Below are 144,179 nucleotides of genomic sequence, written 5' to 3' on the forward strand. Positions count from 1 at the left end.
GAGGTGAAACATCAGACAGGTAGGGGAGGCCAAGGGAAGAAGGCTGGCAAAGTGAGGGTGGAGCCAAGAAAGATAGGAGGGGCCAACAGAAGAGTGCATTGAAAGGGAGTGGCTAGAGCTAAAACATCAGAGTAGTACAAGGGGTTGGGAAAGATAGCAGGCAAAAATCAGGGACAAGGGGTGGACTCTAGACAGATACGAGGGGGCCAGGGAACATAGCCGGCAAAAAGAGGGGTAAGCGGTGGTGCTAAGACACACAAGAAGGGCCAAGAGAAAATTTTCAGCCAAAGGTAGTGGCTATAAGTGAATCATCAGGCAGGTAGGGAAGGCCAAGGAATTAAAGCTAGCAAAGTGAGAGCCAAGACAGATAGGAGGGACCAGGAGAAGAGAGATGACAAAGGGAGTGGCAAGAGGTGAAACCTCAGACAGGTAAGGGAGGGCAGGGGAAGTTAGCGGGCAAAATGAGGAACAAGTGATGGAGTCAAGACAGGAAGGAGAGGGCCAGGTGCCATTCACAGTCAAAGAGAGGGGGCTACTAGAAAAACATCAGACAGATAAAAGTGGCCAGGAGGATACAGCAGGCAAGAGAAGGGCTGAGAGGTTTCAGCAACAGACAGAAGGGAGAGGCCAGGTGTAGACAGCAGGGAATGAGGGACAAGGGGTGGACCCCAAGCAAGATAAGAAGGGACAAGGAAAGATAACGGGTGAAAGGAAGTGATACGGGGCGAGCTCAGTTAAATTGGAGAGGCCAAAGGAGTGGTGAGGTGCTACCCTAGACTGGTGGGAGAGGCCAAGAGAAGACAACAGTCAAAGAGAGGTATTAGAGGTGGGGGACCAGATGATGGTAGTAAGGATTGGAAGATATTGCAGGCAAAAGAAGGTTCCTGACATTTAACATATTTGCAATGTTGAATGTGTCTTTATTTTTGGAATCACTGAGGAAAAGGACAAACCCTAACAATGCAGAAATAAGTCAAAACTGAGGGATATCACAAATGTTGCCATTACTCATTTGTCTTTAAATTCACGGAAATGATAAAAATTTCTTGATTTCCACTGTACAGGAGGACGTCTAAGTGACGCATGTGCTGTCACACAAATGGCCGTAGAGGCGGATGCTCTAACAAAAGCTTCCTATTAAAGACAAGTAGATACCTTTTGTCCAAGGCCTGTTAATTGTGGAGTTTATTGTTCTCCTGATTTCCCAGAATCTCCCTCAATTAATTCATTTCCACGAGGTTCACTATTTGCTTTCTTTGCCATTTCATTGTACCGTAGAGCCAGTAAAATGTTGTCACCATCTATATGAAACAGAACGTACAACAGGATAATGGCTTAGCACAAAGAAAGGAAAGAGCCATTTAGTCTTTAGAATTTTTAATAAATCAAAGAAAGAAGACGTGCTGGTGATTTGTGTGTGTTTGTATTGGTTTAATTATGCAAGTAAATGGCCAGCTGGGATTGAATTAAGTGGGTCTGAAAATCAATGAATGAATGAATGAAAGGATGAATGAAGTCCACTCCCTCGAAATGGCAGTAGAGGTGGCAGTCACTTTATTAACCTGTTTTCCCAAAGTTAACAGTACCCACGTCTTTAGTACATTTATACTTAACAAACATGAACGGTGCAGCAGAAACCTCATGAATCCAGTGCTCTGAGTTTGGCGTTGTGCAAAGTCTGCAAATTTTTGTCTATATGTTCATTATATTTTCCTCAAGACAAAACAAGATGGACTTCAAGCCCTGGCTTACATCAAACACCTGAAGGAATACAGATGCACCTTATCGGCTGCACGTCCAAAGTGCTATTCCACCCTTATTGACTTTGGCACTTGACGCCCTACATCTCTTTTTAACACAGTTAACAAGCTTTGTCAACCTGCTGTTAAAAATCCTTATTCCTCTGTTGAGCACTGTAATCTATTTCTGGACTATTTTCAGTCAAAAATTATGACCGTACTAGGGGGGTAAGCCCCCCTGGCGCCTTTGGTGCCCAACCCCAAGTTGTGGCCAGTCTGCCTCTTGCGTTGTGAAGAGGTGGGCTGAACGCACCCCAAGGATACACGGTCGGTCCTCCAAAACCCCCTCTTAAACAGTGATACAATAGGAAACAAATAGTTTTTTTTTTTTTACCTTCTCTTTGCTCGATCAGCTGCCGGCTTGCTGCTGCTGCCGCCGTGTTATATGATCTGCATCTCACGTGGTGCTTTGAACATTTAATAGCCTGTACAGAAGGCTGTCCTACTCTTTGTCTTTTATTTCCTGCCCCTGGTGTGGTTAAATCTCTTAGCACAAAGTCTCGTCTCGTGGGACACGAGTTCTTGATATTTTTTAGTTTATAATTTAAAAACAGAATAAGAATCTGAAAATCTAATAACATCACATTAAAGTTTGATAAATTGTGAAAAGAATGATACTAAACATATAAATGTAGGTTTTAAAATAAGACCGATTTAAAACGTCACATAAAAACGTCACATAAAATCGTTACACTTTTAGGTTTAGGATTTTATATTTATAGAATGAGAACGCAGAAAAAACATTATTAACTGTAATGTTTATAAGTATCCATCTATCCATCCATTATCCAACCTGCTATATTCTAACTGGAGCCAATCTCAGCCAACACAGGGCACAAGGCAGGAAGCAGACCCCGGGCAGAGAGCCAGCCCACCGCAGATGATTATAAGTATTTAACTCACAAAATACCAATAACTGAATTTTGTATTAATCATGCTGCAGAGAACTGTATGATTTTATCTGCATTTAGATAGGAAACGAATTATGTTTATGCACAGAATATGAGACTGATTTAATTTTTCTATGTGAAAGTGCTAACTTCTTGATATTAACAGAACACCCTGAGATATTATAAATCAATGTGATCTTTCTTTATTCTTGTTTAATATTATAAGAAAACAAGTTACTTATGAATTAATAATAATAATAATAATAATACATTTTATTTGAAGTGCCTTTCAAAAAACTCAAGGTCACTGTACAATCAGGTTAAGAAATAAACATTCAATGACTAGAAAATTTAAAATCCAAATAAAACATCAGATAAAACACCAATAACAGTTACAGTGAATAAGCAATTTTGAACAGATAAGTTTTAAGATTAGCCTGAAATTTGTTAAGGGTAGTCATATTCCTAAGATAAGCAGGTAATGAGTTCCATAAGGAAGGTGCCGATCTGCTAAATGCTCGATATCCCATCGTAACAAGACATGCTGGTGGATTATTTAAGTTGATGGAAAAAGAGGATCTGAGCATACGAGAGGGTTTAATGACGTGTAGGAGCTGTGAGAGATATGTGGGGGCAAGATTATGAATGGCCTTATATGTAAGGACTAAAATTTTGTAGTTGACCCTAAACTTTATTGGCAGCCAATGAAGCTGCTGAATAACGGGTGTAATGTGATCAGAATAGGGTGTTTTAGTAATTATACGAGCAATAATAAATAAGGTTTATTAATTTAATCAACCAAATATAATCTAATGAAGACATTAAAATTAAAAGAATGTAATCTCTTTATAACTAATGCAATGAACTTTAAGAAAACTGCTTAAAATGGGTTTGTACTGAGATGGCACATTCTTTAGATAATGTAGGCGCCTGGTACTGTTTTGTTTTTCTGTACTCCTGTATGTCATAAATTTAAGATGTCCCCTAATCTATGGATGACCTCAAAATAAACTGTTATGTTTTTTTCTGTTCTCTCTTTAGCTAAATGAACAAGCTAGGTCATAAAAGGGGGAACAGTTTTTTCTTTTCTAGTCTGCCCAAAACTCAAATAATTTTGCTGAGCTTTTTTTTGGGGGGGGGGGGGGGGTAATGGTGAGGGCAGTCTCACAATCTCTCACCAAGAATAAAGAATAAATAATAAAGAAATTGCTTTTAATTTTAAATTGGTGTTTATCCCGTCGTTTTCCGACTTCAGCGCTCACAAGAATAGATATCAAGGTTTCTCTACTAACCATTCCACATCTCTGTCAACCATTTATACTTCTAAATCTACAGTTTATTTATCTTAACATTACTCAAAGTTATTGTCTGTCTGTATACCTGTATTGTTATCACTTTTTAATTTAATATTTTCTTTATCAGTATGCTGCTGCTGGAGTATGTGAATTTCCCCTTGGGATTAATAAAGTATCTATCTATCTATCTATCTATCTATCTATCTATCTATCTATCTATCTATCTATCTATCTATCTATCTATCTATCTATCTATCTATCTATCTATCTATCTATCTATCTATCTATCTATCTATCTATCTATCTATCTATCTATCTATCTATCTATCTATCTATCTATCTATCTATCTAAATTTAACCTTACTACACCAACTTATATTGCTGAAGTAATATCTAAATCAAATCAATCTACCTGCACCTACTTTACTGATTAAGGTTTGCACTGACAAACTTTCCTGTCCCATTTCTCACTTTATCAACTGTAGTTTCCACACCTATGTTGTTCCATGTGATTTAAAAACTGCTGCTGTAACCTCTGGCTTAAAAAAAAAACTTGGCTTACATCCGTTACAGCTAAAGCTTTATCGCCAAATCTCGAATCTTCCATTTATGGCTAAGATCTTAGAAAAAGCTGTTAACCCAGCCACAGGGGATTCACAAACCAGTGTGTTTCTTCGTGCCGGCCCCAAACCTGGATGAATGGGGAGGGTTATGTCAGGAATGGCATCCGGTGTAAAAATTTGCCTAATCAATATGTGGACAACAATACAAATGTCCATATCGGGATGCAAGGAGTAGAGTTGGCGAAGGTGGATGAGTTTAAATACTTGGGATCAACAGTACAGAGTAATGGGGACTTGGAAGAGAGGTTGAAGAAGAGAGTGCAGGCAGGGTGGAATGGGTGAGGAAGAGTGTCTGGAGTGATCTTTGACAGACGGGTATCAACAAGAGTGAAAGGGAAGGTCTACAGCAGGGGTCCTCAATCCCAGTCCTGGAGGGCTGCAGTAGCTGCAGGTTTTTGTTCTAACCTGGTTGCTTAATTAGAAAGCAATTCTTGCCAATAATTTAATTTCATGGCTTGTCGGTGCTTTAACTCTGCTATGTCAGGTAATTCTCAAATCCTAGATTTTCTTCCCCTTTATCATCCAAATGATTTGAAGGCTAAAATGGATGAGTAATTCTCTGTCCTTCACTTTTTTCTCTTCACTTTACCTCCAAGTATTTAATTAAACCTAATAGTGCATGAAAAATACACACAGGTGTAAATGGTAACAAGCTAAATGGAAAAATGCTGGTCTCTTTTGTCATTTGCATGTTATTGCTAATTAGGAGCAATTAAAAACCAAGACTACAGCTGTTGAAGACTAAAATAAGCAATAAGGGTTCAAAATCTTAACAAGTGAGACAACTAAAGTGAAGCAGAAGTGTCACTTGAGCAATAAGGGCTTCTTATTAAGCAATTGGGTTGGAGCAAAAACCTGTAGCCACTGCGACCCTCCAGGACCGTGACTGAGGACCCCTGGTCTACAGGACAGTAGTGAGAGCAGCTATGTTATATGGATTGGAGACGGTAGCACTGACCAGAAAGCAGGAGACAGAGCTGGAGGTGGCAGAGGTAAAGATGCTAAGGTTTCCACTGGGTGTGACGAGAATGGATAGGATTAGAAATGAGGACATTAGAGGGTCAGCTCAAGTGGGACATTTGGGAGATAAAGTCAGAGAGGCGAGATTGCATTGGTTTGGACATGTGCAGAGGAGAGATGCTGAGTATAATGAGAGAAGGGTGCTAAGGATAGAGCTGCCAGGGAAGAGGAAAAGAGGAAGGCCTAAGAGAAGGTTTATTGATGTGGTGAGAGAGGACATGCAATTGATGGGTGTAACAGAGCAAGATGAAGAGGACAGAAAGATATGGAAGAAGATGATCTGCTGTGGCAACACCTAATGGGAGCAGCCAAAAGAAGAAGAAGAAGATCTTAGAAAAAGCTGTTGCTGCTCAACTCAGTGATTATTTAAACTTGTATGACCTGCTTGAGCCTTTCCAATCTGGACTAAGAGCCCTATATAGCACTGAAACTGCTTTACTTAAGGTAAGCAATGACTTACTTATAACCATAAATTCTAGGATGGCTGCTCTTCTAGTTCCATCCATCCATCCATTTCCCAACCCGCTGAATCCTAACTACAGGGTCACGGGGGTCTGCTGGAGCCAATCCCAGCCAACACAGGGCACAAGGCAGGAACCAATCCTGGGCAGGGTGCCAACCCACCGCAGTCTTCTAGTTCTCCTTGACTTAAGTGCAGCATTTCATACAGTTAACCAGGACATTTTACTGTCCCGAATTTCAGCTATTGGTATCTCTGTTGCTGCTCTTTCTTGTTTCACATCATACCTCAGTGACTGCCAGTATTACGTCTTCATTAGGGAATACAAATCTGCCACTACTTCACTCACACAGGGTATCCCTCAAGGGTCAGTTCTGGGTCCAATCCTCTTTAACATCTATTTTCCCCCATTAGGTGAGATTAATCGTCGGTATGGTCTAAGCTTCCACTGCTATGCTAATGACATCCAAATTTATGTAAGTGTTGATGCAACTGCAACATCTTCACCTGTTGCACTGACTGATTGCATTCGGGAAATCAATCATTGGATGACAAATAATTTTTTACGACTTAATCCTGATTAAACAGAAATCTTATTAGTTGGTGCTAAATCTGTCCTCTCTACCCTTCGTGGGCTAAAACTTGACGTTGATGGGATCCTGCTTGAACCCACAGCATTAGTCTGTAATTTGGGTGTCATCTTTGATCAGCTCCTTACTTTTCAACAACACATTAGTTCAATAGTACAGACAGATTTTATTCATCTCAGCAACATTGCTCATCTGCATTCTTTCCTCAGTGTGAAAGACACCAAAACACTCATTCACGCTTTCCTCACTAATAATAATAATAAGACATTTTATTTATATAGCACCTTTCCCATGCTCAAGGCACTTACAGAATATAATAAAGAACAGCAGTGTATACAGTATAAAGCATTGTACAAACCAGATAAATAAATAAAGAAGATTAAGACAGTCTGTGGTGGGTTGGCACCCTGCCCAGGATTGGTTCCTGCCTTGTGCCCTGTGTTGGCTGGGATTTGCTCCAGCAGACCCCCATGACCCTGTGTTCGGATTCAGCGGGTTGGAAGATGGATGGATGGATGGAAAAAAGACAGTGAATTCTACCTGTCTGGACTTTTGTAATGCATTGTTTAATGGCCTCCCGACTAAATATATCAATAGATTACAATATGTTCAAAATTCTGCTGCTCTTTTACTTACACACATTAAAAAATCTGCTCCCATCACTTCTTTCCACTATGATTTGCATTGGTTACCAATTTCTTCAGGAATCAAATATAAAATTATTCTCATCACCTTTAAAGCCCCTTATCTGTCTGAGCTGCTGCTTCTTTACACTCCTGCCCGTGAATTAAGGTCATCAGACCCTAACTTACTCACTGTACCTAAATACAGGTTAGTAACTGTGGGTGGCAGAGCTTTCAGTGTGATGGCCCCTAAAATTTGGGATGTCTTCACGAGGAAAAATCGATTATTCATTTCAAACTCCTGTTGAAAACATATTGTTTCAATGAGTATTATTAATTTTCTTATATGTAATTTCTACTGTCTTGTTATTGTGATTATTGAATTGCAATGTGTCCTTCAGTGTATGAAAGGTGCTACATAAATAAAACTTATTATTATTATTATTATCTATCCATCCATTTCCCAACCCGCTGAATCCAAACACAGGGTCACGGGGGTCTGCTGGAGCCAATCCCAGCCAACACAGGGCACAAGGCAGGAAACAATCCTGGGCAGGGTGCCAACCCACCGCAGGACACACACAAACACACCCACACACCAAGCACACACTAAGGGCCAATTTAGAATTGCCAATCCACCTAACCTGCATGTTTTTGGACTGTGGGAGGAAACCCACGCAGACACGGGGAGAACATGCAAACTCCACACAGGGAGGATGCGGGAAGTGAACCCGGATCTCCTAACTGCGAGGCAGCAGCGCTACCACTGCACCACCGTGCCGCCTTATTATTATTATTATTATTATTATTATTATTATTATTATTATTATTTAAATACAGGACACTTGCATGGGCAGTTTTAACATCAAAGCATCCTGTTCTCCTGAATTGTGCTAGTAATCAAAGCACAGTGACATCTGTTGCACCTACGACTAAATTGGATTACAGCCTGGGAAAGGAAGACCTGCTGATGCTTCAAGCTGTATCCGATTGCTTTATAACCTGCGAACAGAAGGAAATGCCGTGGGACTAGAAACTGCCAAACTAGTTTACTGCACACCTTGAGACAGGAGATTCTTAAAACATCAACAACTTTATTATTTGGGAAAAAGACATACTCAAGTAGATTAAAGAGTTTGAGCAAATTTCATCCATCATATTGAAAGCCAGCTGATCAGGGTATGTAACAATCACAGTTTTGTGAACTCCCCACGGAATTTTATGATAAATATTTCTCGTCTGAGCAGTGACGTCAGAAGAGGGCGAGATCGACGTCAAGAGGAGAAGTCAGAGCGATGTCAGAAGAGGATATAGCGACATCAGAAGAGTGCGAGACATTCGTCAGTAGAGGGTGAGAGCAATGTCAAGAGGAGAAGACAGAGCGACGTCAGGAGAGCATGAGAGTGACATCAGGAGGAGAAGACAGAGGGACATCAGAAGAGGACAAAACAACATCAGAAGAGGGCGAGAGTAATGTGAAGAGAAGAAGACAGTGTGACGTCAGGAGAAGACAAAGTGACGTCAGAAGAGGGCAAGAGCAATGTCAAGAGAAGAAGGCAGAGCGACGTCAGGGCAGCGTGAGAGCGACGTCAGGAGCAGAAGACAGAGGGACATCAGAAGATTACAAAACAACATCAGAAGAGGGCGAGAGTAATGTCAAGAGTAGAAGATAGAGTGACGTCAGAAGAGGGCAAGAGCAATGTCAAGAGAAGAAGGCAGAGCGATGTCAGAAGAGGACATAGCGATGTCAGAAGATTGCGAGAGCATTGTCAGTAGAGGGTGAGAGCAATGTCAAGAGGAGAAGACAGAGAGACATCAGAAGAGGAGAAAACAACGTCAGAAGAAGGCGAGAGTAACATCAAGAGGAGAAGACAGAGTGACACCAGGACAGGTCATAGCGACATCAAGAGGAGAAGACATAGCAACATCAGGAGAGGACATAGTGATGTCAGAATAGGGCAAGAGCAATGTCAGGAGGAGAAAACATAGCAACGTCAGAAGAGGACAAAGCAATGTCAGAGGAGGACAAAGTGATGTCAGAAGATGGCGAGAGCGATGTTAATAGAAGAAGGCAGAAAGACGTCAGAATAGGACGTAGCAACGTCAGAAGAGGGCGAGAGTGATGTCAGGAGGAGAAGACAGAGTGATGTCAGAAGAGGACATAGAGACGTCAGGAGGAGAAGACATAGCAGCGTCAGAAGAGGGCGAGAGCAATGTGAAGAGAAGAAGACAGAGCGACGTCAGAAGAGGATATAGTGACATCAGAATAGGGCAAGAGTGACGTCAGGAAGAGGAAACAGAAAGACGTCAGAAGAGGGCGAGAGCAATGTCAAGAGAAGAAGACATAGCAGCGTCAGGGGAGGACATAGTGACGTCAAGAGAAGACAGAGCAACATCAGGAGAGGACATAGTGATGTCAGAATAGGGCAAGAGCGATGTCAAGAGGAGAAAACATAGCGATGTTAGAAGAGGAAAAAGTGACGTAAGAAGAGGGCGAGAGCGACGTCAGTAGAGGGCGAGAGCGACGTCAGTAGAGGGCGAGAGCGACGTCAGTAGAGGGTGAGAGCAACGTCCGGAGGAGAAGACAGAGCGATGTCAGAAGAGGGCAATAGCGACGTCAAAAGGAGAAGACATAGCGACGTCAGAAGAAGGCAATAGCGACATCAAGAGGAGAAGACATAGCGACGTCAGAAGAGGGCAAGAGCGACGTCAGGAGGAGAAAACAGAGCGACATCAGAAGAGGGTGAGAGCAATGTCAAGAGAAGAAGATAGAGCAACGTCAGAAGAGGGCGAGAGCGACGTCAGGAGGAGAAGACAGAGCAACATCAGAAGAGGACAAAACGATGTCAGAACAGGGTGAGAGCGATGTCAATAGAAGAAGACATAGAGTCATCAGGAGAGGACATAGCGACGTCAAGAGGAGAAGACAGAGCAACGTCAGGAGAGGACATAGTGATATCAGAAGAGGGCAAGAGCAATGTCAAGAGGAGAAAACATAGCGACGTCAGAAGAGGACAAAGTGACGTCAGAAGAGGGCGAGAGCGATGTCAAGAGAAGAAGGCAGAGCGACGTCAGAAGAGGACGTAGCGACATCAGAAGAGGGCGAGAGTGACGTCAAGAGGAGAAGACAGAGCGATGTCTGGAGAAGACACCAGCCATCTGATCATTAGCTAAAGCATTTCATGAATATCGGTTGCTAAATCAGCGCCACCCTGGGACATTCATCTGTGACATCTTTGACTTTTCGTAAGCTTTTACTAAAGACTATATATATCCAGATTTTTCTATCCACATTTTCTTTTGTGCTTTTCTCCACTGGTATTATTGCTCTTTAATAAATACCACATTGCTTTTAACTTTCAATACTTTGTCTTCATATACACAGTAATTGAGGTAATAAGGTCATTTTTCTTTTTAGAGCACCTGGAGCAGTAGGAAGTGCCATGTGAACCAATCTGCGAGGTTTATCGAGCCTCGGATGAAGAGCTCTGTCCAGTAATCAACACTGTGTTAAAGTAAAACATTCATTGGTTGATAAATGGCCTACAGCCAGGTAGGTTGAGCTTTTGTATGTTTGAATATTTTCTTGGAGACCAACGGTAATATTTAGGTCTGAGATATATCTAAGACGTTTTTCATGCCTACGATAAGTAAGTCTTTCGGAGAACTAGGGAAGGCGGACTGTGCTTGTGTTATTCATATGGTACTTGTGCGGGTTAAAGTGCTAGGGGGATAACATGCATGTGTATATGGTACTTTGTGGTTAGGGTTTGTGTGTCTGCATATATCTATGTATGTGTGTGTTAATCTTAAGGTGCGACTGTAACGAACTTGATGAGTACACTTATCCCTGAAGAAAATCGGTAAAGGGTAAGTAGAGGGAAATATCACGATAATACACTGAGTCTGCACAATCCCCCGCAGGGTTTACACCCAGAGACATACATTTCAGGTGGTGGCCTGGTGTTGAGTGTGAGTAAAATGAATGGGCACTTCCAAACAGGGCTGGCACCCACCTTGAATCCAATGCTGTTGTTACAGATGTCCACCTCCTTCAACTCTAAATTGGATTAATCGAGAATAATATAGTGATTTATGATGTGCTCATTTGCTTCTACAGTGAATCTACATATAGGGTACACCCAGTTACAGGACTGAAAGCAACAATTGTAAAGAGAATTGTAAAGATAAGTACCTCATAAACATTAGATCACTCGATTTTTTAATTAATTATGTCTTGCTCTTAAACATTGCATTTTCATTATAAGTCACGTTGAGAATTTTGGTTAAGGATCAATATGTTTTATTATGAGTTCTAGTGCTTTTAGCTATGAAAAGCCTAAGCCAGGACCAACTTTAAAATTACACCATTTACTTTGTTAGAGAGGCCGCTTGTCCTTCTCACTTGCTTTGTTTTGAGTTTCTGTGAGCCAAGCTGTGAGACGAGGTCATCATGCGCTCTGAGGAAGCAAGCAGACAGATTTTGTTTTAAGGATGCAAGTGTAGGACCTTTGCCTGTGTGAGTAAAGGGCAAGCTCTCAGGCTAGCACATTAAACATATAAGCACTCCAATGGCATTTAGAAGTATTAGGGCTCTTCAGTACCTTAAGCAATAAGATTAAAATACAATGTATTATGATATTAGTTAGTCTGAGCACAATAGGGGCTTAAGAGTTGATTGTTGAAAGTTAGGGACTTTTTCCTGAACATGTGCTGTGACTTAAACAGCAGCCTGGCTTCTGTCAGACCTCCGTGCAGCTGTGTGCCATGACTTGACAGTGCTGTGCTTGGCATGCACATTTATATTTATTTCAGCCAGCATTTGGGTTTATATGCCTTGTTATTGGTTTTAGAACTATTGACTATTAAAAGGAGTTGTTTGACATCTCTTTAAGTGGCTTAGACAGGCAGTATTAATTACAGGCCGCTGTTTTTGTTTTTAATGTTGGTCTGCTTGCTTGCTTTTTGGGGACCAAGGACGCTGTGTTTTTGATGGAACTGAAGAAACAAGTTTTTGTTTTGGGACATGGAGACTCTGCTGGGTCCTTTGACTCACTTTCAAAGTCTAAGCAAGTTTTTGGAAAAACCTTCAAACTTAAAGGAAACTAAGTAAACTCGCACGCTAGCACATAAAACACTTTAAACATATAAACATAACCGACTGTAATCCACTTTTCTCTGCGTCGTGTAAATGATTGTCATGTAGGAGCGTAGGGTTAAAACAGAAGCTTTTATTTTCCTCTTCATGAAACTTTCCAAAAGAAAAGGATAAAAAATGGACAGGGCGTCACATAAGCGTTTTCTCCCCTACGCACCCACAGTGTCCGCCACGCTTCTCCCCTTTTTATTTATACAAACACATTGCATATATCAGCGTTTCTCAACCTTTAAGTATTTGCGACCCGAGTCTTCATAACAGTTTTAATCGAGCCCCCCACCCCCCAATGTTTTTTTGAAAGGAACACTCAAATACCAATTTGTTCTTTTTTAATTAATGATACAGTGCATCCGGAAAGTATTCACAGCGCATCACTTTTTCCACATTTTGTTATGTTACAGCCTTATTCCAAAATGGATTAAATTCATTTTTTTCCTCAGAATTCTGCACATAACACCCCATAATGACAACGTGAAAAAAGTTTACTTGAGGTTGTTGCAAATTTATTAAAAATAAATAAACTGAGAAATCCCATGTACATAAGTATTCACAGCCTTTGCTCAATACTTTGTCGATGCCCCTTTGGCAGCAATTCCAACCTCAAGTCTTGTTGAATATGATGCCACAAGCTTGGCACACCTATCCTTGGCCAGTTTCGCCCATTCCTCTTTGCAGCACCTCTCAAGCTCTATCAGGTTGGATGGGAAGCGTCGGTGCACAGCCATGTTAAGATCTCTCCAGAGATGTTCAATCGGATTCAAGTCTGGGCTCTGGCTGGGCCACTCAAGGACATTCACAGAGTTGTCCTGAAGCCACTCCTTTGATATCTTGGCTGTGTGCTTAGGGTCGTTGTCCTGCTGAAAGATGAACCGTCGCCCCAGTCTGAGGTCAAGAGCGCTCTGGAGCAGGTTTTCATCCAGGATGTCTCTGTACATTGCTGCAGTCATCTTTCCCTTTATCCTGACTAGTCTCCCAGTCCCTGCCGCTGAAAAACATCCCCACAGCATGATGCTGCCACCACCATGCTTCACTGTAGGGATGGTGCCTGGTTTCCTCCAAACGTGACGCCTGGCATTCACACCAAAGAGTTCAATCTTTGTCTCATCTGACCAGAGAATTTTCTTTCTCATGGTCTGAGAGTCCTTCAGGTGCCTTTTGGCAAACTCCAGGTGGGCTGCCATGTGCCTTTTACTAAGGAGTGGCTTCCGTCTGGCCACTCTACCATACAGGCCTGATTGGTGGATTGCTGCAGAGATGGTTGTCCTTCTGGAAGGTTCTCCTCTCTCCACAGAGGACCTCTGGAGCTCTGACAGAGTGACCATCGGGTTCTTGGTCACCTCCCTGACTAAGGTCCTTCTCCCCCGATCACTCAGTTTAGATGGCTGGCCAGCTCTAGGAAGAGTGCTGGTGGTTTTGAACTTCTTCCACTTACGGATGATGGAGGCCACCGTGCTCATTGGGACCTTCAAAGCAGCAGAGATTTTTCTGTAACCTTCCCCAGATTTGTGCCTCGAGACAATCCTGTCTCGGAGGTCTACAGACAATTCCTTCGACTTCATGCTTGGTTTGTGCTCTGACATGAACTGTCAACTGTGGACCTTATATAGACAGGTGTGTGCCTTTCCAAATCATGTCCAGTCAACTGAATTTACCACAGGTGGACTCCAATGAAGCTGCAGAAACATCTCAAGGATGATCAGGGGAAACAGGATGGACCTGAGCTCAATTTTGAGCTTCACGGCAAAGGCTATGAATACTTATGTACATGTGCTTTGTCAATTTTTTTATTTTTAATAAACTTGCAAAAACCTCAAGTAAACTTTTTTCACATTGTCATTATGGGGTGTTGTGTGTAGAATTCTGAGGAAAAAAATGAATTTAATCCATTTTGTAATAAGGCTGTAACATAACAAAATGTGGAAAAAGTGATGCACTGTGAATACTTTCCGGATGCACTGTATATATATGAATGGAATATATATATTGTCACACATGAGCGCATGAGGAGCAGCTTAAGGACCCAACGGGCACTTCAACAAGTCATGCCAGGGGAAAATGGCGGGGTACTAACCTCTCTTTTTCTATTCCTCCAGAAAAACCGAAGTATCACCGCCATGACCACTCCCAGAAGACTTCTGATTCCACCCGCTTCCGGGTTCCTTTCTTACCTCTGGTCCCCTACTGATGATATCATCTACTCATCCACCCATGGCTTACCCATCATTGTGTCACTTCCTGTCCCCCACTATAAGTTGTCCACCCAGCCATGTTGTCCCGGTCGGTTGCACTGTGCTTGAAATCACTGACAGAAAAATTATCTTTTGATTTACTTTACAGTATATGGGGCCTAAAAACCCCAAACCTTTATGATTGTTGTGTCTTTAATTACAATATATATATATATATATATTATGGCTGGCGTCTGGGGGCGGTACCCAGCTGCGATGCCTGGAAGGACCTGGAGAGGGACTACGCTTACTCCAGACCACGAGAGGGCAGCCTCCCTGGTTTGTTTGGGGACCACGGCAACAGAGCATGGACGCTCAACCCTATAGGGGCCTGTGGTCACCGCCAGGGGGGCGCCCAGATGCCTATGAAGCCCTGGATGTCAGCACTTGCGCCACACCAGGAAGTGCCACAATGAGCTCATCAGGAGGCACCTGGAGTACATCCGGGTGGACCTAAAAGGGGCCACCTCCCTCCATTCATCAGCTGGGTGGAAGAGGACGTAGCTCAGAGGAGAGGAGTGGAGGCAGTGAAGGAAGGCTGGATAGTGAGATGCCTGGACTGAGGGTGTGTAGTGCTGGGGCACCAGGTTGTCTGCACTTGTAAATATGTATAATAAACCTGTGTTGGTGTTTGAACCATCGGTGTCTTCCTGTCTGTGCCAGGGGCAGGTCTCCACTATATATATATCTATATATATAAAATTCTTTTCATGTTTGAAATGGAAATTCCGTATGACCAGAGAGGAACAGGAAAAACATTCTTAATAAACCTGATTCTTGCCGAGAGAGCGAATGGTGACATAGCTCTGGCTGTAGCATCATCGGGAATCGCTTTTAAATTATTAGATGAAGGCCGTGCATCACATTTGACATTGCAATTACCATTAAACCTCGCTCACGATGAAAATCCAATTTGCAACATATGCATGGGCTCTGGAAAGGCAAAAGTCTTGCAACATTCAAAGATAATAGTTTGGGATGAGTGCACCATGGCACATGGAAGAGCTTATGAAGCCTTGAACCGAACAACGCAAGATCTCAGAGATCCTACCAAAATAATGGGAGGTACTGTCGTTTTACTTAGGAGTAAAGTTTACGTTAGGAGATTTTCGTCAAACATTACCAGTTATTCCATGAGGGACACCAGCGGATAAACTCAACGCGTGTTTAAAATCCATGCTTCTCCCATGGCCAGTTATATGTCGCGTGTTCTCGGGTAGGTACACCAAAAAATGTATACATTTATGCACGTAATGGGCAAACAAAAAATGTAGTATTCCCTGAAAGCACTGCAGTAGTACTCAATGTATTTTTATTTCTTAAATGTTAATGTTTTACTGTCATACGCTTCTTATATGTTGTTCAAATTCCTTTATCAAAATACCAGTAACAGCGCACTGCACTATAACATGCAGGGAATACACTTGACTTGAGCACTCATAGTCTTCATCCTCTTTCTCTGTACGTTTACCATTTGTTTGCTCAGAGGTTGATGCGCTTGCTGCTTCCTGAGCAGCTGCTCTTTACTCCACCCTAGCGGCCCGCTGCTTCTCTTTCATCGGCATCTTTTTGCGTTAAAACTGATTAAGTTAGCGGTTGTGTTGTAATTACTTAGTATGTTTTCTTTAACATTTCACTTAAGCTGGGACTTAAGTCTTCAATCTGCCTCAAGAATGATTAGCGAAGGTGGTAGGGAATGAGAACGGCGCCTGTATGCATGCGCCACACGGCCGCCCTGTTGCGCGCTGCAGAGAGTTGATTCTACAATAAAATAAAATAAAAATTAAAAGAGTGATAAAATCATCACTCTGAAAGCGGATAGTAGATGTCATGTAGTATATGTGTACCAAATTTCAAGTCAATAGATGAAACGGTTTGCGAGCTACAAGTGATTTAAAATACTGGACAGACAAACGAACAGCCACGGTATAGCGTATTATAGAAGAAGATTTTACTGTTTAATAATTTTTATGCACATATTACTTCATATTCTCATATGATAAAGATGTTAATAATGTTGTTTATATTGATTTCTATGTTATTGTAAATGCTCTTTATTTGTTGAAAAATAAAATTGGCAATTAACAAACTTATTTTATAAATACTACATTTTATTTTTTTCCCTTGCACTCAGTGAGTGAAGACACTGGGTAATCAGCTAGTAGATACAGTATACTGTATATGTTTACCAAACTTAGTTTTCTAATTTCTATATTGTTCCCAAAATATAGAACTTGAGAAATAACACATCACTTAATTAGCCCAATTAAAAACAGAAGCTGGTTGGGACAAAAACCTGCAGACACAGTGGGACCCCAAGACCGAGGTTGGGAAACACTGCTGTAGGAGCTCAGGGAACATAAAACAGAGTGACATTTGTCATAAATAAGTATTTTATGTTGATTTATGTGTGAGTTTTTTTAGGAAAATATTCAGCCCTGGGAGATAAGGAAAATAAAATAATTATCCCTTAAAGAGTTAACCCTTAAACTGCCACAACCGGCTATAGTTGGTTCCCAGTGCAATTTGCCAGCACGCCAGAGCCGATCAGTCCGTGCCATAAATTATTAGAGCGGCCAGCTCATGACCACTGGCGCCCCCTAGTGAATCAGCATCACTGACCCTGGGATTGAGCCACTGCACTAGATGAGCCTGAATGTCATCAATTTTACTGAATGTCATCAATGGCGTCATTTGCACATTGTACATATAATAATAGATTGTTGCAGTTTTTTTTTGTAGTTTTTACAGTGCATTGGCAGTGTGTAAAATGATTCATGTTACAGTAATTGTGATGCTCTATGCATGAAAAAAAAAAGTGTTCCGATAAAATTTCACTTTTTCTTGGTGAATTGTGACGTTTACTTAAAAACTGCAACAAAAAGGTATTTGTCCTCTGGTTTTTGCATTAACCCCCTAAGTATGTGGCAGTTTAAGGGTTAAACATGCCTCCATTGGGATTGGAGCCCGAGGAGGTATGGCCACCCTGATGTCACCACTCCTGTTCCCTTCCTCTGGTTATTTCAGCCAGATTCGAGTAGACTCAAGTCAGGAGATTACACAGTATATTCTCTAAATTCATAAAAATCTAGGCCCTAATTTATTTTATTTTCTGCTCTCGGAGACAATGTGTGCATTATAGCGCACTGGTAACATAAACATGGTAAGAAGGGTGTAAGGCTCTCAAAAAAAGACCCACTAAACAGGACAAGACCTTCACTAACCTGTCTTAAGATGGCCTTACTACAGTCAGGCTTCGGCCTACGCAGGCCTAAACTGGGGCTTTCTGTTCATCTCCTTCACTAGCAGATAAAAGATCAGGGTGGTCCTTCAGAAGTGGCATCTTGGTGGACCCCCCCCCCCAAGGAACATATGCATGCTTGAATAGGTAAAGAATTAATCTATAATAATAAAAGGCAAAGCCCTCACTGACTGATTCACTCACTCACTGACTGACTGACTCACTCACTCATCACTAATTCTCCAACTTCCCGTGTAGGTGGAAGGCTGAAATTTGGCAGGCTCATTCCTTACAGCATACTTACAAAAGTTAGGCAGGTTTCATTTCGAAATTCAACGCGTAATGGTCATAACTGGAACCTCTTTTTTCACAATATACTGTAATGGACGGCAGCTCGATGGCCGTGGGAGAAGAAGTTGAGTGTCACGTCATCACGCCTCCCACGTAATCACGTGAAAAGACTGTGAACGCAGTAGGGACAAATGAAGGAGGAGCCGCAAACAGCGAAGAACAAAAAATTCATTAAACAATTGAGAAGGGAGCGAGTGAAGCATACAAGCATGTTCATAAGGGAAACAAAGCACGGTGTAAAACGTAAGTTTAAATTAAGTTTATAGAAACGCTCCCGCTGCGGATTGCAATAACGTGAAAAGACTGTGAATGCAGTAGGGACAAATGAAGGAGGAGCCGCAAACAGCGAAGAACAAAAAATTCATTAAACAATTGAGAAGGGAGCGAGTGAAGCATACAAGCATGTTCATAAGGGAAACAAAGCATGGTGTAAAACGTAAGTTTAAATTAAGTTTATAGAAACGCTCCCGCTGCGGATTACAATAACATATTCGCGAGATAAAAGTTTAATGAGAAGACACGAGGTATAAACGAACCACACGCCGTAGCTCAACGTTAGGGGCAACAGTTTCAACCATTCTATGATCTGCTTCTCGCAACTGAAAGACGGCACATGGCGGATGTTAGCCCACTTGCTGACCGCAACGTTAGGGGCTTCAACTCTGGCGCTGACGATATTCGATTCTCGAGAGGGGATGCAGTGAGTGTGTATGCCTGATGAGCCCAGAATTAAGGAGAAACAAGTGTCGCATACTCTTTGCATTATTTGAAAGTAAACTATTAAAACCATTCTATGATCAGCTTCTGGGAACAGAAAGAGGGCACGTGGCGGATGTAAGGCGACTTCCTGATCAACCACAAGCGTAACCTGGCAGGTAACCATCCATACAGTCAGATTGTGATTCAGAAAACGAATGCCATGAATTTAATTACCACGATCTACATACTGTCAAATAAACGAAACACACGCCGTAGCGGGACAGCTGTGAAAAGCGAGGTTCACAAAAAAACAGATCATTAACAAATTGTTATTGGTATATTTTCGATCCGTTTAAAAAGGTTTTATTTTCTTCTTAAAAAATTAAAAGCAGTACTTCGCCGCAACGAAGCGCGAGAATTTGGCTATATATATCTGCTTCTCACAATTAAAAGAGGGCACGTGGCGGATTTTAGACGACTTCATGACCAAACATAAGTGTTACCTGCCAGGTAGGGTTACCACTTTTAATACAAAAAAATAAGGGACGCATACTGCAGCGGGTGCCACATCTCAGTGCCAACAGTTTGCAGACTCTACTTAAAAGACCCGCCCTCCTCACTGGACAGTTAAAAAGACCAATCAAACGAACGATGACATCAAGTATTACCCAATCAAAAGTAGGAAAGGAGGCGTCTTCATAAAATGCGTGTGGGATGATTTGCATGAGACGCTGCTTTAAAAAAAATGATAAAAAAAATATGGGACAAATCCCGTCCCGTATTGATTCAAAACGGGACGCGCAATTTCATTCTCAAATACGGGACGATTCCGTATTTTAAAGGACGGGTGGCAACCCTACAGTGCCAGGTAACCACCCATACAATCAGATTGTGATTCAGACTAGGAATGCAATGAATGTAATTAACCTGATCTACATACAAGACGAAAGTCTTGCAACATTCAAAGATGATGGGTTGGGATAAGTACACCATAGAACATAAAAGAGCTTATGAAGCCTTGAACCGAAAAAGCACTGCAGTAGTACTTAATGTAACTTTACTTCTTAAATGTTAATGTTTTACTGTTTAATAATTTATACGCTTCTTATATGTTGTTCAAATTCTTTTATCAAAATACCAGTGACAGCGCAATGCACGATAACATGGAGTGAATACAACATACGCATCCGCCCACGGCCGCCCTGGTGTGCGCAGATAGGAGTTGATTCTACAATAAAATAAAAATAAAGATAAAAACCCAGGATTGTTTCCTGCCTTGTGCCCTGTGTTGGCTGGGATTGGCTCCAGCAGACCCCCGTGACCCTGTGTTCGGATTCAGCGGGTTGGAAAATGGATGGATGGATGAATAAAAAGAGTAATACAATCATGACCCATAAAGCGGATAGTAGACGTGACGTTCTATATGTGTACCAGATTTCAAGTCAATAGGTGAAACGGTTTGCGAGCTACAAGTGATTTAAAATCCTGGACAGACAAACGAATAGCCACGGTAGCAAATTATAGAAGAAGATTTTACTGTTTAATAATTTATTTTTATATGAAATGTGCTTCTTATATATTATTTCATATTCTCATATGATAATGATGTTAATGTTGTTTATATTGATTTCTATGTTATTGAAACTGCATGTATGTGTGTATATGTATGTATATATATATATATATTTATATATATATATATATATATATACTGTATATATATATGTGTGTATACATATATATGTGTATATATATATATATGTGTATATATATATATATATATATATATATATATATATATATATATATATATATATATATATATATAAAATATATGTGTATGTGTGTATATATATATATATATATATATATATATATATATATATATATATATATATATATATATATATATATATATATATATATACTAGCAAAATACCCGCGCTTCACAGCGGAGAAGTAGTGTGTTAAAGAGGTTATGAAAAAGTAAAGGAAACATTTTAAAAATACACATACACATATATTATATATATATATATATATGACAGCAACACTCATAACAATGACAACACAATTACATTGACAATCATGTTACGTTATTTTTAAAATGTTTCCTTTACTTTTTCATAACCTCTTTAACACACTACTTCTCCGCTGCGAAGCGCGGGTATTTTGCTATTTATCTATATATATAAAGGAGAGTTGGGATCCGAGGGACTGTGCTTGTGTGTTTGTGGAGGGATGGAGAGTTAAGGTGGGTGTTGGAGTCACGTGATCATCTCCCCTCCCATTCACCTCATTTCATTCACTTCATTTCGCTCCGAGCTGAGCTCTGCAGCTGGCGCGGTCTTGCTGTTCTTGATTTGCTTTTCACATGGCCAAGTATACGTTGCATGCTCAAGAGTAAGCTCAGCGCACAACTTGGTCATATTACAACCGGAGGGGCGAACTGACAACATGGTATACAAAGAGATCCTTAACAAATAATTATTGGTATAATTTCCCTCAGTTTATTATTTAAAATTTTAAAGCAGTACTTCGCCGCTGCGAAGCGCGGGTATTTTGCTAGTATTAAATAATAAGTGCACAAAACAATGTGAATGGACACTACATAAAAGCATAAACGATAATAATTCAAAAAGTATACAAAAATAGCAATAAAAGGGAAATTGTGCATAATTCAGGGAACAGAACCTGGGTGTAACATAACAGCCATTAAATCTCTGCAATACCAACCCACATCTTCTGCTTAAAGTCATTTCAGTTAAATCATTTTCACAGTAGTAAAACATGCAAGCGAAGTGTTGTGTAAGGTAGTCTCAGACATGACCAAAGGGGTATGAGACCCCCACAGAGTGCTCCAGAAAGTAGGCCAAATCCCAAACTGCCATCTGTAGGCTTCAGCCTGCTCAGGCCCATCTTGGGAAACTGCTTTTAAAAGTTAAAAATACAAAGAAAGCCCCAGAAAAGTAACAAAAAAATGTCCTACAAAGGAGAAGGTGACCATAAACCTCTGGCTTATGAACAAAAGGAGAACAATACATTATATAAAATGAAGATTTATTAACACAAATTGAAAAAGGCAATATGATATACAATGACAAAATCCAATAACAGAAATGAATAAATATCCATGCCTTCCGTCCACTTTCTGGATGTGAATAGTGACCAGTCTACTGCATTGCCTACAAGGTTTACTTTTACATTTAATGCCAGAGGTGACTGATTGAAGGTTAATGATGTTGTTCAATGAACAGCAAGAACCTGACAATATCAAGTCTGCCATTGTAACATCAGTAGCACAAAGACAGCGTGATGGAAGAATTAAAGGAAGGTGGACAACCTGCTGAGCAGGTTAGAGGTCAGCCACCCACCTACTGCCCAAATCCATCTTATCGTGTCTTAGATTAGCAGTGAGCAGAATTGTGCCCCATTGGCATCATCAGCTTCAGGAACAACAAAGAAAGCACCAGGCGTGACTACAAGCGTACCAGTTTAAAAAGCCCACCCTCTGGAATCACAGAGGAAAATTAGAATGCTCAGAAATAACCGACAAGGGAGCCGGAGAAATGTGCAAACCAGACGGGGACATGAGTGCAGTCCTCTCAGCACCACTAACCAGGCACTCCACTCCTGGGCCATCCTGCTTCTTTGATAAAATATACCAGTTAATTACATTTAAAGAAATAAATGCGTGACTGAAACGATTCACCCCTCATAGCGGACTGGGAAATTTAAAAAAGCGCAACTTCAGGCTCTCGACGAGGGAGTGTGTGGCAGCAGAATGGCGGCCTAGTGACATGACGACTTTGTGCCTCTTCTGTGAAGAGTTTCATTTGCTGGGAGTTTTCATTTACTGTGTCATTTCATAATTGAATTGCACCCTGCAGAAATCCATAATAAACCGACTTTATTGACCTACATAGAAATTCAACTTTTCATAGCGCACCAGGTATACGAGCACGTCGACATCTTAACAGGGATTACATTTATTTGAACAAAATCCCAATGATGGCTTGGAGACAGGTGATGAATATATTAAGTAACACTAATAATAATAATAATAATAATAATAATAATAATAATAATGTTTCTACTACTGCTAATAATAAGAAAAATAATATTTCTACTACTACTATTACTACCACTACAATGACAAGGATATGATAATGATACAACAATATTGGGACATTTACTAGTAATAATAATAAAAATAGTAGTGATATTTATTAATAAATACTACTACTACTACTACTACTAATAATAATAATAATAATAATGTAATATTGTGGCCAACTTTATAAAAATAATCATAGTAAGAACTGTATTCATAATAATATGGAAACAATATAATACAAATACAAATAATATATCTACTACCACTAGCTAATAATAATAATTGTAATGCAATGGTATGGAGATATTTAATAATAATATTCAAACTACTGCTACTACTACTACTACTACTACTAATAATAATAATAATAATAATAACAACTATTATTATTATTACTATTATTATTATTATTATTATTATTATGCAATGTTGCAACAGTTAACAATACCAACTTTGTAAAAATAATCATAGTAAGAACAGCTTTCATAATAATATGGAAACAATATAATAAAAATACAAATAATATACCTACTACCACTAGCTAATAATAGTAATTGTAATGCAATGTATGGAGATATTTAATAATAATATTCAAACTACTGCTACTACTACTACTACTACTACTACTAATAATAATAATAATAATAATAATAATAATAACAACTATTATTATTATTACTATTATTATTATTATTATTATTATTATTATTATTATTATGCAATGTTGCAACAGTTAACAATACCAACTTTGTAAAAATAATCATAGTAAGAACAGCTTTCATAATAATATGGAAACAATATAATAAAAATACAAATAATATACCTACTACCACTAGCTAATAATAGTAATTGTAATGCAATGTATGGAGATATTTAATAATAATATTCAAACTACTGCTACTACTACTAATTTCACTACTAATAATAATAATAAAAACTATTATTATTTTTATTGTTATTATCATTTTTATTATTATTATACAATGTTGTAACAGTTAACAATACCAACTTTATAAAAATACTCATAGTAAGAACAAAAGTCATAATAATATGGAAACAATATAATAAAAATACAAATAATATACTTACTACTACTACTAGCTAATAATAATAATTGTAATGCAATGGTATGGAGATATTTAATAATAATATTAAAACTACTGCTACTACTACTACTACTATTAATAATAGTAATAATAATAATAACATGGGGTGGGGGTCGACTATTTTTCTTTATTTTTTTTCAATACTATTATTTGTAAAAAATTGATTGATTTGTATAAATTATTACAATGAAATTATAAATAAAATTAAAAAAATAATAATAATAAAATAATAATAACTGTTATTATTATTATTATTATTATTAATATTATTATTATTATTATTATGCAATGTTGTAACAGTTAACAATGCCAACTTGTAAAAATAATCATAGTAAAAATAGTATTCATAATAATATGGAAAAAATATTATAAAAATACAGTAATTCAACTGCTATTACTAGCTAATAATAAAAATACTTGTAATACAATGGTATGGAGATAGTTAATAATAATAATAATAATAATAATACAATTGTATTTTGACATTCAATAGTAATATTATTAAAAATAGTAATGAAATAGCCGCTATTACTAATTAAAAATAAAAATAATTATAATACCATGTTATGCAGACATTTAATAGTGATTATAATAAAAAGAGTAGTGATATTAGTACTATTAATAACTAATAATAATAATAATAATAATAATAATAATAATAATAATAATGGTAAAGGACCTTCAGTATTAATAATAATAATAAAAATAGCAAAGATATTGCTACTATTACTAACTAAAAAATAATAAGAATAATATAATGTTATGGAGTCAGTTAATAGTAACAATAAAAAAATCATCCTGATATTGCTACTATTGATAACTAATAAAATTAATAATAGTAAGCGTTAGTGCCTACAGAATATTTGCAAATAAGCATAACACAGTGGCAAGCTGAGTACAGTGGTCAGGGTCCAGAGAACTCTGCCATGAAGTACCTATGAAGTACCTAATCTCTGATATGAGCACAAGCCACAAGATGTCACAGACATTGGTGATGTTACCATCAAGTGGGACGATGCTGTCAACACCAACCGAGAAACAGCAGCCAATCACCCCGACATAGTGCTGCAAGACAGAAAGGTGAAGACCTACCTTCTCACTGTCTTTGCTATCCCAGGAAATGCTAATCTTCAACAAAAGAATTAGAGAAGATAAGCAAATACCAAGCTCTGGAGATAGAAATCAAGTTAATGTGGAACACAAAGGTGACAAAAGTGCCAGTTGTCATTGGAGCACTAAAAAGTGTTTCAATAACTACCTTGAGTGCGAGAGATGTTCAGAAGATCATCACACACCTTGGAACAATACACATTCTGAGAAGGTTTCTCGTGTGGAATGAATTATAAGTCTCTTGTTGAGACTCACTCATCTAACTTAGCACTGATGATTATGTAATGACCATAAATTGTTAAAAAAGTAACAATAAAAGTAATACAATGGCATGTAGATGGTTACTACTACTACAACAACAACAACATTTATTTCTATAGCACATTTTCATACAAAAAGTAGCTCAAAGTGCTTTACATAATGAAGAAAAGAAAAATAAAAGACAAAATAAGAAATTAAAATAAGACAACATTAGTTAACATAGAAAAGGCGTAAGGTCCGATGGCCAGGGTGGACAGAAAAAAACAAAAAAAAACTCCAGACGGCTGGAGAAAAAAATAAAATCTGCAGGGGTTCCAGGCCACGAGACCACCAAGTCCCCTCTCGGCATTCTATTAAACATAAATAAAATAGTCCTCTTTGTAATTAGGGTTCTCATGGAGTCACTTGATGCTGATGGTCATACAGACTTCTGGCTTTTAATCCATCCAACATTGTTGGAACATCACGGTGCTTTGAGTAGATGGTGGTGGCACAAGTACTACTACTACTACTAGTACTACTACTATGACATGCATCTCAGGACTGAAGGACATGTCCTACTCTGATAGACTCAGAGACTGAAGCCTTTTTAGTCTTGAGCAGAGGAGACTGCGTCAGGACCTCATTAAGGTCTTCACAATCCTCAAAGTCACTGATCCAGCCAGTCTTTCAGCTTAATAGTGAGTCTCGTACTCAAGGACACCCATGGAAATTAAGAGGAAGGGCATTTAGGACTGAAAGCAATTCTTTAAACAAAGAGTGGTGGGTGTCTGACAAACTACTGAGACATGGAGATGAAGCAGAAACCTTGACAACCTTTAAGAAGGATCTGGAGGAGATGCTGGGACATCTTAGCTATTAAATAAACAAATAGGAGACACATGGAATAAATGCTGTGGTGGGATGGCACCCTGCCTAGGGTTTGTTTCCTGCCTAGCGCCCTGTGTTGGCTGGGATTGGCTCCAGCAGACCCCCGTGACCCTGTAGTTAGGATATAGCGGGTTGGATAATGGATGGATGGATGGAATGAATGGTCTCCTCTAGTTTGTCAAATTTCTTAGGTTCTTGTGTACTACTATTTATAATTATTATTATTATTATTATTATTATTATTATTATTATTATTATTATTTGTATGGGTTTTCCTCAATGAAAATGACGCTTTGATGCAAATGTTCACATCATTACCACATTTTCATCTTACCTGTAATCTTTCCGTCAATGTTCAAAAGAAGGGCAAAATTCAGGTGTAATGCATGGCAGGAGGGGTGATGCTGGATTATCTGCAATACATTCTGAGGGGCTTCTCTGCTGCTAAAATCCATTAACCTGGATATTTGACCATTAACAAGTCTCCAGTGGGATTCTGGCTTAGATCGGCTTCAAGGGTTAGAGAAAGTAAGCACAGGTGGTGTTATTTCTGACCCCAAAAGAATAGTAATGAGGTGCAACTGGTGGTGTGAATGTGCAGTCAGTGGATGTGGCAGAGAAAATATCATTAGAGCGGTATTGAAGGAGCTGTGGAAGATCAGGTGGTGTTGGAAAGTGGCTGGGGAAGGAGACAGCAGTCTGGGATGCAGGATATACATAAAACATACATTCATTTTAGTGAGTTTTACATTTTACAATTTATGGATCAACTTTATTTCACTTATTACTCTTCTTTCCGATGAGGATATGCATGTGTGACATGCTGTGGAGGAATGTCCCGAGTATATCATTTCTGTCTCCAATGCATCTTTAAGATTGTAATCAGTTGTTACCCTTGTCCAGTAACACTTGTTCCCAAACAATCCCCATGACTGATATTTCCTCCATTATACCAACCTCCTTGGTAAGCCACTTTGGATAAAAGCACCTGATAAGTGAAAAAATGTAAATGTGAATGCAATCAGCAAGACTGTCATAATAACTGGCAAAGCGGGCATTCAACTACCAGATGAACAACAACAACGAACATCTTAATGACTTAACAAAATGTCTATACATGTCTGAAATAAGACTGATTAATTTCTTCTTTTTTTGTTTTCAGCTGAAACTTTATTTAACTCTTTAAAATGACAGGCAGGTAGATGCTTGTGGAATTAACCCAGGAAAACACTTTCAGAAAGGCACAAAGCAACTTTATTTCTCTGACAATGGCACCACCTTTACTGGTTTTGAAAAACACTGCTTTGGAATGAGTTTTGTAAAAAGTGTTGACTACTCCCTGATGATTATCCATCCATTATCCAACCCGCTATATCCTAACTACAGGGTCACGGTGGTCTGCTGGAGCCAATCCCAGCCAACACAGAGCACAAGGCAGGAAACAAACCCCGGGCAGGGTGCCAGCCCACCACAGCCTGATGATTATTATTATAATTATTTTTATCACCAACCTCCTCTCTGCACCCTAAGGTATGCTGACGTGTTCATTTAGACCTCTTAGGCTTTGAGCTCTTGTTGTTCAGCTGAGGATTCATCGAAGAATGTGGGCCGTGATGAGGAGTGCTATCTTCTGGTTCTCTTTTTGCACTAAGTGTACTCAGGAGTTTGTCTGGTTGCTCTTGTAACCCGGTTTTAAATCGATCCCAGTGCATTTATGGCTACTGGAGACACTCCTGTCCTCGTGTGCCACATACGCTTGACTATGATCTCAAGGTCTTTATACCTGAGGATCTTCTTTCCCTCCTTGCTCAGGATGTTGATGTCATTCAGGATCGTCACATCAATGGAGACATGACTTGCTCTTCTTGTCATAGAATACGATGGCCGGCCTATGGTATGGTGTGCGGGAATAGTCCTGTCCCACATGATGACGCAGCCTCCAGTGTCAATGACCATGTTTATATTATTATTATTATTATTATTATTATTATTATTGTAGAGTTTATTGGGTCCTTATTATCTCATGTAGAATCTAATGAAATTCTTACTTATGTCTGCTAATCAACATGTGACATGTTGCTGCTCTCCAGCACAATATCAAGTTAGTAGAACTACCTAACTTGAAACTCAAAATTCAATTTAAAAAATATAATAATTTATCAATATGATAAACGTTTTATGTATTTAAGGTTGATAGATGGATATATAAAGGCACATTATGATAGATAGATAGATAGATAGATAGATAGATAGATAGATAGATAGATAGATAGATAGATAGATAGATAGATAGATAGATAGATATGAAAGGCAATATATTATAGATAGATAGATAGATAGATAGATAGATAGATAGATAGATAGATAGATAGATAGATAGATAGATAGATAGATAGATAGATAGATAGATAGATAGATATGAAAGGCACTATATTATAGATAGATAGATAGATAGATAGATAGATAGATAGATAGATAGATAGATAGATAGATAGATAGATAGATAGATAGATAGATAGATAGATAGATAGATAGGAAAGGCACTATGGTAGACAGATGTGAAAGGCACTATATAATAGATAGATAGATAGATAGATAGTGTGGACACTTTTTGTGACTGAAGACAGAGAAGAAAATTAAAATTAGTAAAAACCTTTTATTGATACATACCAGGCAAGGGTAAAATGACAGAGAAATACAGTCCTAGGACACCGCACTTCATCTGCCTGGAGCGCAGATATCCTTGTTCTTTTATAGCTTTCTAGTCTCCTGATCGTTGACCATGTAAGCAATAAAAATAGCGTCCTGACTCATTTTGTATTATTCCAATTGGTAAAGTCCTTACCCTAAAGGTATATTTTCTTGTCACACACATCATTGAAAGAAAACTTCCAGAAAGTATACATGCTTTTTGTCACGTACGCAAAACACAAACAAGTTTGATCATTCTGTTCTATTTTCTGTACTTACACACATACATTTTGTTCAATTACATCATTTTATGTTTTTACAATAGATAGATAGATAGATAGATAGATAGATAGATAGATAGATAGATAGATAGATAGATAGATAGATAGATAGATAGATAGATAGATAGATAGATAGATAGATAGATAGATAGATAGATAGATAGGAAAGGCACTATGGTAGACAGATGTGAAAGGCACTATATAATAGATAGATAGATAGATAGATAGATAGATAGATAGATAGATAGATAGATAGATAGATAGATAGATAGATAGATAGATAGATAGATAGATAGGAAAGGCACTATGGCAGACAGATGTGAAAGGCACTGTATAATAGATAGATAGATAGATAGATAGATAGATAGATAGATAGATAGATAGATAGATAGATAGATAGATAGATAGATAGATAGATAGATAGGAAAGGCACTATGGTAGACAGATGTGAAAGGCACTATATAATAGATAGATAGATAGATAGATAGATAGATAGATAGATAGATAGATAGATAGATAGATAGATAGATAGATAGATAGATAGATAGATAATGTAATTTAATGTAATTATCTTTGTTTTGAAAATAAATCAATACATAAAGAAGTAAATAAATTGATGTGATATTGGACCCTGATGGGTGTGCTCACCCGCTGATGGACTGGCACCCTGTCCAATGATTGCTCCTGTCTTGTGCCCAATGCCTGCTCTCATAAGTGCCATCTTCCCTGTGACCTGCTCAGGATAAAGCGGGTTATTAAAATGGGTGGATGGATAAAAAAGTGTTTAGATTTCAAACAACAGCAGGCTTGATCTTCTATTATCCCTTAAAATAGGACAGAAATCAAATGACTTCAGCATTTGTATGTGATTATGACTTTTTTTGAGACACTTAGCAAAGACAGATGTGAGTGATCTCTAACAATCTGATAGAATGACTTTAATTGATCTCTAATAATGAATGGTGATTTAGTGAGTAATCAGTTCTGATTGACAAGTGACAAAGTGACAATATCTTAATTAATTATCCTTTCTCTTTTAGCTCTTACATATTGTGGTGGCATTAAGCACCAGTTGTGATTTACATAAAGCGTCTCTATAAAGTACACAACAGCAAAGTAGGTCATGTTGTTAAGTTGATGCTGTGCTCTATAAATCACTAAAACAGCACAGAGAATTTAAACCGACACATATACTCCAATACTTTTATTGGAATTCATAATCCCAAGCAATAATCTAATCTGTGGGTAGACAGACAGGCAGATAAAGAAATTAATCACCTTGTATTTATTGTTTCGCATTTTGTTGTTTTTCCACATAAAATGGAAGTACATATAAATTGGGATTTATTCTCTCGTAAAAATATGTTTCCTTTTAATGACAAAATGTATTTATATTTATATATTAAAATATGACTATATGATAATTGTTCACCTCTCGGTTTTAATGACTTTGTTCGTTTTCTTGTGGGATACCATAAGAAGGTAGCCTGGTCTTCACTTTGAAACCCCCTGTGATAAATTGTGTGACCATCCAGTAAATCTCCCTAACATTTGTGGGGTCTCATGTTCCAGTTCAACTTAATTATCAAGTATGTGTAGTGAGCATTGAACAATATAAATTGTTACTTACATGTCCTGTAAGAACAGTTGACAACAACAAAATATCAACAAAAAGGCACATAAAGTATACAAACCAAAAAACAGAAATTATACACAAGTCATATTATGTGCTTTTTTTGCAAGCCATGTGCTGTTTATTTTGTCCATTTTTTCCCCATTTCCTCTCTGCCAATATTACATTGGCATAGTCGGCAGGATTCTGAAATGATGACGGAACAAGTAAATATTGTATATGTTATTGGTGTCCTCCAGCTCAAAGTCAAATAGTTGACTCATTATGAACATTTTGAAGCTGGATGTACAGTCTGGGAGTCATTACATTCCCGAAAGTTCTTTTCTGACCTTCGCAGGTACTGTTGTTGTTATGTACTAAGGATGATACAGAAGGGTACTCATTGATTTTCAAATGTATTGCCACCCAAAATAAACCATCAAAGAAAGAATGGGCTCAAATCCAAAGGACTTTTCTCACAGGTGAGGCACAACAGGCTTATTTTGACATGGAATAAGAACAGGCTGACAATTAATGACTTTTTGAAAAGAGAAATAATCGCCCAATTGGAAATTTGATCCAGAACATTCTTCCTGATCATAATCTTTGGGTTATAAAATGGCAGGTGCAGGTGAGAATCCGGCAGAAAAAATTGTTGAGTTTACGGCTTGTGATTGTTTAGTACATACCTTGCCGGAGAATTTAGCAAAGTCTGTCAGACGTCACTCTGGGAAGGATATGGAGAGCCGCCTCGATTTAACTGAATGCTATTACACAGATTTCCATTCGGAGAAAAAGTGCAAGAATACGCTTCTATCGTGATGGCACAAACCCGAGACTCAGAGACAGAAACCCTCCGAAGAGGCAACTCGCCTTCCAACCTACGATTTTTTCAAACGTAGAGAACTTGGACACATTGTCTCAAACTGGCTCAATGAACCCAGGGATTGTGGATTGGCCATAAGCCGCAGGTATTGCATGGCGTGAGAAATTAACCCCATCTCACTCCCCACTGCTGCTGTAGCTCATTGGCAACCTCCATGCACCAGGTGAACAAATATTTACTTTATTATTTTATTTACTCCAGTTATGAAGACAAAAGTATAGACACGTTAAATCAAAGTGGTATAAATTAAAGTATAATAATACCAACTGAAGAAAGTATGATTGAAAGTACAATAGATGGCAGTGTCTGGATATGCACTCAGTGGCCACTTTATTAGGTACACCTGTTCCACTGCTTTTTAACGCAAATATCTAATCAGCCAATCACACGGCAGCAACTCAATGCATTTTGGCCTGCAGACATTGACAAGACGGCCTGCTGAAGTTCAAACCGAGCATCAGAATGAGGAAGAAATGGTGACTGAAGTGACTTTGAATGCAGCATGGTGGTTGGTGCCAGATGGGATGCTCTTTGTATTTCAGAAACTGCTGATCTGATCTGATCACCCACAACCCTCCCAAGGGTTTACAGAGAATGGTCTGAAAAAAGGGAAAATATCCAATGGGCGGCAGTTCTCTGGGCCTTATTGATGCCCGAGGTCAGAGGAGGACAGCTCATAGAAAGTAAACAGTAGCTGAAATAAGCACTTGTTACAAGTGAGGTGTGCAGAAGAACAGCTCTGAACACACAACACTTCAAACCTTGAAGCAGGTGGGCTACAGCAGTAGGAGACCACACCGGGTGACACTCCTGTCAGCTAAGAACAGGCAGCTGAGGCTACCATTCACATGGGCTCAACAAAATTGGAATATAGAAGATTGACAAAACATTGCCTGGTCTGATGAGTCTCAATTTCTGCTGCAACATTTGGATGATAGGGTCAACAACATGAAAGCAAGGATCCAGCCTGCCTTGTGTCAACGGTTCAGGCTGGTGGTGGTGGTCTAATGGTGTGGGAATCCCCTCAGTACAAACTAAGCATCATTTAAATGCCACAGCCTGCCTGAGTATTGTTGCTGACCATGTCCATCCCTTTATGGCCGCAGTGTGCCCATCTTCTGATGGCTCCTTCCAGCAGGATAACGTGCCATGTCACAAAGTTCTTGCCATCTCAGACTGGTTTCTTGAACATGACGATGAGTTCACTGGACTCAAATGGCCTCCACAGTCACCAGATCTCAATCCAGTAGATCACCTTTGAGATGTGCTGGAATGGAAGGTTCATATCATGGATGTGCAGGCAACAAATCTGCAGCAACTGTGTGATGCTATGGAGAATATGGAGAAAAATCCTTCAGGAATGTTTCTAGAACCTTAGTGAATTATGCCATGAAGAATTGCGGCACTTCTGAAGGCTAAAGGGACTCCAACTGGGTATAAGCAAGGTATACCTAATAAAGTGGCAGGGGTGTTTATATATGTATATATGTGATGTATAATAAATTATATCTTCTATATAAAAGTCAATGTTTGTGCACTGCGGTGGGTTGGCACCCTGCCCAGGATTGTTTCCTGCCTTGTGCCCTGTGTTGGCTGGGATTGGCTCCAGCAGACCCCCGTGACCCTGTGTTCGGATTCAGTGGGTTGGAAAATGGATGGATGGATGTTTGTGCATGTGTATGAATGTATATTCCAAGATCACTTCCGAGTGATTTTCATGAAACTTGGTACACATGTTCCTCATTGGTCGACTAAAAATAATGCAGGGTGAAATCCACCCTAACCCACCCCTTTCTGGGTAGGGTGGGGGGTGATCTTGTGGTCTTGTATATATTTTGTCATCCAGTTGACACTCTGAAAGACCACTAGATGGCGAACTGGAGGTGACTGCCAGCATTCTTTATGTTTGAGCAGCACAGCACGCCCCTGTTGCTTTTCAAATTAAATAGAGTTGGCCGGTTACAAGCGTCAACTGGATGATAACATACATACATGACCACAAGACAAGCACATCAGTGAGTCTTCATTGTTTGTTAATTTTTTATTATTTATAAAGTTGTGTTTTTTTATTATATTTTTCTCAAACAAAAAAAGAAAACACTTTTGACATTGTCCTGATTCAGTACCCAAAACAAGATGCTACATTTACGTTGCATAACTAAAATAGGACTTTACAGTATGTAATAGAAGCACAAGTGATGATTACTGATACTGATACTGATAAAGAACAATATTAAATTAAAGAGTGATAACAATGCAGGTATAACAGACAATAACTTTGTATAATTTTAATGTTTATACCCCCCCCCCCCCCCCCCCCGAGTGGAATTGAAGCGTCGCATAGAGTAGTGGAGGAACGATCTCCTCAGTCTGTCAGTGGAGCAGAACGGTGACAGCAGTCTGTCGCTGAAGCTGCTCCTCTGTCTGGAGATGATCCTGTTTAGTGGATGCAGTGGATTCTTTATGCTGCCTCCCCAGCACACCACCGCGTAGAAGAGGTCGCTCGCCACAACCGTCTGATAGAACATCTGCAGCATCTTATTGCAGATGTTGAAGGACGCCTGCCTTCTAAGGAAGTATAGTCAGCTCTGTCCTCTCTTGCACAGAACATCAGTATTGGCAGTCCAGTCCAGTTTATCATCCAGCTGCACTCCCAGGTATTTATAGGTCTGCACCCTCTGCACACAGTCACCTCTGATGATCACGGGGTCCATGAGGGGTCTGGGCCTCCTAAAATCCACCACCAGCTCCTTGGTTTTGCTGGTGTTCAGGTGTAGGTGGTTTGAGTCGCACCATTTAACAAAGTCCTTGATTAGGTCCCTATACTCCTCCTCCTGCCCACTCCTGATGCAGCCCACGATACCAGTGTCATCAGCGAACTTTTGCACGTGGCAGGACTCGGAGTTGTATTGGAAGTCCGATGTATATAGGCTGAACAGGACCGGAGAAAGTAGAAAGTATATATATATATATATATATATATATATATATATATATATATATATATATATATATATATATATATAAAGTATATATATACTACAGTGCAGTGTTGTTTTTGTTGAAAAAGACAAAGCTGCCAGTTTTGACACTTTTTTTTCTAATATTCTTTAAACATGTATATATTCCATCATTTGATTTATATGTTTAATTTTCCAAAAGAAGAAAGGATGTCATGTCAATGGAGGTTTCTAGGCATGGGATTTGCAAATGCAGTTATGTTGTACAGTCAGTCCTTGTGTATTACCTGATGTAATGCATGAAGATATCCAGAAGGTGGGGCTGCTGTTCAGCCATCATATACCTTACATACTAAAACAGACCTACTAGATTTGGTTCCTTTTCATTTTGAAATAGTAAGTAATAGTAAATACGTTTAGATAATACAGCATTCTTTTTCAAGAACTGAAGGAGAGACATAGTGCTAGGAGTTCCTTGAAATGAAATCTGAAAATATGTCATGCGTTCAAACCCTGTGCCCTAACTTTGTAATACTTGAAAATGTCCAGAAGGTGGGGCCGATGTTCAGCCATCTTTACTCCTTATATACTGCAGTGCAGTGCTACAACTGAGTCTGTTTGGTTGAAAAAAAACAAAGCTGCCAGTTTTGACACTTTTCTTTGTTCTAATATTCTTTAAACATATTTATTTTTCAAAAAATAAAGAAAAGATGTCATGTTAATGGAGGTTTCTAGGCATGGGATTTGCAAATATGTTGTATGGTCAGTCCTTGTGTATTACCTGATGTAATACGTGAAAATATCCAAAAGGTGGGGCTGCTGTTCAGCCATCATATACCTTACATACTAAAACAGACCTACTAGATTTGGTTCCTTTTCATTTTGAAATAGTAAGTAATAGTAAGTATGTTCAGATAACAAAGCATTCTTTTTCAAGAATTGAAGGAGAAACATAGTGCTGGAAGTTCCTTGACTGTGGTGGGTTGGCACCCTGCCCGGGATTGGTTCCTGCCTTGTGCCCTGTGTTGGCTGGGATTGGCTCCAGCAGACCCCCGTGACCCTGTGTTTGGATTCAGTGGGCTGGAAAATGAATGGATGGATGGAAGTTCCTTGAAATGAAATCTGAAAATATGTCGTGTTCAAATTTTGTGCCCTAACTTTGTAATACTTGAAAATGTCCAGAAGGTGGGGCTGTTGTTCAGTCCTGTAATGATTTATTATATATGCTAATGCAGTGGTTCCCAAAGTGGGGGTCGTGAGACATTTGGGGGGGGGGGGGTCGCGAGATGATTTCCAAGAAATCAAATACTTTTTTTAAACTTTTTAGAAATTAATCAATTACATTTTTTAGAAATAACATTTTATCCATAACTAACAAAAGATAAAAACTAGTAGTTAATAGTTACATTTAAAAAAAACATGCAAATTAAAAAGCCATCAGACTGTCTTGGAGCGAGTGCGTCGGTGTGTGTACAGACGGTGCTGGAGCGATGCTGGGGAAAAAGAAAGGTCTTAAAGCAAGAGTCTTACAAGTGGCGCCTCACGTAAAATTCACGCATTGTATTATACACAGAGAAGCTCTTGCGAGCAAAACACTTGACCCAGAACTTAAACGTGTTCTTGAAACTTCGATAAAAATGGTCAACAATATAAAAGCGCATCCACTCAATATCAGACTGTTTCCCACTCTCTGTAACGAACTGGGATCGGAGCACGAGTGCTTGCTTTTCCATACAGAAGTCAGGTGGCTTTCGTGAGGGAATGTGCTCTGCCGCCTGTTTGAGCTGCGGGACGAAGTGCGCTTATTTCTGATGGAGCATGGGTCCCAGCTCGCTGATCACCTCACTGATCCTGACTGGTCAACAAGGCTAGCGTATTTGGCTTGCATATTTGAAAAACTGAATGGACTTAATATGTCATTTCAAGGTGAGAACACACACATAATTTCGCTAAATGATAAAATCCACGCATTCAAGAGAAAACTTGAGCGCTGGACTGAGCGAGTTGAAATAGGAAGGATTGATATGTTTTCTGAGCTGGATGAAAAAAGTTATATGGTTGTTAGAGCGTTATGTTCTTTTTTGTTGTCATGCTCTTGTTTGGATAAGATATTTTGTTGAAGTTAAACAAATGAGTAAATTACTATTAAAAAAAATTATATGGTTGTTAGACCATTGTGTTCTTTCGTGTTGTCATTCTCATGTTTGGATAGGCCTATTGGCGCATGTGCACCGTTGCACGCAACATTTGTATATTTTAACCACTTCCGAGGATAGTGGGGGTCACGAGTCACTGGCATGGTTATTTTGGGGGTCGTGAGCTGAAAAGTTTGGGAACCCCTGTGCTAATACACTGCAAGGCATCATGTTCTATTTTTTCATTTATTTATTCATATGTAGTAGATTTCGTTTTGGACGCTTTTTTTTATCTCAGTTGCTAATAGTCCTTAAAATATTTTTATGATTCATCTTTTTTTAATGGGGAATTTGCACATATGTTGTGTGGGCAGTTCCTGTGTATGACCTGTTGTAATACAGAAGACTATCCAGAAGGTGGGGCAAAAATTTGCATAAAATCAGGTTCTGTTTCATTTTTAAAAAGCTAAATAATCAACATCAATGCATTTGTAGTGGTTTTTAAAATGTTCAGATAATGCAGCATTTGGTTTGAATTGAAAGGAAACGATGAAGTTCCTATTACTGGTTGTAGTACAACAAATTGTCCAGAAGAGGGGGGTATATTCACCATATACTATGTGGAAGATGACCCGGACACAGACAGGCGGACACGTTCAAATCACCCACGACACATTTATTGTACATCCTACTATTTACAATTGTGAAACACAGCCCCAAAGTCCCCAAAAGTCCTGGCCAACAAACAATTCCTCACTTTCTTCAGGCCGTCTCCTTGACTCCGCCAAGACCTCGTTCTTCCTTCTCTCCCGACTGCAGCCCTCGAATGGAGGGAGGCGGCCCCTTTTATAATCACCCGGATGTGCTCCAGGTGCCTCCCGACAATCTTGCGCCAGCATTCCCCAGTGTGGCAGAAGTGCCGGCCGCGTCCCCGGAAACACTCCGGGTGTCCCCGATCCTCTTCCCCCCCCAGCACTTCCGGGTGTGGCGGAAGTGCCGAGGTCTAGGGCTCCCAAGGCATTGGGGCACCCCCTGGCGGTGACCACGGGCCCCTACAGGGTTGAGCTTCAAAGCTCTGCACCCGTGGTCCCCAAAGCCACCAAGGGGGTCACCCACATGTGGTCTGGGCAAGGCATAAGCCCTCCTCCTGTCCTCCGGGGCGTCCCGGCCGGGTCACGCCCCCAGCCACCTGTGACAACTAAAACATTGCACTACATCTGATTCCCTTTCCTTTTCCTGTTTTGATTCATTTTTTATCCATCCCGCTATATCCTAACTACAGGGTCATGGGGGTCTGCTGGAGCCAATCCCAGCCAACACAGGGCGCAAGGTAAGAAACAAACCCCGGGCAGGGCGCCCCTCCACACACACCAAGCACACAATTTAGGATCCCCAATGCACCTAACCTGCATGTCTTTGGACACGGGGAGAACATGCAAACTCCACGCAGGGAGGACCCGGGAAGCGAACCCAGGTCTCCTAACTGCGAGGCAGCAGCGCTACCACTATGCCACCGTGCCCCCCTGATTCATTTTTTATGGCCCTTGGAATGTTCATGTGATACAGAAAAGGTTATTTGTTTGTTTGTTTGTTTGTTTTTCCCAAGTGAAGGGAGCATGCTATTGCAGGTTTCTAAAATAGGAACTTTCAAATACTCTGGGCAGTCAATTCTTAAACAATACATGTGTTGTAGTACATGAAAGTTTGAAAGTGACCAGAAGATGGGGCTGTCGTTCATTCAGCCCATCCATTGTACACTCACATGGTGTACTGCATGTGGCTCCATTCTGCTATTGAAAGCTAAAAAGTTGATTTGAAAATTATACATGATGTATGCATTTTTGTGTAATTTAAGGAAAGAACCGTGCAACGTTTTAGAAACTAAATTTGGAAAATATGTTATGCGGTCAGTTCATTTGATTCACCTGTCGTAATACATAAACATGTCCACAAGGTGGGACTGTTGTTCAGTCATCCTATTCCTTAATAGTAGAATGCAGCACTCGATCTAATTCCATGTTTTTCTAACAAATTAAGAGGCTGCTTTTATTTATTATTTTTAAAGGTCCATAAAATGTTCAGATAATAAATAAATAAACAAATAAATAAATAATTAGAAGAGGATGCATACTGTTCACTGCGGTGGGTTGGCACCCTGCCCAGGATTGGTTCCTGCCTTGTGCCCTGTGTTGGCTGGGATTGGCTCCAGCAGACCCCTGTGACCCTGTGTTCGGATTCAGCGAGTTGGAAAATGGATGGATGGATGGATGCATACTGTTCATATGAAATTTGCTTATGTGTCATGAGGTGAACTGCTTCTGGCTCCATTTGATTGTAAGAAACCAAACAGTTTTCGATTTCATACTGAAACACCACACCTACACCTACTCCATTTTGTTCTAAATGACTAGGCGGCTGAATTTGACGTGTTTATTTATTTACTAGCTATACCCCATGGCTGCAACCACATAGTAATGAAACAGGACAAACTTTAAAAATCAATAGATGTTGGCACTATATCTGATCATGTTCAGCTCTAACGGGAAAGCGTTCCCCACGTGGGGAGAAAAGCACATGACCGTGATATCTCTGGCAATCTAAAACACACGTAGCAATGATCTCTCTCTCAAAAACGTCAAACGTTACTCAATCTGTAGATGAATATGTCTGTTGAACAAACAAGTATCGCTAGCTAAGCGGAGGTCAGGTGCGCTCCAACACGTGGCGTGACGTAGACCAACTCAAACAGAGGCTGGCGAGTGAATGAGGAAGGCCCCGCCCCCCTGCTCTCGGCCCACAGCCACTCTGTTGGATTTGCATAAATACATCGGTACCACAACTGAATTCTGGTACTTAGCGCAATGAGAGAAGTTGCAAAATCAACTGGAAAGTTCAAGCAAATTCTAGAAAATAACCCGATCTAACTCCGTTAAGTAATTCTCACGTGAAAAGTGGACCACGCGCTTGGACCACGAAATTTTTAAAACTGTTTCTTAGCAAGCACCTATGGGCCAAGGGTAACCTACATTCCAAATTTCAAGTTCCAAGTCCTCCTGGTTCGGGAGATTTCATGAGGAGTGAGTCAGTGGTATTTGGCTTTTATATTTATAGATTTTTTTTTCGTTTTTTCTTTTTTCAACAATCCTTAAAATACCAGATGAAAAATTATTATTATTATTATTATTATTTACTTATTTAATTATTTATTTTATTTATTTTTATTTTTTTAACTGAAGGAGAGCCATGCTATTTGATTTTTCTTCAGATGGAATCTGCAATTATGTCACAAGGTCAGTCTGTTAACGGATGTAATATATAAAAATGCCCAAAAGAGGGGGCTATTATTCAGATATCCAATTCCTTTAAGTTTCATTCTAAAAACGCAAAGCGGATTCCATTTCCATTTATTTGCATAGCAGGCACTTTAATCCAAAGCAACATACAAAGGAGAGTTCTGAACTGGGTGTTTTCTTTTATTGTTTAGTCCTTGAAATATGCCAATGATGCATCAGTTTTTTTCAGGAAAAAAAAAAATGATGTAGAGCCATGTTAACAGAAATTTCTAGAAATGGAATCGCTTTTCCTTTTGCAGTACATAGCAATGTCCAGTAGAGGGTGGTGTTGTTCAGCTTCGTCTTCTGAAGTGGTGTGCCACAGTTGATTCTGTTTCACTCAAAAAACTAAAGAGTTGATGCTTTTATTTTTTTTAAAGTCTTTAAAACATGCCGATTATGGACCAAAAAAGTTCAAACTTAACAAGGGTGACAGGACAAGGTGACAAAACTGATCATCAGGAGTGAAGAGCTCAAAACAAAATACAAGTGAGTTACAATTCCTAGATAAAAACACCTCACAGCTAATACCACCTTAGATGAAATTCACCACACAAGAGGGTCTTCAGTTATTTCGTAAACACATTGAGGGAGTCAGAGTTTCAAATGGCGGTGGGTATCTCATTCCATAAGTCAGGAGCAACACATGAAAAGAGTCTGAACTGAGACTTACCACCACATAGAGGTCACAGACCACCTGCACTTCAGAAGAGGTCACCCACCTGAAGCTACAGTAAGCTTGATGAGGCCTAGGCAGTAGGCCTCCTGGGATGGGAGACCATCTAGGAAAAGCTCGAGTAACTGCTGAGAGAAGTGTTGGTGAAGCCAGCAGGGGGCGCTTACCCTGTAGTCTGAATGTGGATCCCAATGTCACCAGTGTAGTGACGGGGACACTGTGCTGAAAAAATGTCACCATCCTTCAGATGAGATGTAAAACTGAAGTGCTGACTCCTAACCCAAAAAACCCTAACCCTAACCCTGGGCATCCTTCATAAAAAGCAGGATATATCACAAAGTCTAGGCTTAAATTGCTCAGCATGGCCTGGTCATTCTGGCCCCAAATTATCCCCTGATTCTACAGTCATATGAAAAAGTTTGGGACCCCCTCTCAGCCTGCATCATATTTGACTCTCCTTTCAACAATAAAGATAACAGTGGTCTGTCTTTCATTTCCTAGGAACATCTGAGTACTGCGGTGTTTTCCGAACAAAGATTTTTAGTGACGCAGTATTTAGTTGTATGAAATTAAATCAAATGTGAAAAACTGGCTGTGCACAAATGTGGGTCCCCTAGTCATTGTGCTGATTTGAATGCCTGTCACTGCTCAATGCTGATTACTTGGTTGATGAGCTCATTAAGCCTTGAACTTCATAGACAGGTGTGTCCCATCATGAGATATAAAGGTATTTAAGGTGGTCAATTTCAAGTTGGGCTTCCTTCCCTTTGACTCTCCACTGAAGAGTGACAGCATGGGATCCTCAAAGCAACTCTCCAAAGATCTGAAAACAAAGATTGTTGAGTCTCCTGGTTTAGGGGAAAGCTACAAAAAGCCATCTCAGAGGCTTAAACTGTCAGTTTCTGTAACTGTAAGGAATGGAATCAGGAAATGGAAGGCCACAGGCACAGTTGCTGTTAAACCCAGCAGGTCTGGCAGGCCAAGAAAAATACAGGAGCGGCATATGAGCAGGATTGTGAGAATGGTGACAGACATCCCACAGATCCCCTCCAAAGACCTGCAAGAACATCTTGCTGCAGATGGTGTATCTGGACATCGTTCTACAATTCAGCGCAATTTGCACAAAGAACATCTGTATGGCAGGGTGATGAGAAAAGAAGCCCTTTCTGCACTCACGCCACAAACAGAGTCACTTGCTGTATGCCAATGCTCATTTAGACAAGCCAGATTCATTTTGGAACAAAGTGCTTTGGACTGATGAGACAAAAATGGAGTTATTTGGTCAGAATAAAAAGCGCTTTGCATGGCGGAAGAAGAACACCGCATTCCAAGACAAACACCTGCTACCTACTGTCAAATTTGGTGGAGGTCCCATCATGCTGTGGGGCTGTGTGGCTAGTTCAGGGACTGGGGCCCTTGTTAACGTCGAGGGTCGGATGAATTCAACCCAATATCAACAAATTCTTCAGGATAATGTTCAAGCATCAGTCACAAAGTTGAAGTTACGCAGGAGTTGGATATTCCAACGAGACAATGACCCAAAACACAGTTGGAAATTTACAAAGGCATTCATGCAGAGGGAGAAGTAGAATGTTCTGGAATGGCCGTCACAGTCCACTGACTTGAATATCATTGAAAATCTATGGGATGATTTGAAGCAGGCTGTCCATCAAATTGAACTGAACTGGAGAGATTTTGTATGAAGAATGGTGAACAATACCTCCATCCAGAATCAGACACTCATCAGAGGCTATAGGAGGACAGCATCTAGAGGCTGTTAGATTAGCAAAAGGAGGCTCAACTAAGTATTGATGTCATATCTCTGTTGGGGAGCCCACATTTATGCACCTGTCTAATTTTGTTATGATGCATATTGCATATTTTCTGTTAATCCAATAAACTTAATGTCACTGCTGAAATACTACTGTGTCCATAAGGCATGTCAGATATTTAAAGGAAGCTCAGCCAATGAGAAACAAAAATCCAAAGAATTAAGAGGGGGTCCCAAACTTTTTCATATGACTATATTTGGCTAACAATCTCTCACCACTTCACCACCCAACAGCTCATATGTGGTGAGTGTATTGGCACAAAAATGGCCGCAATCACATCATCCAGGTGGGTGTTAAACATTGGTGGTGGTTGAAGTGGCTCCCTACTCACTATATAAAGTGGTGAGAAAAGCACTATAGAAATATGCTATAAAAAATTATTATTATTATCTCTCTATTTTAATAAAAAAATCTTGGGAGATGAGAATTTTTATCCTGTGATGAGACTTGATCTTTCTCAGAGAGATATTTTCACGTCCCGCAATTCGAGACTTTATGCCAAGAGATTTAACCACACCAAGGTCGTAAATAAAACAAAAGAGTAGATGACAAAGTAGAACATCGTAAAGTATTCAAAAATGTTGGCGCAATACACATGGAAAGCAGGTTAGAAATAATGGAAGTACGAAGATTCGAAAGTCTCAAAAAAATGATAGTAAAGATCACATTAGCGCAAACAAACAAATTATTACTCAGTGAAATAATAGAACAGCGAAAAGAAATCGAATATATTCTTTGGATTTAAAATTTAAGTTGGAAACTTGTAGATCGTCTAATATGCTTTGCCATCAGTGAGAAGTAGTGTTTCTTCCCAATGAAGAGGCGTATCCGCAAGAATTAAAAGATTTGTTGTTTGCTGAAAGTGAAATCCCGCAAGACAAAATTTCAAGCCTCACGAGACAAGACATTATGCACAGAGATTTGTAAAAGTCCCGCTCACATCTAAAACATTTACAACCACACCCACGGCTCAATCATTTCTCATTTGTGTGAATGCTATTGTCAGACGCAATTCGTGTAGAGAGAAAGAAACGAGATTCACTCACGGGCAGTTAGATGTTGTGTTGTCATGATGTAATTCCAAACACGGAATCAAAATTCAATGTGATATTAACGATAAGGTAAAAGCGAAAAGAGAGCAAATATATGGACATAGGTGATATGACAGAAGTATGTAGATATTGTTTGGCTTTAACTTTAAGTCGGAGACTTGTACATTGTCTAATTCGTGTTGCCATCATGGAAAAGTAGTGTTTCATCCCAATGAAGAGGCGTATCAGCGAGAATTAAAAGTTATGTTGTTTGCGAGCGGCAGAGAAGTGAAGTTGCTGGCTCGTAGCGCAGACAGGGGGGTTGACGAGTGAAGCGAGCAGGGTGCGAAGCCCCTTAGTTATTATCCATCCATCATCCAACCCGCTATATTCTAACTACAGGGTCACGGATGTCTGCTGGAGCCAATCCTAGCCAACACAGGGCGCAAGGCAGGAAGCACACCCTGGGCAGGGTGCCAGTCCGCCGCATGGCACACACACACTAGGGCCAATTTAGAATTGCCAATCCACCTAACCTGCATGTCTTTGGACTGTGGGAGGAAACCGGAGCGCCCGGAGGAAACCCACGCAGACACGGGGAGAACATGCAAACTCCACGCAGGGCGGACCCGGGAAGCAAACCCAGGTCTCCTAACTGCGAGGCAGCAGCGCTACTGCTGCTCCACCGTGCCACCCCTAGTTATCATTACTATTATTATTATCATTACTATTATTATTATTATTATTTTATTTTTTTTTATTATTTTATTATTATTATTATTATTTATTTATTTTTATTTTTTTTTTCTCAGCAGACCTGAGAGGTGGAGAAGGAGCAGAGGAGATCCCCAGTGTCCCCACATACATACAACAGGTGCTGACCCATTGACTACCCTGGTGACCAGTGCAGTGATGTGAAAAGAGAAGTCACCACAATGGCTATCCAAACACAAGATGTGATGCATCCCTGCATTTTGAATCATCTGCAGTGCTTTGGTGACAGAGAGTTCCAGAAGTCCAGACATGACAAGATGTGAGCCTGAACCAGGACCTGTGCTGCCAGTTTTATCAGATGTGGTCTGATCTTGTGGATGGCAGAGACAGTAAATCTGTAAGATCAAGAGACCGTTGCAGCAGGGTCCTTGAAGGATGGTTGTTCTTTGATCACCATCCTAAGGTTGTGTACCGACATGGCAGGTGATAGAGATAGTGAGCCAAGCTGAGTAGTGATGGGGTGCTGAACTGACGGACAAGCCGGGATAACAAAGGAGGTCTGTGTTTGGCAGGTTGAGCTGGAGATGATGTTCCTTTGCCTAGGCTACAATGTCATTGAGACACGCAGGGACTATAGTTGATTCTGTGTGGTCACCTGGAGGGTAAGACAGGGACTGTCGTGTATCATCAGCTTGGCACTGGTAGGGGAAACCATGGACTGGATGGCAGGGCCTGGTGAGGAGGAGTATAAGGAGAAGAGGAGATGACCCAGAACTGATCCTTGGAGCAAATCCGTGCTAACCTTATACAATGCAATACAATACAATACAATACAAGTCCAAGGTGGTTCTGCTCAAGCTTTATAACACACTGGTGAGGCCTCATAGTGGACTCTAAGCTATCATCTTCCAGCCAGTGTTCAGAAGACATTGAGAAGGCTAACAGAATGTCAGGTTATATAGCATCTTGATGTGTGCAGTACAAGTCACAGGAGGTTCTGCTCAAGTCTTTATAACACACTGGTGAGGTCTCATCTGGAGTCCTGGGTGCAGTTTGGGTCTCCAGGCTACAAAAAGGACATAGCAGCACAAGAAAAGGTCCAGAGAAGAGCAACTAGGCTGATTCAGGGCTACAGGGGATGAGTTATGAGGAAAGATTAAAAGAGCTGAGCCTTTACAGGAGACGAAGAGGAGACCTGAATGAAGTGTCTAACATTATGAAGGGAATTAGTCCAGTGGATCGAGACGGTGACTTTATAATGAGTTCATCAAGAACACGGGGACAGAGTTGGAAACTTGTGAAGGGGAAATTTCACACAAACTTTAGGAAATTTTTCTCCACACAGAACCACAGACACATAGAATAAGTGACCAAGTAGTGTGGTAGACAGGAGGACTTTAGGGACCTTCAAAACTCGACTTGATGTTATTTTAGAGGAATTAAGTGAATGGGGCTGGTAAGCTTTTTGGGGTCGAATGGCCTGTTCTCAATCACTTTCTCTTTAACAAATAGTGCATTGTTTCTCTGCATAGATGGAGTGACCACGTAATGTACATGATTTGTTATGGATATTATTCCATATCTCTCAAATCGATATCTTTATACAAGTTCATTGTTGTCCAGCATTTCCAAAACATTCATCCTTTCCTAGGATGTGTGTGCTGATCTTGGCCTGAATGCTATGTATTCTGGCAGTTCCTAGAAAGTTAGGACATCTTCTGAGCACCCCATAATCTTTCACACAAACATTAGGAAGTTTTTCTTCACATAGAGAACTACAGAGTAAGAGACCAAGTAGTGTGGTAGACAGTAAGACTTTAGGGACTTTCAAAACTCAACTTGATGTTTTTTTGGAAGAAATAAGTGGATAGGATTGGCGAGCTTTGTTGGGCTGAATGGCCTGTTCTCGTCTAGAGTGTTCTAATGTTCTAATACAATACAATTTATTTTTGTATGGCCCAAAATCACACAAGGAATGCCTCAATGGTCTTTAACAGGCCCTGCATCTTGACAGCCCCCCAGCCTTCACTCTGTAGCGGTCAGGGGCCGCTAAGATTCACACCGTCAAAGCTGACGGTGATTTATTTATTTTAATTGAAGAGATCCCAGGAACGTCCCCAGCCTTAGATCGACCCACACACACACTCACAACAGAGACAATAAAGCACACTGGGAAAGGCAAACAATTACAAATATAATGACCTGAAATAATAATGAAAACAGTAATACCACCCCTGACCCCTTCGGCGATATTACATATAAACACAAACACAACACAGCAAAGTCCATATATACCAAACAGGATGAAGACGAAAAGTGACCAAGTTAAGTCCAGCGATCTGTATGTTGAAATGGAGAAGGAAAAATACAGTCCTACCGGTAGTTACTGATGATGTTGATGGTTGATGGTTGATTCAGGAGCGCTCCAATCTTCTGGAAAACCAAATAATCCAACACAGTTCTCAGTGTACAGGTAGACAGACAATCCAGATCCCCAACAAACGAATACAGTCCAGGACGAAAAGATTAGAGAACCAATAACAGCAGGCAGAAACGACAAATAACCGCAACACACACCGCAACAAAACAAAACAAACTTTTTTTCCTCTTTGCCCTCTGCCCTCCTTTTAACTGCCTGTGGCTACCTTTGACCCCAGCAGCCCCAGCAGGGACTGCTGGGAGATGCAGTTCTTAAGTAGCACTGCTACAACTCTCTAAGAAGACAAAGAAAAACTCCCAAAAAAAAACCTTGTAGGGAAAAAAATGGAAGAAACCTCAGGAAAGGTAATTCAAAAAGAAACCCCTTTCCAGGTAGGTTGGGCGTGCAGTGGGTATCAAAAAGAATGGGGTGGTCAATACAATACAATACACAGAATACACAGAACAGAAGACAAGTAATCCTCAATGTCAACGTCTCAGACAGACGGTAAGGTCTGCCTAAAAGGCACGACTCAAACCCCATGAGGTTCCGTCCCAGTGGTGACATACGAGGGCTGTTGATGGCATTCGGGACATTCTCTACCCGTCTACAGTCGTGGCGAAAAGTTTTGAGAATGACAACAAGTGTTGGTGTTCACAAAGTTTGCTGCTTCAGTGTTTTTAGATCTTTTTTGGTCAGATGCTTCTATGGTAAACTAAAGTAGAATTACAAGCATTTCAGAAGTTTCAAAGACTTTTATTGACAATAACATGAAGTTTATGCACAGATTCCATATTTGCAGTGTTGGCCCTTCTTTCTTTTTCAAAACCTTTGCAATGCGTCCAGGCATGCTGGCAATCAACTTTTGGGCCAAATCCTGACTGATGGCAGCAGCCCATTCAATGCTTGGAGTTTGTCAGAATTGGTGGGTTTTTGTTTGTCCACCCACCTCTTGAGGACTGACCACAAGTTCTCAATGGGACTAAAGGTCTTTGGAGTTTCCTGGCCATGGACCCCAAATTTCTATACTTTGTTCCCCAAGCCACTTAATTCTCACTTTTGCCTTATGGCCTGGTGCTCCGTCATTGTTGGTCACCAACAAGGAGCAAGGCAGGATCAAATCCTAGGCAGGGACACACACCCACACACCAAGCACACATTAGGGACAATTTAGGACCACCAATGCACCTAACCTGCATGTCTTTGGACTGTTGGATGAAACCCAAGCAGACATGGGGAGAAAATGCAAACTCCACGCAGGGAGGACCCGGGAAGCAAACGTGAGTCTCATTACTGCAAGGCAGCAGTGCTGCCACTGCGCCACCCTGTGATACATTAATTCACGTGAAAATTTATTTAACTGACAAAAGTACAAAAGTTTTTCAATAGTTTTAATAATAATAATTCATTACATTTATATAGCACTTTTCTCAGTACTCAAAGCACTATCCACACAGGGAGGAACCGGACCCACAATCTTCTTCCTGCAAAGCAGCAGCACTACCACTGCGCCACCTGTGAGAACAACTTAATTTTATTTTGTGAATATTGTCCCTGTCTTGCACCTCAAAACATGAGGCTGAGCCTCAGCTTCAAGACCAGCTTTATTCCCCTTGAAACAGGAACAGCACAGTTACAGTGAGGAACATAAGTATTTGAACACCCTGCGATTTTGCAAGTTCTTCCACTTAGAAATCATGGAGGGGTCTGAAATTCACATTGTAGATGCATTCCCACTGTGAGAGACAGAATGTAAAAAAAACAAAAATCAGGAAATCCCATTGTATGATTTGTACAGAATTTATTTGTATTGCACTGCTGCACATAAGTATTTGAACACCTGGCAATCAGCAAGAATTCTGGCTCTCAAAGACCTGTTACTCTGCCTTTAAGAAGTCCACCTCTACTCCACTTAGTAATCTTAATTAGTAGCACCTGTCTGAGCTCTTTAAAGACACCTGTCCACCCCACAGTCAGTCAGACTCCAACTACTACCATGGGCGAGACCACAGAGCTGTCAAACGACACCAGAGACAAAATTGAGACCTCCACAAGGCTGGAAAGGTGCTACGGGGCAATTGTCAAGCAGCTTGGTGAAAATAGATCAACTGTTGGAGCAATTGCTTTTGTTCTTTCCTTAACCATCTCGGGCTTCTCTTTATAATGGACGTGGCAGCTGTGGCCATCAACAGTTCCCGGGAACAATTACGGAGCAGACCGTCCCTCACCTGTGCACTTAGGTGAGAAATGTCCGCAGCACAAATCCACCCGGGAACCTCTTCAGCCACACTACCATGCCCCCTCGCTACACCACGAGCCCGATGATTATTTATTTAAAACGGCCTTTGCTAAGAGAGCTGTGGACCCACTATACCACAACACCACGTCTGTTTGCATGAAGATCTAAGGTTTGCCTGTTGAAATAGGTTGAAAAGTTTCTGTGGGGTGTACTTACTTTTTCACATTACTATAAATGTTTCATTTTAACATCCATCCATCCATCCATTTTCCATCCCGCTGAATCCGAACACAGGGTCACGGGGGTCTGCTGGAGCCAATCCCAGCCAACACAGGGCACAAGGCAGGAACCAATCCTGGGCAGGGTGGCAACCCACCACAGGACACACACAAACACACCCACACACCAAGCACACACTAGGGCCAATTTAGAATCGCCAATCCACCTAACCAGCATGTCTTTGGACTGTGGGAGGAAACCGGAGCGCCCGGAAGAAACCCACGGGGAGAACATGCAAACTCCACGCAGGAAGGACCCGGGAAGTGAACCCAGGTCCCCAGGTCTCCCAACTGTGAGGCAGCAGCGCTACCCACTGTGCCACCGTGCCGCCCTCATTTTAACATTCTAGATAATTTTCTTCCAAAGAAGTTTAAAAAAAAAATTCTCATTTGCCTATGCATTAATTTAATTTTGCAATGCAGCAGTTTGAAAGAAATTGTGGCATCGGGCCGGGGTCCTTGCCTGGCTGGGATGCCCATATAGAGGAAGGACTCAGGGAGAGAGCATATTCAGGGCATTACCTCCCCCGGAATGCTAGAGGGCAGCCCCTTTGGGTTGCAGCAGTGTCTCGGACTCCCACATAGCTCCTTGAGAGTTAGAGTTTGGAGCCGCCCTGTTGGGTTCCATGGGCGCCGCCAAGGGGGCACTGGAGGAACGGCTGAGCCCTTTGGTGCAGCACTTCCGCCACACCCGGAAGTGCTGCCGGAAGAAGATCACCGGACACCTGAAGCACTTCTGGGTACCCAATAAAACAAGCCAGCTGCCAGTACTCTGGGAGTCATAGTCAAGAGGAGATGGGCAAAGATTGCTGGAGGAGGAGTGGAGGCAAAGAGAGAGAAAGAAGAAGAAGAAGAAGGAGGAAAGAAAGAAACAGTGGGCCTTTGTGCCATTTTCTAGTGATTTAATTGTGCTGTACGGGTGGTAAACGGGGTAAGGGGTTTACCACGTGAAAAAAAAAAACAATGTGTGTGCAGGACTTGTGTCCTGTGTCCGTCTGTGTCGGGTTTGGGTGGCAGGAGCGCTCTCTGCGAGCCATTAAATGTTTAATATGGGTGATTAGTTGCTATACATTTCCATTTACTTTTACGTGTGAAACTCTTACTTATCTTTACCCCACTCTCTGCCATCAAAATCAGCTATTTACTGTATGTGTTTAGGTTCACTAGAAACAAATATCATCAGTCATAAAAGTTTGAGAAGGTACTTTTACCTCTCAAGATGCCACACGTCGAAGTCTAATGTGGAAAATCAGCAGACGCCAACACGCTACATGTCGAGGGTGACAAAACTAATAACGACAAGTGTGTTTTGGCTCCATCTTCAGCAGAGCAGGTGTTACTTGAGGTGATTATTCTCAGCAGACTTTGGACGGCACTTGTTTTTCTTCCCTTGGCCAAGTCCGGCTTGTTTTGTTGTTTACGGCTATCTTGGCTTGAAGAGCCATATGGACGAGGTCAGACGGTATCAATTGGCCTGCTACTGACAGTCTGGACTGGAATCCACACAAGTGAACAACAACACCCCAACTGTTGCCACCCAAAAGGTGGTTAATCAACAACATATGTGTTTGTTTTATACCAATATGTCCTTTTTTAATTAGTTGTCTTTTTTTTTCCTGAGGTTTTGTTTTCCTATGGCTGTAACTAAGCAGTTGGCATATTTCAGTGTCTGCTTTGGAAAAAAATCATAAAATGAATCTATCATCCGTCAAACTTTATATTGAATATGGACATTTACTACATGCTTCTTAACAACCTTGTGGGGAAAAATGACGTTACAGTATAGGGAGGGATGTTAAGGCTCACCCCGATAAATAATCTATACGGGCAAATGTTTGTGGACACCTGACCATCACACCTATATGAGCTTAGTGGACATCTCATTCCACAGCCCCAGGCGTAATATGAAGTTAGTTCTCCTATTTCTACAAGATTTTGGAGTTTGTCTCAGATTGGTCTTTGTGTCCATTCAGAGGAATTGACTGACTTCAAATTATTTACCGATCTTTTGAAATCCTAGGCGTCCACAGTTTACCTTCTGAGGGCCCCAGAGTGCTCTTTTGATGTTGTAGTGATGGCACCACACATGTCAACAGCAAAGAGAACACCAGACCCTCGATATATGCTGTTTAAATAAGAGAAGGTCAGGTACTGATGCTGGACAAGAAGACCTGGCTTGCAATTGGCCTTCCAATACATTGCATAGGGTTGGCGTAAGAGCTCACTGCACACAAGTTCATCCATGTCTTTATGGACAGTTAGGCTGGAACTCATAAAGACCTTCCCCAAATTGTTACCACAAAACATCTTTGTCTGCTGTAGCATTAACAGAATCCTTCACTGGAACCATGGGGCTTAGCCAACACCATACCATTATACCTTCTGCACCAAACTTTACAAGAGGAACTATCTAGTCAGGAAGATAATGACTCCTGGCACCCACCAAACTCAGAGAGGACCATCAGAAGTGCAGACAAAACCGCTGCAGGGTCTAAAAGTGGGTGGGGGGCTTTACACACTTCAGACAATGCTTGGTATTGTGTAGAATAATCTTAGGAAATCAATTTCACCAAACTCCTGACTCATAGCTTTTGAGTTGGTTTTGTCAACAAAGGCAGTTTGATTCTGAATTGTGAGTGATGCCACAGAGGAGAGGCCATTTTTAAACACTTCAACAGCTGTTGTTGCTTATCGATTTTTCCACTTCACAATAATGACACTTAAAGCTGACCGGGGCAGATTTAGCAGAGCAGAAATTTCACATAATGACTTGTGGCAAAGGTGGCACCGTGTGACAGTGCCATATTTAAAGACACAATCTAGATAGATAGATAGATAGATAGATAGATAGATAGATAGATAGATAGATAGATAGATAGATAGATAGATAGATAGATAGATAGATAGATAGATAGATAGATAGATAGATAGATAGATAGATAGATAGATAGATAGATAGATACTTTAATCTGTATGTCGATGGAGATCGCATGGCTATGTGCTGACTTGATGTGCCTATAAACAGTAAAGCATCTGAACTCAGTGATTTGGCGAGGGGTTGACATACATTTCATCATTTAAACGACCAATCTGTTTATTATATAGTGCCTGTCATATCTATCTATCTATCTATCTATCTATCTATCTATCTATCTATCTATCTATCTATCTATCTATCTATCTATCTATCTATCTATCTATCTATCTATCTATCTATCTATCTATCTATCTATCTATCTATCTATCTATTTTTCATATAGCTGGCAGACTGGAGATGATGTAATAGGAAGATGGAATTCTGGGCGGAGCCTGTAAACTGTTTCCCAAGTGCATATGTGTGACAATATACATAAAGATATGGAATCTATCTATCTATCTATCTATCTATCTATCTATCTATCTATCTATCTATCTATCTATCTATCTATCTATCTATAAATTTGTATTGGGTGGAGCTCACACCCTCAGCCCTTAACTAACCTTGCAGCATGGAGCGTATAGCAAACTTCCAGTTGCTCCAGGTGCTCTTAAAAATATTTACTTTATTACTTCAGTCACTCTAGACATGAAGACAATGCATGGAAAGTTAAAAACATGGTATTTATTACACAAATAATAATACCAAATAGAACAAAGAAAAGGCGGCACGGTGGCGCAGTGGGTAGCGCTGCTGCCTCGCAGTTGGGAGACCTGGGGACCCGGGTTCGCTTCCCGGGTCCTCCCTGCGTGGAGTTTGCATGTTCTCCCCGTGTCTGCGTGGGTTTCCTCCGGGCGCTCCGGTTTCCTCCCACAGTCCAAAGACATGCAGGTTAGGTGGATTGACGATTCTAAATTGGCCCTAGTGTGTGCTTGGTGTGTGGGTGTGTTTGTGTGTGTCCTGTGGTGGGTTGGCACCCTGCCCAGGATTGGTTCCCTGCCTTGTGCCCTGTGTTGGCTGGGATTGGCTCCAGCAGACCCCCGTGATCCTGTGTTCGGATTCAGCGGGTTGGAAAATGGATGGATGGAGAACAAAGAAAAATAGAAAATAAGATGAATAGTAAAGTCAGAGAGGCGAGATTGTGTCGGTTTGGGCACGTACAGTGGAGAGATGCTGAGTGTATTGGGAGATGGATACTAAGGATAGAGCTGCCAGGGAAGAGGAACAGAGGAAGGACTAAGAGAAGGTTTATGGATGTGGTGAGAGAGGACATGCAGGTGGTGGGTGTGACAGAGCAAGATGAGGAAGACAGGAAGATATGGAACAAGATGATCTGCTGTGGAGACCCCTAATGGGAGCAGCCAAAAGAAGAAGTAAAGTCTGGATAGAGTCTTTAGGAAAAGCTTATGAAAAAGTAAAGATGTCAAGGATGAAGGTCACGGGGCGGCATTGATCTAGCACTCGAAGTTGCTCATGAAATGCTTTTCTGACAATCAGATGGAAACGGCTGCACGTTGCTGGCACCCTACTCTGACGTCGTTCTGTTCTCTTCTTCTGTCTCTCTTCAGACAATGCATATTTCTTATAAAATTCTACTGGAGGGTTTCGCAAGATGTGATAGTTACATATTCTGATTGGCCGGCTGTCAATATAATGAAATTAATTCACTCGTCCTTTTTCCCTAACAATTAGATAGATAGATAGATAGATAGATAGATAGATAGATAGATAGATAGATAGATAGATAGATAGATAGATAGATAGATAGATAGATAGATAGATAGATAGATAGATAGATAGATAGATAGATAGATAGATAGATAGATACTTTATTAATCCCAAGGGGAAATTCACATACTCCAGCAGCACCTTACTGATACAAAAAACAATATTAAATTAAAGATTGATAATAATGCAGGTAAAAACAGACAATAACTTTATATAATGTTAACGTTTACTCCCCCGGGTGGAATTGAAGAGTCAAAATTAAACTTTCTGATGTTGATTAGTACCTACTAGCATGTCTTTCCTTTCCCAGGCTGTGAACCCATTTATCAACTTGTTGTCCCAGATGCCCATCCTTTCTGCCAATGAAGCAATTTTTATATGACTGGTGTAAAATAAAGCACAAACAAGCATAAAGGTTTTGGGTTTCAGGCCCCGTATACTGTGTAGGTTTTACGGTCAGTGTTCGCTTTTTCAGGTTACAACAGACAATCATGGTACCTGCAGGGGAACAATTTATGAGGTGGGACCGGAAACAGGCAGACGGAATGCTGGGAAGGAACCGTGGTGGTGGATGGGATTCATGACGTCATCAGAAGGGGACCAGAGGAAAGGAAGGAACGCGGAAGTGGCTGGGTTTTGTTAGGGAATCCGGGTGAATTCAAGGCGGTGGTGCATCGTTCTTTCTGTGAAAATAAAGAAAGAGAGGTTAGTACCCCGCCTTTGTTCCCTGGCACGGTATGCTACGTTGCTCGTTGGGTCTTTAAGCGGCTCCCTATGCGCTCGTGCATGACTTTGGAAAAAACACAAACAAAAAAAATGGCACAAGACATAAAAGAGGAAACAAGGAGTTGCCTTCATATGCAATCCTAGGGTAAACAAGTCTAAACCATTCTTTGAATGACTTGCTCATGCTCATGTCATCTGATCTTCATCCAGTTCTCGAGTATACACAAACACAATTTGATTAAGCTAATGACACATAAACAGTTGTAATCTTCCTCATCTTTATTGAACACTCCCATCAAACGTTCGCAGTGTGCTGTGGACTCCTGATGAACTTTTACTTGGCCGTTATTGTTGTGACCTTTTCCATCACATTCTGGCTCCCTGCTGCCTCCTTTCTCTCCATGACTAGGCTGCACTGAGTGATCCACTCAACTGAAAAGATGATTGGCTGCCGGTCACTGCCAGGACGAAGAGTAGAGCGGGTAAGATTATTGCTGATTCTATCCACACAGGCCATCATCTTATCACCAAACTGCCATTATGGAGGAGGTATGAGTGCATCACCACTGAGACTAGCACACAATATAATACAATATGATGCAATTTATTTTTGTATAGCCGCAAAAATCACACAAGAAGTGCCACAATGGGCTTTAACAGGCCTTGCCTTTTGATGGCCCCCCAGCCTTGACTCTCTAAGAAGATAAGAAAAAACCCTATAATGGAAAAAATGGAAGAAACCTTTGCAAATGCAGTTCAAAGAGAGACCCTGTTTCCAGGTAGGTTGGGTGTGCAGTGGATGTCAAAGAGAAAGAGGTCAATACAATACAATACACAGAACAGAACACGAGTAATCCTCAATACAATATAATGGTGCAATAGAAGTACAGAGCAGAATTCAGCAGAAGATGAAATCACATCATTGGATTTGGCTTTGTTCACAACTTCTCCACAGTGTCTTTCCAGTAGCTGTCCAGCTTCTTAATAAACCCACATAGCATCCATCCATCCATTTTCCAACCCGCTGAATCTGAACACAGGGTCACGGGGGTCTGCTGGAGCCAATCCCAGCCAACACAGGGCACAAGGCAGGAACCAATCCCGGGCAGGGTGCCAACCCACCGCAGGACACACACAAACACATCCACACACCAAGCACACACTAGGGCCAATTTAGAATCGCCAATCCACCTAACCTGCATGTCTTTGGACTGTGGGAGGAAACCGGAGTGCCCGGAGGAAACCCACGCAGACACGGAGAGAACATGCAAACTCCATGCAGGGAGGACCCGGGAAACGAACCCAGGTCCCCAGATCTCCCAACTGCAAGGCAGCAGCGCTACCCACTGTGCCACCGTGCCGCCCAACCCACATAGCATCTCACATAAATCAACTATCACCCTGGTGGAATTCTTCACCCTGGTCAATCTCTCTCTCTGGTCACATCTGGATCTTTCTTCCCTTCACTTGCACTACTTTAGTAAATCTGATCCCTATGAGTAATTTTTCTTTTAGCTTTATTGTATACTAGCTGTGCTAGGATGGATTGAAATTTTAATAACTAATACAGTCCTCAGCTGCAGTGCACTATCTATTGGAATGTCTTTTGTTATGCATGTAGTAGTAAGATTCATTATATTTTTCATTCCAACAGATGGCGCATCACAAACATTAGCACTGCTTTTACAAATCCTATTTAGAATGACATATAACAGAGACACAGCAATTGGACAGATACACAGACGCGCACACACACAGAGGCACTTTTCCTTTTGTTAAAGTTGAGTGTATTGTCTACACCATGTCCTCTAATGATGTCATTATTCCTTGTTGCCACTGTACCACCACCAGTTCTGGTATGTTGCACATGTGTATTGAGAGTGAGATTGAAGTTATTTTTATTTTTTTCATGTTATATTTTTTTATTCATGTTAAATCAAACTGCAACGTTCTCCTTTTCATTTGGAGTGGCAGGAGCTCCACTGTTCGCTGGGTGGGAGCCTCTCAATTATCTGTCACCCTGCCGCTCTTCACCTCAGTCGTGGGTCAGACATGGAAGAATAAAAATAAAAAGTGGCAGAGAGAGAGAGAGGCCTGTAATTGTGAGCGGCGTATTGTGCTTAGCAGACCAACTGTCTCGATGGAGAGGCAGACCTGCAGGCTCTTGTCTCAGTTCTTTATTGATTTTTCTTTTCAATCTTGTGGCTGTGCGGTCAGTCACAGGGCAGATACTAACAATGGAAGTTTAACTGCAGTCAAACTTTAAGCAGCTTGACCACAAAGAGGAGTTGAAGGTCACATTTTTTTTTAAGGGAACAGCAAGTAAAAGGCACAGGGAGCCATTCACGGTGCTGAAGGAGGGAAAAATGGGAAAGCCACTGGTAGAAAAAGAGGAGAATGAAAATGTGGACATAACAAATCCACACCATTCTTTTATCATGGCTCTACAATTACCAAATTGGTCAAGTGAAAGGAAAGTTGTACAGATGCCACCTCTGATATTAACCTGGTCTCGATTTTTCCACTTTACAATTATGGCACTTACAGCTGACCAGGACAGATTTAGCAGAGCAGAAATTTCATATAATCTCTTGTGGCAAAGGTGGCACCTAATAACAGTGCCATGTTTAAAGTCACTGAACTCTTCAGTGGTCTATGGAGATTGCATTGCTATGTGCTGACATGATCTATCTATCTATTATATAGTGCCTTTCACACTATCTATCTATCTGTCTGTCTATTATATAGTGCCTTATCTGTCTATCTATTATATAGTGCCTTTCACACTATCTATCTATCTATCTATCTATCTATCTATCTATCTATCTATCTATCTATCTATCTATCTATCTATCTATCTATCTATCTATCTATCTATCTATCTATCTATCTATCTATTGTGAACGATAGAGGCACTGTCGACCCCTTGAGCCCTCAGACCAGACATCAGACACCAGATAAAAGTCCAATATGACTTTATTTTATAATAATAATGTGCACCAAGCACTCTACACTCCACTATACTCATATAATACACAATAATAAATCAATAATCAATTAATCCTCCACTCCCAGACACGTTGCCACCCTTCCACCCATCTCAGCTCCACGCTCTGGTGTTTCACTGTCCTTTTTATAGTCCTTGACCCGGAAGCGTTTCACCCTCTCTGTCCATGTGACCTGGAACACTTCCGGGTCAGATAAAAAATCCTTCTTTTCTTCAATCAGGAAGCACATCATTCCCTTTGTCCACATGACTCTGACGTACTTCCTGCGCGTAAGGCAAATAGTCTCTGTGCCTCCCTGCAGCGTCCTCTAGCGGGCCCCAAGGTATCCAACAGGGCTGGGAATAAAAACTACATTGTCCAGTATTCCCTGCTGGCATTCGGGGCACCTCCATGCTGCAGGAAGGGCTCCACCTGGTGGCCTGGGGGTGTTGGCCGGGATGACATGCCGGCCATATCCCACACTATCTATCTATCTATCTATCTATCTATCTATCTATCTATCTATCTATCTATCTATCTATCTATCTATCTATCTATCTATCTATCTATCTATCTATCTATCTATCTATCTATCTATCTATCTATCTATCTATTTTTCATAAAGCTGGCAGACTGGAGGTGATGTAATAGGAAGATGGAATTCTGGGTGGAGGTGGGATCTTGAGGACTGGAAGAGGAAGTGAGGTAGAATGGCTTCTGAGGACTGGAAGAGATTTTAGAAGGGGTTTTCTTTGGCTGGTCTGCAGGGAAAGAGGAGAAAGAGTTAGAGGGCAGCACCAATCCCTGGTTTGTCAGAAACATACCAGTATTCAAGACTGTAAACTGTTTCCCAAGCGCATATGTGTGACAATATACATAAAGATATGGAATCTATCTATCTATCTATCTATCTATCTATCTATCTATCTATCTATCTATCTATCTATCTATCTATCTATCTATCTATCTATCTATCTATCTATCTATCTATCTATCTATCTATCTATCTATCTATCTATCTATCTATCTATCTATCTATCTATCTATCTATCTATAAATTTGTATTGGGTGGAGCTCACACCCTCAGCCCTTAACTAACCTTGCAGCATGGAGCGTATAGCAAACTTCCGGCTGCTCCAGGTGATCGAAAAAATATTTACTTTATTACTTCAATCACTCTAGACATGAAGGCAAAGCATAGAAATTTAAAAGCATGGTATTTATTACACAAATAATAATACTAAATAGAACAAAGAATAATAGAAAATAAGATTAATAGTAAAGTCAGAGAGGCGAGATTGTGTTGGTTTGGACATTTACAGTGGAGAGATGCTGAGTGTATTGGGAGATGGATACTAAGGATAGAGCTGCCAGGCAAGAGGAACAGAGGAAGGACTAAGAGAAGGTTTATGGATGTGGTGAGAGAGGACATGCAGGTGGTGGGTGTGACAGAACAAGATGCAGAGGACAGAAAGATATAGAACAAGATGATCTGCTATGGAAACCCATAATGGGAACAGCCAAAAGAAGAAGTAAAGTCTGGATAGAGTCTTTAGGAAAAGCTTATGAAAAAGTAAAGATGTCAAGGATGAAGATCACGGGGATGCATTGATCTAGCACTCGAAGTTGTTCATGAAATGCTTTGCTGATGATCAGATAGAAACGGCCGCACGTTGCTGGCACCCTACTCTGATATCATTCTATTCTCTTCTTTTGTCATTCTTCATCATGCATATTTCTTATAAAATTCTACCGGAGGGTTTTGCAATATGTGATAGTTAGATATTCTGATTGGCTGGCTGTCAATATGATGAAATTAATTCACTCGTCCTTTTTCCCTAACAATTAAACTTTCTGATGTTGATTAGTACCTACTAGCATGTCTTTCCTTTCCCAGGCTGTGAACCCATTTATCAACTTGTTGTCCCAGATGCCCATCCTTTCTCAGGTTATACAGTAATTGATTGCCTGAGGCATCGCCCTGTCTTCCTCTTTTTGTTTTAACAGCTGTTTTAAAAGTAAGGTACAATTTGGGAAGAGGAATTGCTTTGATGTGTCCTGTATTTAAGTTCATCTAGTGTTGTCTTGAGTAAAATATAATGAAAATATAGACAAAAAACAATCTGCAGACTTGGCACACCACCACAAGTGGCCTGCTGCCCGCCCAGACCTGAGTCTCCTATTGAAAATGTAAGGCGCATCATGAAGAGGAGAATCAGACAACGGCGTCCGCGGACCAGTGAGCAGCCGAAGGCTTACTTCAAGCAAGAATGGGCACAATTTCCAGTTGCAAAACTACTTCATTTATTATCCTCAGTTCCAAAATTATTTAAAAAAGTGTTATTAACCCTTAAACCACCACATACTTTGAGAGGTTAACGCACTCCCCAGACGCCAAATACTTTTTTTGCCGCACTTTTTAAACAAACGTCGCAATTCACCAAGAAAAAGTGAAATTTTAATGGAACACATTTTTTCACATGCAAAAGACCATCACAATTACTGCAACACTGATCATTTTGCTATTGATAACTGTTTTGTTTCAACTTCACCTCAGGTCAAGAGTTTGGTTGTCATCCTTGATAATACTCTATCTTTCCAATCTCACATTAATAAAATTACCCGGTCTGCTTACTTCCTCCTACGTAATATTAAATCACATCATCCCCTCCCTCACTCCCCATACCACTGCAATTCTTGTTCACAGTTTCGTTACTTCTTGTCTGGACTCCTCTTTGGTCTACTGTATGTAATAAATTTCTCCATAAGCTTCAGCTGGTCCAGAATTCTGCTGCCCTCATCATTACTCGACCCCATCTATTCATCATATTACTCCAGTCTTGCAGCAGCTTCATTGGCTCCTGATTAAGTTTCGAATTTATTTTAAAATTCTGCTGTTAACATTTAAGGCTATTCATAACCTCGCCCCTTCATATCTGTCCAACCTTCTTCATGTTGCTATTTAGATTAGTTAACATCAAATGTAAACAAGGAAAACAATTTAGATCAGCTAACATCACATTATAATGTGACCTTGAGAGATGCTCTGGACACAGTGACTCCCCTTACAACAAAAGTGATCAAAGCACATAGAAACTCTCCATGGTTTAATTAAAACACTCGAGCTCTTAAATTAGAGTGTCGAAAACTGGAGCGCAGATGGAGAACAACAAAGCTACATGTCTTTCAAATTGCATGGACAGAGAGTGTTAAAAAATATAAAAAAGCTCTCTTTAAAGCTCTCTCAGAATACTATTCTACAATAATAGATAGCAATAATAAAAATCCTCGGATACTGTTTAGAACAGTGTCTAAATTAACAAATTGAAATTCAGATCTACAGTGCAAAATACCAACAGATATTAGCAGTACAGACTTTATGAACGTCTTCAATGAGAAAGTTAAAAATATAAGATCCCAGATTTCAGCATCACAGTACAAACCAAATACTAGCTTAGCAGACCCTGCATCATATTGCATTCAGCATGTTAGTAATTTTAATCCTGTAACTGAGCAGGAAGTCTTAACTTTAATTTCTAAAATGAAGCCCACTACTTGTTCCCTAGATCCAGTGTCAACAAAACTATAGTAAAAAGTTCAATGGATGTTCTTGCATTATTGCATGGCACAGTACCTGATACACTAAAAGTGTCAGTCATTAAACCATTACTTAAAAAGTCAGACCTAGACCCACACATACTAAATAATTATAGGCCTATTTCAAATTTACCCTTTCTCTCTAAAATACTAGATAAAGTAGTCACCAATCATCTTCAGTCACACCTTATGCATTACAATTTATTTAAGAAATTCCAGTCTGATGAAGGAAACTCCACTGTAATTATGTTGTTAGACTTAAGCACAGCATTTGACACCATTGGCCATTCTATTATACTACATAGGCTATAAAATTATGTTGGGGTTACAGGCACTGTGCTCTCCTGGTTTAGTTCTTATTTATCAAATCGATTCCGATATGTACAGAAATGTGCTGACAGTCCTCCATCATTATACACAGAAGTTCAATATGGTGTCCCGCAGGGCTGAGTACTGGGACCTTTACTGTTTTCACTTTACATGCTTCCACTGGGATCTCTCATTAGGAAATATAATGTTAATTTTCACTTGTATGCAGATGACACCCAGTTATACCTTTCTTTTAGATCAACTGAAGTTTCTCAAATGTTGTCTTTAATTAGTTGTGTTAGTGAATTAAAAGAGTGGATGGATGAGAACTACTTGTCTTTAAGCACAGATAATACAGAGATGTTAATTGTTGGAGGGAATGACGCGGATCATAACAATATTCTGTCATCATTGAACTCAGCTGGAATCACGATTAATTTTACTGAATCAGCCCGCAATCTCTGAGTTATCTTTTAACTCTAGCATGTCATTTAAAGTGCACATTACAAAGTTGTCCAAATCATGTTTCTTCCATCTTAAAAATGTTGGGAAATTAAGGTGCTTTCTAAATAAACAGGATTCTGAGAAATTAATTCATGCATTTATTTCTAGTAGGATTGACTACTGCAATGCGGTGTTCACTGGATATTCAAGCTGTTCTTTATACAGCCTCCAGTTAATCCAAAATACTGCTGCAGGAATTATTACAAGAACAAGAAAATACAAACACATAACTCCAGTTCTTAAATCCTTACATTGGCTCCCGGTTAAGTTTAGGGCAGATTTCAAAATCCTCCTTTTAACATATAAAGGATTAAATGGCCAAGGTCCGGCTTACTTATCTGAACTTATCATGACTTACAAACCTGAGCGCACATTAAGATCTCAGGATGCCGGTCTGCTTATGGTTCCAAGGATTAATAAAATAACAATGGGAGGTCGAGCTTTTAGTTACAGGGCTCCTAAACTGTGGAGTGGTCTGCCTGCTACTATAAGAGATGCCCCTTCGGTCTCAGCTTTCAAAGACGCATGACTTCAGTTTAGTACACCCTGACTAGAGCTGCTGATTAACTGTACAGACTGCATCTCTGTTGTTAGTCATTAGCACTAAAACATAATTAACATGATAGTTATAATTTGTTACTAACCCTCACCTATTCTGTTTCTCTTCTCAGTACTCAAATGTGGTACTTGGTGTCATGGTCCTCCTGCCAAGTTGTTTTGCCTGCCTAAGGTAAAGTCATCCCTAATGGAGGATCACAGGAATCGTGGGAAAGAGGGGTCCTTTCATCAGATTAGCGCTATTTCAGCTGTGGAATGGCCAAATGGGGGAAGCAGCTTGATGACTGAGGTCTCCAGGACTCTAAACAAATCCAAATCCTATGATGTGATATCATCTACTGATAAATTCTGCTCTGTACTTGTAATATTTTTTATTTTTATACTGTATTGAGGATTCCTTGTGTTCTGTTCTGTGTATTGTATTGTATTGATCCCCTTCTTTTTGACATCCACTGCACGCCCAACCTACCTGGAAAGGGGTCTCTCTTTGAACTGCCTTTCCCAAGGTTTCATCCATTTTTTCTCTACAAGGGTTTTTTTGGGAGTTTTTTCTTGTCTTCTTAGAGAGTTAAGGCTGGGGGGCAAGTCAAGCCTGTTAAAGCCCATTGCGACACTTCTTGTGTTATTTTGGGCTATACAAAAAATAAATTGTATTGTATTGTATTCCCTCCCGTAACCTTAGATCCTCTTCCTCCATCCATCTGACCGTTCATCTCTCCCGTCTAACCACCATGGGGAGTGGAGCATTCAGCCGTTCTGGAACTCACTACCTACTTGAGCTTAGAACTATCAAATTATTTTCAACCTTCAAATGTAAACTTAAAATCCATCTTTTTAAAATGGCTTTTTCTCTATGATTACAGTGGCTTTGTTTGGTTTAAAGTTTTATATTTTCTGTATTTTCTGATGTTTTAAGTTTTGTTTATAATTTTTTTTTATTTTTTGTTTGTTCGGTGTCCTTGAGTGTTTAGAAAGGTGCCTTGTATAAATAATACAGCATGTATTATTATTTTACACACTGCCAATGAACTGTAAAAAAAAATAATACTGCAACAATCTATTATGATATGTACAAGGTGCAACTGACGCCATTGGTGAAATTCAGTAAATCACCGAGCCAACTGCGCTTGACCTGGCTGCATGCAAGCACACAGAGGACAACACTTATGCTAGCAGGCTCCTCTAGTGCAGCGGTTCAATCCCAGGGAGAGTGGGCATGAGCTGGCTGGTCATCGAATGTACAGCACGGACTGATCAGCTCCGGCGTGCTGGCAAATTGCACTGGGAACCGACCATAGCTGGTTGCGGCGGTTTAAGGGTTAAAAGGAAAGATGGTGGAACACAGCGGTACAACACAACTTTTACTGAGTGTGTTGCAGCCATCAAATTCAGAATTTTTTCATTCATTGTTCAGTCTCTTTTAGGACTCCAACCCAACGGGACGACACAGCGAAGAGCGTCCCAAAGCGCAATCACCACATCTGTGGAAGACGGCTTATCCATTGCCGGGCCAACCACAAGCTCCCAGCCCTGCAGCGGCTCGCCGCGAAAGAAAATCCAAGCCGACCGAGGTCACACTATAAGCACCGTTGTCGATGAGTGATGCGAGGAACATTATAAATGCAGGGAACAGTATTACTTGGCCACTAACCTGGCCACAACCCTGCCTGATTGCTGTCTCTGTGTATGTAAGCGGTAGATCTGCTACAATATATAACCGTGCTGATCCTGTTTCAAGGGGAATAAAGCTGGTTTTGCAGCTGAGGCTCAGCCTCATTTATTGAAGTGCAAGACAGGGACTCACACGTCACAATATTTGCAAAATACAATTAAGTTGGCCACTAAACCTATTGAAAATCTTTTGCACTTTCGTCAGTTAAATTAAGGTTCACGTGAATTAACGTATCACAGATTTTAGTTTTTATTGCATTTTGGAGCATATCCCGTTGTAAGAGCCAATCTAACAACACTCATACTAGTGTTTGCTTACGTAGAATAGCATACAATTTTCTTTCATAATTATAGATTATGGTGTAGCCTTTCACCCCCTGTAAGTTAATTTGAGATAGAACTTTCTTGCTATATCAGTAATAACAGTGTGTTAATTGAGTGTGTGTTTGGAATTGGTCTCATTACTAGCATGGACCCATAGACCCATTTGAAGTTTATGGCATGGGATAGGCATACCATTTTCTGACCATTTAGAAATGGTTGGACTGTTTCAGAACAGTTCTTTTATAGCTTATATCTTGTTTCGTATCTTTAAGTTTGCTTATACAGATGGCAGCAGGCAGGTGGGAGTGAGGCGAAGACTTTTGGGGGATAGCCTGGTGGGTGTCAAGAAGGGCAGCAAAGAAGCCAAGAAAAACATCAGGGACAGACTGATATTCTGGGATTGGACTGCTGAGGACTGCTGGGGTCAAGTCATTTTCTCTGTTTGGGGCATCCGGAAAAAAGATTTGGGTGAACGGCGCTACCATCAGTCCTGTGCCACGCCAACAGTAAAGCATTCTGAGACCATTCATGTATGGGGTTGCATCTCAGCCAAGGGAGTCATCTCACTCACCATTTTGCCTAAGAACACAGCCATGAATAAAGAATGGGATCAAAACATCCTCCAAGAGCAACTTCTCCTAACCATCCAAGAACAGTTTGGTGACCAACAATGAAGTACCGAGCCATAAGGCAAAAGTGAGAACTAAGTGACTCGAGGAACAAAACATCAAAATTTGGGGTCCATGGCCAGGAAACTCCCCAGACCTTTAATCCCATTGAGAATTTGTGGTCAATCCTCAAGAGGCGGGTGGACAAACCAAAACCCACCAATTCGGACAAACTCCAAGCATTGATTATGTAAGAATAGGCTGCTATCAGTCAGGATTTGGCCCAGAAGTTGATTGCCAGCCTGCCAGGGCGATTTGCAGAGGTCCTGAAAAAGAATGAAGGGCCAACACTGTAAATATTGACTCTGCACATAAACTTCATGTCATTGTTAATAAAAGCCTTTGAAACTTATGAAATGCTTGGAATTCTACTTCACTATACCATAGAAACATCAAACAAGAAAATCTAAAAACACTGAAGCAGCAGACTTTGTGAAAACCAATACTTGGGTCATTCTCAAAACATTTGGGCACGACTTGTACAGTAGTTGAAACAGAAACCCTGAGAACCTTTAAGAAGAATCTAGAAGAGAGATTGAGACAAATTAGCTATTAGCTAAACAAATGGTCTCCTCTTGTTTGCTATTGCACTTCTCACCTGGTAGGGCTTCCGTCAACTGCTATCTCAACTCTCCCTGCTTTTCCAGAATGCAGATCCTTGACTGGTGTTCCTTGTCCCAGGTTAATTTTTTTGTTTTTGGTCAGGTGGTATATCATCCCCACCCTCAGCTGGTTCACAACCGTAATCTTATAATTTCAGTGTGATTGGGTGGTTCACAGCAAATTGGAGGATCAGCCTCAAGAACCGCGGACCCAGAGATGTCCAACATCCTAGCCAGAGGATCAGCCATAAACATCTGCTCAAAGTAGCAAGCCCAGCGGGTCACAACTACAGTACAGTGTCATCCATAAGGACCGTTCCATCAGCCACCCTGACTGTGACACTCTAAGGAAAACATTCGGAATATACGTAATGCTTTGATTCCTCTGTAACAAGCAGGATGTTGTTTCACTAAACCACAAATGGGAAAGGTAGGGAAGGGTGCAGGGATCTGTGGTATCCGAGGTGAACATCTCCAGGCTGGTGGTAAGGCTGTCCTTATGACATTGCAAGCAATGTTTACTTCCATTTGGTAGACAGGCATCATTCCAATTGACAGGAAAACAGGATTTGTTGTGGTCCCTATCTGGAAAGGGAATGGTGATCTCCTGGAGTGTGGAAACTACTTGAGTTACATGACTACATGAGTAGTCATGTAACACTGCTCTCGGTGCCGGGTAAGGTCCTTGCTATTATCATCCTCAATAGGAACTGTGACTACTTGCTCACCTACCAGTGACCAGAACAGTCTGGTTTTACACCTAAGAAGTCTACTGTCAACCACATCCTGGCACTGAGGGTTGTCATGGAGCACAAACGCGAATGTTGGCAGAGTTTCTTTGCAGCCTGTGTTAATTTTCGTAGTTGATCGAGCTGCTCTGTGGAACATCCTGAGACTTTGCGGGATCCCCTCGAGGTTGCTGGATATCATGGCCGGCCTGTACACCGGTTACTTTGAGTGCTGTGCAGAGTGGAGGGAGACCCTTTGCATTTTTCCCAGTTGATTGTGGGGTCTGTCAAGGGTGTGTTCTGCTCCTACTCTGTTCAATGCTTGTATGGATTGGGTGTTGGACAGGAGAGTGGGGTCCAGCAGCTGTGGGGCACCTGTTAGTAAAGAGAGATTTACTGATCTTGACTTTACTGATGATGCTGTGATCTTCGTGGAGTCAATGGAGGCTCTGATCAGGGCTCTCGAGAGACCGAGTGAGGAGTCTGAGTGTCTGGGCTTGTGAGGGTCCTGATAAAAACCAAAGAGCCAGGCCTTTAATGACCTCTTGGTCACCGCCATCAGTAGTGTGTCTGTCTGCGGAGAGAGTGTCGACCTCGTCCAGAGGTTCACTTACCTCAGCAGTGACATTCATGTGACTCTTTTGACTCTTCCTATGAAGTTAGTAGATGGATTGGGAGGGCATGGGGGGGTCATGAGGTCACTGGAAAGTGGTGTGTGGCGCTCCTGATTTCTACAAAAGCACGAAGGTCAAAGTCTTTAGAGTCCTGGTACTCCATGTTTGTGAGATCTGAGATGAAGACTGGACTCCTTCATGTGTGTCTCTTTGGAGAATCCTTGGGTCCCGCTGGTTTGACTTTGTGGTGCTCGAATGAGGCACATGACCTGCATTGTGAGGGAGCATCAGTTATGGCACTATGGCCATGTGGCACAATTCCCCCAGGGTGATCTGGCTCTTAAGAACATCATTGTTGAGGATCCAAGCGGCTAGACCAGGCCAAGGGGACGCCCACGTAAAGCCTGGCTGTGGCAGATAGAGGGTCATTTTTGGAGGTTGGGACTGGGCCATGTGTCTGCCTGGGGGGTTGCCAACCAGGATCCCAAGCTATTTTGTCATGTGATTGGTGTGCGGCAAGGCGCTGTACAAGTGCATGCTCCTCCAGCAGACCTCACCTGACCTGAACTGGTGTATCATGATGTGCAGAGTACAAGTCAGGAGGTTATACTTAAGGTATATAAGTAAGGTCTCACCTTGAGTACTTTATTCAGTTTTGGTCTCCATATTGCAAACTAACAAAGAAAACAGCACTGATTAAAGTCAAGGGATGAGCAACTAGGTTGATTTCAGGACCATGTAGAGCGAGTGAGAAAGAATGTTACTACAAGGGAGAGCAACGAACCCATTCGTCCTTCTCCATGATGCCATGTCTCCTTTGATTTGCACTTTACTGATTTCTCGACACACAGAAAACAAACAACAGAGTGAAGTTCAGACAAGCTGCCTTCTTTATGTTGCATTCATAAGAGCAACCATGACCTTTACTAACTGTTAAGGCCTCCATCACTTACATATAGGTATGTCTTACTAAAAAATTAAAAGTGTGCTGTGATTTAAACTGAACTTGTTCTGTATGAGTCGGAACGCTCTGCTGAGCACTGCAATCATCAGGCAGCTTGTGTGTCTTATGATTTAATTAGAACAGGCAGCCACGAACAATTGCTAACATCAGCTAAATGCTATGAAATCATCAATGCCAGTTTAAGACCACTTCACAGCCGATAGCTGGCAGTGACCACTTCATAGCCTGGCTCGAAGTCACATATGCTCTGTGTGAAGAGAAAAAAACTAAAACAGACGTGAAAATCTTCATCTTCAGAGTAAGCCATTAAAGTAGATGCTCTATCATCCATCCATCCATCTGTCCATCCATCTGTCCATCCATCCATCCATCCATCCATCCATCCATCCATCCATCCATCCATCCATCCATCCATCCATCCATCCATCCATCCATCTCCTTAATCCACTTGTCCTGAGCATGGTCAGCATTGAGTACAAGGCAGGAACAACACTTGTACAGGGTGAACCAACTTATGCAAACACACACACTTACATACACACTCATCAGTGGACAATTTAGCATCTCCAGCAAAGCTCAACTTTAGACTGTGGGAGGACACCGGAGCAAACACATGGGGAGCCACATGAAAACTTCATGCAGCTTTCACCCGGGGCGAGACCCTAGACTCCTTACTACAAGACTTCAGACCTACGGCTGAGTCACCATGCACCTAATTCATTGATTAACATATATACATTAATGGTGTCCTTAAAAATTAAGGAATCAAAATACCTTTCATTTGAGAATTATAAATATAGTGCATCCGGAAAGTATTCACAGCGCATCACTTTTTCCACATTTTGTTATGTTACAGCCTTATTCCAAAATGGATTAAATTCATTTTTTTCCTCAGAATTCTACACACAACACCCCATAATGACAACGTGAAAAAAGTTTACTTGAGGTTTTTGCAAATTTATTAAAAATGAAAAAACTGAGAAATCCCATGTCCATAAGTATTCACAGCCTTTGCCCAATACTTTGTTGATGCACCTTTGGCAGCAATTCCAGCCTCAAGTCTTTTTGAATATGATGCCACAAGCTTGGCACACCTATCCTTGGCCAGTTTGGCCCATTCCTCTTTGCAGCACCTCTCAAGCTCCATCATGTTGGATGGGAAGCGTCGGTGCACAGCCATTTTAAGATCTCTCCAGAGATGTTCAATCGGATTCAAGTCTGGGCTCTGGCTGGGCCACTCAAGGACATTCACAGAGTTGTCCTGAAGCCACTCCTTTGATATCTTGGCTGTGTGCTTAGGGTCGTTGTCCTGCTGAAAGATGAACCGTCGCCCCAGTCTGAGGTCAAGAGCGCTCTGGAGCAGGTTTTCATCCAGGATGTCTCTGTACATTGCTGCAGTCATCTTTCCCTTTATCCTGACTAGTCTCCCAGTTCCTGCCGCTGAAAAATATCCCCACAACATGATGCTGCCACCACCATGCTTCACTGTAGGGATGGTATTGGCCTGGTGATGAGCGGTGCCAGGTTTCCTCCAAACGTGACGCCTGGCATTCACACCAAAGAGTTCAATCTTTGTCTCATCAGACCAGAGAATTTTCTTTCTCATGGTCTGAGAGTCCTTCAGGTGCCTTTTGGCAAACTCCAGGCGGGCTGCCATGTGCCTTTTACTAAGGAGTGGCTTCCATCTGGCCACTCTACTATACAAGCCTGATTGGTGGATTGCTGCAGAGATGGTTGTCCTTCTGGAAGGTCCTCCTCTCTCCAAAGAGGACCTCTGGAGCTCTGACAGAGTGACCATCGGGTTCTTGGTCACCTCCCTGACTAAGGCCCTTCTCCCCCGATCGCTTAGTTTAGATGGACGGCCTGCTCTAGGAAGAGTCCTGGTGGTTTCGAACTTCTTCCACATACGGATGATGGAGGCCACTGTGCTCATTGAGACCTTCAAAGCAGCAGAAATTTTTCTGTAACCTTCCCCAGATTTGTGCCTCGAGACAATCCTGTCTCGAAGGTCTACAGACAATTCCTTTGACTTCATGCTTGGTTTGTGCTCTGACATGAACTGTCAACTGTGGACCTTATATAGACAGGTGTGTGCCTTTCCAAATCATGTCCAGTCAACTGAATTTACCACAGGTGGACTTCAATGAAGCTGCAGAAACATCTCAAGGATGATCAGGGGAAACAGGATGGACCTGAGCTCAATTTTGAGCTTCATGGCAAAGGCTGTGAATACTTATGTGCATGTGCTTCCTCAATTTTTTTATTTTTAATAACTTTTTTCACGTTGTCATTATGGGGTGTTGTGTGTAGAATTCTGAGGGAAATAATGAATTTAATCAATTTTGGAATAAGGCTGAAACATAACAAAATGTGGAAAAAGTGATGTGCTGTGAATACTTTCTGGGTGCACTGTATAGTGCATCCTGTCCTGGGGGGAGATGACCTGCCCCCCACTTCACCACAGTTGATCCCTAAACTCTGCCAAATGCCAGTAATACCTCAAGTTCAAGTTTACTGAAGTATCGTTTTCTTGTCCTGCCATGGTTTAAAAGTAAAGATGTCACTCAGGAATATGACCAAATGTTTATGAATATTAGGTCATGAATATTCAAAAGGGGTGTTTTTTAAGTCATATATGGTTACTGGTGGGTGGTGATGGGGAGTGGCTAAAAGCACATGCATAAGCGCATACTGTTAAGTTGATTTGAAATTTATAAAGGAACTTGGCATGCGTTTGGAAATGAGTTTCCTCCGCAGGGTGTCTGGGCTTTCCCTTAAAGATAGGGTGAGAAGCTCAGTCATCCAGGAGGGGCTCAGAGTAGAGCCACTGCTCTTCTACATCGAGAGGAGTCAGATGAGATGGCGCGGGCATCTGATAGGGATGCCTCCTGGATGCCTCCTTGGTGAGATGTTCTGGGCACATCTAACCGGGAGGAGGCCCCGGGGAAGTCCCAGGACACGCTGGTGGGACTATGTCTCTTGGCGCTTGCCTGGGAACGCCTCGGGATTCCCCCGGAAGAGCTAGTAGAAGTGGCCGAACAGAGGGAAGTCTGGACATCTCTGCTCAAGCTGCTGCCCCGCGACCCGATCTCGGATAGGCGGAAGAGGATGGATGGATGAGACCTGGTGAACGTGTGGGTTAAAAAATCTAATTATGTGTGTGTAGGTGTGTGTGTGGTGTGTAAGTTTGCATACACCGTTTCTATCTTTCGAGCATTACCAAAATTTTACTATTGAATCAAAGCAAGGTCTTATGCATGTGTTCCCCAAACACCAACAATTATGAGATGGCTTACAAAGGATAGACAAAGCGTCACCAGGACAACAATCCAACCCTTAATATCAGCAAACTCAAAAAGGTGGAAGAGAGCTGAGGCTGAGGAAAGAAAAGACAACACTGACCATGTACAATGGAAGGGGTGCTACCAAGAAGACAGCAGCTTTAAATTTCTTGGATTGACCATTGTTGATCAACTAAAGTGGACACAACACATGTTAATACTTCCACCCCAGAGTTAGAGGTGTCTGAATCAAGATATGCTTAGCTTAAGTAAAAGTTTATTCTGACAGATGGATGGGGGCCCCTTTAGACTTTTAGTGGGGGATTGGAAATAATGTAGTGCGATAAAAGACACAGTAAAAGGCAGGAACCTTTTTATTTAATTTGTTTTGTATTTTCTCTTGTGACACTAGGGAGTGGAACAGCACCCCAAACCCCAGACACAACCACAATGATACAAGTCCTGGGTTTAAATACAAAGGTTTATTATCACAAATACTTTAGACGGGCTTCCAAAAGTGGCACAACTACAAGTATTAAGGACATGTCCTACCATGACAGTCTCAGAGAATAAACTTGGAGGCTGTGTGAGACTGAATGGGGGCCTCATCCAGGTATTTAAATTCCTCAAACACATTGATAAAGTAGATCCAGAAACATTCTTTCAGCCAAAGGGTGAGTCATGGACTAGAAGATATCAGTGGAAATAAAGGGGAAGTGCATTTAAAACTGAAGCCAGGAGGAACTTCTTGAAAGAGTTGAGAGACTCTGGAATAAACTGCCGAGACATGGAGTTAAAGCAGAAATCCTGAGAACTTTAAAGAAGAATCTGGAGGAGATGTTGGGACACATTAGCTAAAAGCTAAACAAATGGGCTTGATGGAATGAATGGGCTCCTCTTGTTTGTCAAATTTCTTATGTTCTTATCAAATTGTGATTTGGAGGTCCCTAAAGTTCTACTGTCTACCACACTCCTTGATAATTCATTCCATGTGTCTATGGTTGAGACAGCTTAACTGTTAGCTAAAGAAATGAGTTTGTCAAATTTCTTCAGATCATTAAGTATTCACTCTTCTTCTGTTTTTTCCTTTTCTTTCCACTCCACCAGGTGAGCTTTGTTCATCTTTAAACCTGACTTCAACTCCCCTGAAGGAGGTCGAGTGTCTTCTTTCATCTTAAACCCAGGAGTACTTCTGATGCTAGGGCATAACCTGTTAGATTGTCTCTCTTTGTCGTTGATAGGGCTCTGCCATTTTTCCCCATTCTTCTTTTCTGAAAGGTAATCAACCTCTGTTAGGTGTCATGGTGATCACGAGTGAACAGCTTTTATCAAGACCAGCTACAAATACTCCATTGGATTGAGATCTGTGCCCACATTTTATCAAGTGTCTCTGAATTTCATTACAGAAGGACTTGGACAGCATAAAGGCTTGGGCAGATTTGTGGGAAATTAAATTTAATGTCAGTAAATGTAAAGTATAACAGGTAGGAAATAAAAATCTGAGGTTTGAATACACAATGGGAGGGCGGAAAATCAAAACTCCACCTTATGAGAAGGATTTAGGAGTCATAGTGCTCATAGACTGCTGACTACTGCTCACCACGACTTCTGAAAGCCTGTACGTTGGAACTGGGAAGTCCTCTACAGCACATATTCAACCTGAACCTGGAACAGGGAAGAGTCCCAAGGCTTTGGAAAACATCTTGTATCACCCCAGTCCCAAAGGTATCACATCCTAGTGAGCTGAATGACTTCTGGCCTGTCGCTCTGATGTCGCATGTAATGAAGACCATGGAGTGGCTGCTGCTTCACCACCTGAGGCCACAGGTCCGCCACGCCCTCGACTCTCTGCAGTTCGCATACCAGGAGAAGGTGGGAGTGGAGGATGCCATCATCTACATGCTACACCGATCCCTCTCCCACTTGGACAGAGGCAGTGGTGCTGTAAGAATTATGTTTCTGGACTTCTCTAGCACCTTCAATACCATCCAACCTCTGCTCCTTAGGGACAAGCTGACAGAGATGGGAGTAGATTCATACCTGGTGGCATGGATCGTGGACTATCTTAAAGACAGACCTCAGTATGTGCGTCTCGGGAACTGCAGGTCTGACATTGTGGTCAGCAGCACAGGAGCGCCGCCGGGGACTGTACTTTCTCCGGTCCTGTTCAGCCTACATACATCAGACTTCCAATACAACTGCCACGTGCAAAAGTTCGCTGATGACACGGCTATCGTGGGCTGCATCAGGAGTGGGCAGGAGGAGGAGTATAGGGACCTAATCAATGACTTTGTTAAATGGTGCGACTCAAACCATCTACACCTGAACACCAGCAAAACCAAAGAACTGGTGGTGGATTTTAGGAGGACCAGGCCCCTCATGGACCCCGTGATCATCAGAGGTGACTGTGTGCAGAGGGTGCAGACCTATAAATACCTGAGAGTGCAGCTGGATGATAAATTGGACTGGACTGCCAATACTGATGCTCTGTGTAAGAGAGGACAGAGCCGACGATACTCCCTTAGAAGGCTGGCGTCCTTCAACATCTGCAATAAATGCTGCAGATGTTCTATCAGATGGTTGTGGCGAGCGCCCTCTTCTACATGGTGATGTGCTGGGGAGGCAGCATAAAGAAGAGGGACACCTCACGCCTGGACAAACTGGTGAGGAAGGCAGACTCTATTATAGGCACGGAGCTGGACAGTTTGACATCTGTGGTAGAGCGACGAGAGCTGAGCAGACTTCTGTCAATCATGGAGAATCCACCGCATCCACTGAACAGGATCATCTCCAGACAGAGGAGCAGCTTCAGTGACAGACTGCTGTCACCGTCCTGCTCCACTGACAGACTGAGGAGATCATTCCTCCATCACACTATGTGACTCTTCAATTCCACCTGGGGGGGGTAAACGTTAACATTATACAAAGTTATTGTCTGTCTGTATACCTGCATTGTTATCACTCTTTAATTTAATATTGTTATTATCAGTATGCTGCTGCTGGAGTATGTGAATTTCCTATTGAGATTAATAAAGTATCTATCTATCTATCTATCTATCTATCTATCTATCTATCTATCTATCTATCTATCTATCTATCTATCTATCTATCTATCTATCTATCTATCTATCTATCTATCTATCTATCTATCTATCTATCTATCTATCTATCTATCTATCTATCTAGTGGACTCTAAGCTATTGACTTCCCATCAGTGTTCAGAAGACATTAAGAAGGCTAATAGAATCTCGGCTATATAGCGTCTTGATGTGTGGAGCACAAGTCACAGGACGTTCAACTCAAGCTTTATAACACACTGGTGAGGCCTCATCTGGAGTCCTGTGTGCAGTTTTGGTCTCCAGGCCACAAAAAGGACATAGCAGTGCTAGAGAAAGTCCACAGAAGAGCGACTAGGCTGATTCCAGGGCTGCAGGGAATGAGTTATGAGGAAAGATTAAAGCAAAAGAAGATTAAGAGGAGACCTGACTGAAGTATTTAACGTTATGAAGGGAATTAGTCCAGTAGATTGAGACTGTGACTTTAAAATGAGTTCATCAAGAAAACAGGGACACAGTTGGAGACTTGTTGAAAGTAAATTTCACACAAACATTAGGAAACATTCACACAGAGAACCTGATACACATGCAAAAAGTGACCAGGTAATGTGGTGGACAGGAGGACTTTGAGAACTTTCATAGACCTGACTTGACTTTATCTTGGAGCAATTAAGTGGATAGGACCGGTGAGCTTTGTTGGGCTGAATGGGCTCTTCTCATCCATGTTTTAATTACTCCTAGGAATTGCACAAAAATTCAGATTGGATAAGAATTTGTTCCACCTTAACTGTAGTACTAGGGTGTTGTACCGTGTTAGCCATTATGAATGTAGAGAAAAGCCAAGCAAAATGACACCTTTTATTGGCTAACTAGAAAGATTACAATATGCAAGCTTTCGAGGCAACTCAGGCCCCTTCTTCAGGCAAGATGTTTACATCAGGGGCCTGAGTTGCCTCGAAAGCTTGCATATTGTAATCTTTCTAGTTAGCCAATAAAAGGTGTCATTTTGCTTGGCGTTTTCCACCTTAACAAAATATTAATGAAACATCCTACTCCCATTCCTAGTAGGCCAACTCTCAGAATTAATGATGTCACAATTTTATGGCACCCATGAAGGTATGTAGCTTTACATTTGCTTATTTGGCTGACACCTTTATCCAAGGCGACTTCCAGCATTTAAGGTACAGTTGGTTTCGTTTGGTTGTCCAATTGGTAGGTCAAGTGACCTGCACAGGGTCAGACAGTGTCAGTAGCAGGATTTGAACCCACAACTGCAGGGCTTGAAGGCCAAAGCCTTAACCACTACACCACACTCCCTGCTCTGGTCTGTTGGTTCCTTGTAAATCATAAAGTAGATTGGTTATTTTATAATATTAACACCACAAAGATAATAATTATCTCTCTATTACATAAAACATTCTTGGGACGAGACGAGACTTGTACAGAGAGTCGAGACGTGACTTTCTCAGAGAGACACTTTCACGTCCCGTGAGATGAGACTTTGAGACAAGAGATTTAACCACTCCCGGGGCCAGAAATAAAAGACAAAGAGTAGATTACAAAGTAAAATGTCGTAAAGAATTCAAAAACGTTGGCGCGATACACATGCAGAGCAGGTTAGAGATAATGGAAGTAGGAAAATTCGAAAGTCTCCAAAAAATTATAGTAAAGATTGCATTAGCACTAACAAATGCAAATTATTACACTGTGAAATAACAGAACAGCAAAAAGAGATCAAATATATTGTTCGGATTTAAACTTTAAGTCGGAGACTTGTAGATCGTCTAATTCCTGTTGCCATCAGGGAAAAGTAGTGTTTCTTCTCAATGAAGAGGCGTATCCGCGAAAATTAAAAGATTTGTTGTTTGGTGAAAGTGAAATCCACATACCGTATATACTCGAATATAAGCCGAGTTTTTCAGCACCCAAAATGTGCTGAAAAATGTCACCCTCGGCTTATATTCAAGTCAGGTTCCGCTGCCCCCCGGTATACGAACAAGCCAGTTTCCCTTTCGGTTTGTGTGCGCCGATGATTTCCGCACGTGTTCAGACTCTCCCTGTGCATTACCTGTGCAGCGAGTGAGAGAGAGATAGAATGCGAGAGAGAGACACATGCGCGCGCGCGCAAGAGAGGGAGACACATACACGCGCACAAGAGAGACACACATATGCGCACGCGAGAGAGAGACACACACACACACGCGCGAGAGAGAGAGAGACACACACACGCGCGAGAGAGAGAGACACACACACACGCGCGAGAGAGAGAGCAAGCGAGAGAGATACCATATTGTTTTTGTTAACCCTCTTCTCCAGTTACAGAGTTTGTTTACTATTTTTCTTTGAAATAAATACTCAAAATTTTTTAACCTACTGATGTCTTAATTAATGTATGGTAATTTTATTGGTATTTATTTTGATTATTGAAACTTATCAGTAGCTGCTGAACTTCCCACCCTAGGCTTATACTCGAGTCAATAAGTTTTTTCAGTTTCTGTAGGTAAAATTAGGTACCTCTGCTTATATTCAGGTCGGCTTATACTCGAGTATATACGGTACGCTGTCACGCTTGGGTCACAGAGTTGCACAGATACAAAGGAGATTTTAGAGACAGAAATGTTATTCAAACGCTTCAAAAACAAACATAAGTCTCTTTCAGGAGTGAATCGAGCTCCGTGTGTAGTCAGAGGGGACAGTTCTCTGTCTCTCAACAGGAGCAGAGGATGTCTGGGGGAGAAGAGTGACAAGGCAGTGAGACAAAAGGACAGCTGCTGTACAGGCTTTTTAATGTTTGAAGCTTCCGTGCGAGATGCAGATCACGTGGTAAGCCAGCAGCTGATCGAGCAAAGAGGAGGTTAAAAAAAAAACTGAATTTGTTTCCCATTGTGCCACCGCGTAGCACAGGTCTTGGTTGGCGAGCGTTGTGAGCATTTTGCCCCCTAGTCATAATAATAATAATAATATTAATAATAGAAGAAGAAGAAGAAGAAGAAGAAAAAACGTATAATAAGGTTAATATTTTGAGTTAGACAGAGGGAGAGAGAGACTGGGAGCATGTGCTGATAGTGCTTTCCTGTACCCGCTATACGCCAAACCAATCTGCAAATAATTCTTGCCATCTTGTAATATTGAGAATAATGCTGTAACGAGCACTGAGATGGAAAGACCGAGATGCAAAGATGGAGAGATGCACACCACATGACAGTAAAGCCTGACAATGGACACATTTATTTGAGAACAACTGATCCAAAGCTGGACTTTCATAAGAATCATCTTCTAGCTCTTAGGGCCCTCAGAAATACCTTGTAACAAAACAGTTACTGAAGCAAGCCATGGGGCTGTTAATGAAGATTGTCTTCAAGCGCTGCTCCTGATTGTCTTTCACTGTGGTAGGTCGTATATCTCTCCCTGATCTCCTTCTATCTTCTGCATAGTTTCATTTATTCAATGTCCCGGGAGACCGTGCCTGCTTTCTTGAACCTACCTACCCAGGTTTATAATGTGCAATAAAAATGTTCCAGGGGTTCATGGAAGGCAGAACTCGGCGTACCTTTGTGACCATTTCTGTTGTGTTCAGTTGTAGTTTCTGCCAAAATGCTGTGGTATTACAAAGTGTGTTACCTGATGAAAGGATAGGAAATGAGTCTTGGGAAAAAGAATGTCGTTGTTTTATTGAATATCAGTGTGTGCTGGTCGTAAAATAAAGAAGCGAACGTTCCGAGTTACCCATGGCTGGCTAATTATTATACTCTGCTCTGGTCACAACAATTTCACTGTCAATCTTCCATTCAGCTAAAAGTTTAACTTTAACATAACGTTACCAACACTTTCAATTAGGCGAACAGTTAAAGGCAACATCAAAGTGATCACGTAGCGTACAAGATTTCTTACAAATATTATTCCATTTCTGTTAAATTGTATATTTTTATGAGTCCATTGTGGTCCAATGTTTCCAAAACTTTCCCAGAATGCAGAGATCGATCTCCACCTGAACAACATCTTCTGGCAGCTCCTAGCGAGTTGGCACAACTCATGAGCTCTCGTAAATCCTCCTTAAATTAGGATTAGTTTCCCACATTAGGAAAATTGATCAAACGCTTTTACTCCTAAGAGCAAGACCAAATGTGCATCACTCAGAGACTTTTGAGCCACTTAGCACCACTCTCCTATTCTGAAACCCCTGGACTTTGATATTCTCATTGTTGTTTTAAAGCCATTTCTGTGTAGCTTTGCCTTTATGCTTAATTTAAAGCCAACTCATTTTAGAAGTCCCATTATTAGTTCAACGGTGCTTAACTTTGTCTTTCATCGTCTTGCTCTTAAACAAATCTTCATCCCGAGGCATAGGTTTCTAGCAGACCCCATCACGTTTTTCTTCCTATTTTTCTGTATTCATCTTCCCCTCACAAACCTTCCAGGGTCTTCTGCAGAGAAGAATCCCCACAGCCTGATGTTGCCCCTGCCATGCTTCATGGAAGGGGATGGTGTGTTTTTGATCATGTGCAGCGTTCAATCACAAGCCTTAGTCTAACAGCCAAAATACTTCATTTTGGTCTCATCAGATGACAGAACCTTCTTCCAGCTGCCTTCAGATTTCCTACATGGCTTCCGCTGAGTTGTCCTGTGTGTTTCTTCTCTATTCCACTCTCCCATAAAACTGCGACTGGTGAAGCACCTGGGAACAGCTGTTGTCTGCACGTTCTCTCCAATCTCAGCCACCATAGCCTGTCGCTCCTTTACTTTTATAAATTTAAAAAAAATTTTTTTTATTAAAATCAAATAACATTCCATACAAATAACTCAAGTTTTACAGAAAAAAGGTTTGAAACAAATCAATCCCCACCCCTGAGAAAGAGAGCTAGGCCAGCAGAGTAAAAATTTAACCTAGTAAAAAAAATAAGTAAATAGATACATTAATATGCGATGGGTTGGCACCCTGCCCGGGATAGATTCCTGCCTTGCACCCTGTGTTGGCTGGGATTGGCTCCAGCAGACCCCCGTGACCCTGTGTTTGGATTCAATGGGTTGGAAAATAGATGAATGGATGGATACATTAATAAATTAATGAAGATAAATTGAGTAAAAGATGGGAGAGAACCTGCTTCCTCAATTTAAAAGCTTACTCTAAAATGTTATTGATTAGAACCTTCCAGGTTCTGAAAAAGTTTTGTTCAGATCCTCTAAATGCGAATTTCATTTTTTCCAGGTTCAAATAGTAGAGAACATCAGTTACCCGCTGACTTACAAGAAGTGAGTTAGGATTCTTCCAGTTGAGCAAAATAAATCTGCATGCCAATAGTCAAGTAAAGGTCATTACAGTTTGTGTCCTTCTCCACGCCAATCTGGAAGCAGAGGCGTGACCACGGGGAGGCTGGGGTGGGCACTGCCCCCCCCCCCCCATCAGAGACAAGCCGTGCCCACCCTGCGAAATGCTCTGTCTGTCCAATGAAAACTCTGGAGAAGAATAACATTTCATTTTCAAAACTGAGTTGCTTTTCAATCGACCAGTTTGAATTTGCGGAGTATCCGTCAGTGCCTCCTCCACTAGACAGGCACAGTGCTGCTCACAGTTCACTTCGCCGCACATTTTGCAGCACGTTTTGAACCAGTTGACCGTATTCTTTAATTAAAACAGCATATACAGTGGTGTGAAAAACTATTTGCCCCCTTCCTGATTTCTTATTCTTTTGCATGTTTGTCACACAAAATGTTTCTGATCATCAAACACATTTAACCATTAGTCAAATATAACACAAGTAAACACAAAATGCAGTTTGTAAATGGTGGTTTTTATTATTTAGGGAGAAAAAAAAATCCAAACCTACATGGCCCTGTGTGAAAAAGTAATTGCCCCCTGAACCTAATAACTGGTTGGGCCACCCTTAGCAGCAATAACTGCAATCAAGCGTTTGCGATAACTTGCAATGAGTCTCTTACCGCGCTCTGGAGGAATTTTGGCCCACTCATCTTTGCAAAATTGTTGTAATTCAGCTTTATTTGAGGGTTTTCTAGCATGAACCGCCTTTTTAAGGTCATGCCATAGCATCTCAATTGGATTCAGGTCAGGACTTTGACTAGGCCACTCCAAAGTCTTCATTTTGTTTTTCTTCAGCCATTCAGAGGTGGATTTGCTGGTGTGTTTTGGGTCATTGTCCTGTTGCAGCACCCAAGATCGCTTCAGCTTGAGTTGACGAACAGATGGCCGGACATTCTCCTTCAGGATTTTTTGGTAGACAGTAGAATTCATGGTTCCATCTATCACAGCAAGCCTTCCAGGTCCTGAAGCAGCAAAACAACCCCAGACCATCACACTACCACCACCATATTTTACTGTTGGTATGATGTTCTTTTTCTGAAATGCTGTGTTCCTTTTACGCCAGATGTAACGGGACATTTGCCTTCCAAAAAGTTCAACTTTTGTCTCATCAGTCCACAAGGTATTTTCCCAACAGTCTTGGCAATCATTGAGATGTTTCTTAGCAAAATTGAGACGAGCCCTAATGTTCTTTTTGCTTAACAGTGGTTTGCGTCTTGGAAATCTGCCATGCAGGCCGTTTTTGCCCAGTCTCTTTCTTATGGTGGAGTCGTGAACACTGACCTTAATTGAGGCAAGTGAGGCCTGCAGTTCTTTAGACGTTGTCCTGGGGTCTTTTGTGACCTCTCGGATGAGTCGTCTCTGCGCTCTTGGGGTAATTTTGGTCGGCCGGCCACTCCTGGGAAGGTTCACCACTGTTACATGTTTTTGCCATTTGTGGATAATGGCTCTCACTGTGGTTCGCTGGAGTCCCAAAGCTTTAGAAATGGCTTTATAACCTTTACCAGACTGATAGATCTCAATTACTTCTGTTCTCATTTGTTCCTGAATTTCTTTGGATCTTGGCATGATGTCTAGCTTTTGAGGTGCTTTTGGTCTACTTCTCTGTGTCAGGCAGCTCCTATTTAAGTGATTTCTTGATTGAAACAGATGTGGCAGTAATCAGGCCTGGGGGTGGCTACGGAAATTGAACTCAGGTGTGATACACCACAGTTAGGTTATTTTTTAACAAGGGGGCAATTACTTTTTCACACAGGAAGGTGTGGATTTTTTTTCTCCCTAAATAATAAACACCATCATTTAAAAACTGCATCTTGTGTTTACTCTGTGTTATATTTGACTAATGGTTAAATGTGTTTGATGATCAGAAACATTTTGTGTGACAAACATGCAAAAGAATAAGAAATCAGGAAGGGGGCAAATAGTTTTTCACACCACTGTACCTTCCATTCTTCTTTCATTTTCTGGTTGGTAACACCAAAGGCTATGCATAAGTGGCTTATTAAAAAGCAGACATCTTCAACCTCTGTCCCTCCGCAAGCTGCTGGCTCCACGGTTGAGCCCAGCACCGCTGCTACCAACACGGAGCACAGCGCACCCACGTCGGGAACTGAAACTCCAAAAGATGTAGATAAGCCTACACAATCCTCCAGCTCTGCGCCCGTGTCGGGTACTCCAAACCTCTGCCTTCAACAAAATATACAGTCCGGTCTGCCTGACTTAAATATGGATAGCCCATCCCAGCCCATTTTAATTAATTATCCCAAGCGCGCATTCGGAAAGACACTCAGATGTTTTAGTGCAAGCTGGTATCAGTCTCGACCATTGCTTGAATATTCTGTTGTCCGTGATGGCAGCTTTTGCTTTGCCTGCCATAAATTTAGTGTTTCCAATTCGGACCGCGAGGACATATTCACCAAACACGGCTACACTAATTAGAAAAGAGCTTTAGAAAAGCTTCCACAAACACGCGTCTAGTATCCCACATGTCAGAGCCATGTCATCATCACAGCACTCATCATTGGTGTGTCCTCAGCTGCATGTGAAAGCTCTTTCTCTACTTTGAACCGCATTCTCACTCCACTCCGCCGAACAATACTGCATTCAAGGAAGAGAAATTTAGTCATTCTGGCACATGAGAAAAACATCACAGAAAATCTAGACATGAATGAATTTATTTCAGAATTTGCCAAGAGTAACCGCAGACTGGTCCTGTAGATAATATCCAGGTTACACACTGGAAACTGATGTCCTATAGCCTCCCATGACTACAATAAGCCACGTTTCTGTTCTTGCTCTCATATGTTGTATACATTTGACTTTACATTGATCCCTCACTATATTGTGCTTCGTCTTTTGTGGCTTCACTCCATCGCGGATTTTAAATGTAAGCATATGTGAATATATATCGCGGATTTTTCACTGCTTCGCGGATGTCTGTGGTCTACAGTACGTGTTGCTTCCTCAATTGATCTGCCCATTTGAATTCAAACAAGGGACGCATTTGAATTCAAACAAGGGACGCTATTGGCGGATGGCTGAGAAGCTACCCAATCAGAGCACACGGTTAAGCTCCTGGGTGCTGTGCTAACTCTCGAGCATCTTGCGACCATTCTACGAATGGCAAAAGATCTCCAGACATCAGTTGAAGAATGGGACCCGCAAATGATTCGTTCTTTTCAATTTAAAAATGCTCTTTTGACGGCGCCACGGAAGTGTGTAGGAACCTCTTTACACAAATGAAAAAGCAGCGCCCATCACGATGTTCCTTACACGCAAAACACTGCCTAGTACGCCTTCAGTGGAAGAAGACGATGGCGGTGCTACACAGTCGCCTGAAGAGGCTCCTTCAGAACAGCTGTGACGGTGCAGTAAATGTCATCGTTATCTGACAAGTTGGTGAGTACCCAAAACTATTTTTCTACGTACTTAGTACATGTATGTACGTTTATTGTAACTGTGCACACATTTTATACAATTTTTTCCTTGCATTGTTGGTATTCATTGCCGGTGGCCTGTCTATCATAATTGCTGTAACAAATGTGATATCGGAGACGCTCTACAGTATCTTTAAAATAACATTTTGGTTTTATGTACAGCATTTACATGTTATAGATTTTTCACGTATTTTTATATTACCTACCCAATTACAATATGTTTAAAACTGTATTACGTATTAAATAAAACTCCTCAATGATATACGATACGTATGTTTGTGAGTAGTACATAAACTGTGTTTACATACATAATTTCAACAAATCTTACCTAATAATTAAGAGAATATAAAGGGTTTATGCTGTATAACTGCACGGGGAATATTTATAAACCATGTGGGAGAGTTTATAAGGACTTAAAATATATAAAAATAACCACATAAACATATGGTTTCTACTTCGCGGATTTTCTTATTGGCTCTGGAATGCAACCCCCGCAATGGAGGAGGGATTACTGTATTGATATTTACCTTGTAGATGTAGTTCTATATTTGTTCACAAAAAATAATAATACAAGTTCCATTGCCTCTGTTAATTTTATTGAACAATAGGTTATGATTTATGCCACAATTTTTGCTTTTATATGTTATATAAAACTATGTTGTTATTATTATTTGACCCCCCTATAAAAATGGGGATGGATGGATGGATGGATATTTTTTGCCCCCCCAGACAAGCCAAATGCCCACCCACACATGATGTTCTGGTCACACCTCTGTCTGGAAGTACCCCAAAAACAGCTGTTAGTGGATTAGGAGGGATTTGGACACCAAGGCTGTCAGAAAGGTATTTAAAGAGTTTGGTCCAGAATGATGTTAATTTGGTGCAGGCCCAGAACACGTGGCCTAGTGAGGCTGGAGCTCGATTGCAACTTTCACAGGTTGGATCTTGCCCTGGAAACATTTTGGACAATTTTAAATGAGACAGATGCAATCAGTATATAATTTTAATAATTAGAAGGGGCACCTGCCAGTAGGGAATTTTATTTAAGTAATAAAATTGAAAGTTAGGTAGAGCCATGCCACCTTCCGCCTTAGGTCCTTCTTGGTGATTTCAACATCCATATTGACATCCCCACATCTAAACTGAGGAATAAATCCCTATCCTTACTGGACTGTTTTGACCTGACACAACATGTTGATTTTCCAACCCACTCTGGCGGTCATATATTGGACCTGATCTGCACTTCTGGACTATCTGTTGCCAACATTTACAGCACTGATTTGGGACTCTCTGACCATAAAGCAGTATTTTTCACTGTTTCACTGCCTTTCCCTCCTCTTACCTGTAAACGACAAATTTCTTACAGAAACCTTAAAAATATCTCTCCCTCTATCCTTTCTGGATCCATTTCTGATCTTTTACTGTCTTCACCTATTCCATCAACACTAGATAGTCTTGTTGACCACTATAACTCAGCCCTTCATTCAGCATTAGATAAAACAGCTCCTTTAAAACATAAGGAGGTTTCCTTTAAACGCTCAGCTCCTTGGTATAACTCAGAATTGTGATTTATGAAAGCAGCTGGCCGACGCCTTGAGAGAATGTCACGTAAGACTGGCCTCACCGTGCACATCCAGGCTTTCTCTGACCACCAAAGAGCTTACAGAGAAGCACTAACTTCTGCCAAGAACACCCATTATGGCAGAATAATAGAAAGTGGCCATGATAACCCAAGTGTTCTGTTCTCTGTAGTTAATAAACTACTCGAACCCGCATCTGGCCCAACTACCTCTTCTACTGAAGTCTGTGAGGAATTCCTCCACTTTTTCCATAACAAAATTAATGATCTAAATAATTCAACTAACATAAATACATCATCTGTTTATATCTCTCCCTGTTTTCCCACTCCATCCAGCTCCTTCTCTAAGTTCTCACGAGTCACATCTGCTTTGTAAGATGAGGCCGACTACTTGTGTCCTGGACCTCATCCCCACCACACTATTTAAATTCTGCCTTCATGCCATAATCCCGACTGTTACAACAATAATAAACTCATCCCTTGACACTGGCTCTGTGCCGCTCACTTTTAAAATTGCTTCTGTAACCCCAATGTTAAAAAAGTCTGGTCTTGATGCTGACAATCTTAACAATTTCCGGCCTATTTCCCACTTACCTTTCCTGTCAAAAGTTCTTGAGCGTGTTGTAGCTTCCCAACTCACCAATTACCTAACCTCTAATAATTTGATGGAACCCTTTCAGTCTGGTTTCAGGGCGCGGCACAGCTGTGAAACTGCTCTGCTACTGGTGACCAATGATTTGCTTATGGCAGCAGACTCTGGACAAACTAGCATATTAATTCTGTTAGACCTCAGTGCAGCATTTGACACTGTCAGACATGACATCTTACTGTCCAGAATGGAGAACATGCTGGGTATCTCTGGCACTGCCCTCCAGTGGTTCAAGTCCTATCTGACTGATAGGCAAGAGTTTGGAGGTCTTGGCAAGAGCAGATCCAGCTCAGCGCCAGTCACACAAGGAGTCCCTCAAGGCTCTGTCCTCGGTCCTCTGCTTTTCTGTATTTATATGCTTCCCCTTGGCCATACTATCCATAGCTATGGACTGGGTTATCATTTTTATGCAGATGATACTCAACTCTATTTCAATGTTAAAAGTGGAACTTCATCAGAGCTTTCTCAGCTCACAACCTGCCTTAGTGAAATTAAAACCTGGATGGAGCAGAACTCTTTAAAGTTAAATTGCAATAAAACTGAACTCCTGCAAATTGGGACTAAAATGCAACTTAATAAAATGAGCTCCTTCCCAGTCCATCTTGGCGGTGATCTCATCAGACCTGCCTCTACTGTAAAAAATCTTGGTGTCATTTTTGATTCCTCCCTTTCTTATTCCACCCACATAAATCACATTAAGAAACTTTCTTACTTTCACCTCCGTCACATATCCCGTGTTCGCTCCTTCCTCTCCTTCTCTAATGCTTCTCTAAACTTGTCCCTACTTTTATCACATCCCGCATCGATTATTGTAATTCCCTACTGGCAGGTGCCCCTTCTAATCTTATATCACAGCTCCAGCTTATTCAAAACTCAGCTGCAAGAGTCCTTACTTGAACCAGCAGCAGCGAGCACATCACACCCATCCTGCTCCGTCTTCACTGGCTCCCTGTGTCCTACAGAATCGAATATAAAATCCTACTAATAACCTACAAAGCCTTAAATAACCTCGCACCAAACTACATCAGTGACCTTCTCGATCACTATGTGCCTGTCCGCCCACTAAGGTCCTCTGATTCTGGTAATCTTGTTGTGCCCCTCACTAATCTACACTCCATGGGTGACAGCAGGGCCTTCAGCTGTATAGCGCCCAGACTCTGGAATGACCTACCGAAATTAATCAGGTCAGCTGACTCCATGAATTCTTTTAAAAAACAACTCAAAACTCATCTGTTCATGAAGGCTTTTAGCTCTACTTGACTTTATTACCCTTCTCTCAGTTTACTTCTCTGTCAAGATGCTCATGTAACCTGTGTGTGTGTGTGTGTGAGACAATCAATTATGGTGTCTGTTTCTTTTTTTTTCAGAATTCACTGTCTTAATCTTCTTTATTTATTTATCTGGTTTGTACAATGCTATATACTGTATATGCTGCCGTTCTTTATTATATTCTGTATGTGCCTTGAGCATGGGAAAGGCGCTATATAAATAAAATGTATTATTATTATTATTATTTTTATTATTATTATTATTATTATTATTATTATTTGTAGGGTCTCCCTTTGGATACGTGGATATTTTGAATTACAAATAACTGAGGTTGTGGTTGAATCTAATTTCTTTAAAAATGATCTGTTGATGTATATTGGAATGTTTTGAAATAAAAAGAGAAGCTTAGGAAGGATATTCATCTTAACAACGTTAATTCTTCTGGCTAAAGTGAGATGAAGGGTTAACCATCTATGCAAGTCTTGCTCAATTTTTTCCACACAGACAACACAACTTTGTTGATAAAGACCTTTATATTTACTTGTGATTTTTACCTTTAGGTATTTAAACTGGTCTGCACGGTGGCGCAGTGGGTAGCACTGCTGCCTCGCAGTTGGGGGACCTGGGTTCTCTTCCCAGATCCTCCTTGCGTGGAGTTTGCATGTTCTCCCCGTGTCTGCGTGGGTTTCCTCTGGGCGCTCTGGTTTCCTCCCACAGTCCAAAGACATGCAGGTTAGGTGGATTGGCAATTCTAAATTGGCCCTAGTATGTGCTTGGTGTGTTTGTGTGTGTCCTGCGGTGGGTTGGCACCCTGCCCGGGATTGGTTCCTGCCCTGTGCTGGCTGGGATTGGCTCCAGCAGACCCCCGTGACCCTGTGTTCGGATTCAACGGATTAGAAAATGGATGGTATTTAAACTGATACAATACAATACAATTTATTTTTGTATAGCCCAAAATCACCCAAGAAGTGCTGCAATGGGCTTTAACAGGCCCTGCCTTTTGACAGCCCCCCCAGCCTTGACTCTCTAAAAAGACAAGGAAAAACTCCCAAAAAATAAAAAAACTTGTAGGGAAAAAATAGAAGAAAACTTGGGAAAGGCAGTTCAAAGAGAGACCCCTTTCCAGGTAGGTTGGGTGTCAAAATATGGGGTACATACAATACACAGAACAGAACACAAGTAGTAATGGCTGACCCCTTACCCAGACTGGCCACTACACTACCAAGACTATCCTTTGGATAACCGGAGGCTTCTTGAACTAGTAACAAGCCGTACTCCTTACAAGTTGTACTTTTTTCCCACACGACGAAATAACCAGCAAACAGTAGACAGGAATGTAAAATCAGACACGAATATATTGTAAATAAAAAGACAAACAAATATTCATAATGTAAATATGTGCGCACAAAACAAAATCCCAATGACACCAGTGACTAATTTTCTTATATAATACGCTACCGTGGTTGTCCGTTTGTCTGTCCAGGATTTTAAATCACCTGTAGCTCACAAACCGTTTGACCAATTGACATGAAATTTAGTACATGTATACTATGTGACGTCTACTGTCAGCTTTCGGGGTGATGATTGACCTCCTCTTTTCATTTTTATTTTATTTTATTGTAGAATTAACTCTCGGCAGCGGCCAGAAGGGCGGCCATGTGGCGCATGTGAACAGGCGCCGTTCTCATTCCTACCATCTTCACCATCACTTCCCCTACCTCTTCATATCTTAAATCATTCTTGAGGCAGATTGAAGACTTAAGTGCCAGCTTAAGTGAAAAATTATAGAAAACGTACTAAGTAGTTGCAACACAAACACTGACTTAATCAGTTTTAACGCAAAAAGATCCCGACGGAAGAAGAGAAGAAGCAGGCCGCTAGGGTGGAGAAAAGAAGAGCTGCTCAGGAAGCAGCAAGTGCATCAACCTCTGAGCAAACGAATGGTAACCGTACAGAGAAAGAGGATGAAGACTAGGAATGATCAAGTCAAGTGTATTCACTGCACGTTATCGCGCAGTGTACCATTACTGTTTATTATATAAAACACAAATATACAAATAATTACAAAGAACCCTTCTTTACCCCTAAACACTAAATAGAAACACGGAACACAAACACAGATTAGTTATACACGGCAGTTGAAATGTGGTAATAAATGAGTCCAAAATAAAGTCCGGCGGTATTGTTACAAAATGACCTCACTGTGAAAGTCCTGGCAATGGCTGGTATGAATCCAAACCCCGGGATTTCTCGGCACTGGCTGACGTGATGATGAATCAGATGTTGAAACAGCAAGCAGTGGAATGATGCAATGAACGGCAGTGATGAGTTGTTAATTGAACGGGTAAATTGTCTCCTTTCTCCTCTCTCTCTCTCTCCTCTCTGGCCTTTCACTCCTCTTTTTCAAATACAGAAGGTCCCGGATGTACGTGGTGAGTTTAACAGACAATTTACATCTCAGGGCTGTGGTCTTCCTCCATCATCCTTCCTCTTTTCACTTACAGGGACAACATTTACTGATGCACATATATGCAGGATAGTAAACGGGACGATGAAAACAAAACGCAACTAAGCACAGACATTAAGCAAATACTTATTATGTAGCCCCGCTACAAAGTAATCCTCAATACAATACAATAGTGCAATAGAAATATTACAAGTACAGAGCAGAATTCAACAGAAGATGATATCACATCATACGATTCGGATTTGTCCTGGAGACCTCGGCCATCACGCTGCCTCCCTCTATTGGACTGTGTCAACGCTGGGCAAGCCAATCCGATGAAAGGACCCCTCTACCCAACAATTCCGGCAATCCTCCATCAGGGATGACTTTTCCTTAGGCAGGCAGAACCACTTCGCAGGTTGAGCACCGAGAAGAGAAACAGAATAGGTGACGGTTAGTAACAAATTAGAACTAGCATAGGGTGTAGAATGTCGGGTGTAGTAACACAGTCTGTACTTTAAGATACACAGAGGGTTTTTAAGTAATCAGCAGAAGTTGGGCCACCTGTGCAAATTGTTTGCATGGCTTCATTTACTTGAATTGCTGCAGAACATCTGAAGGTTGTATAGGAAAAACAACTTGGCAGGTGGGCAGTGGCACCAAGTGCCACATTTGAGTACCGAGAAGAGAAACAGGTTTGAACTTCAGCAGGTTGTCTTGTCAATGTCTACAGGCTGAAATGCATTGAGTTGCCGCTGTGTGATTGGCTGATCAGATATTTCTGTTAACAAGCAGTTGAACATGCGTACCTAATAAAGTGGCCGGTGTCTGTATGTCCAATCTACCACACACAAGCCTAAGATTACCATGCATGATGTCAAGCATTGTCTGGAGTGGTAGTGTGGCCATCAATGGAAGATCCTGGCATTGGATCACCTCTGGAGTTGAGTTAAGTGTGGCAGATGTTGTTGCCCCTGACTATAGGCGAGCAGCGTGAGACGAGTGAATTATGCAGGCACATGGAAGCTTATGGAACTGTTTAAGATCAGAGCTCCACTGAAGAACACTTTTAAGGGTGACCTACCACATACCATGCCAGGAGTAAAAAGTCTATTCCTCCATCTCTCCACCTGCCCCCTGTGCCATCACAGTGTGTTTTTGTTCTTATCTTGGCAATCCTTATCACACACCGATGATTTGTAAGTCAATGTTTATAAATGAATAAAACCACAGAGTATAAATGGTCGACCTTAGATAGCTTACAACTTACATAGTGGGGCCGCTGAGTCCTGAAGGGCACTAAAAATCAACTGTCCTCGGCTGTTGACTTCCAAACTGCCCCTGGAAGCAGCGTTAACACGAGAACTGTTTGTCATGAGATTCATGAAGTTGTAGCAGTGCTGCTGGTTAATGAAACTTCAACTCCCAGCACTCCCTGCAGTGGCTCTGATTGGTCATCTGCAGAAGGTGCAGGGACTGCTGGGGACAAGGAGGCCGGTGTGAGATTTTAAAGAAGGCCAGTTCTACAGAGAAGGGAGAAGTCCATTCCTCCATCTCTCAGCTGCCCCCTGTGCCATCACAGTGAATGTTTTTGTTCTTATCTTGGCAATTCTTATCACACCGATGATTTGTAAGTCAATGTTCATAAATGAATAAAACCACACAGTATAAATGTCACTGATAGCGATCTGACATATAAAGTTACTGATGGCTACAATATTGCCGTTCTCTTTTTATGGATCAATGCCATCCACACTCGGGCAGAGCTGCGCCTTTTGATTTCCTGTTGCCAGTTGAGAGCCTGGAGCGCATGCCTTTCAGCTACTGGCAGGCTCCTTTTCTCATAGCCGGAAGGCATGCAGAAGAACAAAAGGGGGGCTTCTACCTGACATAAAGAGCCGCCGTGATCTGAACATCTTGCCTTCTAAAGGACAAGTCGCCCAGCAACCTAACAAGCTCACCGCACTTTCAGTGTCGGCCAGACTTCTGAAACCCGACCTGTGCCTACCAGATATAAAATCAGAAAAAAAAGGAATAAAATTAAAGAACACAGTGGGCTTCTTCTATATTTCAGGCCAACATAACTTTTTTTTGCCCATCATCATTTTTATTGCTGGAAACATATCTTTACCTCTCCATCCAATTATTTAATCTAGTTCATAGTTACTGGAGATAGAGTCTATCCTAGGAACATTTGGTGGAAGGCAGGAAACTACACTACATGGCCAAAAATATGTGGACACCCTTCATCCACATCCTTTACTAATGGTTCTATTCAATAAGGGCGCGCACAAAAAGGCGAGCTTCAAAAGGGCGACCTCAATTGGGCGCAGCGAATAAAGGCAAATACAACAAAATTATTACAGAAAATTTATTAGATAAAGGCAATGATTGAACGTATAAAAAGGCGAAAGCAAGAATATTAAAATATTCACTCAATTGAGGTCGCCCTTTTGAAGCTCGCCTTTATTTACGCGTGCCTTTATTCGCCGCACCCAATTGAGGTTGCCCTTTTGAAGCTTGCCTTTTTGTGCGCGCCCTTATTGAAGGATACCTTTACGAATAGGTCGATAAAAATCAAGTACACCACCATGCCATCTCCATAGACAAACATTGGCATTAGATTGGAAGAGCTCAGGGACTGTCAACGTGGCACTGTCATGGAATGCCACCTTTTCAAGAAGTGACTTTCTGCCCTGTGTGGAAAATCAGCCCGGACACAAACAGACCACGAGACAAACGTCCCAAAAACAAACACGTTCATTGGTGTCTTCTTTATACACACAGCACCACACAATGTCCCAACCAGCACAAATGGCTCACAGTCCTTTCTCTCCCTTTCCCCTTCTTCTCTCCTTCACACCTCACAGAAAGCTTTGTCCACCTCCACCCAACTCTGGCTTGCTTGCTGGGTCTTCAGTAGTCCTTTATAGAGTTCTTGACCCAGAAGTGCTTCTGTTCTTCCTCCCACGTGACTTGCCAGCACTTCCGGGTCAGATGAAGAATGCCAGTTCTTTAATCCGCCCGGAAGTACTTTGGGGCTTCCGTCCTCGTGACTTTGTATTTCCGGGCTATGAGGAAAACCTGGCTCCCCAGGTTCTCCTGCAGAGTCCCCTGTCGGCACCAATGGTGTTAAACCACATGTCCCGTGATACCCTGCAGGAATCCAGGGCACTGTTACACTGCATGGAAGCTGCCATCTAACGTCCTGGGGGAAATATTGTCCCAAAACGGTTGCCATCCCCCATCCTTCCATTCTATGGGTGTCTGGGCTGGGTTCAGCTGCTGGACGTCTATTACACCTGCTAGATCTGCCTTGGTCAACTGTAAATGACATTATAATGAACTGGAAATATGAAAGAGCAACAACAGCTCAGCCACAAAGTGGTTGACCTTAGATAGCTTACAACTTACATAATGGGGCCGCTGAGTCTTGAAGGGCACTAAAAATCAACTGTCCTCGGCTGTTGACTTCCAAACTGCCCCTGGAAGCAGTGTTAACACGAGAACTGTTTGTCATGAGATTCATGAAGTTGTAGCAGTGCTGCTGGGGAATGAAACTTCAACTCCCAGCACTCCCTGCAGTGGCTCTGATTGGTCATCTGCAGAAGGTGCAGGGGCTGCTGGGCACACGGAGGCTGGCTTGAGATTTAAAAGAAGGCAAGTTCTACAGAGAAGGGGAGACGTCTTTTGTTGTTTTGTGTCTTAAGTTGCCTGTCTGTTTGCCTTGCCGTTTACTACTTGTTGATTCTTGTTTTGTCCTGGATTATCTCCTGTGCATGTGTATGGACTGTCTGGTATCTGCTTGCTGCATGAGGACTGATTTGGATTCTGTGTCGCTCTGCAAAGAAAGGAGCGCTCCTGATCCCATCATTCGTCATCTTCAGGAAAAACCGGTAGGACTGTCTTTACACATACTGCGAGCTGATCTCTGGACTTTCGATCTCCATCATGTCATTCCATCAGTTGCCGCTTTTCATGGACTTCGTTGTGTGTGGTTTTTATGAGTGGTTTTTTATTGTTGAATTTGTGTTTAATATATATCGCCGTAAAGGGAACTGGGGAGAGTACCGAGAAGAGAAACAAAATAGGTGAGGGTTAGTAACAAACTATAGCTATCATGTTACTTCTGTTTTAATGCTAATGACTGACGACAGAGATGCAGTCTGTACAGTTAATCAGCAGCTCTAGTCAGGGTGTGCTAAACTGAAGTGGTGAGTCTTTGAAAGCTGAGACTGAAGGGGCATCTCTTATAGTAGCAGGCCGACCACTCCACAGTTTAGGGGCCCTGTAACTAAAAGCTCGACCTCCCACTGTTATTTTATTAATTCTTGGAATCATATGCAGACCGCCGTCTTGAGATCTTAATGTGTGCTCAGGTTTGTAAGTCATGATAAGTTCAGACAAGTAAGCTGCACCTTGGCCATTTAAGGGTTTATATGTTAAAAGGAAGATTTTGAAATCTGCCCTAAACTTAACCGGGAGCCAATGTAAGGATTTAAGAACTGGAGTTATGTGTTCGTATTTTCTTGTTCTTGTAGTAATTCATGAAGCAGCATTTTGGATTAACTGGAGGCTGTATAAAGAACAGTTTGAACATCCAGTGAACACCGCATTGCAGTAGTCAGTCCTACTAGATAGAAATGCATGAATTAATTTCTCAGAATCCTGTTTATTTAGAAAGCGCCTTAATTTCCCAACATTTTTAAAATGAAAGAAACAGGATTTGGACAACTTTGTAATGTGTGCTTTAAATGACATGCTAGAGTCAAAGGTAACTCCAAGATTGCGGGCTGATTCAGTAAAATTAATGGGGATTCCAACTATGATGGAAAAATATTGTTGTGATCAGCATCATTCCCTCCAACAATTAACATCTCTGTTTTATAAGTGTTTAAAGACAAGTCGTTCTCATCCATCCACTCCTTTAATAACTGAACTAATTAAAGCCAACATTGGAGAAACTTCATTTCATCTAAAAGAAAGGTATAACTGGGTGTCATCTGCATATGAGTGAAAATTAACATGATGTTTTCTAATGATGGATCCCAATGGAAGCGTGTAAAATGAAAACAGTAAAGGTCCCAGTACTCAGCCCTGCGGGACACCATATTGAACTTCTGTGTATAATGATGGAGTCCTGTCAGCACATTTCTGTACATATTGGAACTAAACCAAGTGAGCACAGTGCCTGTAAACCTAACTGTGCTTATGGGTAATTTCAAGACCCAACAGGAGTAGAGAGAATGGGAATACAAAGTTAAGCTTAAATTTAATACTCTACAAAATGGTCTGAATAGAGACAAGAGTATTAAGACCAGATATATGGACTAACAGACTGATTGACCAGCTGACTACATCAGAGGCCTATCTTACATACAATCTTCTTCTTCTTCTTCTTTCGGCTGCTCCCATTAGGGGTTGCCACAGCGGATCATCTTCTTCCATATCTTTCTGTCCTCTCCATCTTCCTCCACTACACCCATCACCTGCATGTCCTCTCTCACCACATCCATAAACCTTCTCTTAGTCCTTCCTCTTTTCCTCTTCCCTGGCAGCTCTATCCTTAGCATCATTCACCCAATATACTCAGCATCTCTCCTCTGCACATGTCCAAACCAACACAATCTCGCCTCTCTGACTTTGTCTTCCAACCTGAGCGGACCTTCTAATATCCTCATTTCTAATCCTGTCCATCCTCGTCACACACAATGCAAATCTTGTCATCTTTAACTCTGCCACTTCCTGCTCTGTCTCCTGTGCCCCTGTCTCCAGCCCATATAACATAGCTGGTCTCACTACAGTCTTGTAGACTTTCCCTTTCACGCTTGCTGATATCTGTCTGTCACAAATCACTCCTGACACTCTTCTCCACCCACTCCACCCTGCCTGCACTCTCTTTTTCACCTCTCTTCCACACTCCCCATTACTCTGTACTGTTGATCCCAAGTATTTACAGACAATGCCTTTCAAATAAACCTTACAGGACTTTCTCTAGTGATGGCTGTCTTATCTCTACATTTTATTAGTTTATTGTTATCTTCTTTCAGGGTTAATTCATCTAAGGTTTATTAATTTTGCTAATATTTGAAGAAAAAGATTGTTAAGATGAAAGAAAAAAATCACTTTGCTGTCCCAATATAAGCAAGAGTATTTTTCAGTTTCTTTGTTACACTTTGCCTGATGAAGGGGCCTTAGCTGCCTCGAAAGCTTGCATTTGTAATCTATTTAGTTAGCCAATAAAAGGTGTCATTTCATCCTACTTTCTCCTGTAAGCCTAACATCATTTTCTAGCCTGTGCAGTAAAATAGAACGGTCAATGGTGTCAAACGCTGCACTTAAGTCTAACAACATAATTATGGTGGAGTTTCCTTTATTTCCGTCAGAGACCTCACATTTACAACCCGCGTTAGTGACGCTTCTATACTATGACCAGTGCGGAAACCAGACTGGAATTTCTCAAATAAATTGTGATGCGTAAGTTGTGACTGAAGCCGACTGGCGACTACTTTTCCATTATTTTAGAGAGAAAGGGAAAATTTGAAATGGGTCTATAATTATTAAGTATGTGTGGGTCTAGGTCTGATGACTGACACTTTTAGTGCATCAGGTACTGTGCCAGGCAATAATAAACTATTAATAATGTTAAGAATAGGCGCTGCAAGAACATCCATTGTGCTTTTTACTAGATTTGTTGGCACTGGGAACAAGTAGTAGGTTTCATTTTAGAAATTAAAGTTAAGACTTCCTTCTCAGTTACAGGATTAAAATTACTAAAGTGTTAAATGCAATGTGAGACAGGGTCTACTAAGCTAGTATGCGGTTTGCACTGTGATCCTGAGATCTGGGATCTTCAGGTCAGGTACACAAAGCACTAAGGAAGATTAACCTCCATAAGGCAGCTAGATCAGACAACATCCTTCAGAGCATGTGCCAACGAGCTGGCTGATGTTCTCTGCTCCATCTTCAACCTTTCCCTCAGTCAGCGCATCGTCCCATCCTGCTTTAAGACTACAATCATCGTTCCCCTTGCTAAAAAAAGTCCACCCACGCACCTGCCTGAATGACTACAGGCTAGTAGCACTCATTCCAATCATCATGAAGTGTTTTGAGAGAGTGGTGCTGGCCCACATTCAGAACAGCATACTGGACACACTGGACCCCCTGCAGTATGCTAACCGGTCCAACAGGTCCAGCTCAGATGCCATCGCGGCCATACTAGATCATTCCCTCTCCCATCTGGAAAACAAAGACTCCTACATCAGGATGCTCTTTGTTGACTACTGCTCTGCCTTTAACACGGTTATCCCCCATAAACTATCTGCACTTGGCCTGCACCCCACCCTCTGTGACTGGTTCCTAGACTTTCTGACTGGCAGGCCCCAGTCTGTCAGGATTGGTCATAGGACTTCAGCCACCATTATCACAAACACAGGCACCCCACAGGGATGCGTCCTCAGCCCCATCCTCTATACCCTGTTCACCCACGACTCCCACAAAGATAACATCATCCTAAAGTTTGCAGATGGCACCGCAGTGATTGGACGCGTCACTGGCGAGGATGAGGCAGCCTACAGGAGGGAGGTGGACAGTCTGGCGTCATGGTGAGAGGACAACAACCTCACCCTCAACACAGACAAGACGAAGGAGATGATAGTGGACATGAGGAAGGAGAGGAGACCTCACCGGCCACTGTTCATCTGAGGGCTTGAAGTGGAGAGGGTGAGCAGCTTTAAATACCTGGGCGTCTACATCAGTGAGGACCTCACTTGGACACTTAACACCACACAGCTGGTCAAGAGGGCTCAACAGCAGCTGTATTTTCTGAGGAGGCTGGGGAAGTCTGCTATGTCGACTAAGATCCTCGGCAACTTTTACAGCTGCATTGTTGACAGCATCTTGACCAGCTGCATCACCGTGTGGTACAGCAACACTACTGCTATGGACCACAAACGCCTGCAAAAAGTGGGAAAGACTACTGAGAAGATCACTAGGACCCCTCTGCCCTCTCTGCAGAGCATCTACAACTGCAGAGTCCATAGGAGAACTTCCTCGACTCACCACCAACACAAACTGTTCACACGTCTACCCTCAGGCAGGAGATACAGACGTATGAAATGCAGGAGTTCCAGGCTAAAGAACTCTTTCTTTCCCAAGGCCATTAGACTCCTAAATAACTGATTGGAGTTTATAACCGTGGGCCACCTCATTCTATTGACCTCACACAACTGTATTGGACTTGTCCATCACACACCTACCTGCACATTACACTTTATACTTCTATTCTGTTTTTATACTTTATGCTGCCTCTGTTACTTATTATCTATCTGCTACTTATTATTTAGGTTTATCTTTATATGTTGGTTTTGTCATTTGGTGTGGACAGCAAAGAAAGAATTTCATTGTACAGGAAAACGTGTTTACTTACTGCACACGTGACAATAAACTTTGAACTTGAACTTGATAAAGTCTGTACTGCTAATGTCTGTTGGTATTTTGAATTGCAGATTTGAATTCCCATTTGTTAAATTAGCCCCTGTTCACAGTACCTGAGGACCCTGTGGCAAGCGGCTGGGGGTGGCACCCAGCTGGGATGCCCGGAAGGACCGGAGGAGGGATTACGCCTCCTCCAGACCATGAGGGGGCGACTGCCCAGGTGGCTTTGGGGACAACGGGAACAGAGCTTGGTTGCTTTGGGGACCCTGATTCCTGTGGAGCCCTGGCCCTCAGCACCTCTGCCACACCCGGAAGTGCTGGGGGGAAGAAGACCAGGGACACCTGGTCCCTCCGTTCACCAGCTGGAGTTGGGAGTGTAGATTGACAGAGCTTGGGAAGAGAGGAACAGAGGTGGTCTGAAGAAGGAAAAGGCATTGTGAGGCCTGGACTTTGGGGGAGTTTTGGGGGTTTGTTTGCACATCTGTATATAGTTGACTTGTAAATAAAAGTGTGGTGGTGCTTTTAAACATGTCTACCTGTCTGTGTCCGGGCTGTCTTCCACAACCCAAAATCTACCTTTGTTAATCAGGACATCAACAACCCAATTTCTTTAATCAGAATAAGAGTTTACATGGCATTTTAGAAATCAGGTTTTTTTGAATAACTGGGTTATTGAAGCAAGTGTAAATGTGCTAAGTGGTTTGCTGGCATTGACATCTTTTAAGCAATGAATTATTCAGCAAACACGCTTCAAGAAACGCTATTGGGCTTTTCTGAATGCAAAAGATGAAACAGAAAAAGGTTGCTATTTAAAACAATGAGATTAATGACAGGTAAAAATGACTTAAGGATTGTGAAACTGGTTTGGGATGATAACCTGCAGCCACAGGAGGTCACAGGACTGGTTTATAGAAGTACACTTGCTCTGATCCTACTGTATACACTTAACAAAGAGTGCTATGCGAAAATAAAATGGAATGAACTGAATTTGTTAAATATCTGTGCATTCTTGCATGAGAAGGAGAAGTGACCAGAAAATAAGGAAGAATTTAAAACAGAAAAGAGGATTGATAGCCGGGACTTGATAAAAAAAAAGGGAGAACAGGAATGACAGTCAAAATTCTTTAAAAGGGCTGAAAGGAGGAACAACAAGAGGAATGGTTATGTTACAAAAGTGATCATTTGTGGGAGAGAAAATCAGATGAGCAGGTAAATCCGAATACTGTCGAGGAAAGAAACGAGGAATGACAGTGGGGACTGTAAAGTAAAGGAAGTGATCTGAATGGTCTTAAGTGAGAAAGGGAGGTAATCAGAAAAATTTTAAGAGAAAAACGAAGAATGATATCAGGAATACTTCAGTAAAGGAGACAACCTAAGCATTCTTCAGTGGGAAAGGCAAGAAACCAGAAGACTGCAAACAGTTAAAGGTGGAAAAGAGGATTGACAGTAGGGACTGTAAAGTAAAGGAAGCGATCTGAACGGTCTTAAGTGAGAAAGGGAGGTAATCAGAAGACTGGAAAAAATTTTAAGAGAAAAATGAGGAATGATATCGGGAATACTTCAGTAAAGGAGACAACCTAAGCATTCTTCAGTGGGAAAGGCAAGAAACCAGAAGACAGCAAACAGTTAAAGGTGGAAAAGAGGATTGACAGTAGGGACTGTAAAGAGAAGGATGTGATTTCTCGTGTTTTACATACTTAAACAGGATGGAAAAAAGGGAAAAGGGGCCAAAATTGCAGCTAAATTCACCACAGCCGTTAACCCTTCACACAGCGCAGCCCCGTCAGGCAGCAAAAGGGACTGTGGACCTCACAGAGAGAAGAGAAGTTTCTCTGTCTGATGTCTTGTGCTTTACATACCATATCAAATTAAAAAATGAATCAAATAAGAATCAGATAACATTTTACATAACAAGCTGCCTAGGTGGATTGGCATACAATGTTGAATCCATTGAATCATCACAAATGGATTTGCACAGCAGACAGGCTTGGGCAGATCTGTGGACAATTTAATTTAATGTCAGTAAATGTAAAGAATTACACAAAGGAAGTCAAAATGTGAGGTTTGAATACACAATGGGAGGTCTGAAAATTGAGAGTCCACCTTATAAGAAGGATTTAGGAGTCATAGTGGACTCTAAGCTATCGACTTCTTGACAGTGTTCAGAAGCCATTAAGAAGGCTTACAGAATGTCAGGTTATATAGCGCCTTGATGTGTGGAGTACAAGTCACAGGAGGTTCTGCTCAAGTCTTTATAACACACTGGTGAGGACTCATCTGGAGTCCTGTGTGCAGTTTTGGTCTCCAGGCTACAAAAAGGACATAGCAGCACTAGAAAAGGTCCAGAGAAGAGCGACTAGGCTGATTCCAGGGCTACAGGAGATATGAGTTATGAGGAAAGATTAAAAGACTGGGAAGAAATGAAGTTAGAAAAGAGGATTGCCAACAGGGCCTCTAAAGTAATGTAAATGAAGTGAGCATTCTTGTAAGAGAAGGGGAAATGAGTAGAAAATTAATTTCAGGATAAGGAAGAGGAATGAGAGTAAGGACCCTTAAGGTAACGAGGAGGTCTGATCATTCTTTAGCAAAAAAGGGGGAAACTAATCAGAAGATTTGGAAGTATTTAATTGAGATCTGAGGTATGACAGTCAGGAACCTTTATCAAAGTATTTGCAAATCCTTGATGGGAGTATGGAAGAATTTAAGGTGGAAAGGCTCCAAGTAAAGGATTGCATTTATAATTTGTAAATAAAAAAAAAGACAAATGCGGTTCTGTTGTGGAGAAAAAGCTACGCAGTCTGGAGAAATTCACATGTTGCTTTGAAAACTTAAAGTGTTATTAGAAAAGCAAAGAGCAAAGAGAACTGCGATGGGTCATTTTGATCAGCTTTGCTGTGCAGTACTACTTTTCACCAGCAGATGGCAGAGATTATGCAATTAGAAGCCTGAGTTGATGCCATTTAAGTCCGACAGCATCGTGGACAAAGGAAAGCTTTAACCTCCCAGAAGTGCTAAATTTGGGCAATGAAAACTTGAGATTAGGCTGTCATTACAGAATGTGTCTAAATAGACCTTCTCCACAGGTTACACACCTTTGCCTTCCTCAGCTCGCTTGTTTGTAGAATCCCTTCTGGCCGCCGGCTGCTTTGCTCCATAGCAGATTGATGCCCTGTTAATATACTCAGATCAGCAGGGACTGTTTCTTTACACGCTTTCCGGACATTCCCTATGAAACAAAAGTAAAGATGAAATATGACAGGGTATATAAACCACTGCTTTATAGTTCTTTGAAGAATACGGGCTTGGTTTTAAAAATTGTGCAATCCAGCCTGCTGAATTCATTTAGCACACATGTACGAGCTAGTCGTGCTGTCACAGTAATTTCCTGTTATGGCTTACTTGTAAAATTTCCACACATTTGCATGAATTAACAATTCAGACGATTCCACTGACTAAGGATCACTGCATACATTGTACCTCGTCTGCATGGAAGTGTATTTATATTTGAACATCTTGCCGAGCCACGTGTGGTCCATGTCAGAAGAGGCTTAGCAAGTTGAGCCGCTCAGGGCTTAAGTCTTAAAGTTTCCAGTGGAGAAACCAAATGGAGAAAAAAAAAAATAAAATGAAAAATGAATCCATAGAAGTCGATACTTACAAATACCTGGCAGGCATGTGGCAACTGAGGGCAGAGTCTGTTATCTGTGAAATGACGGCGGATGAGACTGCACATCTCACAGTCAGACAAAGCTGTATGCAGATTTAAAGCTTGATTAATCAGCTGTATACGGCAGGGACGGATCAAGCCCACTAAGGACCCCTGCCAATCAAATCGTGCAGGTGCCAAAAATATTTGTTTTTTGAACCTTTTAAATGATTTGTGTTTACTCAAAGCAAAAAGCCCAAATACTCAATTAATACACTGTCTCAAAGATAGATAGATAGATAGATAGATAGATAGATAGATAGATAGATAGATAGATAGATAGATAGATAGATAGATAGATAGATAGATAGATAGATAGATAGATATGAAAGGCACTATATAATAGATGTTAATACATAACTCTGAAGACAACCACGAGTGAATTGTTCTTAAAACTGTTGATTGGTCGGTTGATTGGTCATTTGATTGGTTGGTTTATTGGTCGGTTGATTGGTTGATTGAATGATTGTGATTGATTGATTCAATCATTCATTCATTTATATTTTTTTTGCAATAACAGGACTATATAAAAAGATTACTTGATGGATTGCTTTCACACATGTTCTCAATTTCTTCACATGATTAATGAAGTTTATATAATCTTATCTAATATAATATAATTTATCCTGCCATATTAATAAAAGTGTCACATAATAGGACTCATTATGAAAGATGTTTAATCCCATAAATTGCTCAGATTTGTGATCATTTTACCTGTACATTTTTCAATAATTGTGTCCATTATGAAAGACATCATATAGGAGATGCTTCCACACATATAATTTATCCTGCCTTATTATCAAACTGTAACATAATATAGCCCGTCATGAAAGGAATGGATAGCTTGATAGATAAATTGGTTGACTGATTGATTGACTGATGCTTAATCCTTTAAGTTGTTGAATATTTTGGACAATTGTGTTTGTAATTTTTTCTAGTAGGATTCAGTATGAAAGGCGCTATACAAAGAGGTTCCTTGATGGGTTGCTTCCACGCATTTAATTTATCCTGCCATATTACTAAAGTGTCTCATAATAGAACTTATTATGAAAGGTAATTGATTGATTGATTGATTGATTTAAAGCACTTTCAAGTACATCATTTGTATGAAAATGTGCTATATAAATAAATGTTGTTGTTGTTGATTGATGTCTATTTCTAGCAATTATTTAAATTTATATTATGATTGCTTTTAGAAATTTTTCTAACAGAGTTCAGTATGAAAGACTGTTTGATGGATTGGTTCCACACATATTCTGAATTTCCCCATGGGGTATGAGATAACAGAACTCCTTATGAAATGTGCCAAACTGATTGATTGATTGATTGATTGATTGATTGATTGATGTTTACTTCTAGCAGTTATTCAAAATTTTTGATAATTTCTTTTATACATTTTTCTAATAGAGTTCAGCATGAAAGGCACTATATAAAAAGACTGTTTGATGGATTGGTTCTACACATATTCTGAATTTCCCCATGGGGTTGATAAAGTTTATCTAATCTAATCTGATTTATCCTCCCTTATTATTAAAGTGTGACATAATAGAACTCCTTATGAAATGTGCCAAATTGATTGATTGATTGATTGATTCATTGAAAATGTTTCATTCTAAAAATTGCTCAAAATTTTCATTTTATATTTTTCTAATAGAGTTCAGTATGAAATGCACTATATAAATGTCACATGATTGGGCTCATTATGAAAGGTACTAAATTGATTGATTGATTGATTGATTCTACAAACCTTTCAGGATTTGTGATGATTTTAGATGTAAATTTCTCTAACAGGGCTTGGTATGAAAGGCACTATATGAGACGATTGCTTGATTGCTTGATGGATGGATTTATCCAGCCCTATTATTGTATTAAAGTGTCTCATAATTGAACTCACTACTGTAGGGGCCGCATTGACTGGTTGATGGAGACACAATGTTTACTGCTGCAAAATACTGAAGACTTCTGATTATTGGTTTAAAGTTTTGTAGTTAAGTCTCACTAAAAAAGACATTACTGATTTCCTGATTTCTCATTTATAGATATACACTGTGAATTGATCTCTAATTTGGGTAGTCATTTTTGAGAGGGCTCATCAAGAAACACACTAAAGAAGTAAAAGTTAATAAAGATGAATGAATGAATGATGAAAAAAGTTTCTCTCTTTCTTTCTCTGCTCCAACCCCCCCACTGCCCGCCTGCCCATATGCCTCACTGATTTTGAATGCTTCAGTTTATCTACCTGTGGCAGCCGTCATCTCAGCGTCTTCCTCTCCTACATCTACAGTAACATGAAATGCTTGGGTAAACAAAGCAGCTCAATTAACAGCCCTTCTTTGTCAGGTCTGCCATGTGTGTTTCCACAGACTACATTCACACCAGCAAAGTATGCAGCGAGATCCTTAATTTCTTTTTGATAATTAATGGTTTCCTCGGAAATTGGAACAACAAATGAACCCTTGGAAGTCATCTTGCCTTCTTCAAGTTATCAGGTGTTCACTGTAAAACAAGGTGCTGTTCTCTATTAAAGCGGTTCAGGTGTCTTCTGCTTCTCAGTATCTACAAATTACCTGAAAGACTCCCTTCCAGACTTTGATGAACAGAAGTGGAAGAGAAGGAAGAGGAGGAGGAGGAAGAGTAAATGGACAGATTTCAATCGATGGATTGGCCTCTCTCTTGGGTTTCATAACAGGTATGGCTTCTATAATTCCAACATGTGGGAAAAATTGACATCCGGCAGTTTAGAGTCTGTCAGCAATCTAGACAAATTAAACATGTGAAGCTCATATAAAAAGAATAATCAGATACTTGGTATGCTCTTTGAATGGTACATGTGTTAATATAAACAGATTTTAATAAGTGGAAGTCACTCTCCATATTATCAATAGCACCATAGCACAAGGAAATCAGCATATTTAGGGACTGTCGCCCTCTAGTGGCTAAAGCAACGCTTAGAGAATCCTCATGCTTGTCTGTAGCAAGTCCCACCACTGATTCATAACGCAACCCTGAGCAAGTCATGTAACCTCCCGGGGGATTAAATAATAATAATAATACATTTTATTTATATAGCGCCTTTCCCATGCTCAAGGCACTTACAGAATATAATAAAGAATGGCAGAATATACAGTATATAGCATTGTACAAACCAGATAAATAAATAAAGAAGATTAAGACAGTAAATTCTGAAAAAAAACAGACAACATAATTGATGTTCTCGCACACACACACAGGTTACATTAGCATCTTGACAGAGAAGTAAACTGAGAGAAGAGTAATAAAGTCAAGTTGAGCTAAAAGACAAACTGAACAGATGAGTTTTGAGTTGTTTTTTAAAAGAATTCATGGAGTCAGCTGACCTGATTAATTTCGGTAGGTCATTCCAGAGTCTGGGCGCTATACAGCTGAAGGCCCTGCTGTCACCCATGGAGTGTAGATTAGTGAGGGGCACAACAAGATTACCAGAATCAGAGGACCTTAGTGGGCGGACAGGCACATAGTGATGGAGAAGGTCACTGATGTAGTTTGGTGCGAGGTTATTTAAGGCTTTGTATGTTATTAGTAGGATTTTATATTCGATTCTGTAGGACACAGGGAGCCAGTGAAGACGGAGCAGGATGGGTGTGATGTGCTCACTGCTGCTGGTTTGAGTAAGGACTCTTAGAGCTGAGTTTTGAATAAGCTGGAGCTGTGATATAAGATTAGAAGGGGCACCTGCCAGTAGGGAATTACAATAATCGATGTGGGATGTGATAAAAGCATGGACAGTTTCTCAGCATTAGAGAAGGAGAGGAAGGAGCGAACACGGGATATGTGACGGAGGTGAAAGTAAGAAAGTTTCTTAATGTGATTTATGTGGGCGGAATATGTGAGCGAGGAATCAAAAATGACACCAAGAGTTTTTACAGTAGAGGCAGGTCTGATGAGATCACCGCCAAGATGGACTGGGAAGGAGCTCATTTTATTAAGTTGCATTTTAGTCCCAATTTGCAGGAGTTCAGTTTTATTGCAATTTAATTTTAAAGAGTTCTGCTCCATCCAGGTTTTAATTTCACTAAGGCAGGTTGTGAGCTGAGAAAGCTCTGATGAAGTTCCACTTTTAACATTGAAGTAGAGCTGAGTATCATCTGCATAAAAATGATAACCCAATCCATAACTACGGATAATATGGCCAAGGGGAAGCATATAAATACAGAAAAGCAGAGGACCGAGGACAGAGCCTTGAGGGACTCCTTGTGTGACTGGCGCTGAGCTGGATCTGCTGTTGCCAAGACTAACAAACTCTTGCCTATCAGTCAGATAGGACTTGAACCACTGGAGGGCAGTGCCAGAGATACCCAGCTTGTTCTCTGTTCTGGACAGTAGGATGTCATGTCTGACCTGAGTGTCAAATGCTGCACTGAGGTCTAACAGAATTAATCTTCTGGTTTGTTCAGAGTCTGCTGCCATAAGCAAATCATTGGTTACCCGTAGCAGAGCAGTTTCACAGCTGTGCCGCGCCCTGAAACCAGACTGAAAGGGTTCCATCAAATTATTAGAGGTTAGGTAATTGGTGAGTTGGGAAGCTACAACATGCTCAAAAACTTTTGACAGGAAAGGTAAGTGGGAAATAGGCCGGAAATTGTTAAGATTGTCAGCATCAAGGCCAGACTTTTTTAACATTAGGGTTACAGAAGCAATTTTAAAAGTGAGCGGCACAGAGCCAGTGTCAAGGGATGAGTTTATTATTGTTGTAACAGTTGGGATTATGGCATGAAGGCAGGATTTAAGTAGTGTGGTGGGGATGGGGTCCAGTACACAAGTAGTCGGCCTCATCTTACAAAGCAGATGTGACTGGTGAGAACTTAGAGAAGGAGCTGGGTGGAGTGGGAAAACAGGAAGAGATATAAGCAGATGATATATTTATGTTAGTTGAATTATTTAGATCTTTAATTTTGTTACGGAAAAAGCGGAGGAATTCCTCACAGACTTCAGTAGAAGAGGTAGGTGGACCAGATGTGGGTTCGAGTAGTTTATTAACTACAGAGAACAGAACCCTTGGGTTATCGTGGCCACTTTCTATTATTCTGCCATAATGGGTGTTCTTGGCAGAAGTTAGTGCTTCTCTGTAAGCTCTTTGGTGGTTAGAGAAAGCCTGGATGTGCACGGTGAGGCCAGTCTTACCTGACATTCTCTCAAGGCGTCGGCCAGCTGCTTTCATAAATCGCAATTCTGAGTTATACCAAGGAGCTGAACGTTTAAAGGAAACCTCCTTATGTTTTAAAGGAGCTGTTTTATCTAATGCTGAGTGAAGGGCTGTGTTATAGTGGTCAACAAGACTATCTAGTGTTGGTGGAATAGGTGAAGACAGTAAAAGATCAGAAATGGATCAGAAAGGATAGAGGGACAGATATTTTTAAGGTTTCTGTAAGAAATTTGACGTTTACAGGTAAGAGGTGGGAGAGGCAATGAGACAGTGAAAAATACTGCTTTATGGTCAGAGAGTCCCAAATCAGTGCTGCAAATGTTGGCAACAGATAGTCCAGAAGTGCAGATCAGATCCAATATATGACCGCCAGAGTGGGTGGGAAAATCAACATGTTGTGTCAGGTCAAAACAGTCCAGTAAGGACAGGAATTCATTTCTCAGTTTAGATGTGGGGGTGTCAATATGGATGTTGAAATCACCAAGAAGCATAATTCTCTGAGAGTAAGAGCTGAGGTGGGTCAAAAGTTCAATCAGATCGGATAAGAAGGATGCATTGTATTTTGGGGGACGATAAAGAACAATGAGTGAGACAGGACCTGATTCCGTTATTAGTTTAAGAGCCAGACACTCAAAAGACAATGGACAGTCAATTGGGATTCTTTTAATGTTTAAGTCTTCTCTGATAATTACTGCAAGTCCTCCGCCTTGTCCTGAGCTGCGAGGCTCTGAGTGGAAAGTGATTGTGGAAGGTAACAGATATGGATAAATCCACAGTAACTACGAAATTATTAGGAACACCTGCATACCTGTTAATCCTTGCAATTACCTGATCGGCCAATCATGTGCCAGCAACGCAACACTTAAAATCTTGCAGGTGCAGGGTCAGGAGTTTCAGTTAATGTTAACACCCAACACCAGAATGGGGAAAAGATGTCACCTCAGTGATTTTGTCTGTGGCCTGATTGATGGTGGCAGACGGGCTGGTCTGAGCATTTCTGATGTCTTGGGTGGAAACTTGATTTCTGCTTAGGTGTGAGGAGAATTTATATGTAGAATGTCACCATCATCAAAAGGCATACTTCTAAATGGTGGTTTAAATTGTTAACTCAGCATTTTTTAACCTTTAAGTATTTGCGACCCGAGTTTTCATAACAGTTTTAATCGCGCCCTTCTAACGTTTGTTTGAAAGGAGCCCACTAATACCAACTTGTTCTTTTTTAATTAATGATATATCGTAGATGTATATTTTATTTTACCTACTTAACTTTTATCGACATTTATCTAACTCTATATTTATTTTTCTAGTATCAGAATGTAGTTTAAGTTAATTTGTTTTGGTTTCAATAGATGTCTTTTTCATATTTTTGATTCTTATTTTCTTTTTTTCACATCTTCTCGCCCCTCTTTTTGTTACTTTGTGCCCTCCTAGGGGTGCCCGCCCCCACAGGTTGAGAACCACTGAGTTAACTATAGAAGTAATTCATTAGTTTTAGCAAAAGCTTAAATGATGCTTTGTTCATTTTCTTTAGAGAAGGCAATAAATAAAAACTAACTACTACAGCACGATTCCTTACTTATTTTCTGAAATGGTACCCAAGAGTGTATTATTTTCTGAGACAGGCTGGTAAACTGATGTTGCTATAACTCGACATTCTCAAATTGTGAGTTTGAGGTCCTAAGTACAGTCATATGAAAAAGTTTGTGAGCCCCTCTCAGCCTGCATAATAATTGACTCTCCTTTCAACAGTAAAGATATCAGTGGTATGTCTTTCATTTTCTAGGAACATCTGAGTACTGCGGTGTTTTACAAACAAAGATTTTTAGTGACGCAGTATTTAGTTGTATGAAATGGAATCAAATGTGAAAAACTATCTGTGCACAAATGTGGGTCCCCTTGTCATTGTGCTGATTTGAATGCCTGTCACTGCTCAATGCTGATTACTTGGTTGATGAGCTCGCTAAGCCTTGAACTTCATAGCCCGGTGTGTCCATCATGAGATATAAAGGTATTTAAGGTGGTCAATTACAAGTTGTGCTTCCTTCCCTTTGACTCTCCTCTGAAGAGTGACAGCATGGGATCCTCAAAGCAACTCTCCAAAGATCTGAAAACAAAGATTGTTGAGTCTCCTGGTTTAGGGGAAGGCTACAAAAAGCCATCTCAGAGGTCTAAACTGTCAGTTTCTGTAACTGTAAGGAATGGAATCAGGAAATGGAAGGCCACAGGCACAGTTGCTGTTAAACCCAGCAGGTCTGGCAGGCCAAGAAAAATACAGGAGCGGCATATGAGCAGGATTGTGAGAATGGTGACAGACAACCCACAGATCACCACCAAAGACCTGAAAGAACATCTTGCTGCAGATGGTGTATCTGTACATCGTTCTACAATTCAGCGCAATTTGCACAAAGAACATCTGTATGGCAGGGTGATGAGAAAGAAGCCCTTTCTGCACTCGCGCCACAAACAGAGTCACTTGTTGTATGCCAATGCTCATTTAGACAAGCCAGATTCATTTGGGAACAAAGTGCTTTGGACTGATGAGACAAAAATGGAGTTATTTGGTCAGAACAAAAAGTGCTTTGCATGGCGGAAGAAGAACACCGCATTCCAAGAAAAACACCTGCTACCTACTGTCAAATTTGGTGGAGGTTCCATCATGCTGTGGGGCTGTATGGCTAGTTCAGGGACTGGGGCCCTTGTTAAAGTCGAGGGTCAGATGAATTCAACCCAATATCAACAAATTCTTCAGGATAATGTTCAAGCATCAGTCACAAAGTTGAAGTTACGCAGGGTTTGGATATTCCAACAAGACAATGACCCAAAACACAGTTGGAAATCTACAAAGGCATTCATGCAGATGGTGAAGTACAATGTTCTGGAATGGCCGTCACAGTCCCCTGACTTGAATATCATCGAAAATCTATGGGATGATTTGAAGCAGGCTGTCTATCACATTGAACTGAACTGGAGAGATTTTGTATGAAGAATGGTCAACAATACCTCCATCCAGAATCAGACACTCATCAGAGGCTATAGGAGGACAGCGTCTAGAGGCTGTTAGATTAGCAAAAGGGGGCTCAACTAAGTATTGATGTCATATCTCTGTTGGGGTGCCCACATTTATGCACCTGTCTCATTTTGTTATGATGCATATTGCATATTTTCTGTTAATCCAATAAACTTAATGTCACTGCTGAAATACTACTGTGTCCATAAGGCATGTCAGATATTAAAAGGAAGTTCAGCCAATGAGAAACAAAAATCCAAAGAATTAAGAGGGGGTCCCAAACTTTTTCATATGACTGTATATCTTAAGCTATGGATGGAAAATAACTCTTTCAAACTTAATGCTAATAAAACTGAAGTGTTACTGGTCGGCCCAAACTCCTTACTTTCTAAGGCACCCAACTTCTGTGTTTCTATTGATGTCAAACTTGTTCCTGTTGTCAGAAATCTCGGTGTTTTGTTTGATTCATCACTTGACTTTGAGCTACACATTAGGTCTCTTTCCAGAATTTCATTCTATCATCTCCGTCACATTGCTCGCCTCCATCCATTTCTGTCCTTTAATGATGCTCATATTCTGTTTCATGTCTCGTATTGATTATTGTAATTCCCTCTTTATCTACACAGAGGCTACAGTGCATTCAGTCCATACATACTTCACTGTCCCCAGTTTTGTCTCCAGGTCTCATTGAACAGGTCCCATTTGCAATCCCATTGTTGAGGAATCAGTAGGTTGTGGAAAGCAGTGACTAGAATCCTTCTATTAAGTTAAGAGTCAGATGTTTATTGAGTAGTTGATGGGGTGGTTCCTTTGGATGGTGTTTACCATACAAAGGCACTATAAATCGGTAGCTTTCCTAAAACTCCATCAAGGAGACCCTATGTTTGCAATCCTTGTTAAGGTACAATCAGGTTGAGGCAAGCAGTGACTCAGATCTTTTTGTTGGGGAAGATCTATTGAGTCAGATCTTTATCAGCGGCTGCTGCTTCACCACCTGAGGCCACAGGTCCGCCACGCCCTCAACCCTCTGCAGTTCACATACCAGGAGAAGGTGGGAGTGGAGGATGCCATCATCTACATGCTACACCGATCCCTCTCCCACTTGGACAGAGGCAGTGGGTGCAGTAAGAATTATGTTTCTAGACTTCTCTAGCGCCTTCAACACCATCCAACTTCTGTTCCTCAGGGACAAGCTGACAGAGATGGGAGTAGATTCATATCTGGTGGCATGGATCGTGAACTATCTTACAGACAGACCTCAGTATGTGCATCTCGGGAACTGCAGGTCTGACATTGTGGTCAGCAGCACAGGAGCGCCGAAGGGGACTGTACTGTTCAGCCTATATACATCAGACTTCCAATACAACTCAAAGTCCTGCCACGTGCAAACGTTCAATGACAACACTGCTATCGTGGGCTGCATCAGGAGTGGGCAGGAGGAGGAGTGTAGGAACCTATTCAAGGACTTTGTTAAATGGTGGGACTCAAACCACCTACACCTGAACACCAGCAAAACCAAGGAGCTGGTGGTGGATTTTAGGAGGACCAGACCCCTCATGGACCCCGTGATCATCAGAGGTGACTGTGTGCAGAGGGTGCAGACCTATAAATACCTGGGAGAGCAGCTGGATGATAAACTGGACTGGACTGCCAATACTGATGCTCTGTGTAAGAAAGGACAGAGCTGACTATATTTCCTTAGAAGGCTGGCGTCCTTCAACATCTGCAATAAGATGCTGCAGATGTTCTATCAGATGGTTGTGGCGAGCGCCCTCTTCTACATGGTGGTGTGCTGGGGAGGCAGCATAAAGAAGAGGGACGCCTCATGCCTGGACAAACTGGTGAGGAAGGCAGGCTCTGTTGTAGGCACGGAGCTGGACAGTTTGACATCCGTGGCAGAGCGACGGGCGCTGAGCAGACTCCTGTCAATCATGGAGAATCCACTGCATCTACTGAACAGGATCATCTCCAGACAGAGGAGCAGCTTCAGTGACAGACTGCTGTCACCGTCCTGCTCCACTGACAGACTGAGGAGATCGTTCCTCCCCCAAACTGTGCGACTCTTCAATTCCACCTGGGGGGGTAAACATTAACATTATACAAAGTTATTGTCTGTTATACCTGCATTGTTATCACTCTTTAATTTAATATTGTTTTTATCAATATGCTGCTTCTGGAGTATGTGAATTTCCCCTTGGGATTAATAAAGTATCTATCTATCTATCTATCTATCTATCTATCTATCTATCTATCTATCTATCTATCTATCTATCTATCTATCTATCTATTATATAGCGCCTTTCACTTTTATCGATCTATCATATAGTGCCTTTCACATCTATCTATCTATCTATCTATCTATCTATCTATCTATCTATCTATCTATCTATCTATCTATCTATCTATCTATCTATCTATCTATTATATAGCGCCTTTCACTTTTATCAATCTATCATATAGTGCCTTACACATCTATCTATCTATCTATCTATCTATCTATCTATCTATCTATCTATCTATCTATCTATCTATCTATCTATCTATAGGAATGGTGTTTGTTTTAGAAAGGTTCTATATACACTAAAATAAAGGTAGGGTGAATAAAGCACCATTACTGAGGACTTCCATTGTAATTCTCTTGGTGCCTTGGGATTATGTTTGCTATAGAATGGTTGTCTAAAGCTCCATCAAGGAAGCCCTGCCTTGCAGTCCTCTTATTAGGGTACGCCATCTTGTTGCAAAAAACGACTCAGAGCTTTCTGTTGAGGAGGGCCTATTGAGTCAGATCGTTATTAACATGGCTGAAGGAAGGATGTTGGTTTTAGAAAGGTGCTATATCCTCTAAATTAAAGATAGGGTGATTGAAGTACCATTACAGAGGCCTTCCATTGCAATCTTCTTGGTGCCCTGGGATCGTGTTTGCTATGAAAGGTTGTCTAAAGCTCCAGCAAGGAGGCCTTGCCTTGTAGTCCTTATGTTAGGTACAACCAGGATGTGGCTAATAGTGATTTGGGTCTCTTCATTAGATGAAGGTGTAATGAGTCCTAATTGTATTTACTTGACTGATATTGTGGTGCTGCGGTCGGCTGGCACCATGCCCAGGGTTTGTTTCTGACTTGAGCCCTGTGTTGGCTGGGATTGGCTACAGCAGACCCCCGTGACCTTGTAGTTAGGATAAAGGATGGATGGATGGATGGATGGATGGATGGATGGATGGATGGATGGATGGATGGATGGATGGATAAGGGTGGTTGTTTGCTTTAGAATGGTGTTACAATAAAAGCAGATTATATAAAGCACCTTCACAGAGGCCCTCCATGTCATTCCTCTTGTTGGAGTATCACTAAGTTGTTTCAAACAGTGACTCATGTCCCTCTTATTAATTAAGAGTTAATGACTCAGATGTTTATTGGTTTGGTTGACGGGATGGTGCCTTAGGGAGGTGTTTGCTATGGAAAGTTACAATATAGAGTAAAGTAAGGGTTATCTGCTTTTTGTTTAATATTTTGGGCACACATCAGGAGGTAATTTCAGCTTCAATTAGAATTGACAGCACAGGTATGACACCTTCAATTGCAAAGTCTTCCATGGTTTTCAAGAGACAATAACAAAGTAAAACAGATGTGATGACACCTAAAGAACATATTTAAAATGGAATAAATATTGCTGTGGTATACACATAATGTAATTTAAATACAAAATATATACAAAAGAGGAAGCTGAGGGATAGTTGTGTGGTCATGTCTGCATATGTGTGTGCGTGGAAATCGGTGTGTCACATCCTTGTACATTTCGATGCAGGAGACGTGCTTCAGATATGATTGTTTTCTAGACACAATTAACGTGACACGTCTCTCTAGCGAGTTGCAATCTTAAAGAGCTTTTCCGTAATTAAGATGGCAGAGTAATTAGTATTATATGACACCCTTCATTTGCAAGCTATCCTTGGTGTCTCACATCACATGGCAGGCAGGAGCGGCAGCAGAGCATAAATCGAGCAGACAGCTAAATGGGATGCTTTGCATGAAACTTCACGAGGGGAAAAGGAAAGAAACTACCTGAAATTTCAGATGAATACCGGGTCTGTCTTCTTCGTTTTGCTATTCTTAATTAGTGGGTGTCGCTAAAATATACACCATACTGAAATACTTCAGAAAACAGAAACCTCCCAACCCTAATGTTAGTGTAGGTGGTCTGCCTGACTATGAAGGGGTTTTCAGGGCCATAGATGACCTCATCAGCACATGGCATTAAATAAATGGTGACCTCTGAACCTAGGAAAGAAAACCTGTAGAGAAAACCTCAGGGTGGCAAAAAGGGGGTGTCCTAGAAGAATAGGGGAGTGTAAACCAGTCGGCACGTGTTAAAAGTGCCTGTGATGCCCAATGCCCCACAGCCAATGGGCACCTATTGGGACATCTGATAGTCATGAATTGAGATGGACCAGGGCAAGCGAGGAGACGGAAAAGAATTTCTATTCAAGACTGTAAGGAGAACTTTATCTATAATAATAAAAGGCAAAGCCCTCACTGACTGACTGACTGACTGACTCACTCACTCACTCACTGACTGACTGACTCACTCATCACTAATTCTCCAACTTCCCGTGTAGGTGGAAGGCTGAAATTTGGCAGGCTCATTCCTTACAGCTTACTTACAAAAGTTAGGCAGGTTTCATTTCGAAATTCAAAGCGTAATGGTCATAACTGGAACATATTTTTTGTCCATACACTGTAATGGAGGAGGCGGAGTCACGTATCGCGTCATCACGCCTCCTACGTAATCACGTGAACTAAAAACAAGGAAGAGATTTACAGCACGAGTCACACGCGGGAACGAAGGTAAATGACGTTAATTTTTGACTGTCTTTTAATACTGTGTAAGCATACATATTAACACATGTGCAATTAAACGTGTGCATTTACGGGGTGATTTCTCAGGCTTAAAAGCTCACCTTTTATCAAACGCGGGAACAAAGGTAACTGACGTTGTTCACTGTCTTTTAATACTGTGTAACCATACATATTAACACATGTCCAATTAAACGTGTGCATTTACGGGGTGATTTCTCAGGCTTAAAAGCTCGCCTTTTACTAAAAAGGTAAATGCAAAACTATTTTCAATCAGTTTATTGAAACGCTCCCGTTAAGGATTGCAATAACATATTCGCGAGATAAAAGAACGAAGTAGGGGGAAATGGAGGAAGAGCCGCAAACAGCGAAGACCAAAAAATTAATTAAACAATTGAGAACGGAGCGAGTTAGGCATACAAGCATGTTCATAAGGGAAACAAAGCACGGTGTAAAACGTAACTTTAAATTAAGTTTATAGAAACGGTCCCGCTGCGGATTGCAATAACATATTCGCGAGATAAAACTTTAATGAGAAGACACGAGGTATAAACGAACCACACGCCGTGGCGCAACGTTAGGGGCAACAGTTTCAACCATTCTATGATCTGCTTCTCGCAACTGAAAGACGGCACATGGCGGATGTTAGCCGACTTGCTGACCGCAACGTTAGGGGCTTCAACTATGGCGCTGACGCCACATCTCAGTGCCAACACTTTGCAGACTGTACTTAAAAGACATGCCCTCCTCACTGGACAGTTAAAAACACCAATCAAACTAACGATGACATCAAGTATTACCCAATCAAAAGTAGGAAAGGAGGCATCTTCATAAAATGCGTGTGGGATGATTTGCATGAGACGCTGCTTTAAAAAAAAAATGATAAAAAAAATACGGGATAAATCCCGTCCAGTATTGATTCAAAACGGGACGCGCAATTTCATTCTCAAACGTGGCACGGTTCCGTATTTTAAAGGACGGGTGGCAACCCTACAGTGCCAGGTAACCACCCATACAATCAGATTGTGATTCAGACTAGGAATGCAATGAATGTAATTACCCCGATCTACATACAAGGCGAAAGTCTTGCAACATTCAAAGATGATGGTTTGGGATAAGTACACCATACAACATAAAAGAGCTTATGAAGCCTTGAACCGAAAAAAGCAAGATCTCAGAGATCGTAAAAAAAAAAAAATAGGAGGTAATGTCGTTTTACTCGCTGTAGATTTTAGTCAAACATTACCAGTTATTCCACGAGGGAGACCAGCAGATGAACTCAACGCGTGTTTAAAATCCATGCTTCTCCCACGCTCGGTTATATGTCGCGTGTTCTCGGGTAGGTGCACCAAAAAATGTATACATTTAAGCATGTAATGGGCAAACAAAAAATGAGGTATACCCGAAGGCACTGCAGTAGTACTTAATGTAACTTTACTTCTTAAATGTTAATGTTTTACTGTTTAATAATTTATACGCTTCTTATATGTTGTTCAAATTCTTTTATCAAATACCACTGACAGCGCAATGCACGATAACATGGAGTGAATACACCATACGCATCCGCCCACGGCTGCCCTGCTGTGCGCAGATAGGAGTTGATTCTACAATAAAATAAAATAAACATAAAAAGAGTAAAACAATCATCACCCATAAAGCGTGTGTGTGTGTATATATCTGTATATATATATGTTGATATGTGGATGTGTATATGTATATATAATATATATATATATATATGTAGATATGTAATATATGTGTATATGTATATGTATATATATGTTTATATGTGTGTGTGTGTATTTTATATATATAAAACACAGCAACACTCATAACAATGACAACACAATTACATTGACAATCATGTTACGTTATTTTTAAAATGTTTCCTTTTTTTTTCATAACCTCTTTAACACACTACTTCTCCGCTGCGAAGCGCGGGTATTTTGCTAGTTAAATAATAAAGAATTAAGGTGTTAAAGTGCAATAGTGCATACACAGCCATTCAATAAATAAGACTCCTTAAAAAGAGAACCATGTCCATATAACTGGTGTCTTTAGGTGTTCAAAATAAACATCCAATTTAATAAATACATATGTTTAAAAAAACGAACTGAGGTATTCCATTTTCCTTTTGTTGGGACATCATGACAAATCTCTGTCACGTGGTCTGACACTTTCTGATCTGCCACCACGTTTGTTGTCCTACAGACCTGAACTGTCACCTCAGTCCGTACATTACCAACCCAACCTGTCATCTTGGTTGGTACTCTGCAGTTCCTGATCTGTCACCTTGGTCGTTGTTCCACAGACTTGAACTGCCACTTCAGTTGGTACCCTGCAGCTCATGAATTGCCACCTTGGTCCATACCCTGTAGTTCCTGATCTGCCACCACGTTCGTTGTCCTACAGACCTGAACTGTCACCTCAATTGGTGCCTCACAAATCCAACCTTCCATCTTGGTTGGTACTCTGCAGTTCCTGATCTGTCACCTTGGTTGTTGTCCCACACACCTGAACTGCCACTTCAGTTGTTACCCTGCAGTTCCAGGACTGCCACCTTGGTCCATACCCTGTAGTTCCTGATCTGTCACCTCAGTCAGTAACTCACAGCTCATGATATGTCACCTCAGTTGTTTTCCCACAGACCTGAACTGCCACCTTGGTCAGTACCCTGCAGCTTCTGAATTGCCACCTTGGTCCATACCCTGTAGTTCCTGATCTGCCACCACGTTCGTTGTCCTACAAACCTTAACTGTCACCTCAATCGGTGCCTTGCCAACCCAACCTGCCATCTTGGTTGGTACTCTGCAGCTCCTGATCTGCCACCTTGGTCATTGTCCCACAGACTTGAACTGCCACCTTGGTCGGTACCCTGCAGCTCCTGAACTACCACCTTGGTCCATACACTGCAGTTCCTGATCTGTCACCTGGGTCATTGTTCCACAGACCTGAACTGCCACTTCAGTTGGTACCCTACAGCTCCAGAACTGCCATCTTGGTCCATACCCTGCAGTTCCTGATCTGTCACCTGGGTCATTGCCCCACAGACCTGAACTGCCACTTCAGTTGGTACCCTGCAGCTCCAGGACTGCCACCTTAGTCCATACCCTGTAGTTCCTGATCTATCACCTCAGTCAGTAACCCACTTCTCGTGATATGCCACCTCAGTTGTTGTCCCACAGACCTGAACTGCCACCCCAGTTTGTACCCTGCAGCTCCAGGACTGGCACCTCATAGCTCCTGAACTGGCACTTTGGTTGGTACCCAGCAGATCCTAAACTGCCACTTCAGTGTGTACACTGCAACTCCTAAACTGCCGCCTCAGTCAGTGCCCTAAGGCTCACCCGGCTTTTTGCCCAAAAAAACAGCTGCTGCTACGCTGTGCATCTTTCTTTCAGCATCATGTTCTCTCCATTATCCTGTGCTCACTGAAAGTCAGCAGACTTGAATATAGTCACATTATGGAACCTTTACCCCAGCCATTAGACCTGCTCTCTTCTGTGGCCTGGCACTGTCTGATCTGCCACCTCAGTCATTGTCCTACAGACCTTAACTGCCACGTCAGTTGGTACCCCGGAGAGTCCAGAACTGCCACCTCAGTCAGTGCCTCACCAACCCAACCTGCCATCTTGTTTGGTACTCTGCTGCTCCTGAACTGAGAGCTTGTTCGGTACCCCATAGCTCCTGAACTGCCACCTCAGTCAGGACCCTGCAGCTCCAACACTGCCACCCTGATCTGTACCTCATAGCTCCTTAATTGCCACCTCAGTTGGTACACTCTAACTCCTAAACTGCCACCTGGGTCAGTGCCTCGTCAAACCAACCTGCCATCTTGGTTGGTACCCTGCAGCTCCTGAACTACCACTTCAGTTTGTACACCACAGCTCCTAAACTGCCACCTCAGTTGGCACCCCAAAGCTCACCTGGCTTTTGCCCACAAAACTGCTGCTGCTACACTGTGGATCCTCCTTTCTGCTTAATTTTCCTGCAGCTTTTCTCCATTCTGTTGTCCTCACTGAAAGTTGGCAGACATGAATACAGCCACATCATGGAACCTCTACTCCAGCCATTGGTCCTGCTCCATTCTGTAGCTCAACAGAGCCAATGCTGCCCATCCTCTCCTCTCAGCAAAGTATATCTCTCATCAAAAAACAACTTTCTGATGATGAGCAACCTCTCTTTCCTTTCTCATTCTCCATTTGTTCCATTCTTTTGTTCCATCAGGTGATCACCAACCAGCATGTCTAAAGCCATAGGGCCACACCAAAAAAGCATTAGAAACATTAATAAATGGCATTCAGTTCTTATCATCTGCATGGGTTACATTCCTGAAAAAATCTACAAACATGGAAAAGTCAGAAATAGCAGCATTACGGCGACTTCACTGACTTGGAGGAGTACACTTCATCAGTGACCAGCTACATCAGTAAGTGCACCGATGACGTCACTGTCTCCAAGAACATCATCTCACGACCCAACCAGAAACCGTGGATTACTGCGGAAGTGCGTGCACTTCTGAGGACCCGAGACTCTGCCTTCAAAGCGGGAGACAAAGTGGCCCTTAGAAGAGCAAGGGCCAAACTCTCTCAGGCCATCAGAGAGGCGAAGCGCGCACACGCCCAGAGAATCCACAATCACTTCATAGACAGCGGCGACACACGGCGCATGTGGCAGGGTTTACAAGCCATCACACACTACAGGACGACATCACCTGCCTGTGACGGTGACGGCTCCCTCCCAGATGCGCTGAACAACTTCTACGCTCGGTTCGACAGACAGAACGATGTGGCGGCGAGGAAGACCACCCCTCCTCTGAACGACCAGGTGCTGTGTCTCACTACAGCGGATGTGAGGAAAACTCTACGCAGAGTCAACCCACGTAAAGCTGCTGGACCAGACAACATCCCAGGCAGAGTGCTCAGAGAATGTGCAGAACAGCTGGCAGATGTTCTTACCGACATCTTCAACATCTCTCTGAGCAGCGCCGTCGTTCCCACGTGCTTCAAGGCCACCACCATCGTACCCGTGCCCAAGAAGTCTTCTGTGTCCTGTCTCAATGACTACCGTCCTGTTGCACTTACACCCACCATCATGAAGTGCTTCGAGCGGCTCGTCATGAGACACATCAAGACCCTGCTGCCCCCCTCACTGGACCCACTGCAATTTGCGTACCGTCCTAACCGCTCAACGGACGACGCCATCTCCACTGCACTCCATCTTGCCCTCACACACTTGGACAAGAAGGACACATACGTTCGAATGCTGTACATAGATTTCAGCTCAGCATTCAACACGATCATCCCCCCAACAACTGATCGGGAAGCTGAGCCTGTTGGGCCTGAACACCTCCCTCTGCAACTGGATCCTGGACTTTCTGACCGGAAGGCCTCAGTCAGTACGGATCGGGAACTGCACCTCCAGCACCACCACACTGAGCACAGGTGCCCCACAAGGCTGTGTGCTCAGTCCCCTGCTGTTCACACTGCTGACTCACGACTGTGTAGCAACACACAGTTCAAATCACATCATTAAGTTCGCTGATGACACGACCGTGGTGGGTCTCATTAGCAAGAACGACGAGTCAGCGTACAGAGAGGAAGTGCAGGGGCTAACGGACTGGTGTAAAGACAACAACCTCTCTCTGAATGTTGACAAGACAAAGGAGATGATTGTTGACTTTAGGAGGACACGAGGCGACCATTCTCCGCTGAGCATCAACGGCTCCTCTGTGGAGATCGTCGACAGCACCAAATTCCTGGGCGTCCACCTGGAGAAGGACCTCAGCTGGTCCCTCAACACCAGCTCCCTACACAAGAAAGCCCAACAGCGTCTCTTCTTTCTGAGAAGACTGAGAAAGGCCCAGCTCCCACCACCGATCCTGACCACCTTCTATAGAGGAACTATCGAGAGCATCCTGAGCGGCTGCATCACTGTCTGGTTTGGAATTGTGCCATATCGGACCGTAAGACCCTACAGCGGATCGTGAGGACAGCAGAGAAGATCATCGGGGTCTCTCTCCCCTCTATTGAAGACATCTACACCACACGCTGCATCCGCAAAGCCACCAGCATTGTGGCTGATCGGACACATCCCTCTCACACACACTTTACCCTCCTGCCATCTGGAAAAAGGTACCGAAGCATTCGGGCACACACATCCAGACTGTGCAACAGCTTTTTTCCACAAGCCATCCGTCTCCTCAACAAAAGGGACTGGACTGATAAACACACACACACGCATGCACACACACACACACACAAACATTATCACTTAGCTTAACTCACTACCTCAAAACATTGAGATTGGACTGACTAATCAACACAAGCGCAAACACACTGACCTACACTACCAAACTATCGTATACACCAACCTGTCAATGCTTTTTTTGCACAATATCCATTACTGGACAACTTTTTGCACTAACTTCTTTACTTCCTAATTTTTGCTGCTACACTAAGGAATGTTTACTGTTTCTCCACTACCTCAACTCATCACCACAACACCTTATTATTATGTTACGTTTGTGTTTTTGTCACACTGTCACTTTGTTGCTTTTGTTTGCACATTTCTTAGTTAGCTAGTTTAGTTTTTCTGTTAATTTATGTTGTAATTTATGTTGCATGTAGCACCTTGGTCCTGGAGGAACGTTGTTTCGTTTCACTGTGTACTAACTGTATATGGTTGAAGTGACAATAAAGCCTACTTGAACTTGAACTTGAACTTGAACTTGAACTTGATCCTATGGGATAAATAGAGTTAAGTTTCTGAGTGAGGACCAGAGAAGGAAGACAGGTTTGGGTGGATGTGCCTGGACCTCCGCTCTCGTCCCTCAAGGCTCATCATTGATCCCTCCACTGTTTCTCCAACAGAAACATTGTTAACGACTTTTACTTCCTCCATAATCAAGCTTGAGCGTTTTCTAGGTACTTCGCCAGAAGCCGTGCTCGACCACAGCAGGGCTGATCTGAGGACCTCACTAAATCATCCAATTGATGATTTAGTAGTGGAACAAAGATTGAATTGTCTCACCTCAATTCTAAGAAACCAGGTACTGGTCATCACCTGGGTGAAAACCATACCATCAGTGAAGAATGGTGGTGGCAGCATCACAGACTGGAAAACTAGTTAGGCTGGAGGGAAAGGTGAACGAAACAAAGTTCAGAGATATCCATGGTGAAAACTTGCTCAAAGGCAACTGGACCTCATATCACCTCCCAGCAGTACAAAGAAAAGAAATGAAAGCACAGGAGTGACTTTAGTGACAACTATGGGATTGTTCTTGAAATGCCCACCCAGAGTCTGAACATGAACTCAATGGAACATCTCTAAAGAGACCTGAGAATAGCTGTCCACTGATGGTCTACATCCAACCTGGCAAAGTTTAAGAGGATCTGTTGAGAAGTATGAGGTTAGGAGCACGTGCTGATACAGTCATTACCGCACCCACCACAAGACAAATCACCTCAGGATCCCAGATTAGGACTCGAGTGCAGCCATGAGGGTGACACCTCAGCACCACACTAGTTCAGATGGAGTGGGACAGTAGGAGGTTTTTTATAGTGGCTGGAGTGTTAATTCTGCCACCAACCCCCAGGTTTTTCCCTGCAGTTTGGAGGGCCTACATGCAGGGCTGGATGAAGATCAACATCATACACCAGGACGGAGCAATTGAAGGTTAAGGGCCTTACTCAAGGGCCCAACGAAGTAGAGTCACTTAGATAGATAGATAGATAGATAGATAGATAGATAGATAGATAGATAGATAGATAGATAGATAGATAGATAGATGATAGATAGATAGATAGATAGATAGATAGATAGATAGATAGATAGATAGATAGATAGATAGATATGAAAGGCACTATATGATAGATAGAGATAGATAGATAGATAGATAGATAGATAGATAGATAGATAGATAGATAGATAGATAGATAGATAGATAGATAGATAGATAGATAGATAGATAGATAGATAGATAGATAGATATGAAAGGCACTATATGATAGATAGATAGATAGATAGATAGATAGATAGATAGATAGATAGATAGATAGATAGATAGATAGATAGATAGATAGATAGATAGATAGATAGATAGATAGATAGATAGATAGATAGATAGATAGATAGATAGATAGATAGATCTATCCCCCAGGCCTCTAGGAGGAGCCCTCCGGACAGCATGATGGTGCCCCGAGTTCCAGCAGGGCCTCATGGACTTTGTAGTTTCTATACACAGCCCTGCTGGATACCTTGGGGACCACCGGGAGTCGCTGTAGGGGGGCTAGTGGGCTCTTGTGTGCCCTATAACCAGGGAGTGCGTCAGCATCACGTGACCGGAAGAAACGACGTGCTCCCGGGATGAAGAAGAGGACTGTTTGCCCTGACCCGGAAGGAAATGGACTTGTGAGTTGTGCCAGGAACCACTTCCGGGTCAGGGGATATAAAAGGACTGTGGGAAAGCCCAGACACTGAGCTGAGCTGGGAGCTAGGGTGGCAAAGTGTCTGGGCGAGGAGGATTGGTTTGGTATAGAGAGAGAATAGTGGTTTATGAGTGTGGTGTGGAGAGTGCTTTGTGCACCATATAATTATAAAATAAAGAATAGTTATACTTTCACCTGGTCATCAGAGTGGTACCTGAGGGTTCAAGAGGTGGGCGAAGACCTCAACTGTTACAATTGATAGATAGATACTTTATTAATCCCAAGGGGAAATTCACATATTCCAGCAGCAGCATATTGATAAAGAACAATATTAAATTAAAGAGTGATAACAATGCAGGTTTACAGACAGACAATAACTTTGAATAATGTTAACGTTTACCCCCCCAAGTGGAATTGAAGAGTCCCATAGTGTGTTGGAGGAACGATCTCCTCAGTCTGTCAGTGGAGCAGGATGGTGACAGCAGTGTGTCGCTGAAGCTGCTCCTCTGTCTGGAGATGATCCTGTTCAATGAATGCAGGGGATTCTCCATGATTGACAGGAGTCTGCTCAGCGCCTGTCGGTCTGCCATGGATGTCAAACTGTCCAGCTCCGTGCCTACAATAGAGCCTGCCTTCCTCACCAGTTTGTCCAGGTGTGAGGCGTCCCCCTTCTTTATGCTGCCTCCCCAGCACATCACCGCATAGAAGAGGGCGCTCACCACAACCATCTGATAGAACATCTGCAGCATCTTATTGCAGATGTTGAAGGACGTCAGCCTTCTAAGGAAGTATAGTCGGCTCTGTCCTCTCTTACACGGAGCATCAGTATTGGCAGTCCAGTCCAGTTGATCATCCAGCTGCACTCCCAGGTATTTATAGGTCTGCACCATCTGCACACTCTGTCGTCTCTGATGATCACGGGGTCCATGAGTGGCCTGGTCCTCCTAAAATCCACCACCAGCTCCTTGGTTTTGCTGGTGTTCAGTTGTAGGTGGTTCGCACCATTTAATAAAGTCCTTGATTAGGTTCCTATACTTCTCCTCCTTCCCACTCCTGATGCAGCCCACAATAGCAAACTTTTGCACGTGGCAGGACTCCGAGTTGTATTGTGACATTTATGGGATTTGAATCGGCAACCTTCCGATTCCCAAAGCAGAAGAATTAACAGAAAATCCCCAAGTCCAGGAGTGGAAAGCTTCTTGGGTCAAACCCAAAGCTGGAATTGTCACCAAGGGGTTTGAATACTTGGATCAATGTGACAGTTTATAAATTGACAAAAATGACGAAAAGTGTGTTTTCTAGACAGGCAAGGGACCTCTTCCTGTACTCATTTACACTTCTATTGTTCCATGATGATCGGTTTTGGTCTGGTGACCTCACCATTAGGGCTCATTTATACTTCATGCTCAGAACGCGTACGTGCACGCATCATGGCTGCCACGCATTCACAGCATTCATTTGATGCAACCTCTGAGCAGGTCCTCAGAAATTAACGCAAGGCGTGCGCGAGTTGCAGTACCAGCAAAATGTCAGGGGGCTTAGTGTGCTCATGTGAGAACGTGATGTCAGAGTCTCTGTTTATGATCTATTATCTATGTGGATCATCCGGGATCAATGTGCCTGTTTCGATGTTTGATGAATGGTTCAATGTGGTGAAGCAAAATTCTGACATACAGATGCATTCAAGGTGCTTTTATATTCAAGCATCGCATATTCCCCAATGTAATGACATGATACATTTTAAAAGTCTCACGTATCATCTTCTGTGCCGTCTTTTTTTTATTGCACCTTCACAACATCATCAGAATGTACGGCGGCGTATTTGAGCCACAGAGAAAAAAAATTAAGGACAGGTTGAAAAGGTGTATTTTGTGATTAAAATGGAAATTTAAGCTTTAATCTCGAAATGTCCACTTTAAACTTTGTAATAATACAAAAGGAACAAGATAAAGGGTTTGGGGGATCCACTCCGTATATTGTTATTCTTAGCTGCAAGGCAAAATACTTGGTGAGGAACGAGAGTAACCTCTTCAAACCGAGTCATATATCAGACTGCAGACCAGGAGGATCATCGGGATTGTATAGTGAAGAGGGAGGAAGAGGTGGGTCATCAGGGGGAAGTGATGTCATCGTAGGGCAGTCATTATGCTGAAAACAGGAAGTGAAACTCTTAAGAGCCGCTGCAAAGGAACGAGAGAAGGTATTAGTGCACATAATCAGTCACATGCTGTGCTTCAACAACAACTAGACCCTGTTGCTGACTCCCATGCGCATGTGTTTGACACCTTGTACTTTATTTTATCATTGAAGTAGACCGTCGTAAGCGTCATCTTAAAACCAACCCAGTTGTCAATCGCTACGCACTTTTGGGGCTTCCTCCTGAACTGACAGCAGCGGCAGGCAGCACTCACCACACAGAACACGTTAAACGTATGATATTCCAGTTGTCTGCACATTTAGAATCCTTAGATTTGTACTTGATATCACTTTCATGATGGGATGCATTAAAGTATGTGTAAGAGCCATTTTCCTAGTTACAGTGCATCCGGAAAGTATTCACAGCGCATCACTTTTTCCACATTTTGTTATGTTACAGCCTTATTCCAAAATTGATTAAATTCATTGTTTTCCTCAGGATTCTACACACAACACCCCATAATGACAACGTGAAAAAAGTTTACTTGAGGTTTTTGCAAATTTATTAAAAATAAAAAAACTGAGAAATCCCATGTCCATAAGTATTCACAGCCTTTGCTCAATACTTTGTCGATGCACCTTTGGCAGCAATTCCAGCCTCAAGTCTTGTTGAATATGATGCCACAAGCTTGGCACACCTATCCTTGGCCAGTTTCGCCCATTCCTCTTTGCAGCACCTCTCAAGCTCCATCAGGTTGGATGGGAAGCGTCAGTGCACAGCCATTTTAAGATCTCTCCAGAGATGTTCAATCAGATTCAAGTCTGGGCTCTGGCTGGGCCACTCAAGGACATTCACAGAGTTGTCCTGAAGCCACTCCTTTGATATCTTGGCTGTGTGCTTAGGGTGGTTGTCCTGCTGAAAGATGAACCGTCGCCCCAGTCTGAGGTCAAGAGCGCTCTGGAGCAGGTTTTCATCCAGGATGTCTCTGTACATTGCTGCAGTCATCTTTCCCTTTATCCTGACTAGTCTCCCAGTCCCTGCCGCTGAAAAGCATCCCCACAGCGTGATGCTGCCACCACCATGCTTCACTGTACGGATGGTATTGGTCTGGTGATGAGCGGTGCCTGGTTTCCTCCAAACGTGATGCCTGGCATTTACACCAAAGAGTTCAATCTTTGTCTCATCAGACCAGAGAATTTTCTTTCTCATGGTCTGAGAGTCCTTCAGGTGCCTTTTGGCAAACTCCAGGTGGGCTGCCATGTGCCTTTTACTAAGGAGTGGCTTCCGTCTGGCCACTCTACCATACAGGCCTGATTGGTGGATTGCTGCAGAGATGATTGTCCTTCTGGAAGGTTCTCCTCTCTCCACAGAGGACCTCTGGAGCTCTGACAGAGTGACCATCGGGTTCTTGGTCACCTCCCTAACTAAGGCCCTTCTCTCCCGATCGCTCAGTTTAGATGGCCGGCCAGCTCTAGGAAGAGTCCTGGTGGTTTCGAACTTCTTCCACTTACGGACGATGGAGGCCACTGTGCTCATTGGGACCTTCAAAGCAGCATCATTTTTTCTGTAACCTTCCCCAGATTTGTGCCTCCAGACAATCCTGTCTCGGAGGTCTATAGACAATTCCTTTTGACTTCATTCTTGATTTGTGCTCTGACATGAACTGTCAACTGTGGACTTTATATAGACAGGTGTGTGCCTTTCCAAATCATGTCCAGTCAACTGAATTTACCACAGGTGGACTCCAATGAAGCTGCAGAAACATCTCAAAGATGATCAGGGGAAACAGGATGCACCTGAGCTCAATTTCGAGCTTCACGGCAAAGGCTGTGAATACTTATGTACATGTGCTTTCTCAATTTTTTTTATTTTTAATAAATTTCCAAAAATCTCAAGTAAACTTTTTTCACGTTGTTATTATGGGGTGTTGTGTGCAGAATTCTGAGGAAAAAATTAATTTAATCCATTATGGAATAAGGCTGTAACATAAGAAAATGTGGAAAAAGTGATGTGCTGTGAATACTTTCCGGATGCACTGTATATAAGATTCATAAATATTTTACTAGATGACAAAGCATAATCTATGGAGGTTCCTAAAACCCCCATAAGTAGAATTGTATTGGTATATTCTTGCTATTTCTAATAGCTTTGAGTAAACATTATTCTTCAGTTAGTGACAGCCTTGCCATGTTTAAGGTGTAGAGGCATACAGTTTTAAACCGTGAGCGTGCCTGTGCACATGCCTATGTGCTTATGGGCCTACCAGTTTTTTGAGTGTGTAAAGTAACTCGTCAAACAGCACTTATTTAAGTGCAGAACCGTACACTTCTAGTGTACAGAAGAAGAAGCTAAGAATCTTTAAGTATACTGTAGAAGAAGAAGTGAACTTTTAAGTGTAGAAATAACTAAAGTTCCTCGAGAAAAGCTAAATTTAGAGAAGATACATTTTCCCTTTATTTTTTTTGCCTTTTATTCTACGTGTGTAACTATTTTTTCTTTTATTCTTGTGTGGATTATTTGCTTTTAACTTTCACTAAATATTTTTAAAACAAACGTTTGGACTAAGAGATTTTTTTTGACACACATTTTACCCGTGCTCGATCTCGCCTTATGCTTCGGCGGCTACAGTATGTACAGTGGTGTGAAAAACTATTTGCCCCCTTCCTGATTTTCTTATTCTTTTGCATGTTTGTCACACAAAATGTTTCTGATCATCAAACACATTTAACCATTAGTCAAATATAACACAAGTAAACACAAAATGCAGTTGTAAATGGTGGTTTTTATTATTTAGGAGAAAAAAAAATCCAAACCTACATGGCCCTGTGTGAAAAGTAATTGCCCCCTGAACTAATAACTGGTTGGGCCACCCCTTAGCAGCAATAACTGCAATCAAGCGTTTGCGATAACTTGCAATGAGTCTTTTTACAGCGCTCTGGAGGAATTTTGGCCCACTCATCTTTGCAAAATTGTTGTAATTCAGCTTTATTTGAGGGTTTTCTAGCATGAACCGCCTTTTTAAGGTCATGCCATAGCATCTCAATTGGATTCAGGTCAGGACTTTGACTAGGCCACTCCAAAGTCTTCTTTTTGTTTTTCTTCAGCCATTCAGAGGTGGATTTGCTGGTGTGTTTTGGGTCATTGTCCTGTTGCAGCACCCAAGATCGCTTCAGCTTGAGTTGACGAACAGATGGCCGGACATTCTCCTTCAGGATTTTTTGGTAGACAGCAGAATTCATGGTTCCATCTATCACAGCAAGCCTTCCAGGTCCTGAAGCAGCAAAACAACCCCAGACCATCACACTACCACCACCATATTTTACTGTTGGTATGATGTTCTTTTTCTGAAATGCTGTGTTCCTTTTACGCCAGATGTAACGGGACATTTGCCTTCCAAAAAGTTCAACTTTTGACTCATCAGTCCACAAGGTATTTTCCCAAAAGTCTTGGCAATCATTGAGATGTTTCTTAGCAAAATTGAGACGAGCCCTAATGTTCTTTTTGCTTAACAGTGGTTTGCGTCTTGGAAATCTGCCATGCAGGCCGTTTTTGCCCAGTCTCTTTCTATGGTGGAGTCGTGAACACTGACCCTTAATTGAGGCAAGTGAGGCCTGCAGTTCTTTAGACGTTGTCCTGGGTCTTTTGTGACCTCTCGGATGAGTCGTCTCTGCGCTCTTGGGGTAATTTTGGTCGGCCGGCCACTCCTGGGAAGGTTCACCACTGTTCCTGTTTTTGCCATTTGTGGATAATGGGCTCTCACTGTGGTTCGCTGGAGTCCCAAAGCTTTAGAAATGGCTTTATAACCTTTACCAGACTGATAGATCTCAGTTACTTCTGTTCTCATTTGTTCCTGAATTTCTTTGGATCTTGGCATGATGTCTAGCTTTTGAGGTGCTTTTGGTCTACTTCTCTGTGTCAGGCAGCTCCTATTTAAGTGATTTCTTGATTGAAAAGGTGTGGCAGTAATCAGGCCTGGGGGTGGCTACGGAAATTGAACTCAGGTGTGATACACCACTGTTAGGTTATTTTCTAACAAGGGGGCAATTACTTTTTCACACAGGGCCATTGTTAGGTTTGGATTTTTTTTTCTCCCTAAATAATAAACACCATCATTTACAAACTGCATTTTGTGTTTACTTGTGTTATATTTGACTAATGGTTAAATGTGTTGATGATCAGAAACATTTTGTGTGACAAACATGCAAAAGAATAAGAAATCAGGAAGGGGGCAAATAGTTTTTCACACCACAGAACATTTTACAGATAAATTGTTAACCCTTAAACCGCCGGAACTGGCAATAGTTGGTTCCCAGTGCAATTTGCCAGCATGCCAGAACCGAGTACATTTGGTGACCACAATTCAAGCGCAGTTGGCCTGGTGATTTACTGAATTTCTTCAGTTGCACCTTGTTACATATTAGTTCCAGTAGTTTTTTAATAGTTTTTACGGTTCTTTGGCAGTGTGTAAAATGATCTGTGTTGCAGTAATTGTGATGCTCTTTGCATGAAAAAAATGTGTTCCATTAAAATTGGTGAATTGTTACGTTACCTTAAAATGTTCAGCAAAAAAGCATTTGCCGTCCAGGGGTGCATTAACCCCCAAGTATGTGGCAGCTTAGGGGTTAACTTCCATCCATCCATTCATCCATCCCATCCATTTCCCAACCCGCTGAATCTGAACACAGGGTCACGGGGGGTCTGCTTAAGACAATCCCTGCCAACACAGGGTACAAGGCAGGAACCAACCCCGGGCAGGGTGCCAACCCACTGCAGGACACACACACACACAGCAAGCACACATACGGCCAATTTAGAATCGCCAGTCCACCTAAACTGCATGTCTTTGGACTGTGGGAGGAAACCCCATGCAGACATGGGGAGAACATGCAAACTCCACGCAGGGAGGACCCAGGAAGTGACCACAGGTCTCCTTACTGTGAGGCAGCAGTGCTACCCACTGCGCCACCGTGCCACCCCAGGGTTAACTTTGTTTAAATATTGAATATTGTTAATACTTACATGTGGGGCATCACAGTGACAGAGCGGTAATGCTGCTGTCTCACAGGGAGTCACGTCCCTTGTGTTCCCTGGCTGGAGTTTCCATGTTTGCCTGGTGGGTTTCCACAGCGGGCTCCGGTTTCCTTCCAAAGACATGAAGTTTTGGGATTTGGTGACGCTGAAATGATGCCAGTGTGTGTGTTTGTGTTCACCTTCTGATGAGGTGATGCCCCATCCAGGGATTTTGTTTCTTTCTCATTCCCGATGCTTGCTGGAATGGGTGCATCCCTGGATTGATGGATGTAATCATTAAGCATCCTTTTCTGAGATACTGTGGTAAAAGTGTCCTCGGAATTTAATGGATGTTTCAGGAAATTGACAACAAAACGAAGCCGATCGTTTTCTCATCGTGATAATATCTCGCACTGCCACCTGGTGGAATCTTCCAGATTTATGTAAAAGTACGCGTGCTAATATAAACAGTAAAACGCTTGTGTAGCAGAAGCATCCACAGGCGTACACGTCATGTCGCGTGAAGTATAAACCTGGCCTTGGACTTCATCCTTCCTTCCTTCCTTCCTTCATCTTTCAGTTCATTTTTCACCCTCTGTCATTTGAGCCCATGACGTGTCCACATAGCAGTAACTACCTGAGACTGATTAACAGTCCCTGTCGGGACGCTTTCTGTGAAGAGTTTCATCTGAGGACTCTGGTTTCCTCCCATAATCTAAATGACAGGAGATGTGTCCAGATTTCAATTCTAATTACTCGTCTCTATTCCCAAGTTACTAAAACACTCTGTTTGGGGCAGGGATGAGCAAAACAAAATAAATAAATAAATACTAATCTTCATTTGGGACATACTTCAGCACCGCAACATCAGAAATGTGGTCTCTCAGTGCTGCCCTGAGGTGAATTAGCATAAATGTAAATGTACTGCAAAACAGCAATGAATATTCATAAGGACAACAAAAGAACAAGTCAGACACTTCTGTATATTAATGAATGTATCGGCTGCTCCCTCCAGGTTTGTTCTTGCAAATGTTTATTGCAACCCTTGTGTGGTCTCCTATTTTTTTCAGATATGGATAGTGAAAAAAGGGGTACCTGTGGGGCACCCCTCCTGGGTGATGAGATGAACCATTCAGACTTGGATGCCTCTCAAGATTGTTTCCTCCTCCAAATTGCATTGCATTGCAATTTACGGTGGTGGTTAGTGAACCGAGACCCGGCCATAAGTGAAACCCAACATTTCACAGTAATCCTTTATTGCTTCCAGGCTGTGTTGGTTAGGCATTAGGGTAGGGGATGGGCACCCGAAGGCAAAGCCTGGGCACACTGACTTCCTATTTAATATTTTAAATAATTTTAGTTATAAGTCCTGCGGTGGGTTGGTACCCTGCCCAGGATTGGTTCCTGCCTTGTGCCCTGTGTTGGCTGGATTGGCGCCAGCAGACCCCGTGACCCTGTGTTCGGTTTCAGCGGGTTGGAAAATGGATGGATGGATGGATAGTTATAAGTCAGTCTGTGATTTTATGATCCATTCCCTCAAAATGGCAAAAAAAATTTATATATATTTTGGAGAGACTATTACAACGGGCGGCACGGTGGCACAGTGGGTAGCACTGCTGCCTCGCAGTTAGCAGACCATGGTTCACTTCCTGGGTCCTCCCTGCGTGAAGTTTGCATGTTCTTCCCGTGTCTGCGTGGGTTTCCTCCGGGCGCTCAGGTTTCCTCCCACAGTCCAACGACATGCAGGTTAGGTGGATTGGCAATTCTGAAATGGCCCTAGTGTGTGCTTGGGTGTGTGTGTGTGTGTCCTGCGGTGGGTTGGTTCCTGCCTTGCACATTGTGTTGGCTAGGGTTGGCTCCAGCAGACCCCCGTGACCCTGTGTTCAGATTCAGCGGGTTGCACGATGGATGGACTATTACAACCATCAATTCCTTCCTAATAGATCAAATTTTTTTTTATTTTTTTTTGTGCCCAAAATCAGACCCTTCACTTTCCATTAAGACCATCTGGAAACACAGTCCCTAATCCACTCCTGCTCCCTCCTGACCCTCAACGTCTTATTCCACTCACCGTTATGTTCAATTCCAAACATTATCAGATTATGAGTCATGTCTGAAAACTGAGAATACAGAGCTGTCTATCAGGTGAAGATGTTGAACAAATCTCAAACGGAGAGTATTCTTGGTGTCACCAATATGAATCGGTCCACAGGTCTCACATTGTATCCCATAAACAGAATTGATTCAGTCTAGTTCGAAGGTCTGTAAAATATGCCTCTCTTTCTGAGAGAACCTATTGTACAAAGACGTTTTTATTTTTGAATGGGATACTCCAAGCCAATTTATTAGGTTTTTTCTTATTACATGACACATGTACCAAGACGTCTTTTAAATTTTTGTTGTGTCTGTAAGATGTAATTATATTAATTTGTTTTAATGTACTGTAGGTCTGATGTAATTGATAGAAATTTTGTCTAAGAATACTTACTATCTGTTGAGCCAGGCCAGAAAAGTCAGTCAGTCAGTCAGTCAGTCAGTCAGTCAGTCAGTCAGTCATTCTCCAACCCGTTATATCACTGTCGGGCAACCGGTGCGCAGCGGAATTTTCTAGGGACGCCACGAAAACTTTTGCAAAATATTTAAAATTGCTAGTGTTTCTGAACTTTTGGTTGATTAAAAAGATAATGTTTAAAAAAATATATTTTATGTTGGAAAAAACAGATAACAGTTAATCAGATTGTTGAATAAATGAATGTATTTATTTTGAATGCAAGTTAAAATTTTCACTGTTCACCATTCATCATAATATCAACACCAGCGGTGTCAAAAACACATCTCGTGAGACTTCAAAAGTCTCGTTGTTAGAAGATCTCGCTCACTGTACGGATAGAAGAAGGCAGAGCAAATATAGAACGAGAAAATACGAATGCTACATTTCGGCTCTTGCCGACAAGAGAGTATCGCTGTACGGAAATGAAGTCTAAGAAACGCGAGAGACTTCAAATGATCGACAAGGAAATGCGCATCTGTCTTTCGAAAATTGATCCTTGCATCAATCTCATATGTGCTGAAAAGCAATCTCAACGTTCACATTAATTAAATTTAAGATTTATAATTTGATTCCTTTATTAATAAAATGTCTTTCAAATTTGTAAAATTAACTGTTTTTATTGGCGATTGTCCATAGATTGTGTCGTCACGACTTTATTTATGGGCAGTCCCTCAGGTGCACCGCGAAAGAAAATTTTTGGACTTAGTGCGCCGCAACTTGAAAGCTGCCTTTCATTGCGCTATATCCAAACACAGGGTCATGGGGGTCTGCTGGAGCCAATCCAAGCCAACACAGGGCGCAAGGCAGGAACAAATCCCTGGGCAGGGTGCCAGCCCACCCTAGGGCGCGCACACCCACAATAGGGACAATCTAGGAACGCCAATGCACCTAACCTGCATGACTTTGGATTGTGGGACAAAACTCACGCAGACATGGGGAGAACATGCAAACTCCACGCAGGGAGGACCCGGGAAGCGAACCCAGGTCTCCTAACTGCAAGGCAGCATAGCTACCACTGCGCCACTGTGCCGCCCTGGCCAGAAAAAGTGAATACCAAAGGTAATAATGTACCATCCTTTTTATTTTAATTCTCAGGCAATACAGAACCAACTGAGTCTTTTGCACCTGACTCTGCCTGCCCTAACATCTCACCCAGAGGGACTACTCGATTATAATTAGGGAATAAAACATTTAGAAATCAGGTCCCAATAGAAAATTCTTGGATTAGGCCTACCTGATGACTATCTAATTTTAAGTTTAGGCTTAAAACCTGAATTATGTACTTTTCCCCACTGATTTTAAGTCTAGTTTTAGGTTGGGATAGATCCTGTATTATCCCCAAAAATTCTGCTGTGCATACCAGTAAATTCTGTATTAAATTTAAGGTTATTATTTTATCCCACCAAGAAGGAAAGAAGGCCGAATTCCAAAAATACATCAGCATCCCATCACCGGAAAGTTCAAGAAGGAAGGTAGAAGAATTGAGAAAAGAAAAATAACCTGATTCCCAAAAATAGTAAGGAAGGTTGGTAGATTTTAATTCCATCCATTCCTGATGTAAACAATAATCGGAAGCTAAAGAAATTGAATAATTCTCCTGTTCCACAGAATTGTCTGCCGCATGGATTGTGTGATAAGAAAAGACATGGAATACTCAAAAAGATTTGGGGAATGACCCTGTATATTGTCCACCAGACAAAGTTGACCAGAATAATGAATCAAAATAGATCACATCAGACAATGACAGTTGGGTTCAATGTGTTTTTATACAAAATAGCCACCGAAAATGACATCGAGTAAATGACGTCATCGGGGTTGGCCGGAAGTGACGTCGTAAGGAAGCACCAGAAGTGATGTCATCTGTGGAGGCCGGAAATGACATCACTGTGCAGGAACCGGAAGTGACGTCATGGAAGTAATTTAACATGGTTCTTATTTTTCTTCTTTATTAAAGAGAAAGAGATATCAGCACACATAACCAACCCTTCACCTCATCTATCTATCTATCTATCTATCTATCTATCTATCTATCTATCTATCTATCTATCTATCTATCTATCTATCTATCTATCTATCTATCTATCTATCTATCTATCTATCTATCTATCTATCTATGTTCCAACCCGCTGAATCCGAACACAGGGTCACGGGAGTCTGCTGGAACCAATCACAGCCAACACAGGGCACAAGGCAGGAACCAATCCTGGGCAGGATGCCAACCCACCGCAGATCTATCTATCTATCTATCTATCTATCTATCTATCTATCTATCTATCTATCTATCTATCTATCTATCTATCTATCTATCTATCTATCTATCTATCTATCTATCTATCTATCTATCTATCTATCTATCTATCATAACGTGCTTTTCATATCCATCTATCAGTCTTACATACATAAAATGTTTAATATAGTGGTAAATTATTATATTTTTAAATTGAATTTTGAACTTTCAGGTTAGGTAGTTCTAACTTGATATTGTGCTGGAGAGTAGCAACATGTCACTTGTTGATTAGCAGACACAAGTAAGAATTTCATTGGACTCTGCATGAGATAATAAGAACTCAATAAACTCTACAATAATAATAACAATAATAATAATATCAACATGATCATTGACACTGGAGACTGCGTCATCATGTTGGACAAGACTTTTCCAGGACCATACCATAGGCCGGACATCGTATTCTGTGACAAGAAGAACAAGTCATGTCTTCATCAATGTGATGATCCTGGATGACAACAACATCCTGAGCAAGGAGGGAGAGAAGATCCTCAGGTGTAAAGACCTTGAGATCATAGTCAACTGCACGTGGCACACGAGGACAGGAGTGTCTCCAGTAGCCATAAGTGCACTGGGAACCATTTAAGAGTGGATTACAAGAGCAACCAGATAAACTCCTGAATACACTTAGTGCAAAAAGAGAACCAGAAGATCACACTCCGCAGCATGGCCCACATTTTTTGATGAGTCCTCAGTTGAACAACAAGAGCTCAAAGCCTAAGAGGTCTAAATGAACACACCAGCATACCTTAGGGCGCAGAGAGGAGGTTGCTGATAATAATAATAATCATCATCATCATCATAAAAATAATCAGGGATGAGTCTATCTATCTATCTATCTATCTATCTATCTATCTATCTATCTATCTATCTATCTATCTATCTATCTATCTATCTATCTATCTATCTATCTATCATGAAAAAATAAGCCTTTAAAGGGTTAAATGCACTTCTATTTGTCTCCACTAGGGCCTCAATTCAATTCTTAATTAGTAGAATTCCACCTAAACTGTTGCGTCTCAGACTGGGTGCCTCCTCTGGCTGGTTTTCAAAGTCTTGATTTCTGTCTCTTTTTTTGTTTTTTTCCATTTTGAGTCACTGAGGTATTTTGATGTTACTTTTCATTCTCATTTCTTTGCTTTCTATGCCTGGGCCAGGCTCCATGTGTTTTGGGGGTGGTCGCCTGACCGTCATTTCCAGGAGCTACCCTCCATCCTGTAAATCAGAAGGGTTTTCGACAGTTTCTGGCAGTTCATTAGGAATGCATTAGGGCGTGTTGACTTCTTCTGTTTAGTCTTTGAACTCGGTTTGTGACCCTCTAGATTTTGTTTTTACTTCTTGCTGACTATTCTCTAAATTCCTGCATTGGAACTCTGGTTGCATTGGATTGCCTTATTCTTTACTACAGATCCTTTTGCCTTTTTGCCCCTGGAGCATCATTGTTATTGAAGAGCATTTTTGTGAGATTTTTTTTTAATTTTATTAAAATCAAATAACATTCCATACACATAACTCAAGTTTTACAAAAAATAAAAAAGTTTCTAAACAAATCAACCCCCAGTCCTGAGAAAGAGAGCTAGGCCAGCAGAGTCAAACTTTATGCTAGTAAAGATAAGTGAATAGATAAATTAATAAATGAATAAAGATAAATGGAGTAAAAGAGGGGAGAGAACCTGCTTCCTCAATTTAAATGCTTATTCTAAAATATTATTGATTAGATCCTTTCAGGTTTTTTGTACAGATCCTCTAAGTGTGAATTTGATTTTTTTTCCAATTTCAAATACTAGAGAACATCAGTTACCTGCTGACTTAAAAGAGGCGAGTTAGGATTCTTCCAGTGGACCAAAATAAGTCTGCGTGCCAATAGTGTAGTAAAGGCAATTACAGTTTGCTTGTCCTTCTCCACTTTAACTCTTTTAGGGCTAATTTTTTTTTTGTTTCTTTTCTCCCAGGGCTGAATATTTTTCCAAAAACTAACATTTTTTAAAAAAGAACACAAAGCAATTGTTTAACATATCAAATCAACAAAAAATATTTACTTTTGACAAATGTTACTGTCTTGCATGTTGTATGAGCCTGAATTCTCTATGATTTCACATACATATCACATACATTTTACACAGCAAAGTCTGATCTCGCTCAAAGCAGCCAATTTCAGTCATTGCCACATTGCACTCCTTACAATATGTTACTTTGGTGCCTATTTGCATTTTCTCACATATATTGTTAGTGTGTACTGTAGAGAGACAAGTCACCCATTTGCCATCGTGCCATGCCACTGCCACCAAGTTTTCTGCCTGCATGAAAACCGTATTGTCACCTCTTTTCATCTTCTGAAACTTTATGAACTTTATGTATGGCATTATAGCCTGGCTCACCCCATGGGATTTGCTTCTGTTTATTACAGATGTGAATAAAACTTTGCAGCAGCACGTACCTAAGCCACCAGGGGACAAAACACGTTTGGACCAATGCTCCTGAAGTTATATCACCAGTTCTGTCCCATCTCTATTTGTAATGCCACAGCGCGCTTCATCTCGTCTTTCGTTGTGGGTTTCCACTTTGAAAAACGAGAATGCGATGCAAACGCAGCCCGCGATTCAAAAAAATCTCTGCCTACCTGTTTGTCTCGTCTGACAGTAGCTGAAAAGCAGCATCAGGAGAGAGCAGCCTGAAGTACAGCAGCTGGTGATCTGTCGTGTCCAACAGCAAGCCATGCCGTCTTGTAAACTCCGGTAGCCAGATCAGCTCTCAACGGATCAATGTCTGTGTATTTATCCCATGCGAACCTTGCCGTAGATGCATCGGCTGTGCGAAGGCACTCAACTGGCAGCAGATCCGCTGGCGCGGCATCGGCTAGTGTCTGATCAGCTGATGCCTGCCAATAAAATCCGATTCTGAGTCCGACTCCGCGATAATGTGCAAAACATCGTCTGCCGAGTGTTTTCTTTTCTGCACTTGCTTCGCTGCCTTTTCACATGTCGGTGCCATCTTGCCATTGTTTACATTTCGCAACTCACACACACGCAAGGTTTAGTTGCCGAGTCAACGAGTCTAGCATTCCTCCAAGCACAGAGGGAATGCCTGTGACGTGACAGTGAGATTTGTCGCCATTAACAGCTGATTGTCGCCCCCTATCCCTGGATGTCGACTTTTGTTGACATTAGCCTTCAACCCCTCCTGTCGACAAAAGTCGACATCCGCCCTAAAAGAGTTAAGCCCCTCTGTGAGCCCACCAAACACAGCTGTTAGTGTATTTAGGAGGGATTGTGACCCCAAGACTGTCTGAAAGGCATTTAAAGATTTTGGCCCAGAATGATGTTAATTTAGTGCAGGCCCAGAACATGTGACCCAGTGAGGCTTGAGCTCGATTGCAATGTTCTCGCCCTGGAAACATTTTGGAAAATTTTAAAAGAGAGAGATGCACTCGATATATAATTTTAAGTTGAATAATTGTATGCACATGGAACGCGAGTGAATTCTGTGCATTGCTACCTTCAACTCCTTTTCTGAGATGTTGAGTGAGAGATCTTTGGATCTTTGAAAGGGTGGGACTATAAAATAGTTTTATATATTATAGAAATGCTGTCTGAGTCCTATGTTTTTCGGCATAGAGGTAGATGGGAGGTGAGGAAAACTGGGCAGGTTCTATTTAACAAAGTTTCCATTGTGGGTCAAGCCTGTGTATGTTCCTCTATTTGTGTCCATGTCCATGTTTTTATAGTTTGTATATTCGCCCCCCACATTTTTGTGAGGTTAAATATTTATTTTATAAAGATTCTACAAGGCCCTTTTTGTGCTCAGCCAGGGTTTTTGATGGGATTTTCCCCCTTTAGGGGCATTTTTGAAAGGATGTACATGCTTTGGGAGTTTCTGTTGCAACAAGAATGAGTTTCCTGATGCCCTTGAACATTCTGAAAACTTTTGGGGGTTTCTTGTCTCTCTAATATAATAAAAAAATCTTGGGAAGAAAGAAGTGACTTTTTCAGAGAGACATTTTCACGTCCCGCGAGATGTGACTTTGTGCCAAGAGATTTATTCATGCCAGGGGCCGTAAATAAAAGACGAAGAATAGATGACAACGTAGAACATCGTAAAGAATTCAAAAACTTTGGCGCGATACACACATGCAGAGCAGGTTAGAAGATAATGAAAGAATGAAAATTCAAAAGTCTCCAAAAAAATGATAGTAAAGATCGCATTAGCGCAAACAAATGGAAATTATTACTCGCTGAAATAACGGAACAGTGAAAAGAGATCTAATGTATTGTTCGGATTTAAACTCGACTTAGATCGTCTAATTTGTGTTGCCATCAGGGAAAAGTAGTGTTTCTTCCCAATGAAGAGGCGTATCTGCGAGAATTAAAAGATTTGTTTTTTGGTAAAAAAGTAAGAGAATGTTTATGGATGTGGTGAGAGAGGACATGCAGGTGATGGATGTAACAGAACAAGATGATGAGGACAGAAAGATATGGAAGAAGATCCGCTGTGGCAACCCCTAAGGGCAGCAGCCGAAAAAAAGAGGAAGAAGTTGTTTGGTAAAAGTGAAATCCCACGAGAGCAAATTTCAAGCCGCGCGAGACAAGACTTTATGCAAAGATATTTGGAAAAGTCCCGCCCACATCTAAAACATTTATAGCCACGCCCACGGTTCAATCATTTCTCATTTGTGTGAATGCTGTTGTCAGACGCAGTTCATGAAGAGAGAAAGAAACGAGATTCACTCACAGGCAGTTATATGTTGCGTTGTCACGATGTATTCCCAAACATGGAATCAAAATTCAATGCGATATTGACGAAAAGGTAAAAGCGAAAAGAGAGCAAATATATGGACATAGGTGATATGACAGAAGTATGTAGATATTGTTCGACTTTAAACTTTAAGTGGGAGACTTGTAGATGGTGTGACAGATTAAGGGTCTCCGTGACCCCTTTAGAACCCCCAGATTAGACGTCAGACACCAGATAAAAGTCCAATATGAATTTATTTGGACAAATTAGTGCACAAAGCACTCTCCACTCCAAAATACTCAATAATAATCAATAATTAAACAATCCTCCACACTCCCGGAGGCGTTGCCACCCTTCCACCCAGCTCAGCTCAACGTCTGGGATTTCCCATAGTCCTCTTATATTCCCTGACCCGGAAGTGTTTCTGTCCAATCAGTCCACAGTTCCTTATTCCTTCCGGGTCAGGGCAAACAGTCCTTTTCTTCAACCCGGGAGCACATCGTATCTTCCTGTCACGTGACCATGACGTACTCCCGGGTTATAGGGCACATAAGAGCTTCCGAGTCCTCCTACAGCGACTCCTGGTGGCCCCCAAGGTATCCAGCAGGGCTGCGTATAAAAACTACATAGTCCATGAGTCCCTGCTGGAACTCGGGGCACATTCACGCTGTCCGGAGAGCTCCTCCTGGCGGCCTGGGGGTGATGGTCGGAGTAAGAAGCCGGCAATCCACCACAATTCCCCCCCCCCCCTTAGCGACGACAACCGGGGCAGAGCGTCCAGCCCCGCGAGGGACGTCCTCCTCCAGGAGGACCCATCAGTCAGACTTTGGCCGTGTTGTCTAGGCCCCCCAGAGAACCTTGGGGGAACGGTGTATCTTCTGTCCCACCGCTCTTCTGTCCTCCGGGGACAACTTCGCCACAAGTGGCCTGGCCAACGGCAGTTGTAGCACCGACGCTGCCCTCCTGGTAGTCTCTCTTCCCGAAACCTGAAACATCTCGGGAATTCTGTCAGCTCCACCATCTCCTCCGCTAAGGAGGGTTTTACGGCCGCTTTGCTGCTCTCTGCCCATTTCTTTACTTTGTCAGGAGACCCGCTTTTTATTTCGGGGATCTCCTGCTTTCTCTGGGGCTTGTGCACAGCGTGAGGCTCTCTATGGAAAAGAGAGAGCCTCTTTGCTGTTTGCACGCCCATTGTCCTATGTTGTTTCGAAGGCGGCGTCATTAGTACCGCATCGCTCCGGGTAACAGCACTGTTTAGCTGTACCGGGGAGATCGGCACTTCCCCCGCCCCTCCGGTAAGCAACGACCATTCCCACTTCACGCGGGTCGGGATCTCGAGGTCCATATCGTTCCGGACAGGCGTCTCATACCGCCGCCCCGGTTCGATCTGACCTTTGCCCGACCACTCAGTTATTGTACCACGCTCTATTGTCGGGTTCACAGTGCTTTGACACCCGCTACTAATTAAACACGGTGCCTGATCACACTGTGTCCCCTTATGCTGTACGGCACAGGTCTTATTTACCTGAACCGCCCTTTTAATCTGGGGTTAATTCATGGTCTAATTCATAGTGTGTCTTCCCAATGAAGAGGTGTATCCACAAGAATTAAAAGTTTTGTTGTTTGGTGAAAGTGAAATCCACATACGTGAGCGGCAGAGATGTGAAGTTGCTGGCACGTATTGCAGACAGAGGGGTTGGCAAGCGAAATGAGCAGGTGGCGAAGCCCCCTAGTATTCATTAAAAATCAAGAACTGAAACGACTCAATCACCTAAGTATTCAGACCCTTGCTCAGGCACCCCAAATGGTGCTCAGGTGAAACCTGTTTGCTTTAATTCTCTAGTGTGTAGAACTCAGCTGTTGTTGTGTTTCCCTTGCTGGGGTTCAAATGCTGTTTTTATGTCTATCTTGTTTGTTTTTGATATTAACAGTGAGGTTAACTTTATCTCTGTGTCCCTAAGTATTTTTGGTTATGTTCTTTGTGTTTTTTGGGTGGTCCACCCAAGAGACAGGGCCACCTGGCCATCATTGCAAAGGAGTGCCCAGAGCCCTATAAAAGCTAAAGTAAATGCAGAGTCCCTTGCGGTTCATTGTGACTGTGCTTATGATGTGTTGAGTTTTCATTTTTTTTTGTTGGATTAGTGTTTAAATTGTGCTTGTTGTGAACTTCTCGATTTTTTTTGACGTCTCTGTTCTTTTTCTCAACTACTATTTGGATTTCCTGTTCTGACTGTGTTTGGTATTGGGATTGCCTATTTTGAGGACTTTGAATTATAGGCCATTGTGCTCCTCAAGCAAAAGAGCTTCTTATTAAAATAAACATTTTTATTTATAACGATCCTTCATTCCTCTTTGTGTTTTTTTTTTTTGTCGACACCCCCCCCCCCCAATAATGGGTACTGTATTTTGAAAATTTTTCAAGACTTTGTGTGCTTAGGAGCTCTTTAGTTCATAACAGTACGAGTTTACCTGACGACACATTGAATTGGACATCGTTTAGGGAGGCCTGAGTATAGAAGGCCCCACAATTCACATTTCATGTTAAGACAAAAACCGATCCATGAGGTCCAAGGAATTCTCTGTACACCTGCATGATAAAACTGTGGTGAGGTGCAGACCAGGAGAAGGAGGAGCACAGTGGCCTCAAGATTTGTGAAGAAGTTTGGAACCACCAGGACTCTTCCTAGATTTGATTATCTGATTAAACTGAGAAACTGGCCAAGAACCAAATGGTTACCTTAACAGAGCTTCAGGAATCCATCCATCCATCCATTTTCCAACCCGCTGAATCCGAACACAGGGTCACGGGGGTCTGCTGGAGCCAATCCCAGCCAACACAGGGCACAAGGCAGGGAACCAATCCCGGGCAGGGTGCCAACCCACCGCAGGACACACACAAACACACTCACACACCAAGCACACACTAGGGCCAATTTAGAATCACCAATCCACCTAACCTGCATGTCTTTGGACTGTGGGAGGAAACCGGAGCGCCCGGAGGAAACCCACGCAGACACGGGGAGAACATGCAAACTCCACGCAGGGAGGACCCGGGAAGCGAACCCGGGTCTCCTAACTGTGAGGCAGCAGCGCTACCACTGCGCCACCGTGCCGCCACTTCAGGAATCCTCATCTGAAATTGGAGGACCTGTCTAAAGGATGACCATCTCCATCAATCAAGAATTTGTGGTAGAGGGGCTACATGGATGACATTTTTAGGCAAAAGGCATATGACAGTTTAAAGGACTCTGAGAACATGAGAAGAAATATTTTCTGGTCTGATTAAAGTCTATGGAAAGAACTCCAAGCATAATGTCTGGCGAAGTCCAGGTATGGCTCATTGTTATATATGTGCACTGTGATATTAATTACAGGGTTTGATTAAACAGCCATGTGCTGTAGGTCTGCTTTTTGTGAGATGAGCTTGATTGCTTTGGTCTGAGAGGTGTCAAAAGAAAAGGAGACAATAAAAAAGGTTTTAAGGGTGTTGCACTTACCAGCTGTCGGCGTCTCTCTCTTAGACATAAAACACATCACCTGCCTAATCCCATTCCTAGAGTAAACCATGCCAAGCGGCATAGACGTTAAATTTCTGGTGCGTAAGGGGGTTGGCGAGCGAAAAAAATTCACTACAGACATCGAATGGGGTACATTACCTGCATTGTGAGGGGGTGTCACTTATGGCATTACGGGCATGGGGCTCAATACCCAGAGGGTGATTCGGCTTGCAGGTTCCTCATTGTTGAGGATTCGAGTGTAAGGACCAAGCCCATGTAATGCCTGGCTGGGGCAGATAGTGGGTCATTTCCATGGAGTTGAACTGGACTGCGTGTCTGCCTGGGGGGTTGCCAACCCAGATCCTGAGCTGTTTTGTCATCTGGTGGGTGCGGCAACACGCTGTACCAAGTGCATGTCCCTCAACCTGACCTGACTAAGTAAAGAAAAAAAGAATCTCAAAGAGGTAACCTGTGACATCCCATCATCTCTACATTGAATTTTTCTTCCTAGTGTGCTGTCAGACCTGCCATTTTGCCTGGAAACATGGGTGTTGCCAAACAAAATGTGTCACAGACATCATACAGATTTGGGGCAGCCACCCGTATGTTGTTTTTCCAGCTGCAAAAGCTGCTTTTATATGAGCGATGATCACAGAACAGAGTCCAAAGCAGAACTAACTTGCATTGAGACAAGATGCCGATTTTAACAGATAGGACAGAAAATGACGTCAGCAGCGCCAGAACTGGAAGTGACGTCTTCATGACCGGAAGTGATGTTATCATCTGCGCCAGAACCGGAAGTGACATCGTCATGTCTGGAAGGGACTGTCACTACCCGATCTGCGGTGCCTACCCGATCAACCGAGCCACATGGGCATGCATGTGCAGAACTTTACTATTA

This window comes from Erpetoichthys calabaricus, chromosome 4 (assembly GCF_900747795.2).
Source record: "Erpetoichthys calabaricus chromosome 4, fErpCal1.3, whole genome shotgun sequence".
In the NCBI taxonomy this organism is placed as follows: domain Eukaryota; kingdom Metazoa; phylum Chordata; class Cladistia; order Polypteriformes; family Polypteridae; genus Erpetoichthys; species Erpetoichthys calabaricus.